The 114,573-nt window shown below is 47.3% G+C and overlaps 1 protein-coding gene, 1 long non-coding RNA gene and 1 pseudogene across 3 annotated transcripts; 2 read left to right on the forward strand and 1 right to left on the reverse strand.

Annotated features, from left to right (window-relative positions):
• The first annotated feature begins 62,266 nt into the window (after positions 1-62,266).
• Positions 62,267-67,626, forward strand: LOC139078967 (SPOC domain-containing protein 1 pseudogene; annotated as a pseudogene).
• Positions 67,627-69,982: 2,356 nt separating this feature from the next.
• Positions 69,983-90,200, forward strand: LOC103543689 (SPOC domain-containing protein 1). Of its 2 annotated transcripts, none has more exons than XM_070595802.1 (14): positions 69,983-70,479; positions 79,871-80,047; positions 80,511-80,549; positions 80,703-80,763; positions 81,077-81,167; positions 81,940-82,099; positions 82,209-82,325; positions 84,116-84,241; positions 86,331-86,484; positions 86,706-86,856; positions 87,178-87,313; positions 87,877-87,966; positions 88,239-88,425; positions 89,360-90,200. In XM_070595802.1, exons 2-14 carry the CDS (start codon positions 79,964-79,966, stop codon positions 90,025-90,027), a joined length of 2,064 nt encoding a protein of 687 aa, XP_070451903.1. In that variant the 5' UTR covers positions 69,983-70,479; positions 79,871-79,963; the 3' UTR covers positions 90,028-90,200. The 2 variants fall into 2 exon arrangements, with proteins under 2 accessions (XP_070451903.1, XP_070451892.1); XM_070595791.1 differs by having other exon boundaries at positions 70,029-70,294.
• LOC139079650 (uncharacterized) lies at positions 88,419-91,943 on the reverse strand. The gene is made up of 3 exons (XR_011533429.1): positions 91,852-91,943; positions 89,377-89,471; positions 88,419-88,688 (listed from the first exon to the last, which is right to left on the reverse strand). It is a non-coding gene; the product is annotated as an uncharacterized lncRNA (long non-coding RNA).
• Between the last annotated feature and the right edge of the window lie 22,630 nt (positions 91,944-114,573).

Here is a 114,573-nt window from a genome sequence, read left to right on the forward strand (position 1 = left end):
TATACCATAGGTTTTGATGAAGCATTGCAACTTTTTATTTGCACTCTAAAAGAAGAGTGAGGAAGGAGGAACTTTATATATCACAGGATTGTAGGTGGGCAATTTCTCTTAAACCATGGGTTAGCATCCATCTATCCACTCAGATAAACTATGTGCTAAGATACTAAGAATGAAAAAATAAGACACTGATCCCACTTGGTCCATTCTTACACTCACTCTTGGCTACACAGTAAACTGCTTTGCCCCATCTCTTGCTTCATTTTACTTGACTGACAACTCCATTTTTGGGTAAGTTCAGTACACCGCCTTCTCTGCACTGAGGTATTTGTGCAACTGAAGTTGCTGATTCGGTCTCTGTGTCATGACTCTGAAGTCATGACGTCAGGTAGACCTCAGTACCATCTGACGGTCCAACTACATTTCTCTATCCCATTTACTCTTTCACTCTCCTTGAAAACTTAAATTTTAACATCTTTCCCATCCTCACTCTCAGCTTGACTTTTTTTTTAAACTTAGAAAATAGAAACAAGGAAATTTCCAGAGGCTCCTACCATCACATCTACTTACCTACCTGCATCTGTGCTTTTATGCTCTCACCTCCAGGTATTATAGACAGGTTGACCTTGCCCTACTTAAGGCAGGCTCTTCTACTCGTGTACTAGATTCCATGCCTTAGCTATTCAGAGGACCCAGATTTGGCCATTCTTTGTGTCCTGTTCATTAATTTTACCCTCTACTAGATCGTTCCTATCAGCCTCCAAATATGTATTATTTCTTCCATTTAAAAAAAAAGTTCTTGTCAGACCCACACTCACCCCTTCAGCTATCATCCCCTTTCTCTGCTGTTTATAGCAAAACTCAAGCGTTATCTACCTATTAACTGTATTTTTCAAACCTAGTCCAGTGAGTATTTGGACTCCACTGGAACTGCCCGTTGTAAAGATCACCAGAACCTCTATGATACTTTCCTATTGGTCAGTGCTAAATCCTTAACTTTTTGACACGTCAGCATGTGTCATGGGGCCGGCCCTTAAGGATCTTAAAATGGGGAGATTATCCTGGGTTATGTGAGTGGGCCTGATCTAATTGCATGGGTCCTTCAAAGCAGAGAATCTTTCCTGGCCGAGGTCAGAAAATGTGACTAGGGAAGAATGGTCAGAGAGAGGCAATGTTGCTGACTTTGGAAAACAGGAAGGAGGCTTCTGGAACCTAGGAAAATCAAGGAAACATTCTCTTAGAACCTCCAAAAAGGAACTCAGCCTGTCAACACCTTGATTTTAGTCCCATGTGGGACTCCTACAGAACTGTAGGATAATAAATTTGGGTTGTTTTAAGCCACTAAGTCTGTGTTGTTAGAGCAGCAATAGAAAACTAATACAGATTTTTGCTTTCTAGGACACCACGCTCAAGTTTTCTCCTAGTTTAGCAGCCACACCTCAGTTTGAGTTTCTGGTTCCTCAGTAGCTCCTCCACTTCTGCTCTCTCGACCTGGACTTTATTCTCTGGACTCCAGACCCACTATGTAATGCCCGATTGACATCTGTCATGGACGTCTCATAGTTCAATTCTTGCTGAAATGTAACTTCAGTGAGACTTTCCACAGCCACTGTATTTAAAATTGCCACCACCATACCACTCGCATGTTCTATTGCCCTGCTATGCTTTAGTTTCCTCCACAGCACTTAACCCGCATCTCACAAACTTCTTACTGTTGTCTCTCCCCACCAGAGTATAAGCTCCATGAGTGCACAGGTTTGTGTGTGTGTGTGCGTGTGTGTGTCTATTTTGTTAATGTTCACCTAGAATGGTGCTTGGCAGGTAGTAGGCTCAGTAAATATTGAATAAATGGACGCTAACAGAGGCATACGTAAGTGATGGTACTGTGGGAGAAGGGAGTAACTGAACTTGCTGTGGAGCATGTTTGAAAGTTCCACAGAGGTTATATTTGAGCTGGGCTTTGAAGTGTGAGGTGGAAAAAGTTGATGCATGAGATAGCACTTCACATCCACTAGGATGGCTGTACTCAAAAAGATGGACAATAACAAGTCTTGGCAAGAATGTGGAGAAATTGGTACCCTCGTACATTGCCGATGGGAATGTAGAGTGGTGCAGCTGCTTTTGAAAAGTTTGGCAGTTTCTCAAAAAGTTAAACATAAAGTTGTCATATGACCCAGTAATTCTAGGTATATCCAATATCCAATTTTAGATATATACCTGAAAGAATTGAAAACAATAGTGGTTGCCTGGGGTGGGGGTGGGAGTGGGGATTGACTGCTAATGTATATGGGGTAATGAAAACGATCTGGAATTACATAGTGGTGCTGGTTGCACAACAGTGTGAATGGACGAGATGCCACTGCGTTGTACACTAACAAAAAAGGGTTGATGTGGGGGAAGTAAATTTCAGGCAGAAGAAATAATACAAGGAAGTGGAAGTATGAAAGAGCAAGGTGTTTGGGAGAAGTGGCATGATTTGGTCCCTCTGTAGGGTATGGATTTGTGCCAGCTGGTTTTGATCATCATCAGACTTGGAAATATGCTAGATACTCCTTCCTTGTGCCTCCCTCACCGCCCCCAAGGTCACAACTAATTGGGTCAAAGATAGACAGTCGTCCCGGAGCCAACCAGTGGCCAGCGGATCCTCTCTTTCAACCGAAGTAGGCTCTTGGATGTGAGCAGCTAGTAGAGCCAGGGTGTATGTTGGATCCTATGTGAGAGGAGAAAACAAAGGACAGAGGGAGGAGGATGGAGTAGCAGCCTAGGGAAGCAAAATGGAGAGGCTGTGGCCTGGGAGTAGGGGAGGAATGCCTTGGCTCCAGTCAAATTGCGAGTTCCACTTTCCCATGAGGTCCAGCTGTATGCCCTCCCCTGGAGTCCTTTCAGCGGTTTCTACCTCTTCCCTCACCCCTTGTTTGAAGTAGTTTGAGTCAGTTTCTTAATAACCAATAGAGCCTTGACCTCAAGGGATCATACAAATAGCATGTTAAGTGCTGTGACTGAAGTATCTATAGGAAGAGTGATGATCGATTTGGTAAGTATTTGAGCACCTGCCACGTACTAAACACTCTTCCAAACACGAGCATATAGTAGCAAACAAAATAAACCTGCTGCCCTTATAGGGCTTAAATTCTAGTGGAAAAATAGAGAAGAAACAGGTACACCAATAAGTAATATACTTTCCGATAATAATTAGTACTATGAAGACCAGAAGAGTAAAGCGGGTAAAGGGCTGGTGACGCGTTATGTATGGAGTTAGGTGGAATGGTCAGGGAAGGTCTCTGAGGAAGGTAAAGGAGCCTGGTATGTGCAGATGCTATGTGAAGATGGTGGAAGCACTTTCCAAGCAGTATGTGTAACTGTATGTGTAAACTTGCAAGAATGAGCTTGGTCTGTTCAGGGAACAGCAGTGTGGGTAGTATGGCTGGAGTATAGTAAGGAGTGAAGGCGAAATTTAGGCAAAGGCCAAATTCTGCTGATTCGGTGAGACTGGGAAGGTTGAGGTCATATTGTAGAGGGTCTTATGGATCCTAGCAAGAAGTTTGAAAGTTTGTCTTCTCTTCCTCAATCAGGAGGAAAGATCAGACACATGGTTTATTCAAAATGTCCGTGTCCAGGCACCACGAAGGTCATTATGAATCAGAGTCTCAGGTTGGGAATCTCGGCTTTGGGCGATGGAGAGCCTTTGAAGGTTGGTAAACACAGTGGTCACATGGTCAGATGTGAACTCAAAAAGGTTATTCAAGAAACTCCTTAGAGACCATACGTGTTATCTAAACTCACTGCCTGATTCGTACTGTGCTTGCAACAAGTGTCAGTTGAATGAATGAGAAGGAATTGGAGAGAGAAGCCAAGAGACCATTATGGATGGTGGTTTGATGATCTCTTGCAGGAGGCCAGAACAGAGGTGTTGGGGCTTCAACTAAGGGAACAGCAGAGGAACAGAGTAGAACACTCTTTCCTTTCAGCCACCAGAACCCAGATTACGTGAAAAGGTGACCAGTATATCTGCATTCACATTTCAAGAGATTAATTTACATCAACTGGGATTTCTGGTCATGGGAAAGATTCGCAAAATCGCCCCCACCTCTGGTTTCTCTGCAAATCACACATGCAAATGGAAGCAATTAGAATACCTCGCTGTTTGCAACCTTGCCAACCACTCTGGAAGAGTTCACTGGCAAGTGGTACGACAATGCGACGCCTCTGTCTTCTTTGCTGTTTTGGGGTGGAGGAGTGAGGAAAATGGAGGAAGAAGGGGGTAACCCTAGCCAATATCTGCCAAGTATGGCTGCGTTCAGAATTTCACATGCATTATCTCCTTTAATCTTCATAGGTTTCCACTCATTCCTGACCCCATTTTATAGATGAGGAAACTGTGAAATAATAACAAGCTGGTGGCCAGGCCAGTATTTAAATCTGGGCCTGGCTGATTGTAAAATCGGTACTTGACAGCTTGGCTGTACTGCTGTAGTAGACTGGGAAGATGTTTATGTTCAGGGCACTGCTGTGGGTTTTTCATTCAGTAAGTCCCTGTTGACTGAGCTGCATCTTTATGTAAAGTTGGGGTTGGGGAGCGCATGTGCGTGTAGCAGTTCTGTCTAGTCAGTGGATTTAACTTGTGCAAACTGTGTGTAATGGGCCCTACCAGTAACAAACCAGAACATTTGAGCAGAGTGGTTTATAGTTTATAATTGGCTCCCTATTACTGTTGGCTGGTTCTCCCACACATAGAGTATTACTCCAGGATTGGTATTTGATTTAAGAAATTTTCAAATTGATTTTATCTTCAGTGCATTAATGCGTGGCCTAAATTCCTGCAGAGGCATTAGATAACCAGCTTGGACTTGCTTTAACAATCATAACTGGATCTCAGCTGCCAAAGCTACAGCTTTTATTCAGCATAGATAAATCACTTTTCTGAAAATACTTTTCTCTCTAAGCCCTGTGACTTATTTTTTAGGGCACCTCAAGTTTAGGCCCCTTGAAATTGGAATATATTTCCTGAATCATGCTAAAACACATAAATGGGAGTTTGTTAACACTAATAGATTTAATCTCTATCTTCCTGTCAAAACAGAACATAAATATTCAAGGAACAGTGTGGAAATCAGCCTAATTTTCAAGGGTGCACAATTGTAATGCCTTTTAAAATCAGGAAATATGAAATGTGACCCCACATGAAAATGCTATAAATGTAACTGAGTACATGGAAAACTCAAGAGTGTTCTGCAATTTCATGAGGATTAGCATAGGTGAATGTTTTTAGCAAAAAATGTTTTTCAGTTCTAGAAGTACAGACACCTAGCTGCATGAAAATACCAATTAATCATCTTTTAATGCTTTTATGCAAATAATTATATTTGACTTTCATTTAGAGTTTCCATTAACACCTGGAACCCTAAGATTGATAACAAGTAAAATTTTAGTGAATACATAAATTAAAGATTTCAATCATGTTTAGATTCATTTATAGCACCTTTATTCATTACTTCAAGTCCTCTTGAAACGTAAAAATCACAGGATGAGACAGAAAATAGAGAAGAGGAGACAGCCTTTGAACTTATCCACTTTTTTAGTGGTGAAAAAGGATGACTTGGAAATGCAAAACTCTGAAGTGTTTTTCCTGCCCTTTGCAATAATTTGCCCGGATGATAGGCCTGTGAGCGCTACGGAAGACCGCATTTGCTCGCGCCCTGACACAACACTGATCTTTTTTTTAATAGAGATTTTTCTTCCTCTGCACTCTCCTCGCTTTAAAAAGTATTTTTTTCAGAATGAAAATAAAAATAGGCTTCTTGTAGAAGTTTTGGGAAATACAGAGGAACTAAAGGGAGAAAACCTCATTGTTCTGCCATCCAGGGACAACTGTTCTTAACGTTATGATATATTCCTTTCACCCCTCCTCCTCACCCCCATGGAGAATTGTAATTATATCATTATGTATGTTGCTTTTTCACGTACATAGCCACAATAATATTTACAATTTATTGCAAGTTTACTATGTGCCAGGCACTATGCTTAATGTTTTAAGTATATTAAATATAATGTATTATTATATAATATATAATAAGTAATAAACATTAAATATATGTTATCTTTTGAGTGGTAGGTACTATTATCTGCATTTTACAGCTTAGGACATGAAAACTCAGAGAGGGTAAGTAGCTTGCCCAGTATCACACATCTAATAACTGCCAGCGCCAGAACTCAAACTTGAAATGTCTAACTCAGAAACCCTCATCATATCACTGCACTACACTCCCCTTGCATTCAGTAAGTGAAAACTATTATTATTAACTGAAACCAAGTTGTCCCCTGAGGACACTGCTTTCTCAGCGACCTCAAAAACGGAGGCTACTCATTCTCCCATGACCCATGTACTACAAAGGCCAGTGAGAGATGAGGATTCTGCTCTCCATAACCACATGCAGACTATTGCTCTTTTGCCCTTGGGTAAAACCAGCTTGAGACAGTTATCATCAGGCTGTTACAACCACTCCCCTCATTGCTGCTGTCCTCTGCCACCCTCCCCATCACGCAATGCATGGAGTTCCTTGGGCCTTGAAAGCCCACCCCTAGTCATTCTCTCATCCTGGGTAAGTTCAGTGCCTCTTCCAGCCCCTCGGCAATGAAGCCTTTACTACCTGAATGTGAATGGCCCATTCCCATGGGACTGAGGTTGCTCTGCCTCTGATGTGGTGGGGAGGTTGAACGATGTGTGTGTGGGGAACAATTGTGTGTGTAGGTGTGTATACACATATACACATATACATACACACATATTACTTTACTATAAATTTTACTGATATAAAGGATGAGTAATTTACAATTTAAAAATAATAAAATATGCATTACTCTTTATTGTAAATTCCATAGAGCCAATTGATTCTCACAGAATGCTTCTGTTGGTTTTTGCCAAACTCTTATATCCTAGCTAACCTATGGCTGCAATTGACAAATTCAACATAAAGGTTGGCTGATATTTTCTTTTATGTTAAAGATGCGAAAGTAAGGGGCTGGCCCCGTGGCCGAGTGGTTAAGTTCGCGCGCTCCGCTGCAGGCGGCCCAGTGTTTCGTTACATCGAATCCTGGGCGCGGACATGGCACTGCTCATCAAACCACGTTGAGGCGGCGTCCCACATGCCACAACTAGAAGGACCCACAACGAAGAATATACAACTATGTACCGGGGGGCTTTGGGGAGAAAAAGGAAAAAATAAAATCTTTGAAAAAAAAATGCGAAAGTAATACAATGAAGACACGTTAGAACTTCACTCAGTCATCAATGATGTGAGTGACTTCTTTTCCGAATTGGATTATAGTTTTTGAATACTGGAAGACTATTTCCTTGATTTTTTTGGTGCCGTTTACAATGTAATGGCTACAGACACAATGCACTTTTAAGTTTAATATGAGTTACTCACATTTTCCCCATTACTTTCTTAAGTGTAGACAATCAATAGAACAATAAATCAAGCTCTGATTTGTAGCACTTGCCAATTTTCCATGGTCTAAACACTCCCACCATGGCCAATTTCAAGCAATCAACTGATGTCACTGAACACAGGGTTGGGAAGGGACATGCAGTGGCACACTATTATATTATTTCTACCACACAGATACAACAAATAATAGCATAAATAATAGTGAAACATAGTAAAATAATTAGGAAATGATGAGTTTTAAGAATTTATGAACTTTGTCTTTAATATGATTGAATTATAAGTTTTTACAACTTAGTTTTTAATAATGCCTGTATTTAACAACCAGCTTCCAAAATTCCTAAAATTCAACCGTCACTTGGTTTGAGCTATCTCAGCACACCACTGTGTATAGTCGTCTCTGTACCTACACTCTGGCCACAGCCCATCAATCCATCTCTCGCTTTCTCATCCGCAGCACATATACTTACCCTTTGATTTGTTTTCTCTTCTCTCCTCAACCCATCACAACCTGACTTTTGTCCTTTTCATGACAGACCCTGTGCTAGAAAGTCTCGTTTTCCTTCACTGGCACCCAGAATTCCAGTTGTCCCCAGGGCTCTGTCTTAAATGGTCTGCTTCTCTCTTCCTACGCATTTTGCTTTGATCATCTCATCCAAATCCCTGACATTAAGTAGGCTGGTGGCTCCCAAATCTGTAAGTCCAGCCCAGGCCCTCTCCTGAGCTCCATTTGTCCAACTGTCTGTTGGCATCTCTCTTGCTTGACTCACAGCAATTCCAACTCAGCATTTCAAGAATGTATTCACTGTTTCCCCAGACTGCAACCTCCATCCTCCAAATATGACTGTGCCCCTCTTTTTCCTGCCTCATTAAACGGAGATGCCTTATTGACTAAGTCTTCCAAATGGGATACCTGGGATCATCCTTGATTCCTCTTTTCATTGCCTCCACCTTTCACCCTGGTACCAAATCCAGATTTACTTGTTCATTCACTCATCCATCGAAACTTTCAGCAAATATTTATTACAATGGCTACATAGTGTATTGGGTAAGAACATCAGAGCTTGCAGTCAGCCTGCCAAACATCAAATCCTGGTTCTGCTATTTACCTAGCTTTGTAACCTTGGGAAATTTACTTGACTACTCTGTGTTTCAGCTTTCTTGAATATAAAGTGGAAATAATAATAATACAATCTTCCTCACAAGGAATTGAGAGGATGAAATGGGTTGCTCTGAGTAAAGCACTTTAAACACAGCCTGACACAGAGTAAGCACTCAAGAAATGTTAGCTATTGGTATTTATTGAGCTTTGTAAGTATGCCAGGACAGCATCCTACGTAAGAGGCAGTATATTAGTTTCTTAGGGCTGCTTAACAAAGTACTACATACTGGGTGGCGTAGACAATAGAAATTTGTCATCTCATCGTTTTGGAGATTAGAAGTCCAAAGTCCAAATCCAGGGCCATGCTCCCTCTGGAAGCTGTAGGAGACTCTTTCCTTGCCTCTCCTAGCTTCGGGTGGTTTGCTGGCAGTCTTTGGCATTCCTCAATTGCAGCTACGTCACTCCAACCTCTGCCTCCATCATCACATGGCCTTCTCCCTGTGTGTCTCCGTCTTCACATGGCTGTCTTCTCACAAGGCTACCAGTCATATTGGATTAGGAGTCCATCCTACAACACTATGACCTCATCTTAACTAATTATGTCGGCAATGACCCCATTTCCAAATAAGGTCACATTCTGAGGTGCTGGGGTTTAGGACTTCAACATATCTGTTTTGGGGGGGACACAATCCAACCCATAGCAGTCAGGAACCATGATCTAGGGATCCCATCTGGTCCCTGACCTTCTTACCTCCTCTCTCCCCACAGCCAGTCTTCGCTCTCTCTGTCGTGCAACACCTCCTGACTAGACCGTAGTCTGGCCCCACCATCACCCATCCTCCACATGGCTGTCAGGATGCTCTTTACAAAACAAAGTTGATCGGGTCATCTCCTTCCGAAGCACCTTGAGCTTTCAGGTAAAGGTTTAGCACCAAAGACCCTTCTTGCTCCAGCTCCTTCCTGCCTCTCTGCACTGAACCTTACACCACAGCCCAAAAACTGTAGTTCCCCAACTGTATCCTCTTTCACAACTCTGGACAAGTGCCCTTCTTTCTGCCTTGCACACACTGAGCCTCACATTTCTTCACCTGTCTGGGGAAGGCTCCCCTCGCACCTTTCCCACCTCTCTTCTGAGCTCCTCTGGCACCCTATGCACACCCTGAACATGGGACTTACCGAATTCATTGTTTTTCTTATGCTTCGTTGACAAGACAGAGTGTCCCTTGAGGACTGGACTGTCTTTGTATCCCCTGTTGTTAGATATTCATGTCATTTTCAATCTTTTCACTATTGTAAATAATACCATGATGAGTATCTTTATGTTTAAATACTGCTTCCAATTTAAAAAAATTTTTAGGCACGACTCAACAACAAAAAGACAAATGACTTAGTTTAAAGAATGGACAAAAGACTTGAATAGACATTTCTCCAAAGAAGATATACAAGTGGCCAATAAGCACCTGAAAAGATGCTTAGTATCATTAGTCATTAGGGAAATGCAAATCAAAACCACAATGACATACCACTTCAGACCACTAGGGCGGCCACAAGAAAAAAAAAAACAAAAATGAAAACAAAAAAACAGGTAGAGGATGTGGAAATTCCACTCTTAGGTATATACCCAAAAGAAGTGGGGGCCGGCCCGGTGGCGCAGCGGTTAAGTTCATATGTTCTGCTTCTCAGCAGCCCGGGGTTCGCCAGTCCGGATCCCCCAGGTGCAGACATGGCACCACTTGGCACGCCATGCTGTGATAGACGTCCCACATATAGAGTAGAGGAAGATGGGCATGGATGTTAGCTCAGGGCCAGTCTTCCTCAGCAAAAAGGGGAGGACTGGCAGTAGTTAGCTCAGGGCTAATCTTCCTCAAAAAAAAAAAAAAAAGAATTGAAAACAAGTCTTTAAACAAAAATTTGTACATAAATGTCCATGGCAACACTATTCACAATAACCAAAAGATGGAAATGATCCAAATGTCCATCAGTGGAGGAATGGATAAACAAAATGTATATCCATACAATGAAATATTACTCACCCGTAAAAAGGTACGAAGCACTGATACATACCACAATGTGGATGAACCTTGAAAACACCATGCTAAGTGAAAGAAGCCAGACACAAAGGTCACATAATATATAACTCCATTGATGTGAAATATTCAGAATACATAAATCCCTAGAGACAGAAAGTAGATCCATGGTTGCCAGGGGCTGGAGCAGGGGGGGCTGGGAGGGGGTCGGGGAGTGACTATTTAATGGCTATGAGGTTTCCTTTTGGGGTAATGAAATGTTCTGGAACTAGACAGTGGTGCTGGTTGCACAACATTATGAATGTATTAAATTGTACACTTTAAAATGATTAAAATGATAAATTTTACGTAATGTGCATTTTACTGCAATAAAAAAATATTTCCTTAGGAAAGATTTTTTTGAAGTGAAGTCAGAGTCAAAGCATGTGGTCTATTGCTGACTTTCTGTTGAGAAGGGGTCACTCATTGCCCTCCCACCGGCAGTGTTTGAGAGAGTCTTTCGTGTCCTCACTAGACTTGGGTATTGTGGTTAAAAAATACAAAACTTCCTTCGACAAAGGAGCTGAGGGCCTACAATGGAGAAAAGAAAGTCTCTTCAACAAATGGTGCTGGGAAAACTGGAAAGCCAAATGTAAAAGGATGAAAATTGACCATTCTTTTTCACCATTCACCAAAATAAACTCAAAATGGATCAAAGATCTAAAGATTAGGCCTGAAACAATAAGTCTTCTAGAAGAGAATATAGGCAGTACACTCTTTGACATCAGTTTCAAAAGAATCTTTTCGGACACCATAACTCCTCAGACGAGGGAAACAATAGAAAGAATAAACAAATGGGACTTCATCAGACTAAAGAGCTTCTTCAAGGCAAGGGAAAACAGCATTGAAACAAAAAAACAGCCCACTAATTGGGAAAAAATATTTACAAGTTATTTATCCGACAAAGGGTTAATCTCCATAATATATAGAGAACTCACACAGCTCAACAACAAAAAATCAAACAACCCGATCAAAAAATGAGCAGGGGACATAAACAGACATTTCTCCAAAGAAGATATAAGGATGGCCAATAGACACATGAAAAGATGCTCATATCACTAATCATCAGGGAAATGCAAATCAAAACTACACTAAGATATCACCTTACACCTGTTAGATTGGCAAAAATATCCAAAACCAAGAGTGACAAATGTTGGAGAGGTTGTGGAGAAAAAGGAACCCTCATCCACTGTTGGTGGGAGTGCAAATTGGTGCAGCCACTATGGAAAACAGTATGGAGATTTCTCAAAAAGTTAAAAATAGAAATACCTTATGACCCAGCCATCCCACTACTGGGTATCTATCCTAAGAACCTGAAATCAGCAATTCCAAGAGTCCCATGCACCCCTGTGTTCATCGCAGCATTATTTACAATAGCCAAGACGTGGAACCAACCTAAGTGCCCAGCAACTGATGACTGGATAAAGAAGATATGGTACATATACACAATGGAATACTACTCAGTCATAAAAAAGGACAAAATTGTCCCATTCACAACAACATGGATGGACCTTGAGGGTATTATGTTAAGTGAAATAAGCCAGACAAAGACGAACTCTGTATGACTCCACTCATAGGTGGAAGTTAACATATAGACAAAGAGAACTGATTGGTGGTTACCAGGGGAAAGGGGGGTGGGGTGGGGGGAGGGCACAAGGGTGAAGTGGTACACCTGCAACATGACCAACAATGATGTACAACTGTAATTTCACAAGGTTGTAAACTATCATAATCTTAATTGAAAAAAAAAACTCCATCAAGACTGAAAACACACACACACACACAAAATTCAAAACTTCACTAACTTGACATAACGTTGTTCCTCGTGCTTCTAAGCATAAGGTTAGATTGAATGAGAAGACTTGTTTAGGAACATAGCCAGAGTAAAGAGATTTTAGAGCTGGGAGGGACCTAGAGAGCATCTAGACCGTTGGATTCCATCCTTATCAGACCAATATTTAGCAACAACCTTACTATTCTGAAATAAAATGCATAGATAACTTACCTAAAGTCTATATGATGTGGTGCTTTAGACAATGTGAATTTTGGAGTAAACTTCCTGGGCTCAAATTCCTGCTCTGCTGCTTATTAGCTGTGTGAACTAGGGTACTATTCTGTGCCTCAGTTTCTTCATCTATAAAATGGGGCCAATGACAGTATCTTCCTCACAGGATTGTTTTGAGGATTAAATTAGTTTATATGTATACTATGTTTAGGATTATAATATCAACTGTAAAAAAAAAGGAGAAATAAAAGGAAAGTAATTTATAATAAAATGCATTTTAAATTTGTGAATACCTAGGCATGATTTCCCTAGAAGAGACCGAAATAGTCAGATGTTTGCCCCTATACACAGACTCACTCTGGGTGCTACGGCTATAAATGTGAACTGATACAGGTGTGCTGCCCCTCACAAACAATGAGCATTGTTATTGGTGACATGCTCTTCCAAAATCAATGCTTGGGCAAATTTCTAAACAGATCAAAGCTCTTGATTTTCACTTGAGTTGAATTCCTGGGAAGTATTATTATTATTATTATTTTTTTGAGGAAGATTAGCTCTGAGCTAACATCTGCTGCCAATCCTCCTCTTTTTGCTGAGGAAGACTGGCCCTGAGCTCACACCCATGCCCATCTTGGGACGCCTGCCACAGCATGGCTTGACAAGCAGTGCGTAGGTCCGCACCCAGGATTCAAACCAGTGAACCCTGGGCCGCTGAAGCAGAACGTTCGAACTTAACCACTGAGCCACCGGGCCAGCCTGTCCTGGGAAGTATTTTTAAAAACCATGCTTGTATGTAAAATGGAGTTAAATGCCAGGTCAGATACTTTTAAAGGTTTTTTTATCTCCCTAAATGTGCAGTGAGGCATTTGAAAGTGGGACATGGGACCATTCTTTATTGTGTGGGACGTCCCACATGTTTCAGGATGTCTAGAATCCCTGGTCCCCTCCTCTAAATGTCAGTATTCTGTAGTGGGTGTTTCCACTCCCACTGAGAACCAGTGAAGCTATTCCAACCATCTCCTTTTCCAGACCAGGTTACTGAGGCTCAGAGAGGGAATTTTAAATGGACGTGGGCACGCACTGCTTTGACTGCCTGTTCTCCCCACCCCCACATTCAGCCACTTGATGTCAATGGGAGATGCCTTGTTAGTAGCAAGGAGCTCTGCCCCTGCCACATTTGCCCACCTTACTCCTTTCTTTGCCTACACACCATCCTTCTTCCCTCCCCCTTCTTCTTCCCCAGCGCCCAACCCATTAGCAAGTCCAGTTGGCTGTACCTTCAACATGTACTCTACTGATTCTCTGCTCCCACACTTGCCCCACTGCAACCCCTTCTCAGAGCGTAGCAGCCAAAGGGGCTTTTGAGAAAAATCACATCAAGCCAGTCCTCTGCTTCAGCTGTGCCAGAGGCTTTCCAAGACATGGGGAATAAAAGGAAAATTCCTCTCCCGGCCCTGCAAGACCCTCCATGGTCTGGCCTCATCCCCTTCCATTCTCCTGACCATGCTCCAGCCACACTGGCCTCACACACCTGCCTCAGCGTCTTCACACCTGCTGTTCCTTCTACCAGGACCTAACTTCTCTTCAGCCAGATCTTTGGAGAGCTGACCCCTTATCCTTCATGTCTATTAACTGTTACCTCCTCAGAGACCAGCCCCGGCCACCTTATCGAAAGTCGCCTGTGCCCCATCACTGTCTCTGCCCTTACTCTCATTTTTGTTGTTTAAAGCACTTGCCACAGTTTGAAGTGGGAGTGTTTATTTGTTTGCTTGTTTACTGTCTGTCTCCTCAGTAGACTGTAGGCTCCACTGGGGCGGAGATTTCATTCGTCTCCATCTCCTTGGGATCGCAGGGCCTAGCACCAAGCCTGCAACGGCTGCTCAATACTTTTTTAATAAGTGAACAAAGGCCCAACACGCAACTCAAAATGGACCAGTCAGAACCTTTCCCCATGACTTCTGCAACTCGACTCAGAGAGAAGTCTCTTTCTTTTCTTTTTGAATGCCTGGGCCTTAGGATATAAAGGTCAGAAAGTATTGGCAGCTGAATGTTCTGCCTTTGGGCCAGAGAACTGGAAAGGAATCAGCCAGTGGGGAGGTTAGAGAAAGAGAGGGAAGAATGAGGTAGGTATATAGAGAACCAGAGACAAGAGAGAGACAAGCCGAGAGAAAGATGGAGAGAGCATCTTTGCAGCAGTGGCAGGTGGGCACCAGATGTTCCCGGGGCCCAGCTGCAAACCTGTTCTCTGTGTGTGTGTGTGTGTGCCCGTGTATAGGTCCTCTTTGTTAAAAATCAATTTCATTGAGGTATAATTTACATATAACAAAACCCACTGATGTTAAGCATGCAATTTGATGAGCTTTAACAACTGTATACAGTTGTGTAACTGCCACCACAATTAACATACAGAACGTTTCCTTCAACCCAAAAAGCATAAACTGTTTCTCGAGTACCGCATGACACCCCACGATTCTTCTTGTAAAAAACAGCTTTGTTGAGATATAATTGATATACAATAAACTGCATGTATTTAAAATGTGTAATTTGATAAGTTTTGACAAACGTGTACACCCATGAAACCATCACTATGATCAAGATAGTAAACATCTCTGTCACCCCCAAAAGTTCTCTCCTGCTCTTTGTCGTCCCTCCCTCCCAGTCCTCTTTGCCTCCCTCTCCGAACAACCACTAATGTGCTGTCTGTCACGATTAGCCTACAATTTCTAGAGATTTATATAGATGGAATCATACAGTATGCACTCTTTTTTGCCTAGCTTGTTCTCATTCAATATAATTACTTTTAGATTCATCCATGTTGTTGCAAGCATCAGTACTTCATTCTTTTTTATTGCTGAATACTACTCCATAGGATGGATATGCCACAATTTGTTTATCTACTCATCTGTTGATGGACATCTGGGTTGTTTCCAGCTCAGGATTATTACAAATAAAGCTGCTGCGAACATTCCTGTACAAGTCTTTGTATGGACATAATATTTCTTTTTCTGTTGGGTAAATACCTAGGAATAGAATAGCTGGATCATATATTACCCTTACATTATTCTTAATAATATCTTTCTCTTTTTTGCTTAAGCCAGTCAATTTAGGCTTGGACAGGTCCCTCAGGAGAACTCAGTTCCCTCTCTCCCGACTCCCTCCGAGCCGCCTCTGGTCCTGTGCAAGTCACGCTGCTGCGGCAGGCAGAGGGGGCACCTTACCTTCCCGAGCACGTCGCATTTGCGCAGCAGTCTTGGCTTACATAAGCATACTGACCTCTCGCTTCTTGCCAGAGTCTAAAGGCGTGGAATCTTCTGCAAGTGTGCGCTTGCTGCCTCTGGACTGGAATGTTAAGTGCCGGTGGAGTTGTCTGGCTCAACAGTCTGATCAAAATATGTCTGTGGATAGACAAGGTCAGTGATTGACTCCACAGAAGAAGAGCCCTAGATGAAAAGACATTCTGAGGAGCACAGAGCCATGGGGATGAGCTGTGAGCAAGGCTCATGCATTCAGAGCAGCTTAAAGACAGCCTCACCCGGGCAGCATGTTTTACATTTGAGTTTAATTTATTTCTGAAAAAGGAACACATTCAGATGGTTCAAAGTTCAAGAGCTAGGCTGGGTATACAGTGCCGGGAAAAGTCTTTCTCTTACCTGTGTCCCCAGCCGCCAAGTTCCCCTCCCCAGAGGCAACCACAACTCCTCCCCCCAGTTCCTTGTATATTCTTCCAGAGATTTACCTATACAAGTACACATGTGTCTATCTTGTGTGTGTGTGTGTAGCACTTTTTACACAAGTGCTAGCAGACTAAACACGTTGGACGCTTTGATTTTTTTACTTTGTATATCTTAGAGCTTGGTCCATAGCACAATGGAAAGACACTGCTCATTCTTTTTTAATATTTACGTAGTATTCCATTATATTTATTCAACCAGTTGAGGCAGTATTTGACCTCTGGTCTTGGTAGGACAACACGATGACAGGGTGAATAATTTTAGTTTGCACAGTAAATAATGACAAAGCCACAGGTGGCTTCTCTTGGCCTGCTGAACTGCAATATAATCTCGGCGACAGTAGACTGAAGGGAAGGTAATATTTCTAAGCACTTGATATGCCAAATGGTTCATGGAGTAGTGGTTCTTCAACTTTGGTGTCTTTAAGAATTACCAGGGGAGCTAATTAAGAGGGAAGCTGAGCAGACGCCCCCCTCTCCTCCACCGCCCCGGAAATTCTGATTCATTGGAGCTGGCGGTGGGGGGAGCACGGAATTCCAATAAAGGTAGTCCTCAGCCCAAACTTGGAGGAAAACAGTGCTCTGCAGAGGGAAAAGAGCTTTCCACTGAAGGAGTAACTGAGTCGTTCATTAATTCAAATTATTAAAAAAATTCCATTCCCATATTTTTAAACCCACAAAGAATTCACAAACATGTAAATGACTTTTTCGAACAGTTGGGAAGGCGATGCAGTCTCCCCACCCCGCCTCCTGGTTTTCTCTCTCTAGAGACAACAGATTCTTGGCAGTCATATTTTTAAAGAGACATAAGGTCCCCACTGCACTGCAGGGAGCACCATTGTCACTGAGGAAGTAGGCCTTGTCCCTACGGAGAGGCAGTGCGTTGGGCTGGGAAGAGCAACAAATTTGCATTTGAGAGTTGCCTTTTTTAAATATCAGCGATTCACTGTGTGCCTGGCACTGAGCTCACGATTTTAAGTGCATTATCCTAGTTAATCTTACAACGACCCATTTTATAGAGAGCAAAATCAAGGCTGAGAGGTTTTGTTATTTGCCTGGGTACGGGGAGCTCACACAGCTAAGGAGAAGAACCAGGATTTCAAAGTCTAAGGCCATGGCTCTTCAACACTCTGTTTGAGGTACTAACCACTTCGTCACTGGGCCATTCAGGGAAAAGCTCTTCACCACTCTCAGCTTCTTGAGCCTCCCCAACGCTTTATGGAAACCACTCCATCCTTGTCCTTTTTCCTCACCTTGCGAGCTCTGCGAGGACCCGTCTGTATCTTGTTCTCCACCGTAGACGGAGCACGTTGCCATCTCGGCAGACGATGGGCACCCAGCAGACGACTCTTGCAATGGGGTTTGGGTGGAATATCGGGGAAAATTCACTTAATTCCCATAAGTGTTGCAACTCCTCAGCCCACTAAATTTTTTAAAGGTCGTTTTAATTTTTAATAAATGTTTCCTAATTATAGACTGCTCAGTGCAGACCAGAAAATCATTTTTAAAAAAAATCTAAATAGCCATAATTACATCACCAGGAAAAAACTTTCTTGACCTTCCTCTGATCTTACCTATCTACGTTTTACATATATGATATGTATATAGTATATGATATAGAATACATACATATGTATATGTTGTATGTGTGTATATATATATAAAATGTAGGCAGGCAAGATCATTTTATATATATATACACACAATTTTTACATAATTCATATATATAAATATATTCAAATTTATATATAAATTTATATATAATATATGTATATAAAATGTGTGTGTGTGTACATACACACATGTATATATAGATATCCCCATCCATCTCTCTCCCATTTCCCTTCCGTCAAACAGGCTGAATAATCTCTACGCTTAGGGCTCCAAAGACGCCCCTGAGGGGATTTTCGCCAGCGCAGTGCCCGGCACACACTGGCTTGCTTTTCCTACATGAAAGGAAAAACATGGGTATTTCAGGGAATTAGGGGGGCCCAGGCCTGTCTCGTGTTCTACCAAACAGGAGCCTCGAGATTCACCTTCCACTCCACAGGGCTGACTGCAGGGTCACCGAGCGGCCTCCTGGTTACAGCAGGATTTCTCAGGAAGACTCTCTCCAGGAGAGACACTGTGTTCCCAAAGGACCCACGTGTCTGATACCCGTGGTCTTTCTAATTCTCGCTGTAAACAAACATCTTGACCTCCTGTTTGTCAATTTGGCTCCTTTGAGTTTGGTTAATGTGGGTCAGTCCTCTGGAGACGGAACACTTCTGGAGCTCTCACAAACTGTGGTTTCTACTTTTGCAAAGTGGACCCAGCTTGAACACTTGCTAGCTTCCCCAACAGATTTACTGTCATCTCTCTCAGCTCCAGGAGCATCCCCAGCTGCAGGGCTGTAGTAGATTACATTTCTGTTCAAATTATTCTCTGTCCATCCTAGGAGAGGGTTATATACCTCTGCCCTGTTGAATTCAGGAGTGGCCATAGGACTTGATTTAGTCATTGGAATGTGGGTATAAATGGCCATGTCACTTCTGAGCAGATGTTTTAAGAGCTAGCTTGTGGTCTGCTATCTTTTTCTTTTGTCTCTACCACGAGTCCAGCAATGTCCCCGAGAGGGGCTGCTCCATCAGCTTGGAGTGAAGATAACACGGAGTAGAGACAAGCTGGCCTATGATGACGTGCAACATAAGAGAAAATAAATATTTGTCAGAGGAAAAAATGTTGTCTCTGAGATTATGCTACTACAGCATAACCTAGCCCACCCTTCCTCTCCATTGCAGTGGCCTTGGACATGTTAGCTGACCTCTCTGAGACTGAGTATCCTCATCTGTAAAGTGGGGATGATTGTGCTTACTTCGTTAACAGGATTGTTTTGAGGATTTTCATAAAACAATGGATTGAAGCCACTTAGTCTAGTTCCTGGAGCTCAGTAGCTGCTTGTTAAATGTTAGTTGAATTTCAAGCTAATCAGCAACTGGAGAGAGGCCAGACACAGGTTGATGCATGGCGACCTTCCATGGAAAAGCCAGATAGAAGATGGACGTCCATAGCAGCACTATTCACAAAAGTCAAAAGACGGAAACAACCCAGATAACCATCCATGGATGAACAGATAAGCAAAATGTGGTACAGATATGAAATGGAATACTATTGTGCCTTAAAGAGGAAGGAAATTCTGACAGCTGCTACAACATGATGAATCTGGAAGACATTATACTAAGTGAAATAAGCCAGACACAAAAGGACAAATAATGTGTGATTCTACTTATATGAGGTGGGTAGATGGCCAAGGACTGGGAGCAGGAGGAATGGGGAGTTATTATTCAACGGGAATAGAATTTCAGTTTGGGAAGATGAAAAAGTTCTGGGGATGGATGTTGGCGATGGTTGCACAACAATGTGAAGGCACTTATGCCACTGAACTGTATACTTTAAAACGGTTCAGATGGTCAACTTTATGCTGTGTCTACTTTATCACAACAAAAAAAGCCGGCTAAAGCTTCTATTTCATTAAAAAAGCAAAAACAAAAACACCTCATTCCTTTTTTATTCTGCTTTGTGTTGGGCAGACCTCATTTGGAGCTCTTGCTTGTTCTGGACCACAGATTTTTATCTTTTCCCTTATTTTTATTATACACATCACACATGGTCATTATTTAACAAGTTAAAATACAGATAAGCAGAAAGAAAAAAAGTCTACCCATGTACTCACCCTGCAGTAATAACCACAGTTAATGGCTTGGTGTATCTCATTGCAAACCTTTTTCTAAGCTCGTATACGTATAATTACACATACATCTATTTACACTACTACAAACTTGCATTTAAATGTAAAATCAGGTCACGGTATATATACTGATATATAACCTGCATTTTTTTCTACTAAATAATAAGTGCATGAAAAGTTTTCCACGTTATCAAGTGTAGATCTGCACTGAAATTTTTAATGACTGCACGGAATTCCACTGCATAGATGAAGGCAGCATCTTTATTTGACCAATTCCCTATTGATAGACTTTTAGGTTGTTTCCAATTTTTTGTCATTATACACAAGCTTGTGGCAAATATAATAATAATTTATTGATTATTTCCTATGTATCAGATACTGTGCTAAGCCTCCAAACATTATTTAATTTAATCCTCACTAGAATCCTATAAGGTGATATAATTATAATCCCTCTTGTATAGGAGAGGAAACGGCAATTCAGAGAGGTTAAGTCACTTTTCTACATCATTCAGCAACTGGATGACAATACTGGGATTTGAATGCAGCTCCGCCCGGTTCTACGGCCTGCTCTCTTTCCTCTAAATTGTGCTGTGTCTCCACTACTGAAATAGGGCTCCTTAAATTCCCTTTTCTACAGCCACAGAATGAGACAGAACTGTGGGCAAAGAGCCTGGAAGGTCCCCCACCTAACTCTTGAAACCTAAATGGAGTAAAAAAAGTTGTGGACCCGTTTCCCCTTAAGAAAGTTTATACACTTGCCAACAAAGATGCCACGGCTTCCCTGGGGACCATCCATAAGGTCTTAGATCTGCGTCACCCCTGTCAGGGAGCAGGCCCAGGAGTGCCTGAAGGCACATGCTCTTGAGTTGCAGGTTTGACTGCTGTCCTCTCAGCCCCAGGAGAAGCATGCTGGGCCCTCCATGCTTACCTGTCAGATGAGGCCTAGAGACTGGCCTGGAGCCTCAGGCTTCCCTGTCAGAGAAGGTGCTCCCATGGGTCAGGTCCATGGTTTCCTTGAGTACACACCCTTGGGAGCAACAGCCACTAAGGGATGGCTCTCATGTCCAGTAACCACTTGGGTAACTGCCTCTCTTAACACAGGACCTGGGGCTGGCCCTGTAGCTGAGTGGTTAAGTTTGCGCGCTCTGCTTCAGTGGCCCAGGGTTTCGCTGGTTCAGATCCTGAGCGTGGACGTGGCACAGCTCATCAAGCCACGCTGAGGCGGCGTCCCACGTACTACAACTAGAAGGACCCATAACTAAAGTATACAACTATGTACTGGGGGAGATTTGGGGAGAAAACGCAGGAAAAAAAAAACGGATTGGCAACAGTTGTTAGCTCAAGTGCCAATCTTAAAAAAAACCAAACAACAAAACACAGGACCTACTTCCTCCAGAAGCTGACCCTGAGACGTGAATGTAAGTGCACACAGTTCTTCAGAAGTGCAGGAAACACCAGCAGGGGAGTGAGGAAATGATACAGGGAAGGGAAGGCTGCCCAAAAAAGATGTGTTATCATGCAGGCTACCACTTTGCTCAACCAGAGCCAAAGTCCGTGGGGAAACTCTGGAGCCTGGCTCAGGGTGAGCTCACCAGATGGGCAAGGGTGCTGGGGTATTAATACCCTCCCCGTCAGGCACTCTCAGGGCGCAGAGCTCTTTCACAGCTTTGGAAAAAGCCTTCAGGTAACGAGATGCAGAAACTGGAGGACGGAAGTTGACTGGAGCAGACTGAAGTGATGTGGTCTGAGGGCGATGGTGGGAGAACCAGCAGGATCCACCAGATCCAGGTACCAACACTCCTAGGGCCAGGATTCCGCTGGTGAACTAAATCTTCCCACACCCAGTCATCGCCCCACCCAGTCCCCAGCTAGAGCTGGAAGCAGTATTTTTACCATCCATGTGGAAGTCCACATGCATTCAAATCTTACGTATCCTTGTTTGTAGTTTTGTCTGCTTCTTCTATCAATTATAAGTGAAGTTCGTTATTTTGTCTAGCTTCTTTTTCTGCCCCTCATCAGTTTGGAAGAAGGACTTTCTGTTTCTATTCTTTTTTTTTTCTTGAAGATTGGCACCTGAGCTAACATCTGTTGCCAATCTTTTTTTTCTTCTTCTTCTCCCCAAAGCCCCCCAGTACATAGTAGTATATTCTAGTTGTGAGCGCCTCTGGTTGTGGCATGCGGGACGCCGCCTCAGCATGGCCTGATGAGCGGTGCCGTGTCTGCGTCCAGGATCTGAACTGGCGAAACCCTGGGCCACCGAAGCGGAGCATGTGAACTTAACCACTCGGCCACGGGGCTGGCCCCCTTTTTTGATTCTTAGGGTAGTTACCCTGGTAATTTCAACTTGCTACCTGACTATCAAAGTCTAAAATCAATCAACGTCTTTTTTCCCCTGAACTATGCAACCACCTTAACACTTTAACTCCATCAACCAGCCTCCAACTTCTGTGCTGCTGTTCCTGTATATTTTAGCTTTATCTTATTTTTCTTTTTAACCCCCAGAAGGCATTATCATTATGGTTTTACGTGATCAGTGAATAACATGGATTATTCAGAAGCATAATTCTTAATTTCAAAATACATAGGGATTCTCTGATTATCTTTTCCTTATTAATTTATAAATGCACTGTGGTCTGAAAACACATTCTGTATGATTTTAGTACTGTGAAATTTGTGCAGACTTGCTTGATGGCCCAGGATATGGTTGATTTCTGTAAATGTTCCATGTGTGCTGAAAAAGAATGCGGATTCTGCGTTTGTAGGGTACTGTGTTCTATAGATGTCTACTAGGCCAGGCTTGCAAATCATTAAATCTTCTGTGTTCTTACTGACTGCTTTTTCTCCACTTGTTCTAGAAATTATTGAAAGAGATATGTTAAAATTCTCTGCTATGATTGTGGATTTTTCTATTTCTTCTTGTCATTCTACCATTTTTTTCTTTATATCTTTTTAAAAGCATGTTATTAGGTACATAGAAATTTAGAATAGTTATATCTTCCCGACAAATTGAATTTTTACCATTATGAAATGGCCTCTCCTCTTCCATTATGAAGTGTCCTGGTTTTAAAGTCTATTTTGTTCTGTAACTCATCTAGTTCTGTCAGCTTTCTTTTGTTTAGTATTTGTGTAACATGCTTTTTCTACCTCTCCACCTTCAACCCTTTTTTGTATACTTATGCTTTAGATATATTTCTTATAGACAATGTATGGTTGGATTTTTATTTTCCAATCTTTGCCTTTTGATTGAAATATTTATTTTTTAAACCTCAAGATATTGTTGTTTTTGTTGTTATGATTGACAGTCGATGTTCATTTAGACTTTCCAGTCTGTTTTTTGTCTGCCTGTAATAAAATATTCAGAATGGCTTTAGTGTATCTGATCTGCTGGCGGCAAACTGTCTCAGTTTTTGTTTGTCTGAAAATGTTGCCTTTATGGTTGTTTTTCTTCCGGATGTCTAATATGCTGGAAGAAAACAAATGTCAGTTCAGAATTCTACACCCAGCAGAAATATCCTTCAAGAATGAAGACGACGTAAAGACGTATCATTCCACTGAGCTCTTAGTTCTTCCCACCCCAAAGCTGCTCTTCTCTAGCAATTCCAAGAATTGGAGCGGGGAGCACAAAAATATTGAGGTTATCCGAGATTCATCTTCTTTTTTCTTTATCTCATATCCAGTTCTTTCTTACATCTTGTAAACTCTGTTTCAATCTAACCACTTCTTCCTTCCTCTATTTCTACTGCCTTAGCTCAAACCACCATCATCTCTCACCTAATCTGGAGCAACAGCCTCCCATTTGGTGTCTCTACTTCCCCTCTCACCACCCACATGATGTTGACATGGCATCCTTTCATAATGCAAAGGAAATATTGTTATTTCCCTGCTCTGAACCCTCCAATGTCTTCCCATCACATTTAGCATAAAATGCAAACTCTGTACATAGTACGCATGATGTGACTTCTGTCTACCTCCCTGACTTCATTTCATACCATGTTCTCCCTTGTTCCCTGAGCTCCAGTCACACAGGAATCCTCTGTACCTTGCTCATGCCCCGTTTGTTTCCACCTCAGGGCCCTTCCGCATGCTCTTGCTTCTGCCTGGAGTGCTCCCCCCTAGATCGAGCCTGGCTCCCTCCCTCACTTCATTCTGTTTCTGCCCAAATTCATCAACAAGAGCGTCCCTGAACTCTCCTTCTAAAATAAAGTCCTCTCACTCTTTCTTCCCTTCTCTGCTTTCATTTTCCTCTTAATTATTATAACTACCTGACATTATTTCATATGCACCAGCGTGTAAGCTCCATGAGGTTAAGGACTTTATTTTATTCACTTTATTCATCTCTAGTGTCTCAAGCAGTCCCTGGCACAGAGGAGGTTCTCAATAAACACCCATTGAATGAATAGATCTGCACTGTTGTTTATTTTACAGAGAGAAAGCATACTAAAAATTTTTAATGCAAATGTAGCCCAAGCATCTAACCTCCTCAGCTTGTCACTGCAAAGCTGGGTTTAATTGCTGAGTTGCCTTTTCGCACTCAACTTATAATGACTTAACACCCCATTCATGTGATGACAAATCCTCAGTCTCTCCTCAAATGGACCCCCGGTTATTTCTGGAAGTCCTCACAGAAGGGCTCCCAGGAGTGGCATGGTAGCATTAGCATGTGCAGGCTCCCGAGAGCTGATTGTTAAATATTCAGGAATTCTGTGAAGTGACTATTATTCTGTGGTAGCTTGAAATTGGCCACATTGGGAATTTTTACACCATGGAAATCATTGAATGCAACAAATCAGGGTGTTTTTTAAATTAAAAATATATTTTTAGAACTGGTTTACCAGTGCAAGTAATTAGTAAGCTACTGTCCCCATTTGTTGCCAATCTTCCTCTTTTTTTTTCTCCCCAAAGCCCCAGTACATAGTTGTATATCCGAGCTGTAGATCATTCTAGTTCTTCTATGTGGGATGCTGCCCCAGCATGGCTTGATGAGCGGTATGTAGGTCTGCGCCCAGGATCGGAACCAGTGAACTCAGGCTGCCGAAGTGGAGCATGGGAACTTAACCACGCGGCCCTGGGCCAGCCCCCAACTGCCCATCTTGAGAAGGCCCATGTCCCTGCCGAGGCTGGTCTATCATATACTCTCAGGCAGCCAATGGTGAAATTAAGGGCTGCCTCCTCAGTAGGTACAGAAACAGAATGGACCTTTGAAGATACAGGGTTTCTCCAAAACCTTCCTCAGCTTTTCCTCTCACCAGCTCACTTCTAAAGCTCTTAGACTTTTGATGTTTTTTTTTTTAAATCAAGGCTTCATAGTGGTGGTCCCAAAGTGTGGCTTGGGGACTTTCTCCCCACAAGGGAAGACTCTGCTAGTTGCGTTTTCCGTTTCCATTCCTGCTTCTTCCTTAGGGTGGCTGTGATGACAGAGCAGCGAATAGCAGAGCAGGAGATAGAAGAAGCCACCATAAGTTCCCTGGGGACAAAATAAAGTCCCTTTACTCACTTACGCCACTGCTGGCTGGCTTACCTGCTGCTTGAATCAATTCCCAGTTGAAACACTTCTCTATAATACCCATCAGCTCCCCCAAGCCACTTAAGTGAAAACACACATTTTCCATGCAAGTACAACATCAAAACAAGACCCCTAGGCATTCTCCCCACAACCAGATCCCTGCCTCCAGGCCCCTACATAGACTCTGGAGCTGCCTTTGTGATTCCACATACGTCCCCTTCTGGCGTATCCTGCGCTACCCCCTCCCCACTAACCCACCCAAGAAGGAGGTACCCAGAAGATCTTTCTCCTGAAACTGCTGCCTGCATAGGTCAAAGCCTTTATGTGGAGAGGACAGTAGACTGTGGGCTTTGAGGCTTGTAGTTTCAGTCCTGGCATTTGTAAGCATCCTGGGGAAGGTTATTTGTTTAATTCCCAGTTTTCTCATCTGTAAAATAGGGTCAATACTCTCAGCCTCATAGGGTTGACTACTGTGAGGATTAAATGAAAAAGTGCCCAGACTAACTGCTCAGTGGGTACTCGTTCTTACAGACTGTGCTGCAATGAACATCATGGTCCACACAATAAACCCGATCATTTCCTTGGGATAAATTCCTATAAGAGGAATTTCTGGGTTACAGTTTCTGCTCATTCAGAATTTTGACAGATACTGAAAACTGCTCCCCAAAAGGGTTTAAACCAGTTTAAGACTATCCCATTTCTTCAGAACTTCATTAGTACTATGTATTGTCAATCTCTTTATCTTTGTGATCTTTTAGGCAAAAATAGTATCTCATTTTTTTCTCATTAATGTTCAAGTTGGATGTATCTTTAATTACCAACAGGGTTGATCACATTCTCATGTTTGTTAGTCATTTGAATACCTTTTGCGAATCGCCTGTTCTCACCCTCTGCCCATTTTTCTCTTGGGTTGTCGGGGTGAGGGAGAGGGAGGAGCTGAGGTTGGTTTGGATGACGTGGTCCCTGGCGGTGGAAAAAACAATGAGTAGATGGATGTGAGAGAAGTTTAAAAGGCAGAATGGATGTTGGTTTCGGTGATGGTTTGGATGCAGGTGGAGAGGAGAGAAAGCAGTTCAGAAGGGCATTTGGGTTTCTGGTTTGAAGTTGGTCTCGTCAGGTTTCAGTTGGTTAGATGATGGTGGCATTTTCTGAGATGGGGAAGATTGCGAGCAAAGATGATGATTTTCCACGTGGTCATTTGAGTTTGGGATGCTTTGGGGAACATCAAGGTTCGTAAATAAACTGTTGGATTTGTCGATCTGGAGCTCTGAAGATCGAGGTGAGGGGCAGAGCCCTTGAACTGCCAGCGGAGACTCTGAGGGAGGAGGTTGTCTGTACTGGAGAAACAGGGGGAACGCCAATGGTGAAGAGATGGGCAGAGGAAGAAAGGACAGCGGGAAGGCGTGATGGGAAAAATAAATGGGAAACTAGGGGTGTGAGGGTCATGGAAACTAAGAGAAGAAGGTGTTTCAAGAAGGAGGTGGTGAACAGTGTCAGAGAAGGTGAACAGGACAAAGACGAAGAAATAGCCATTTGAGTTTAGACATGAGGCAAGAGCAGTTTAAGGACCCAGTGGTGGCGGAAGTCAGACTACAGTGGTTGAGGAGTGAATGGAGGGTGAGGAAGCAGATACCGAGGGTCCAGTCTCTACAGGTTTGGAACTGCTGAGGAAGCAAGAGTGTAGGTACTGGGTAAGTGGCCATGCCTATTTCCCCACACCCTCACCAACTCCAGATCTGGCCCATTTTTAATCTTCACCTGTCTGATAGGTAAAGTGCCTTCTCACTATTTTTATTTTCACTTATTTGATTATCGCTGTGGTTGATTAGTTATTTGTTTTTCTTAGAAAAGTCTACCCTCCCCAGAGTTGCTAGATTTAGCACATAAAAATACGGGATGCCCAGTTAAATTTGGATTCCAGATAAACAAGAAATCCCTTTTTTTGGTTTTGCTTTCTTACTCCCCAGATCCCCCCAGTATATAGTTGTGTATTTTTAGTTGTGGGTCCTTCTAGTTGTGGCATGTGGGATGCCGCCTCACTGTGGCCTGATGAGCGGTGCCATGTCTGCACCCAGGATCCGAACCGGTGAAACCCTGGGCTGCCGAAGCGGAGCACGCAAACTTAACCACTCGGCCACCGGGCCAGCCCCAAGAAATCCTTTTGAAGTTTAAGTATGTCCCAAATCTTGCATGGGGCATACTTATCCTGTATTTTATCTGGCAACTTTCCCTCCACCTCAAGCTTATAAAAAATATTCACCTGTACATCTTTCTACCATATTATAGTTTCATTTAGATTTTTAAGCCATCTCAAATTTATTTTGTGAGATATGGTCCTAACTTAGCTTTTTCTTAAATGGTTGGTTGTCTCTAGCAATTTCTCACTGATTTGGAAAGACATCTTTATCATATATTGAATTCTTTTGCGTACTTTTGGTCTCATCTTTCTGTTTCATTGATCACTTATCTGCTCTGTTGTACTAATCATTTAAAAAATTTTCTGTATTTTATGATGCTTTGATATTTTGGGGCCTTCCTAATCCTGGAGAGACTGGCCCTCCCAGGACTAGTTCATGCCTAGAGATAGTAAACAATTTGCCTCCAAGCATGCCTTCCAAAACCCACACCCCCAATCTGCTTTATCTAACTCTTGCGCTAAGCCAATATTCTGCCTGCCCCAAATTACCCCAGGACCAGGGACCAGACAACTAGGGACCACTCCTAGTTGGTCCAAAATTATTCAAACTATCCAATTCTAAATGTTTGGCTGCTTACCCCGCCTCACCCATTCCTTCCTGTGAAAATCACAGTCAAGGCTGCGGCCCACGGTTTCCCCCTCACTCCTTCTGCCTCCTACCAACCCTTTTGATTCCTCACGTGGCCCTGCACAGTGTGGCGTCCTCCATCCTCTTGGGAATTGTAAGTAATAAGCTCCTCTTTCAAAGGCAGTTATCTTTGTGTCTGTCACCTTACTATACCTGATTGAAACAAAATCCCAGGTACATTGTAAAACATCTGTGCCGGTACCATATTGTTTTCACCTCCAAAACTTTATAATATTTTAATGGATAGGCAAGTCCTTTCTTACTCTTCCTTTTTCCAGACTTTTCCTGAATATTCTTAGAGCGTTATTCTTCAAATTAACTTTACAACTGCTTTGTTAAGTTCTAAGATAAGGCCTTTGGGATTTTGAGTTGAAATATATAAGTTTTTATGGTAATTTGAAGAAAATAGTGGATTTTTAACATTGAGTGTTTCTATTCGAGACATGGTGTGTGTCTCCAAGTCTTCTCCGACGTCCCTCAATAGACTTTTCTCCCCATAAAGGTCTTGCACGCTTTCTATAAGTTTATTTCTAGTTATTTTATATCTTTACGGATATTATAAATGGGACCTTTCCTCATTGTATTTTATGACTGCTTCTTATTGTTTGATGGGAATGCTATTGATTTTTGCATATTTATTTTGTAATTGGCCATATTCCTGGACTCATTTAATATTTTAATGGATTTTGAGGGAATTTCCAGATAAATAATCATATTAACTTTAAATAATGATCATTTTGCCTACTTCTTTCTAATACTTACACCTTTTTTAATGTGTTTCCCTAATTAAATCAACTGGAACCTTCAGAACCATGTTAATTAACAGTTGTGGTAGGGATCCTCAATTGTTCTTTACCTAATGGAACTATTTCTAGAGTTTCCTTGTGAAGCATGATGCTTAAAGTTGGTTTGAGACATTTAAAAAAGTAATCATAAGAAGGCACTTTCTTTCTGTTTTACTAAGATTTTTAAAACTTAGTTATGGAAATTAAATTTATCAAATGCATTTTCATTATCTTTTAGTAATATTATATGGTTTTATTTTTCTACTTATTAATAAGATAAATTTTATTAATAGATTTTCTAATATTCATCTATCTTTTTATTTCTGTAAAGGAATACCACTTGGTCACGGTATATTTTTCTTTTAAACTATTAATGTAGTCTCTTTTGTAGAATAAATTATATTAATAGATTTATTAATATTGAACTAACAACATTCCTATAATAAATACCACTTGATCCTGGCATATTTCTCTCTTAATACACTATTAGATTCTCTTTGCTAATATTTTTTAAAGAGTGTAACTCAGTTATAAACTCAGTTGCACAAGAAATATCACCTTTCTCATTCTGCCACAATCTTGTTCAGAAGTTTTGCGTTAATATGAGCAAATGAGGTTGGTCTATTGTTTCCATTTTCTGCACTGTCCTTGAGTTTGGGGGACAAGGTCTTCCTAAAGAAAACCAGCAATATTTCCTTCTTTCTCTGTGCCCTGGTACAGTTGTCCCTGATGAGTGACATAACTGTCCAATACAGAGGCTGCATTCTTCCCATGTTTTCCTGGAGACCGGGGTTCAGACCGGCCTTCATGAAGCCTGGCATCCAGGCCTCGGGGAGGCCAACCTCGTCAGTGGAAGGCAATGGAGCACGGCGGTTAAGAGTCTGGGATCTAGGGCTAAGCTAACCAGCCAGGTGACCTGGAGTTCTTATGAGACTTTAACAAGATGATTGTGTACAGAACTGAGAACAATACCTGGCACGTAGTAGATACGAAATAGACAGGAATTGAAAACAGAAGGGGAACAAAACCAAACCCAGGAGGCTATTGGATGAACCAGGAATCAGGCTAACGAAGGACAGTCCTGAGGATGGCTCCTTCTGAGCTGAGGAAAAGCCATAGAAACCCTCTCTGCCCATGGCAGCACCCCGACTCTAGAACCCGCATCGCATGTGCCTTCCAGATTCAGCACCCCTTGCCAGGACAGAATTGCAGGGGCCGCCCCGGTGGAGCAGCGGTTAATTCCCACATTCTGCTTTGGCGGCCCAGGGTTCGCCAGCCCAGATCCCTGGTGCGGACATGGCACTGCTTGGCACACCATGCTGTGGTAGGTGTCCCACATATAAAGTAGAGGAAGATGCGCACGGATGTTAGCTCAGAGCCAGTCTTCCTCAGCAAAAAGAGGAGGATTGGCAGCAGTTAGCTCAGGGCTAATCTTCAAAAAGAAAACAAACAAAAAAAACGAATTGCAGGGACCATCTCAACAGTCAGCTTTCTGCCTGGAGACCCCAGATTCTCCTAAACCAGGGCCCTACATGGTCCATCTGGGGCTTGGGATTGTATTTGGTTGCTGTATGTTCAGCAACCAAAGTAAAAACAATTCACACTTTTACTGGCGTGTCTTAAATAACGTAAAAGGGGATTCAATGAAGACTATTCATACCTGAAATTGCCTCCTTGCCTCTCAATTTGTCTCGCTTACACCTCCCAGTTGCCTTGAACACTCAGCCATTCACTCGCAGCTCCCCCTCCAGCCGGGTGATCATCTTCTCTCTCCTTCCCGTCCTCCCAGCCCCGTTCCCTTCCTTCTCCACGCTGTGCCCGCTCACGGCCCCCAGCCCCTCGGCACGACCCTCCCCTGGTAGCTTGTCTGGGCTCTGATTGCTTCTGCCGCAGGAAGCGGCTGTCCCTGGGCTTTGTCGATGCGGTTCTTTGGTGCCCTTGAGGATGACTTTTGTCTACAGAGAAGACGATTTGAAGGTTTGTTTTTGGTTTTAAAAATGAAGTCAGTTTATTAAAATTACAAATTCAACAACCTTAGTTCTTCCTCAGGCTTTTGTGTTCAGCTTACAAAACTTATTATTCTATTTATAAGCCTAATACATTTTAAGAATAATTTTAAAGGAGACTCTGAATCATGTTTGGTCCCATTTACGAACTCAGTTAATTGAACACCTTCACCGTTGTGAAACTGCGCTGATAAATTTAAATATATTCAATTTCTTTTTAAGTGTTTAAATTTCCTCAGTTCACAAACAAAACCTTCGTAAGTACAAAATAATTCTTAGCAGTCTAGAAAATTTAGCTAATAAATGCGGTGAGCCTAAAACTCACTTAGATGGTCTGATACTGTGCATTACTTGAGTAAGATTTCAACTTGTAATCGTAAGTCTTAGTGAATTACTCGATTACACATTTAAATTGGAGTGACATGGTTGTCATTCTAATGGACCAAATACTCTTAAACATTACAAATACATAAAATACCAAACATGAGTAGATTTCTTCTTATCATAACGTTATTCGTGCTATGGTTTTGAGTCTCTCTACACTATTTTAAATAATAATCAGCTAACGCTTATGTCGCATTTTCTGTGTGCCAGCTTCTGCTCCAAGTGCTTCTCATATATTGTATATTAGCTGGTTTAATTCTCGCCATTCTTGACCACAGACGTCTTCAAGTGGGCCCTGAAGGCTGCCTGGCTATCACACTATATACCAACAGACCCTTCACTCTCACCTGCTTTTAAGCGGCTATTTCATCCATTCTGCTCTCTTCTCAACCGCCAAACACCTTCTTCCCGCCTCATTCTCAGCCAGTGACCTGTCTCACGATGATGCACTGGATTATTCCCATCAGCAAACAAATAGAGATGTTGTGATTTCTCCTAGCTGATAAAACAAAATAAACATTTCTTACCAGATTTTCCTTACCAGTTATCAGCCCGCTTTTAAAATTTCACCTTTGCAGCAAAACTCCTCAAAAGCATCGTTGTCGTTGTTCTCCATTCCTCTCCCTCCATTCCCTTCTAAACCCACTCCAAGGAGCCCTTCTCTTCCACTCTCCACCTAAATCGCCTTCCTTCACCTATCTGACCTGTCATTGGCGTTTGACCCTGCTCTTCACTCTCTTCATCCGTCTCCCTGGGTTTTCCTCCTAACTCACTGGTCATCCAACTCTGTCTGCTTTGTCCTTCTTCCCCTTCTCTCTTCTCTCCTGATGTTGGATGTCTCGGTCTTGGTCCTTGCTGCTCTTCTCTTGCCTAAGTTCTCTCATCCAGTCCCATGGTTTTTAATACATGTATTTAATGACTCTCAAATTTTTATCATCGGCCCATCTCTCTTTTCAATTCCATACTCAAGTCTCCAACCACCTATTCAACACTTCTCCTTGGATACCGAATAGACATCTCAAACTAAACCTGTTCAAAACTGGATTCCTGATCTTTCCCCACCCCAAACCCTGCTCCAGCTGAAGCTCCTCCCATCTCAGCTGATGAGCGTCCTTCTAGCTGCTCAGACCAAAATCTGTGGATTCCACTCTTTCTCTCACAACCCATATTCCAATTGGGAAATTACCTTGGTTTTGCCATCAAAATATATCCAGAATTCAACCATTGCTTACCGCCTCCACTGCTCTCACCCTTGTCTGAACCACCATCTCTCTTGGATTACCACAACAGCTTCCTAACTAGTCTCCCTGCTTCTACTCTGTCCACAGACATTCTATTCTTAACATCGTAGCCAGAGGGATCCTTTGAAAATGTAATTCAGATCATGTCACTCCTCTGCTCAAAACTTTCAGTGGCTCCCCATTTCACTCAGAGTAAAAGCCAAAGTCCTTGCAGTGGCCTCCAGGACTCTCCTCTGTCGGATTCCTTCTCCTCCTCGTTTTCGCCTACTCAGCTCCAGCCACATTGGCCTCCTTATTGTTTCTCCAGCATCGCAAGCAAGCTCCTGCTGTGCGGCCCTTATACCAGCTGTTCCCTTGGCCTGGAAAGCTTTCCCCAGATACCTGCTTTTACTCACTCCACCTCCTTCACGTCCTCACTCAAATCTCACCATTTCAATGAGGCCAACTCTGACCACCCTATTAATACAGCAACAGCCCTCCCGGCCCTCTCTCCATCTTACTCTGCTCTGCTTTTCCTTCCCACAGCACTTATCGTCTCCAAAAAGACATGTAACTTACCTGTGTATTGTGCTTACTGTTTGTCTCCCCTGCTAGAGGCCAAAATCTTTGTTCCCTGATGTCTCCTAAATGCCTAGAATAATGCCTGACATTTGTAAGCACTCAGTCAAATACTTTTTACATGAACAATCCCATTAGAGAAGTATAATTTTTATTTCCATGTTATAGATGAGGAAGCTGAGGCACAGAGAAGATAAGTAACTTGTCCCAGGTCACCCAGCCAATAAGTGGTGCAGCTGGGAATAAAACTGAGAATCCACGTGCTTAATCACTTCTCTAAACTACTTTTTTGAAACTTAGAAAGTGGGAACCTCCTTGTAGGCTACTCCCTGGATGCAAGTTACTCAAAGGAGGCTGTACTCCCACTCAGGTTGGGGCTGGATTTTGCATTTCTTTATCTCTTAACATATGTAAACATGGTTTTCCATTTTACAGGAAAGACCTTGGAACTGGATGGGGTCTTTCATTCCACCATGTTCTTATGGTCTCACAATTCTACAGACAAGCTCCATGAGGACACGTAGTCTTGAATACTCTGTCTCTTTTGTTCCTTATTGATTCCCCAGTGCCTAGAACAGTGTCTGGAGCAAGGGACATGCTCCACTAACGTTTGTTAAATGTTGAGTGGATGATATCTAGCTACATTTAACTATATCACGTGGCTTTGTCTAACTCGCGGTCACAATTCATCATACCATTCTTCAATTTGTACACACTACTTGATCCTTTCCTGATTTCATTGTCTGAAGGTGCCGGAGTGCCTACCATAGACTGTGCTCCTCCACCAGTTCACGGGCCCTTGAGTAACTCCTCCCACCTCCACGTGATCTGGGTGGATCTATCGATCATGGTGCCCCAACCCCACAACCATGGAGTGGAGGAGCATGACCCAGCCCGGGCCAATCCTGGGATTGACTGACCGGCAACCCAAGCTAGGCAATCAGCCAGGAGTTTTTATTATTGTTGTAAGTATTATTATTACTATTAACAGGACAGGTGGCATTCTTTCTTATATTTCACAAGGCAGAGAGGAGTAGGCTGTCAGTGAGGTCGCCTCTGAGGTTGCCAGTGGATCTCTTTTTGGTCACATAGAGACTGTGTAACATGAGGGCATGGAGCCAGCATAAAATAAAGGTAGAGAGGGGGAGAGAGAGGGAGAAAATGAGAGAAGGAGGGAGAGAGACCTATGCTGTGTTTTAATGGTAGTTCTTTAACAGTCTTTTAAATCTTTTCTTTGATTATTGATCTGTTCAGCTTTTCTACTTCTTCTTGAGAGAATTTTGATAATTTATGTTTTGATTGTCATTCTCCTGTGGACTTACACATTTGTTGCCATAATCTTATATTTTAAATTCCTGTAGCCACTTGTATATATGGTTATATCTCCTTTCTCAATATGTATATATATCTTTTTTACTTAATTAAACTTGCTAGTGGTTTTGTACCTTTAAAAAAATATTTTCAAAGAACCAGTTCTAATTTGTCCTTTTAACTGCTTTTGCTTTCTTTATTAATTTCTTGCTTTATTTTTGTTAATTTTCTTCTGCTTTTGTTTATTTTGTACTTTTTCTAGGTCTTAAGTGCCTATTTGCTTTCAGCATTTTTTAACGATAAAATAATTTGAATAGTTTGAAAATCATTGAAAATCTTCTGAAGGAAGATCACCATACCCCATAGGTTTTAATATAAAGGACGTCTCTTTTCCTCAATTTGATTATTGTAATTTCTGTTTTTATTTCCTCTTTACCCAGGTATTTTCCTCCACCCGCTTTTTCTGCCTAATTCTCACTTGTTCTTCAGATTCCGCTTAGACTTTATTCCTCAGGAAGTCTTTCTGATCCCACAAATCAGCTTAGGGCTTCTTTTTTTTTTTGAGGAAGATTAGCCCTGAACTAACTACTGCCAGTTCTCCTCTTTTTGCTGAGGAAGACTAGCCCTGAGCTAACATTGTGCCCATCTTCCTCTACTTTATATGTGGGACGCCTACCACAGCATGGCTTGCCAAGCGGTGCCATGTCCGCACCCGGGATCCGAACCGGCGAACCCCGGGCCAAGAAACGGAATGTACGAACTTAACCGCTGCGCCACCGGGCCGGCCCCAGGTTAGCGCTTCTAATTGTAAACTCTTATAGAATTGATACTTCTGCAATTTATATAATGTTATAAACTAATGTGACCTCCATAAAAAATAAATAAATAAAAATAAAGGCAAAAAAATAGAATTGAGACTTCTGCCTCTTAATACACATCATGAACGATTATATGTGTGATTATCCGCTCATTCTTACTTCCGTACCAGACTGTAAGCTCCTGAATGCAGGGACCATGTTTATCTTTTTCACTCTTTCAATATGTATTTGTTGAATGAATGAGTGAAAAATGGTTATTAGGGAGAATGCAAAATAGTACAATTCTTTGGGAGGCGAACTTGGCAATCCCTAAAAAACATACATGACGACTTATGCATTTGCCCTTTGGTGCAGCAATCCTACTTCCAGGATTCTAACCTAAAGATACATTGGAAAAAAATGCTAAAATGATTTATGCACAAGGTTATTCATAGTGGCATTGTTTGAGACAACAAAAGATTGGAAACAATCCAGATGTCCATCACTAGGAGACTGGCAGAGTGAGCCATGGGACATTCACAAAGTGGAATATCGTCCAGCTGTGAAAAGAAACGTGGACAGGGCATTGCAGTGGTGTGATCTCCAGGATATACTGTTAAGTGAAAGACACAAAGTGTAGAACCACTATGTAGCATGCTACGCTGTCTTTTGTGTAACAATAGGGTGGGAAGGGGTATAAATATGTATGCAAATTGTTTAAATTTGCAAAAAGAAACACTGGAAGAATAAGCCAAAAAAAAAAAAAAAAACTAATAAAAATGATTACCTACGGGGGAAAGAACAGGGTGGAGGGACAGTGATGGAAGTGGATTTTTCTAAATACATATTGTTATGTATTTGACTTTGGAACCAGATAAATATTTTACTTACTCAAAAATAATACTAAATCAAAAGGAAAGGAGAAAAAAGCAATCTCTAAAATTTGAAAACAATCTGAAATGAAAGACCTCAAATGTATATCAAGTTGGTAATAGAACCACTCAGTGAGAATAATTATTTCAAGTGACTATAACACAGCATATCAACTACAGCTTTAAAGAAATATTTCCTAACGACAAAAAAAAGCTGCGAAGAAATCTTAAAACTTCATTTGGAAGTCTTATTGTTAGTAAAAATATTGGTATTAGTTTTGAAATTATTTTATGTAAATCTGAGATAATGCAAATAGGTAATTACGTTAACGCTAGAATCCAAGATCTTTAGTGTATGAGAAAAGAGATAGGAGGATAGGACCAAAGAAGTAAAAACCCTGCAATGTTACATTTGAATTGGAAATATTAGCAGAAATTCATAGTCTTTTTGTTTTTCTGTTCAAAATTGTATTTTCTGGCTCTCTCCATTGAAAAATTTAAAAGCAATGGTAACTCACCATCAGTGAGCACACCTAGTGCCCAGACGTGTTCTTCAACTACCAAGAACCAGGGCTCCTTGGAAGACTGGCTAATTCCAGGTCTGAACTAGGAAATAGACAACATGAGCCTGAGACATCTTGGGCCAGAAAGCAAGGACATCATCAAAGAGTAAGGAGCTCACCTCCAGAGGACATACATGAACCAACAAGAAGGGATGCCCACAGGTTAAAGATGGGGCGATTTGAACATCAGAAAGAATAATGACTGATAACGATTGAAACATATGGGATATATAAATACTCATTTGTTGGGGCTGGCCCGGTGGCACAGCGGTTAAGTGCACACGTTCTGCTTCCATGGCCCGGAGTTCACTGGTTCGGATCCTGGGTGCGGACATGGCACCGCTTGACACACCGTGCTGTGGTAGGCGTCCCACATATAAAGTAGAGGAAGATGGGCACAGATGTTAGCTCAGGGCCAGTCTTCCTCAGCAAAAAGAGGAGGATTGGCAGCAGATGTTAGCTCAGGGCTAATCTTCCTCAAAAAAAAAAAAAAAAACTCATTTGTTCATATTGATACTCAAAGAGAAAGAGAAAGCCTCAAATCGAACAAATATCATTGAATACCATTGGAGGTAACTAGCACACAGTTCCCCCTCCTGAGAATTAGCAACGGAAAAAAAAAATGAGGCCTTTATCCTGGCATTCCTCTACTGTTTCATCTCGACCTAAGAGCCCCAGTTTATGAGGGAAAGTTCCTTATAAAAACAATCCCAACTAATGAATGTGGAAAGATTGATAGGATTAGAAAATCATCTTTTTTACAACCTCTAGTAAACTAATGGATTCAGGCAACAATCGCCAATGGATGAAATTATTATATGAAAGGTTGATGGGGTCTTTTATAATGGAGGGATCAGGCTGTCACCGCCTGAGCCCACTGGTCAATCTTAGAACCACTATGTGTGTCTCCTGATGTGATGTTACCTGACGTGCACAGCCCCATCTATGAAGTATCTGCCTTAGTTTGGATTCCCCCAAAAAGCAGACCCTAGGAGAAGGATTTGAGTGCAAGTAGTTTATTTGGAAGATGATCCCAGGAAGTACCTTTAAGGCAGCCAGGAAGTGAGGCAGGGAAGGAAGAAAGCCAGTGAAGAGTAAATTAATGAGTGGGACACTCAGAAGACTGGGACCTAGTTCTTCTGGGAACCCTCTGAAAGACTGTGCAGAACATGTCAGAAACCTCCTCTGAGAGGCAGGGAAGCTGGAGTGCTGAACCACCAGCTCCCGCCCTGTGCTGGTCAAAGGTCGCTTCTGGGGTACTAACTCCCCCTGCTCCTCTCAGGACCAGAGAATGACCTCAGGTTATGAGGCTCAAAGGGCATTGGTACAACACACCTGCAAGTGGCCTCCAAGATTGGCCAAGAGGTTTTGATGGAGCACCAACACCACCTGTTGTGGTGCCTGGCTAGAAGGGCTGGACTTAGGGTTGAATTCTATTCGCAGGAATACAGGCATGGAGGAACAAGGTAAATGATACCACAAAGAAGCAAGTAGACAAATACACAATGCAGGACATCCTACAGGACAAATGATTTCTTTAACATAGGGTGAAGTTCTCTGAGCTGGTTTCCACTGTGGGCTACTGTGCTCAATCCCACTGGGGGCCCTCTGAAGAATCATGAGGAATGGGCCTCAGAATTATTCCCCTTCAGGCCAGAAAGCTGAGGCATTTATCCAGGACTCCAGTCCCCCATTATTGAGGGTTGCCCCAGGGCATCAGCTTCCTGCATTTCCAAATTGCACCCTCTTGCTTGAGGGCGGAGTGGCCTTCCCCAGCTAAAGAGAAAGCCCTGAGGCGGAAGGACCAGAGGAAGCCAGAGGGAACATTTGAAGTGGGGTTCAAAACTGGGCCCCCAGCTGCCACCCATCAGTGGGCCAACGGGATGTGGGGAGGGCACCACCAGTGTCTGTAAGATTCTCACTAGGGCTCAACAACAAGTTCCTGCTGCCAGGTGTTGTTATCGCCCTGCTGGGAACTTCCAGCAGACACCCCTGGCCCTCAGAAGGGTCCAGAATGTCTCTGTGCAGGCTGTAACAGATGTTCGGGGCCCCGCCATGGTGTGTGATGTGTGGGTGTGAGGGGATGTGTGGTGTGAAAGTGCTTTGTAGCCCCTGCCTTGCTCTCAGAAGTACCAGGTGCATCTCAGAGTGTTTGTGTTGGGCCCGGCCCATTTCCTCCTCTTAGACTTGAGCTCTGTGAACACTCGAGTTCAGTCATGTCACTTCCTTGCTTAAGATCATCCAGCCAGCCTCGGAGGGTCCCTGAGCTTCCAGACCCTGAGATGCTGGGATGGGGCTGGAGGATAGGCTGCTTGGGTCAGGCACCCGGGACTGTGGGGTTGACTGGGGTCGTGGGGCCTGTTGGGGGTGTGACGGAGGTGGACCCTTCAGAGGCCTACACAGGTGCCTGGTCTCTGCCGTGGACCTTGTTAGGCCCCTGCTGCTGTCCTGGGCCCCGTCTCTCATCTCTCTGGCTCTCTCCACCTCACTTTCCCCTATCTCTCCATGTGCTTCCGTCTCTCCTTCTCCTTCCCGTCCCTCTCTCCTCCCACCTCAGCACCAGTTCCCCTCCTATGGACCCCGTTTCTGCTTCCCTCTTGGCCTCTGAGCGGCACCTCTCACTTCCCAGTGCTCTTCGTGCCCTTCCTCCTCCTTCAGAGAAGTTCTCTGCCTTCCCGTCAGGAGACGGTTAAAAAATATTCTTATAAAAAGATTTTAATTACAAACATACTGTAAAGAGACATGAAAAGTTGGATAGAGGAAAAAATTAATCCCGTCATTCTAACTCAGCAGCTGTGGTCAATTTTGGTTATTTCCTTTCAGTCTTTTAAAAAGGGGTTTTTAAACATATCATCCTATACTTTGATTTTATATTCCGTTTTTTAGCTTAATAATAAATCCCTCCAGGGGTTTTCAATCTCAGAACAAAAATCAAAGTGCCTTTATGATGGCCTCTGAGGCCCCGCACCATCTGCCTACCCACCCCACCTCCCACCGGAGACCCTGTGGTGGGGTCCTTGTGGACCCCACCTTGCGGACCCCTCTCCTCTCCCTCTGTCACTCTGCTGCAACCACATTGGCCTCTTTGCTTTCCAGAGCATGCTAGGCATGCTCCAGCCTCAGGGCCTTCACACTGGCTGTTTGCGCTGCCTGGAATGTCTTGTTCCAAAAGTTTGTGTGGATTACTTCTCACCTTTTTTAAGAGTTTACTGAAGGATCACCTGTTCAGTCAATGGGTCTACCTCAGTAGTGTCAATGCCTGGCAACTACACTCCCAATCTGCTACCCAAGTTTTCACTATTACAACAAGGTTGCAAAACAACTCTACCACACACGTGTTAGACAGAACTCTTTACTCATGATTTGCTCAACCATCCCCTGGTGGGACATTTTGACTGAAGTGGAATTGTTGGGTTTAAAGGTGCACACACTTCAAATTTCTCTGGAATTGTGAAATTTCTCTTTACTGAGCCTTCACCAATGAATACTTCCACCAATGGCATGTGACAGTGTTTTCTCCCCTGATCTGTCTTTCTAATTTTTGCTAATTTGGTAAGCAACGTGTATCTTACTGTTTTAATTTGCATTTTCCTAATTAGAACTGACACTGAACATCTTTTCGTATACTTATTAGATGTTTGTATTTCTCCTGTGAATTTTATTTTTCATATCTTTGCCCATTTTTCTATTTGGTTATTGGTCTATTTTTTGTTGATTTATAGGAGTTCTTTATATCTTGAGGATGTATTTAGATAGGGTAGATTTAACCACTATCCAGTTTCAACCACCTTCAGATTGCACAGGGTCTTCATTTCCTCTGTAGGTGTTAAAGATCCCACCCCCTGGCTTGGGAGGCTGATGAATGTCCTGAGCCACTTGAAAAGAGGATGCATGAACAAGGATAGGTGTGGATGGAGCTCCTTAGCAAAGTCTCGGGACATGGGTGGGCAACACATCTGCTGAGCACTCCAGCCAGCTGTCAATGAAACCCCTGGCTGGACAGTGAAGAGCTGAATGGCTAATGCCGCTCTTCAGCCAAGGTGGCCTGTGGTGCCCACTTAAGCGGCCATATTGGATTTGGATTGCCCGGTTCCCGGGAAGCTCCCTGGTAGTGGTGGTGGAGGGGGCTCAGCAGTCTCCGGGCACTGACTCCATTTTCCTCCTCTTGGTCCTGCAGGTCCAGTTCCCTCATCCCAGAGCCCCCTCACCTCTTTCAAGGTCATGCCTTATCCCGCTCCCTTTCTCTCTCCCAGCCCAGTGACCCCATTTACTTCCCCAGGCGGCATGGCACGTGGTCTGGGTCTTCTCTGTTCTCTTTTCAATCTACAGTTAAGGCAAAAACTCTATCTCCAGCTTCCTTCAGGGCCTTCCCTTTTGATTTTCAAGAGTGTTTTCTTCTCTCAGCAAAAGCAGCCTCTTGCAGATCAAAGGCTCTGCCTTTCAAAAGCGTGGCTTCTGGTGTGGGCTTCAGCAGACTATCGGGGAAGTTAAAAAACAATCACATCTGAACGTTGGCTGTTTCTCTCTCTTTGTATTCTTGCTATAAAAGCATTAATTCTCCCGGAGGTAACATGGAACCTCTGATTGACATGAGGAAGTGGAAAAATAAAAGCAAAATTGTTATTTCGATATATATTCTTGTTGTTTTCCTGTCTGTCTGTGGGAGGTTTGCTGTCCCAGTCTGTCATTTGTCTTTTAACTCAGCTCATGCAGAAGTTAAATGTTTTTATGTTGTCAAATCTATCCACCTTACCTACTTTTCTTCTAATGCTTTTATAGGGTTTTGTTTTTTACATTTAGTTTTTTTAAATCAAAGTTACCTTGTATATGTGCCTGGTGTGAGATGGAGTTCAAATTTTATATTTTTCAAATTGGAGAGCCATTTTTTTCTCATGCCATTGATTAAATAGTCTATATTTTCCTTGTGGATTTGAAATGCTACACTTATAGTTATGTAGATAAATATATATCTATCTTGTTTTATAAGTATTTTTATTTCCAGCTTGATAGTTCTCCCTTAGCTGTAGTCACTAAATTTTTTTTTGCTTGTGGGAAAAGGGATTGGAGAGTTATTGTTCAATGTGTACAGAATTTTAGTTTAGGATGGTGAAAGTGTTCTGGAGATGGATGGTGGTGATGGTTGCACGACAATATGAATGTACTTAATGCCACTGAACTGTACACTTAAAAATGATTAAAATGGTAAATTTTATGTTATGTATATTTTACCACAATAAAAAAATTTCTAAAAAATGTTTTCCTTGGATATTTTATTCTTGTGTGTTTTCTATGTATTTTTTCTTCTAGTTTAACTTGCGAATCAGCTTGTCAAATTCCATAAAACATACCTTTGATATTTTGATTGAAATTACGTTAAATTTCTAGATTACTTTGGGGAGAACTGACATCTTTCTAACGCTGAGTCTTTCCATCCAGGAACGTGGTGTGTCTCTCCGTTTATTCAGATCTCCTTTTGTGACCTTCAGTAAAGTTTTATAATTTTATTCCTATCAGCTTATTCTTAGATGTAGGGTGGCTTTACTGGCTCCTGTGTGTGGAATCATGAGTCCAGCACGGGCGCTGCTCTTCTGGTCTGTCCCCAGCTGAGCCCCTGGAATGAATGACTGGGACCAAAAGACACATGAGACAGGAAGTAAAAATCGCATGAGTCATTTCACCAAAAGCCTCTGCAGTAGGCAGCAGTGGACCCAAGGGCGCTGAGCTGAAGGGGCTGGCAAGGTCAAGAGGAGGCACCTTCAGGATCAGACAAACCTGAGTTTGTCATCAGAGGGGTCATGAGGAGGGAGAGACTGTGATGCTGGAGGTCAGGACTAATACTTAACATGAATACTAATGTAGCTACAATGCCTGTTTCGTTCTCTAGATTGTGGCTTTGGAGCCAGGAGACCTGTGTTTGAACCCTGACTCTGTCACTAGCTGTGTGGCCTTGGGCCAGTTACTTACTTTCTCAGAAACCCAGTGTCCTCACTCACCAGCAAAATAGGAGTGAATTCTAATTATATATATTTAGTCGTTTAATTCTTTACCTGTCTCCCACTGGACTGTAACTCCACGTGGGGAGGGACCACATGAGTTTAATTCATTAACGTGCGGGGCTGCTGCCAGCCCCTATGGTGCTTTCGAGGGAATTAGAAAAGGGCATCCTTTTAAGCATACACAGCTTTGTGAGCCCACAGGTTTGGTGATTGGTCTGTGGGCTGGGTCTTGACCTCGAGTTGTCCCTCAACTGGGTGTCCTTGTGCAGTGAGTGACCTGCCCTGGTGTGTATAGCCCGCGCTTAGCACAGGCCTGGGACATGGAGGTGCTAAGGACGTTTATTCAATAAATAGGTTAGATGTAGGTGTTTAGAGAAAAGGAGATGAGAGAGCCCCTGAGGGGTCCTCACCTGTGCTCAAAAAGAAGCCTTCTGCTTCCGGGTGCAGAATAACATGGAACTTTCCAAGTGCGTTATTTCCTGTATTTCTGCAGGGGCTGAAGATGGTGTCCACTAGCACCCAGGCTGGGACCCCTACAGGGATGGACCAATCTGTTGACCTGGTGAGATGACCCCAGGGCTTATTTGCATGAGGCCTAGGGAGCATCCAAAAAGCATTCTCCCTGGGGCCAGCCCCATGGCACAGAGGTTAAGTTCGCACGTTCTGCTTCGGTGGCCCAGGGTTCGCGGGTTCTGATCCTGGGTGTGGACTTGGCACGCCATGCTGTGGCAGGTGTCCACATATAAAGCAGAGGAAGATGGGTACTGCTGTTAGCTCAGGGCCAGTCTTCCTCAGCAAAAAGAGTAGGATTGGCAGCAGTTAGCTCTGGGCTAATCTTCCTCAAAAAAAAAAGCATCCTCCTTGTGGAGGAGGGAGCCTGTCCTGGTAAGAAAATCTTGAGCAATCCAGGGAAGTGGAGATAAAGAGTAATGGGGGAGCTGTCTGAGGAGGGGAAAGATGTGGTGACCTGAAGAGTGAGCAGGAGCCAGACACGTGAAGAGCACAGAAGAGCATTTGAGGCAAGGGGAAGGAATGTGCAAAAGTCCTGAGGCCAGAGAGAGGTTGCTTGACTCCTTTGGGGAGCTGAATATTGGGCAAAGTAGCTGGCTCTTCCGTGTATCATTTCATAGAATCTTCACGAATCAGGTGCCCTTTGAGATTTCCTGTAACTGTCCTCCTCTTTGTGAACTTTGTAAAGTTCAAATAACTGAGTCATACCCTCAACTACACCACCATCTCTCAGTACAGTCAGCGTAGGGGTTGATAGAGTCATCCCACCAAGATAGATAAGAATCTCAGCTCCACTGTGTGTCGGCTGTGGACTTTGTCAACCTGTCACAGCCTCCTTCTCCATCTGTAAAATGGGTATAAGAATACTGACCTTGGGCCAGCCCTGGTGACCTGGTAGTTAAGTTGGATGTGCTCCAGTTTGGCAGCCCCAGTTTGGTTCCTGGGTGTGGACCTACACCACTTGTCTTTCACTGGCCATGCTGTGGTGGTGGCTTGCATACAAAAAGAGGAAGATTGGTAGTGGTTGCAAGCTCAGGGCAAATCTTCCTCACCCCCTCCCCCCCAAAAAAACCCGACCTTACCAATTTACTGGGAAAATCCTGCCCTCAATAATAAAGACAAATAGTGCAAAAACAAAGAAAAGATAATGAAAAACTCCAGGAAAAACATAAAGATTCAGAAGGAAGGAAATAGACAAGCACACTCAATTCAACAATGAACTATATTTAGATGGTCCTAGTAATCCTTAAGCTTTTGATTTTTTTTTTCTTTCTGTGCTGGCTGGAATTTCCAGTGCAACGTTGAACAAAAGCAGTAATAGTGGACAACCTCGCCTTGTTCCTGACTTTAAAAGGAATAGTTTGAATGTGCACCATCACCTATGAATGCTAACTTAAGCAACAGCGGGAATGGTGAAATCTGAGTCCTCACAGAACCTCTGATCCTTTTCTTCTTGCAGCTAAACAGTAATTTTCATGCTTCAACCATTGCAGGACTCCACATTGCCTGTGGGATAAAGTTTAAGCCTTTTGAAAGCCTAACACTCAAGGCTTCTCGCCCTTTCCCAATCTTGAGTCTTCAGGGTTCACCCGCTCATCCCGTTCCAAATGTCTGGACGTTCCAGAGCACACCCTTGATGATGTCTTGAATTCTATCTCAGAATATTTGTTCCACGCCTTCATGCCTGCCTGACTTTGCATACGCTCTGCTCTTTGCCTCGATACCCTTCCTCTCATGCACTTCCATTCACCTTTCAAAGGCCAAGTCACCCCTTCAAGGAAGCTTTCGTCCCACTCTCTGTAGCACTTGGTATAAGACTCGTTTATAGACTGGGGCACAGGGCCTAACACATACTAGACTCTCTAAGGGTCTGTTGAATAGACATGTAAAAGGAACCCCTGACTAGGGCTCTAAGTCACCAAAACGAAAAAAGTCCTATTCTCCCAACAAATCGACACTGTGCAGTTGCTTCAGCCTCCAAACTCCCACACATGTTCAAAAATGTTGTCTTCTGCCTTTATACTTGATCAACAGTCTGGCTGAAAATAAAATTCTGGGACTTCCTTTCCTTGCTGGCTTTGTAGGTGGTGTTCTGTTGAATTCTAATGCTGGCTGCTGCCACAGAGAAGTCAGAGGCCAACCTGGTATTTTCCTTTTTGTCCAAAGGACTCTTTCTTAACTTTGAGATCTAATAACTTTTTTAGAATATATCTGGTATTGATCATTCTGAGTCAATTTCCCTGGGTCTCATGAACTTTTCAACCTCTCCTTTTTTCCTAAGACATTCTCTTGAATTATATCTGACAGTATGTGTTTGATGCCATCATTTTGGTTTACTTCTTCTGTTATGTGGATATGTCTCTCTTGTAATTTTCTCTCATCATTTAAACTTAAAAACCAATCTTTTTGTTTCATTTCTCTCACTTTCCTCATTTCTATCCTCTCTGTCCTTATTGTGCTTCAGCAGAGTCTGTTTTCTTTATGCTACTTTCTCTTTGACTTTCATTTCTGCAACATTGTAACTTTTCCGAACCCTGACAGCTCATTTTATTTCCTTTTGTCATCTTGCTATTACTTCCATGAGCTCTTATATCTCTTCTCTGTACTCTTGTTTTATAGAAATAAATGCTTCATTGAGGATTTTTGTTTTGTTGTGTTTTTATTCTGGTCAGCGGTGTTTGAGTTTGTTGACTTGGTTCTTCTTTTTCATTTCTTTGCTTGTTCTTGTCCTCTGTCGGTTTCTTGTATTTGTGTACAGATCGTGAGATGGTCCGTTGTCGATTACTAATGTTTGAAGGATGCAAATTTTCCCTGGACCAGCTATTTGCAAGAGGTTCATGTTGGGGAGGGGCCAGAGCTATTTCCAGGACGGCAGGTATTATTCTTATGACTTGGGGGTGGATATGAGATCTTTGAGCCGCTACTTCTCCATCGCTAATGAAGACAGGGCTTTCACAGTTCAGAGTCCCTCTCCTCCCCCAAATCTCATTTGTCCGTGTGTGATTCTCAATTCAGCCTCAATTCCCGTGTTTCACGAAACCCACACAGGTCCAGGGAAGCTCCCGACACTGGCCTCTACCCACCCCATGCATTCTATTTCCCTTGCTGGGTGCCTCTTACCATCTCCCTCTGAGATACGAATTCTCTCCTTCCTCCTGAACTCCTTTCCAAGCCTCCCAGCTTTTGTCTGCCCTTCCACTTAATTGTGATTCCATTTCAGGTTCCTCCTGGTTTCCTCAAAGATGGGCTTTCTATGTTTTTTCCCCCTTCTTGTTGCTTTCTGAGTGGAGAAGTGGGAAAGTACTCACTTTAGCATTTGCAAACAAGACGTTCCAGCTATGTCTTCAATGCATCCACTTCTCTCCTCTTCAGTGGCTTCCATTGTGCCTAAGTTAAAGACCAACTGCTCATCTGGCCTACAAGTTCTGTCAACCTCTCTGGCCTCATTTTGATTGTGCTCCACTCTGGCCACAGTGACCTCTTCCATTTCTTTTCCTTGAAAGCCCAAGATCTTCCCTGTCTTAGGGCTTTTACTCGCACTTCTCCCTCTTCCTTCTCTTCTTTGCTTGGCTGACTCCTACTCATCCTCTGGATCGCAGCTGAAAAAGTCACCTCCCCAGGGCCACCTCCTTGGCTCCCCAGCTGAGGTTCTGCAGCCCTGTCAAGTGCTTCAGGACTCTGCGCCTCTCCTTCTGGTGCACAGAGTCAGGACACATTGTAATCCTTCCTCGGCGTTGCTCTAATTCCATCCAAGGAGTGACACTGGGTACTGCATCCACCCATGAGGTCTTGTTCAGGGTGAAAGCACAATTTCTGTCTGGCCGTTTGAAATACTGACAGTAGTACCCGGATCCCCATTGCAGAGGTACCCGGCATTCCTGGGGTACCCTGGGGCGAGATGAGGGTCTTAGTGCGGAAATGCCAGCTGCCTCTCCAGGGATTTTTAATCCAATGAAGAGGGACGGAAGATTCAGCAGGCTTGTTTCCTGGTATTGTTTGGGCAAAACCACGAGTGTTGGCCAATGGCAGGGTGGGGCGCTGGTCCTTGGAGCTCTGTGGAGGGACAGGGGCTAAACTGCCTTCCGGAGGCAGCTTGGTTGTTCTTTTAATTGTGTTTTGATTGCACAAATGATATTTAAACAGCATTAAAGGCAATGTTTAAGAAGAAAGAAAAGTCACTGGACCCCATCCATCCGACACAGCTGATGTGTTGGAAAGAGGACTGGACTTGGAGTCCAATACACCAGGGTTGGCATCCCTCTCTGCCAGTTACTGGCTGCGCCACCTGGGCCAGAGATTGCCCTTCTATAAGCCTTAATTGCCTTCCCTTTAAAGGCAGCTCCTACCCTGTGGAGCTTTGGGGAGAACCGGGGGATCTAGCGAGGTCGTGTACATGGAAGGCCTCGGCGTAGCGTCTGGCGTGTGGTGGGCGCTCTGTACCATTTCTCTTTTTTACCAATTGTTTTCATTTTCTTGTATTTTCTGCCAAGCTTTCCTCAAGTCCAGATGAGCATTTTGCACACTTATGATCATGCTTTAAATTTAACTTTGCAGTCTGCTTGTAAACTTACTATACCATAAGCATTTGTTTCAACATTTTCCTAACTATTTAATGAGGGAACACCAGGCCACTGAATCAATGTATCATTATTTATGTAACTGTTCTTCTGTGATTGGATGTTTTTTAGTGTTATAAATAATTCTGTATTGAATTCTGTAGTCTGTATTATTGTTGCCTGCCTTTGGTTCTCATTTTTATTTCTCCGATTGAAGGTTGGATATTCTTCCATGTTTACTTACTACTTCTATTTCCTCACTTGAACTGCCTGCTTATGACCTTTGTCCAGATGTCTCTTAGCAACTGAGATATTTTTTATTGATGTGTAGGAAATCTTTACATAATGTAGACACTAACCATTTGCCATTTTCCCCATCCCAGGTGACATTTTCACTTTAGCTCTTTTTCTAATGTATGAACGTTAAATGTTTTATCCATCAGTCTTTGCATTTATGACTTCTTTGACTGGGTTAGCTGTTTATCCAACAAACCCCGCGTGAGCACACGATTTCTGTGACAGGTACATGTCACAGAGGTATGGGGCAGCGGGAGTAAAGGACACCCCAGGTCTTGATTTCCAGAAGGTCTCAGTTGAGCTGGGGTTACAGAAATCAAAACGGTCACAATGTTGCCCCAATAAGTGCTAGAACAGTGGAATTGCAAACAGTAGCAGCAGTAGCAGTCAACTGAGCTGTCTCTCTGTGCCCGGCCTCATTCTAAGAACTTGCACATACTAACTCATTTAAATCTCATAACAATTCTGTGACTTAGATACTATATTATTCGCATTTTATAGACGAGGAGAATGGTCCTCAGAAGAATTGTATGAGTTACCCAAGCCCCAACAGCTAGTAAGAGCTGAAGCCAGTATTTGAAATCAGCCAGTTACAGCAGAGCTTGCTTTCTTAATACTAAACCAGCTCCCCAGGGCAGGGTGGTGGTGGTGGTGGTGGTGATGAGGGCCGTGGTAGGGATGCACTTGTATATCAAGGAAGGCCTCCAGGAGGAGGTGAGTCAAAACTGAGAACTGAAAGATGAAGACACTTTCACCATGAGGCAAGGCATTGGGGAGGAATGGGCGTTCCATAAAGCAGCAGCTTTTCCAAAGGCATAGAGCTACGGCCCCCTGAGAGACTGTAAGTTGGCCAGTAGTGTCAAACTACAGGTGGTTCTTTTATTACCCACATTTGATTTATCTGTTTATTCATCACAGGCTCTGTCTTAGGTGTTGGGGAAACAGAGTCATGTGAAAGAGACATTCAGGATAGCTACTCCATGGAGCTTTCTTTCGACATGGGGGAAATAGACAAGAAAGAAGATGTACTGAATGTCTGTTATTCATCGCAACCCAACAATTTTAAAAATTCCTTTCTACATTTTGATTATTCCTAGTATCTTGAGTTCCTCCTTCCCAAGGCAGAAGCCAGCCTCCCCTGGAGCTAGCATGCAGGTGTGTGACCTACTTTCTTCCAATCACACTCATGGAACTGAGATACCAACCAGCAAATGAGCTACGTGGGGGAACAGCTGCACAGGGGGCGTCCCTTTTGCCGGCCTGGGTAGTGGCCAAGGCAGTATGGTTCTGGGGTCAGTGACAGCAGCAGCAGCTCCCCCATTAGTCCCATTCTGCAGCGCACTTCTTGGAGAGGCTCCTGGAAGCTGTATCTAGAGGCTGTTTCTCCACAATCCATGAGTTTAGCATTGCAAATAAATTCCCTGTCTACTTCAACTGGCCAGAGTGGACTCTGGTATCTGCAAGCAAGAGTACTGACAGACACGCAAACAAATAGATAAATATACACACTGAGGAAACTAAGGGACTGAGCGGGTAAGAGACTGGCCTGGGATCTCCCAGAGTAGAGCTGAGATCCAAACCCAGGAGAGCGAGAATCCAGAACCCAAACCCTCATCTTAGATGCTGCTGGATCGACACCTCTGCCAGGTGGGATCAGTCCTATAGGGCTTGCTGGCAAACTCAGATTATTGTCCAGACTTCCTCCTTTCACATTCAACCTGGACGGAAGAGCACAGATTTCGCTTCCCCTCGTCAGGTGCACAGATAGCAGGGAGCTGAGAAGAGAACGTGCGCACCTGGTGCCCTGGCTCCAGGCTCCTGACCTCTTGCAGGAACTGCTGGACTATCCTCTTCCCTTGAGGACTGCAGTGTGATGGCCTTGTAGGTTTTTATTAATGTTATTGTCACGTAATTCTGTATCTATCTCCTGGTCAGAAATAAGCGAGCGGCTGGAGCCTGACTGGACCTGTCCCAGGAAGGGAAGATGGGGAGAAAAAATCCGGGGGCGTGTGGCCTTGCCATTGTGGGCCATCCAGGCCCTGCATGTCTACGTGAATGAGGCTGGCTTGGTGCCCTGGAAGCCAGGGTTATGCCCTTTGACATCGGAGTTAAGACTAGCCGCAGAGGGGAAAATGGGGGTTCCTGTCCAAAATTCAGGATCTGCTTTAATGAAATCAATGTCTTGTCCGGGAGACAAAACAGCTCCCCGAGCGCACTGAACTGACGTCAGGCGAAGTCGATCGCATAGAAGTGGCTTATCCACCGGCAGGGCCAGCCTCTAGCAGCTCCAAGATGAGAGGTGTTTTTTTGTTGGATGCTTTTCTTTGCATTTTCCAAGGCTGGTCGATCAATAGCTACAAACAGCTCAAGTCAATTTCTGTCTCGGCTCCCCACGCCCTCAGACGGGGAAATGGGCCATCTGTTAACTCAGGTTCCCACCAGGGGTTACTGCTGTCTGTGGCCTCTCTAGATCCCCACAACAGCCCTGTAAGGACAGAGCTACTGTGCCCATTTCAGAGATATGGAAACTGAGGCTCAGAGAGGGACGTCATTACCCAGAGTCCCCGAGCTGGTCATTGGCCTCAAGGTCTCTGTGCACATAAGCTGTTTGTTATTACAAGCTGGTTATTACCGTTGTCAGTTTCCCAGGATAGAGAGTAATAATGACCCTCAGAGAGGGAAAGTTGCTTGCCCAAGGTCACACAGCCCGTGAATGGCAGGGTTGGAGTTAGCAGCCAGCTTGTTGGATTGCAGAGCCCTTTGCTAGGAAAGCTCTCGAGCCTGGGCTGGTCCAGCCTCTGCATGCCTACCCTGGGAACCAAGGGGAGAATGGCTGGAGGCACCAAGATCTGAGTTTCTCTGAGAGGCCCCTGGAGGGAGAAGCAGGCTCCTTTCTCATCCACAGTACCAAGGGCATCAATTCCCGGCTCTAGAAGGAACTGCTCCCCAAGGCTGCAGCTCTAATTTTAGCCTTGAATCCATCAATAAATGGAGCCTGGCAGAGCAGGCAGCTCCTGGCCGCCTGATATTAATAAGAGAGAAAGGGACCATTTGTTAAGCATTTTCCGCTGGGCATTATATGAAGCGCTTCACATGGATTATCTACTTAAATCTTTACGACATTCCTACGAAATGACTACTATTATTATCATCATTTTATAAACAGAGAAAAGGAGGCTCAAAGAGGTTAGGGAACCGGCTTGAGGCCACACAGGTGATGAGCTGCAGAGCCAGGGTTCAAATGCAGATCCCACCCAGGTGTGTGGGACCTTCGGCAAATAATCACAACACTGGGGAGGTTCTATAAGGCAGGAAGGAGCCACAAGCCTGGGCCCTCCGGTTGGTTGGTTTCTGTCACTGAGAACAGACACTTGGACCTGGGAGTCGCCAGATGGAGAAAGGATGGAAGAGCATTGTATGCAGAGGGAACAGCACAGGCAAAGGCAAGGAGATGTGAAGTGCAAAGGCTGTTGAGGGAAAAGTGAACAGTCTGGTGGAATTTGGGTTGAGAAGGAAGATAAGGCCAGGGCGCAGAGCAGGGCAGGATTCTGTAGGATCTTGAATCCCAGATGGTTTCTGGATTCTGGATTCTGGAAGGATTGTGAGTGGAAGAGCGACATTGTCACGGCTGAGCTTTAGAGGAGAGGACGGGTTTGAGGGAGAGGCTGAGAGAGGGAGACAAACGACTATTGCTGCTACCTACAGTGACAATAGCTTCTGTTTATTGAGCACCTACTCTGTGCGTTAGGCATCATCTGAGGTGCTTTTCAGAAGTTATCACGCGGTACATGGAGCAGGTGCTAAGTCAATGGGAGCTATTTGAAGGCCATTATTGTCCCTGTTTTTCAGATAAGGAAACTGAGGTTTTGAGCAATCAAGTGACCGCCCAGGGCCACTAGAGTTGGAACCCAAGTCTGATTGATTCCAGAGACCTTGAGGCTACACTGGCCAGATGGGAGGGTGTGTATTGAAAACAGTCTCAGGCAAAAGGACATTTATCTCAAGTCCAGGAATGGAGAAGATAAGGTAAGTTTCAAAGATAACAGAGAGGCAGATGTTTTGTTTTGTTTTGTCCTTTCAATAAGTTTATTCACACACTGAAGATAGCAGTCACACCACTAAGGTGACAAAGCTCTCCTGGGCCAGAACCGGCTGACAGGCTCCGCCGGGGGAAAGCGCATTGTTTCTGCAGGGCAGTGGCTGGGGGAGCGGGAGAGGGCAGGGTCTAACGTTCAGTGCCTGGCAGCCCCGAGGTCCCCAAGATCAGAGGTGCAGCCAGGGCTCGGGGTTCGGAGGCCCAGCAGGATGTGGCAGGGGTGCATGAAGGAGGGGGGTCAGTGAGTCTCAACCACATCTGGTATCTGACATCGGGGGGTTAAAAGTCCCCAAGGAGGTAGGAAATACACCCCCCCCACACACAGAATGACAGTGGTATGTCACAATGTCAAAGAGACGCAGAGCCGATTCAAAGAGCTCCCAGAGACCAAGGCTGGAAAAGTTTGAACAATAGAATAAATACAGAATAAATACGGCAGCATTGCACGCCGACCCAGCGCATAAAATAAACATCCACGCGTCCATACTGATAGGAATATATGATAGAATAAACGATATAAACAAATGATCGAGAAGACACAAGTCTCCCGTGCGGAATTCCAAATAATTTACGTAGCTATTCCCCCTCAAGGAGGGGCTCATGACGCCCCACTGCTTAAGTGTGGGCTGCGCATAACGACCTCCTTCCTAAGACAGCCCTGTGGAAGAGGAGGCAGAGAAAGCTTTTCAGTGGAGGAATGTACCAAACACGACCTCAGTCAGGAGATCAAGGTCAACATCGACATGGATACGTCACGTTGAGAAGATGGGGACCCATCAGCAGCCTTGGTCAGGGCGCCAGCAGCCCCTGGCAGCCTTGGAAAAAGTCCATTTTTCGTAAGCACAGGGATATCCACCTGCAGCAGCCACAGCTCCGGTTTGCTCCTGGCAGTGTGTCCACGTCCCTGCGGGATGGGCATCAGCAGTCCTGGCGCATCTGGCTGTCGCCTCAGCTGCTAGGAGCTCAGAGGCACAGGAAATGCAGTCACTTTGGTTGCAGCCCAAGACTTAGAGGTGCGGCCACGTTCAGCGGCCCAGCAGTGCCCGCAAATTTGACCGGGACCTGCAGCGACAGGGTCTGCAGTGGCCGGTGGCAGCAGGCATGGCCTCGAATGCAGAGGAGTAACAGTGTCTAGAGGAGGTCTCAGGGGCTGGAGTCGGAGGGGTAGCGGCAACTGGCAGCCTTTGCAGGGTCCTGCCGGTGGCCCTCAGGTGCAGCCGTGTCCATCCTTAGGCAGAGACCGAGCCTCAGGATGTGGAGCTGCACGCCCTGTGTTCTGGAGCCTCTTGCCTGGGGCCCAGAGGGTTTCCCCCCGCTTCTGGTTTTCCAGTTCATGAGGTCAACAACCTTGAACACGTCTTTCAGCAGATCAGAGAAATGGGGAGGCAGAGTGACGATGAGCCGGAGGCATGTCCCAGCCGGGCTCGGTCGAGCTGTGGACAGCGGTGGTGACCTCTGGCCGAGCAGCCCCCCTACCTTCTGCCAAGGGGCCCTGGGGCTTGGGGTGCCCAGTGCACAGCAACAGCGCCCACTGCTGGCTGGCAGGGGCTGAGCAGACACGGACGGCAGCGTCAGGGGGCGACTCTGGGGAAGTGCAGTTCCCAGCGACTTTCTGTTCTCTCTCCCGGAGGGTCACCTCCCAGCTGCTCACTGTGGCCCACATCAGCCCCTCTTTCCCTCGCTTCCACAGCTTGTAAAACTGAGTTGAAGAATGTGCTCAAAGGCATTCAAGGAGAACAAAATTTTGTCCTCCCTACCTCTCCCCAGCAGCGGGAGAAGCCAATTTACAGAACTCAGTCCACCTCAGGAAGTAGGACTGAGAGCTTCCCCAGAGCTGAATCCAGTGTGGCAGCCAGAGGGAAAGAGCACGGGAAGGCCCACCCTCCTGCGTGGTCTGCTGATGAGAATCCCACCGGATGAGAGCTGCCTGGTGCCCCAGGAAGGGCCCCCAGCCCTGGAGGGGAAAAGCAGAGAGAGGTGGAGTCCACAGACTCGACGACTGATGAGAGGGCCCAGACAAGGCTAACTGCCAGGCTTCTGGCTGGGGGGACTCGGTGGGTGGACCCCAGGACACTGGGATGGGGATGAAGGAGGCAGAAACCAACCGGGCAGGGGCCACGCAGGCTGGCTAGAGGCTGGGGCTGGCAGGCTAGAGGCTGAGCGTGGAGCTGCTCCTCTTGGGCCAGGCAGGACAGAGCCCTTTTCCATCAGGACTCCATATCTACTCGCTTGGCTGTGCCCAGCCAGTGAGGCCGAGCTCCAAGCCCCTAATCAATGGCAATTTCCCTGCCATGCCTGCAGCTCCTCGGCCTCTGCCACTGGCACCCTCAGCCCTCCCTGATTCTCAGGAGCCCCTTTGAGTCTCCCCATCTGGGCCCCTTCCTCCCTCCCTCAGACTCATGGAATTCCCGGCCCCGCACCCCACTCAGCAAAGTGTCACTGGCATGAAACCTCCCGGCTTCTGAACCTAGACTGGGCCTCGGCCCACAGACTGGGGGAGGAAGGGAGGGAAAGAAGCACCGAGGGTTGAGTACCCACTGGTCTAGGTGCTCCTCGGCCCTCACAGCCACTCTGCGGGGCATGTTGTCACCCTCTCTTACACCTCATTAGTGGCAGCCCTGGGATCTGAACCCACATCTGTCTGGCTCCAAAGTCAGTGCCTTTGCATAAGAAGAGAGAACAGTGATGCCCACGTTGCTCTCAACGCTGAGCCAGCCCCTCGCTGCCACGTCTCCATCACCTTCTCCCTGGCTCCTTCTCATTTGGCTATAAACTCAATGCTCCCTGTCTGGGAATCCTCCCCACTTGACCTTGCAATCCTCTCCTTCCTTTTGGTATCAAACCTCTCGCTTGGTTCCAGTCAATCTGTCGTCTCCACCCCTCATCCCTCTGAGCTTTGATCAGCTCACCCCCAACCCAGCGACTCCCCCTGGAGTCACCAACAGCCTGGGGCCTCACCGTGGGCCTTTTCTTAGTCTTTAACCCAAGCCCCCTGTCGCAGCTGACACTCTCCACAGATAAACTACTCCTTGACAAAATAAAAGATTTATTTCTGCTTCTGAATTTAAAAGAAATATAGGCAAAAAACAAGACAAAGAAAACCCCTACACAGACACACGTTTATTATAGAAAGAAAGAAAGAAAGAAGAGAGAGAGAGAAGCTACCAAGAGTCAGAAAGTGGTCACTAAGAAGCTTGCAAATACCATGTGTAAGGTAGGACAAGAAATCCATCGGGTTCCTCGTCCACTGCTGATGGGCATGTAAGGCGGCACGACCACTTGCAAACACAGATGGGCATTAGTTTGTAAAGTCGAACATTCCTCTATGCTATCTGGTAGTTGCCTCTGGCGCCAGTGTCACAGCCCCTTAGCTCACCTTGAATTTAAGCCACGGCTGCAGTGCCCTCCCTGTTCCCCAGCTCAGGACTCACCCCGCGCTGACAGGTCCCACCTCAGCACAAGTCACACACCTTTCTGTTTCCTGCCCGGGATTTTCTCCACTGGGTGTCTGGGGGTGGGAGGATTCAGCCCTTACACAAACACAGCCCCGAAGCGGGAGGAAATGAGCATCCCAGAGGCAGCCCTTGACCCACGGAGCTCAGGAGCCCGCAGATAAATGCCCCGCTGTCCATCCTTTAGGCCCACAATCCCAGGAATCGCACCCCCAGCAGTGACCTCAATGTTGCCCCCTTGTGCTATATTTTCGTCCTTCCCCATCTCACTCGCGCTGCTCCCTCACTCCCACTTCCTGGCATCACTCCCCGAAGAAACTGTCTGCATCTTAGTCTTTGTCTCAGGCTCTGCTTTAGGGAGACCGGAATCAAGACGACTATGACCCAGCAATTCCAGTCCATATTCAAGAGAAACTCCTACTATGTCCATCAGGAGACACGTACAAGGATGTTCCTGTGAGCACAAAACCACTGGCAGGAGAACAGACATGTGAATTCTAGAATAACACACACTGGAATGTTATGCAGTAGTCAAAATCAATGCAATAGGATTAAGTGCAACAATATGGATGGAATTTAGCAATATAATTTTCAGTGATAAAAGTGTAGTCCCAAATATCACACTCAACACAGTATTCTTTTTTATATAAATTGAACAGTAGAAAAAATATATAATTTTGGGAAATAGATATAGATGTGATAAAACTACATAAAAAGGAAAGCAAGAGAACATTGAACACAGGATTCAAATTCACTTTGGGAGGATGAAAGGGAGGAGGACCATATTGGTAGATGCAAGTTCTCACCAGCGTTTTATTTTTCATATTGGGCAGTGGTTCCATGGACCTTCTTATATTATTAAAATAAACACACCAGTACATACATAAACAGCTTAAGGAAGGCTTTTCATGTACCAATGATGAGAATGTGTACTATATACCCAATGCTTATGATAAACTTAATTCAATGCGCTTGAGGTCCAACAAAAAAGTTGAACAAGATTATTGTAAATAAAATGGAAAAATACATACAATCACAATGAAGAAATAAAAATTACCACCCAGTGATAACCCCAATATCAACATTTAATGAAAGTCTTATAATTTTTCCTATGAATAAATATATCTGTACGTATTGTTTGTAAAATGGAGGTGATCCTACAGTTTTTAAAAACTTTAAAAATGTTCAAATCATATACATTTGTTGTACAGCAGTGAAAAACGAAGAAAGGCAAAAGAGAAGAAAAGAAGCAACTTAGAAAGAGCCCGTCACCATTTTGACCCATTTCTTCCCACTCTCCGCCTATGCTTAACATCACAAGATGACTTTCTCCATGTTACTAAATATCCTTTGAAAACATTACCTCTCTCCATCTTAGAACTCTTAAAACAGTAACTTTGCAGTGAAGAAGTCTGCAAAACACTATCTTACCACGTGATGAAGGTTAATACCACCTGTGACGTCATGTGGCTATCACGTGCTCCTAAGATGATGTGAGAAGGCACTTCCGCTCTGTGGCATTCTTTTGTGTGTGTGTGAGGAACATTGGCCCTGAGCTGACGTCTGTTGCCAATCTTCCATGTTTTGCTTGAGGCAGACGTCACTGAGCTAACATCTGTGCCAGTCTTTCTCTATTTTATGTGGCTTGACGAGCAGTGCTAGGTCTGCGCCTGGGCTCCAAACCAGTGAACCCCAGGCCACCAAAGCTGAGCGTCTGAACTTAACCACTCGCCACCAGGCTGGCCCCCTTCTGTGGCATTCTTGCCAGAAACCCTTATGACCAGTTTAATTGAGAGAAAAACAACAGAGAAACCCAAACTGAGGAACACTCCACAAAATACCTGGCTTGTATTCCTCAAGACTGTCAAGGTCATGAAAAACAAGGAAAGAGAAACTGTCACAGACCAGAGGAAAATGGGGAGACATGAGAGCTAAATGCAACGTGGCAGCAGGTCTCACATGACAGGCGAGTGCGCACTGCCCCGGGTTGCTGCTCTGGACCCTGAAACAGGAAACAAACCCACATTAATGCGAAAACTGGTGAAATCCAAAGAAAGTTTGTAGTTGAGTGAATAGTAACGTGCCAGTGTTGGTTTCTTAGTTGTGACAAACGTGGCACAACGATGTAAGATGCTGACAATGGAGGGCAATGGGCCAGGGGTGTACAGACTCCCTGTATTATATTAGCAAGTTTTCTGGGAGCCTAAAATTATTCCAAGAGAAATCATTTATTAGAAGGAAAAAACCCCACAAAAACCAAAACACTCTTTCCTTGGCTTCTATGATATTGTGAAACTCTTCTCTTCCTACCCCTGTGTGCGTGTGTTTTCTTAGTACGTGACAGCCGCCACATCCGGTACTGTGATAACCTGGCCAGCAAGGCAGACCCCTCTGTTTCCTGCCCTCGTGGGAGTGTAGCTTAGACCAGGGACTGTGGATAGAGGTGAACTTGAGGTTGAACCACAAGCTCTGCTTCCCCCCAGATCTTGCACGATCCCGGGCAAGTCATTGCACCTATTTGAACCTCAGATTTCCTCTTCTGTGAAAAGCAAATAATGGTGCTGACCCTACAGTGTTGATGCGAAGATTAAATGAGATAATATACAGAAAGCCCTGGCCCACAGCAAATATTCAGTGAACATTTACCAAAGAAACCATGGGGCGCCTGGATCGTGTCTGCAGCCTCCACGTAGTTACTCCGTCTCTAGTTTCACTACTTCTATGGAAGGAGTTTAATGCAAGAAGCAACCGACAGCAAAAAAATAGGTAAATCCGGTGATAAACTGAAATAAGTATTGACCGTAAAAGAAAATCAAAGAATAGTTTTTATACCTCTTAAAAGTAAAGAAAAAAAGGCTGAAATTAAATGACAGAAATGGACATGTCCACCACTGGGGAGTAGTGACAGCGTGCTAAGGAAATCGTCTTGCTCGGGAAAAGGACAAAAATGTCAATTTAGACTTTCTTGGAGAAATACAAATTAAAGTACATATGTTATAAATTTAAGGATAACTGTTAAAGATTAGAAATAGGAAAACATAATTTCCAGCCTGTGTGAGGAAAATAAAGGGGGTAAGCATAATTCGACAAATTCTGAAAAGGCAAAAAGGAATAAAAAGGAAGCAGAGAATTTGTGATAAGAAAGCATAAAAAGCAAAGGTAGAAATAGGACCAACTATGTCAGTAGTCCCAATCACACGGACAGGTTAGACACACTGATGGAAGACAAAGATGCTCTGGTTGGGTTTCTCAAGTCTAGCTAGGGGGCTGGCCTGGTGGCGCAGCAGTTAAGTGCACACGTTCTGCTTTGGCGGCCCTGGGTTTGCCGGTTCGGATCCTGGGTGCAGACATGGTACTGCTTGGCAAGCCATGCTGCGGCAGCGTCCCAAGTATAAAGTAGAGGAAGATGGGCACGGATGTTAGCTCAGGGCCAGTCTTCCTCAGCAAAAAGAGGAGGATTGGTGGCAGCAGTTAGCTCAGGGCTAATCTTCCTCAAAAAAAAAAAAAAAAACTCCCCCTAAAATAAAGTCCAGCTATAGCCATTTACAAGAGGAATGGTGAAAAACAAAACTACACATAAAGGTTAAAAGTAAAAGGATAGAACTAGTATATCAAGTAAATACTGACTGAAAAGAAGTATACTAATATTAATATAAAAAAATAGAATTAAAGCAAAAGAACATTAATAGGAAGAAAGAAGAACACCTGCACTGATAAAAGTTATAATCTACCAAAGCATGGAAAAATTTATGAATTTGTATGCTCTTTAAAAAGTGTTTGAGAGAAATAAAACAGGGACTTACTGAAATAAAGGAAAAAACCGGGAAGTCCGCAATAATAGTGTGAGTTTTACAATACACCTCTCAGGAATTGGTCAAGTACATGCAAAATAATTTTTAAAATATTGTAGACGATAAGGCAGACTGACTCACTCAGATCTGTCCTCATATCCTGGTGGGCCTTCTGACACCGCAGAGAACGGAGAGCTGAAAACCATTTCCCAGATTCTTTTACAACTCATGTTCCAGATGTGGATTAGTTTCCACCACTCGGTGCCATTGTGTCAGAACTGCAATGTGGATGAGAGGTGGGGACCATCGTCCTTTTCCGTGGGCTGTTGCAGCTTACAAGCACAATCAGAGTTGTCGAGTTTTTCGGTGCCGGTGTCTGGCCTCCGGTTTGAGAAGGTTGGGAAGGAGTGGCAGCAATCGTGTCTGGATCTTTGGCCTTGTTACAGCAGTATATGTGTAAACATAATTCTAGTGGCGGCCTCCCAGAGACCCAGCCTGGAGTGTGCTCCTGTGGCCCTTCCAATGACTCTGCAGACACCCACTGCCCCATCCTGCTTTAAACACCTGGAGTGGTTTCTGTTTTCTGCACTGAACACTGGTATCTATAGAATGAAGTTACCATAGATAAATATGGATTTGAAAAATATGATTAAACAGCTTGAGTTAGTAAATAAAGAGGCAAGGAAAACTTATACCATTAAACCGAGAATTTACATTATATCAAGCTCACAATAAATATTAACAACGACTCACAAAGCATCAGATCTCAAAGGAAACCTTAAACATTTCTCAAAAAATCAATACTATATAGACAATTTTATCTCATCATAATGCAGTAAAATTACATTTATTTATTTACTTATTTTAAGATTGCATTTTTCCTTTTTCTCCCCAAAGCCTCCCAGTACATAGTTGTATATTTTTAGCTGTGGGTCCTTCTAGTTGTGGCATGTGGGATGCCGCCTCAGTATGGCCCAATGAGCAGTGTCATGTCCTCGCCCAGGATCCAAACTGGCGAAACCCTGGGCCGCCAAAGCGGAGCCCGCAAACTTAACCACTCGGCCATGGGGCTGGCCCCACTTTATTTTATTTTTTAAAAATTTTTATTGAGTTAATGATAGGTTACAATCTTGTGAAATTTCAGTTGTACATTAATGTTTGTCATTCGTGTTGTAGGTGCACCACTTCACCCTTTGTGCCCACCTCCAACCCCACCTTTCCCCTGGTAGCCACTAATCTGTTCTCTTTGTCTACATTTTTAAATTCCTCACATGAGTGGAGTCATACAGAGATTGTCGTTCTCTATCTGGCTTATTTCACTTAACATAATTCCCTCAAGGCCCATCCATGTTGTTGCAAATGGGACGATTTTGTTCTTTTTTATGGCTGAGTAGTATTCCATTGTATATATATACCACAGCTTCTTTATCCAATCATCTGTTGATGGGCACTTAGGTTGCTTCCACGTCTTGGCTACTGTGAATAATGCTGCAATAAACATTGGTGTGAGGGGCCGGCTCTGTGGTCGAGTGGTTAAGTTCGGGCGCTCCGCTGCGGTGGCCCAGGGTTTGGATCCTGGGCACGGACATGGCACCACTCGTCAGGCCACATTGAGGCAGCGTCCCACATCCCACAACTAGAAGGACCTGCAACTATGATATACAACTATGTACAGGGGGGTTTGGGGAGATAAAGCAGAAAAAAAAAAAAAAAAGATTGGCAACAGTTGTTACTCCAGATGCCAATCTTTAAAAAAAAAAAAAAATTGGTGTGCATAGGACTTTTGGAATTGCTGACTTCAAGTTCTTTGGATAGATACCCAGCAGTGGGATAGCTGGGTCGTATGGTAGTTCTCTTTTAATTTTTTGAGGAATCTCCATACTGTTTCTCATAGTGGCTGCACCAGTTTGCATTCCCACCAGCAGTGTATGAGGGTTCCTTTTTCTCCACAACCTCTCCAACATTTGTTACTATTAGTTTTAGATATTTTTGTCATTCTAACGGGTGTAAGGTGATCTTAGCGTAGCTTTGATTTGCATTTCCCTGATGATCAGTGATGATGAGCATCTTTTCATGTGCCTATTGGCCATCCGTATATCTTCTTGGGAGAAAGGTCTGTTCATGTCTTCTGGCTGGCCCCACTTTATTTTTAATAATAACATGTAGCTTTAAAATTTTTCATTTATTTGAAGGCTAAATATACACATAAACCTATAAATTATTCATAAGTTAGAGAGTAAATTATAATGGAAATTTTCAATATTTATAGCTGAATGACAATAAAAGCTTCATCATCACCTACTAGGGCTCGTAGGATGCAGCCAAAGAAGTGCTTAGAGAGGACGGTATAGCAGTGAATGAATTAACTACAAATGAAAAAGATTCTAAAAATGAGCTGCAGGTTCAGGTTAAGAAGGAATTCAAACAACAAGAGTAAACCAAAGAAGGCAGAAGAAGTTAAAGAATAAAAGAGTGGAGGATAATGAAATAGAAAATACAATGACAAAAAAAGAACAGAGATAATAAGCAAAACAAAAATCTAATTCTTTAGAGAAAAGCCCTAGAAAGACTGATTGAGAGAAAGAAAGAGAGCAAGCAGAAATATTAGGAATGAATAGGAAAATATAACTCTGATACAATAGAGATTTTTTTGGGTTTTTTTGTTTGTTTTTTTTTTAAAGATTTTATTTTTTTCCTTTTTCTCCCCAAAGCCTCCCAGTACATAGTTGTATATTCTTCATTGTGAGTCCTTCTAGTTGTGGCATGTGGGATGCTGCCTCAGCGTGGCTTGATGAGCGGTGCCATGTCCACGCCCAGGATTCGAACCGACGAAACACTGGGCCGCCTGCAGTGGAGCGTGCGAACTTAACCACTCGGCCACGGGGCCAGCCCCGGTAGAGATTTTTTGAATCATGGGAATATCATGAACAATTTTATGCCATTACACTTGAAAACCTAGATAAAACGGACAAATTCTAGGAAAATACAAATTACTGAAATTGGTTCAAAAAGAAATAGAACTGAACAGACCAATAGTGATCTACTAAATTAAGGTAGTAGTAAAAAGTCTCACTCATCAAAAGGCACAAGATAATTTCCCAGCGAATTTCACCAAATGTTCAAGGAATAGGAAATCCATACTCACTGTTCCAGAGGCCAGAAAAAGAAGAGATCTACCGAATTCAGTCTATAAGGATAGCACAAACTTGACATTAAAACTAGAAAAGGCACAATAGGAAAATAAAATCATCAGTCTATCTTTCTTATAAACATAGATGCAAAAACCTGATTAAAATGTATGAAGTCAAATGTAGTCATGTTTTAAAAAATAATACACCATATCTACGTAGGGGTTGTATTACAAATGCAGAGATGGTTCAACATTAGAAAATTCATCAATGTATTTTATCACATCAACTCTTTTAAGCAGAAAAGATATCAAAAGATATGAAGGAAAACATACAAGAAAATTCAAAACCCAAAAATGGAAAAAGTATTTAGTAACTTAACAGAAGGGAACTTCCTTAACCTAATGTATATTATCTATCAAAGTCTATAGCAAAAATTGTGAAACTTTAGAAATTTTTCATTTAAGTAAAAAACAAAACAAAGATTCCTGTGCATCTACTCAATATTGCACTAGAAGTCCTAAACAATGCAATAAGATAAGAAAAAGAAATACGGCATATAAGGAATGGTACAATCTACCAAAAAGATGTAAATGAAAAGGGAAATATAACTCTGGTGCAATGCAAGATGGAATTGTCATTATTTTCAGCCATATGATCACATGGTGACGTACACTTACAAAAGAATCAATAGAAAAATTATTAGAATTAGTAAGAGAGTTCAGCAAAATTTCTGGATACATGGTCAACAAAATACAATTGACTTCCTTTACATTGCTAATAACCAAGTGGAAAGGTAATAAGAAAAAAAGCAACAAAAATTATAAAGTACAGAATAATTTAATAAAAATGTACAATATTTTGATGGAGAAAAATTACAAAAATGAATTGAAGACCTGAAAGAATAGAAAGAAATATATCTCATTTATGGGTGAGAAGACTTAGTATTATAAATATTCAATTCTACCTCTAATGTGTAAATTCAATGAAATTTTAATATAAATCCCAACAGAACTCTTCAGGGTTGGGGCCAGCCCAGTGGTGCAGTGGTTAGGTTAGCTTGTTCTGCCGCAGCCTGGGGTTCACAGGTTCGGATCCCAGGCATGGACCTACGCACTGCTTGTGGGGCCACGCTGTGGCAGGCACCCCACGTATAAAGTAGAGTAAGATGGGCACAGATGTTAGCTCAGGGCCAGTCTTCCTCAACACAAAGAGGAGGATTGGTGGCAGATGTTAGCTCAGGGCTAATCTTCCGCAAAAAAAAAAAAAAAAAGGCATTGGGTCAAAACCTGGCCCAATTTGATTATTTTTTATAGCAATGAGACATTTTAGAATCTCAGGAGATAGAGAGATGTCTGCGTTCCCAAATCAACTCTCTACCACTTACTAACCTTGGGCAAGTTACTTGATCTCTCTGTGCTTATTTCCTCATCTGTAAAGTAGGGTTCATAACAGTACTTACCTCATACACTTGGTGTAAGGATTAACAGAGGTAACGAAATACCTAAATATAGGGTTAATATAGGCAAAGCATTTAGGCCAATCCCTGGCTCACAGCAGCACTATATCTCTTAGCTGTCAGGGTCCTTTTGTCCCCAGTACCACATGTGATCTAACACCTCCACTTTGCCTCCCTTTCTTCGCCCAGTGGTCAGAGACTTCCATTATCCAAATGCACCAGACTAACAGGTCACTTGGTCTTAGGAGACTTGGTCCAAGTCTCTGCCATCATGACCAGTATATTCCATAGTGGGAGGTCTTCTCACTTGAAAAAATTATTTATTTAGAGCAATAATTGGAGTCATCGGTGACATCCAATCTCAACTCTTCTTGTGACCCTGACAACCAGATCATGACAGCTTTCCATATAGATCACATACAGCTGCCTGGTTTGTTTTTTCTTTTTGCAGCAAACTTTATTTTTTAGAAGCATTTTAGATTTACAGAAAAAATTTGAAGATTAGTACAGTGAGTTCCCATATACTTTGGCACTCAGTTTCCCTTATTACGAACATTATCTTGCTTTTTTTAATTCAACATTATGTATTGGAGACACATCTATATTGATATATAGATCTAATTTAGTCATCCTAATAGCAGTGTAGTATTCCATTGACCCAGAAGCTTCTCAGGGTCTCACACAGCACAGGGTTAGTGCCAGGGAATTCCATCTGCCTCTCAGTAGGTCTATCAAATCTCTAGTTCGGCAGTGAAAGTATGTACATAGTCATAACGTTACAAATTTCATTTGGTTTTCAGTGTTAAGGATCAATCTAAGGCAAAGTATGGCAAACTGAATTATCATTACAGGATAGAATGTACCTGCTGCAAATCTTTTTTTTTTTTTAAAGATTGGCATCTGAGCTAACATCTGTTGCCAATCTTTTTTTGTTTTCCTTCTTCTCCCCAAAGCCCTCCAGTACATAGTTGTATATTTTAGTTGTGGGTCCTTCTGGTTGTGGCATGTGGGACGCTGCCTCAACATGGCCTATTGAGCGGTGGCATGTCCACACCCAGGATCAGAACCCGAGAAACCCTGGGCCACTGAAGTGGAGCGTGTGAACTTAACCACTCGGCCACCTGGCTGGCCCCAGTTTTTAACTTTTTATTTCAATCGTTTTATTGGGCTTGCATATGTATTTTCGTCCATTGAATTATATATGAGATAATTAAAATAAATAATTATGCAAAACTCTAGATCTAATTCCGACATTCCCCTAGAGGTGCAGAAGCAGACACTTTCAGTAACTCCCCATCGCCCTAGGATCAAGATTAAAGCCTCAGGCAGACTTTGTCACCTGAGACCCCTCCTCCCAGGAACCCACCTACTCCTGCTCAGGAGCCCGGATTGGCACCTCCTCCGGGAAGCCCTCAGGAGGGAGAGAGCGCCCTCTGCCGGGGCAGGGACGCCAGCACGCTTGGGGTACCGCCCTTTGCTCATCATCAGGGACTCCGCCCCCATCCCTCACCCGGGGCTCCCCGCATCACGTGATCCCAGCTCCTCAGTTCCCGGGGACCCCAGGTGAGAGCGTCTGGATTGGTGGGGGCCCGGTTCCCTGAGCGGCGTGGGACTGCCCTGGTCAGGCCTGGGACCTTGACTGGAGTGGCTATCAGAAGGGGACCGAGGTGAGGGAGGCAGGAGGGGTGAGGGCGTTAACCCCTGTCCCTGTCTGCCCCGTGCGGAGTGGTTCAGAGCTGGGCTTTCCGTTCGGGAGAGCAGCCCGGCTCTTCCACATCCCATCTGCGTGGCCTTGGGCGAGTCACTCAGTGTTCTCACCTGTGGCTGCCTGAGTGAAATGACGTAATAACACGTACGTGAGTAATTAATAAGTGGTAACTAGTTACTGTAGCCCCTTTCAGCAAAAGTGTCAACTCTCAGAGATGGGAAGACCCTGTGTGGAGGCGGGCCTCCTCTCCTTCACCTGGGGCGCTTACACACTGGGTGCTGTCTCCTTGGGGGTACAACCTGGAAAGGAGGCTGCCTCCCAGGTGCCCACTGGCCTGGCGCCTGAATGTGCTGGCGGGTGAAACACTCCGTGTTGAGGTCTCTTCTCTCTGTCTCCTCGCAGGGCCTGTCTTCTGCTTTTGGCCCCTGTAGGTGGACAGACATGCCTCAGGAGGGGGCTGCAGAGGGCTCCAGCACAGAGGACCCTGTTCTCAGTCCGCGGCACAGCTGTGGGCTTTCCCAGAAGGACGTGCAAGAAACCAGTTCCATGTCAGGTCTGGCAGCAGACATGCCAGGGGCAAGCTCCGGGGCCCAAGCCTGGGCTGGCCGCAGGAAGAGGGTCCTCAGGGAAGAGGCCTGTCGAGGTGCCAGGTCCCGGGATTTGGTGCACAGCCCTGGGTGCCACATCCAGCTGCCCACAGTGCCTGCTCAGAAGAGGGCTCAGGTCTCCAGGAGGCTCCGGATTTCCCTGCACGACATCTTAGCTGAAAGCTGGCCCGGGAACCTGTGCGGTCTGTCTGTGGGTCTCCCAGAGAGAGCATTGGTCGGCAGGGAGAGGCCGGCAGGGGTGGAGAAGGGGAACTGCCCCAGGCCCAGGGAGGCTGGAAAAGGTGGGACTTCACCAGAGTATGATGGAAGAAGCCCCACCCTCAGCAAAGAGGAGCCCCCCGAAGGGGACCTGCCATCCTCACCAGACCCAGCCCCAGTGGGGACAAGGAAGACAAACAGGAAGTGTAAGGCCTACCCAGAGGGTGGGGAGGGGGCTGGTGGCTTCTTGTGGCTTGGTCAGAGCCCTGGTGGGGACAAAGCCCCGTCTGTGGGAGGCTCCCCACAAGGTGCTGACCTGGAGTCCCTGGGGGGTCCTTGCAGTCCCCTCTCTCCTGGGTCTGCGCCTGGAGATCCAGGTGGAAGTTGGGTGGCATGTGCCTCAGGGACTGAGAAATTCGAATATTTGCCTGCTGCCAGGGATGGGGCCCAGGCAGGTGTTGGGTTCCCACTGCCCGTTGGAGGAGGGTCCCTCAGGCCAGCTGCCCAGGATCCTCCTCAGAGTCCTGTGTGGTGCCTGGGAGTGTCTGGAAAGGCTTCCCCAGAGCGGCAGGAAGCTGAGCACATCGTAAGGGCTGATGGTGGTGAGGGCCCTGCCGCATCACCCAACCAGGAGGAGCCGGAGGTCAAGGCTCGGCCGGAGTCCAGGGGAAGGCCAGGGCGTGGACTCACGGCTCCCTCCGACACCTCCGTCAGCTCCCGGGAGCCTGCAGCCGGCAAGGCTAGCTCAGGCTTCTCCATGGGGCAGAGAAGATCCAAGTGTGCCAAGAAGTCCAGGAGGGGCCCGGGGACCCAGGCCCAGAAGCAGGGCACAGGCAGAAGCTCAGACAACTCCAGCCAGTGCCAGCTGGAGGACTCCCGCCCAGGAGGCTGCTGCCAGCTGGTAAGTTGAGTCTGAGAGGTTGGGATAGGAAGGGCTGGGCGGGTCTCTCAATATCACGCTTGGTGGTGACATTTAATAGAACTCAACTAGATGGACTCTTCATGAGCATTATCCCTCACACCCACTTTATACATGAGTAAACTGAGGCCCAAAAGTCAGGAAAGAGAAAACAAACTACATTTACTGACATCTTGTGAGGGGTCAGTATCTTTTGGAGTTGGTGAGTCCTGGGTTCACATCTTCCCTCTGCCCACTTCCTAGCCAAGTGATCTTGGAATATCTTTTAACCTAAATTTCCTCATCTGTAAAAAGGACCTACAATTCCAATTTAATGGGGTTGTTTGAGGATTCAGTGAGATGATGGTGTAAAATAATGTGCCTAGCACAGCATAAGGCACAAGGTAAATTACTGAATTTATGTTGAATTTGCTTTCCCTGGAGTGTTACAATAGCCCCGTAAGATATGCCTTAGGCCCGTATTTCCAGATGGGGAAACTGAGGCTCAGGAAGTTAACAAACTTCTCCAAACTCACACAGCAAGGAAGTCAGTGCCTGGCCATGTTCCCTGTATCCACTGCTTCCCTTTCCATTGTTCATTATAATCATAATTGTCATTTTATTAATAATCATAGCTAAAGTTTATATACCAAAGGCAGAAGACGGCACCACCTGTCTTTAGTGTATATGTCTCACCTAGTTGAATTTTTATCATATTTATTGACTATGTATTATGTGCTAGGTGCTTTTGGTTTAATCTTCACATGAAGCCCAGAGAGGTACGGTTATAGGCCCAAGGTCACACAGCCGGTAAATGACAGAGCCAGGATACAAACCCAGGCAGTCTGCCTGGAGAGCTTGCTGCACCGCCTGGTTGAACATATTCCCCATGAGCATCACGGTAGTAATAGCACCTGGCCTGCTTACCGTGGGCTGGGCCCTGTGCTGAGCACTTTATCTTCAATCTTCCTAAGAACCCTATGAGGTAGGGGCTATTGATATGTACCCATTTTACTGAGGTGGACACTGAGGCTCAGGGAGCGAAAACGACTAGTTCAAGGCCAAACAGCAAATTAGTAGAACTGGGATAGGAACCAGTGAGCTGCCTGTGCCGTTCACCACTGTTTGGTAGTATAAAGACATTGGAATGCTAGTACATTGTCTTCGTAAACATCACTCAAAAACATTAATTTTTTAATAAAAAACCTACTATGTGCTTATCACAGAAAATAAAGAAGAAATAAAAATCCCCATAAATGCCAGCATTCAGAGCTATCTCCTGTTGACATTTTGGTATATGTCTTCCATCTTTTTCCTGTGCATATGTATCTTTTCTTCACCGAGAAATGGGATCACGTGTGTCTAATATTTTAACTTTTTTTGGTATTTAAAAAAAATTTCACAATTGACTTGTTAACACAGAATGAGGAATTGCCTTTGAATGCCCCCTGGCCCTTCGTCTGGAGATAACCACTGTTAATGGATAGCATCCTTCCAGTCTCCCTCTTTTGAACTTGTGCACATATACGGCCATCTGCTATGGCGCCTTTTTGTATGTAAATAGGCACATCCTGCGCTTCATTGTTCTGGGACTTGCGCTTTGTTTGTTTTTCAAGTGCTATAGTATTTGAAGATCTTTCCAACTTGGTACATGTTGTTTTGGCGAATCCGTCCTTTCCCTGAACCTTGCATCGTAGCAGCCCCCAGACCTATTTGTCAGAGCCGCAGCCCCTGCTGGGACTAGAGGATGGGCTAGGCCTCCCCCTCTCATTTCCGACCGCTGTCCTGTAGTGAAGAGCACGAAGCCTGGTGGCCGACAGTCCAGCGTGCCGTCCAGGCTTTGCCACTACCTGAATGACCTAGGCAAGTGGCTTCACCTTTCCGAGCGTAATTTCCTCATTTGCAAAACAGGGGTGTTAGAAGGCCTTACCTCACAGGGTGGTGATGAGGAGCAAATGAGATGACGCGCGTTTGGCATTTAGCACGGTGACTGGTACAAGAAAAATACTCAAAAATGTTACCTGTTATCAGCAGACAGTTTTGTCCTGCTCTCAGTAATGCTGGGGTGAACGTCCCTGCGCGTCTGGCTTCTCCCCATTTCAGACTGTTTATTTGGGCCAGATGCCCAGAATTGGGATCCCTGGGTCTGCAGTGTTTTGAGGGGTTGCTTGAGCTTGCTGGTGGAGCCAGGTTCCCGCCTGCCTTGAGTGGAAGCAGCCCACAGCTGCTCTCTCCTCTGGGCCCCATCCTTGACTCTGCGGCATAGCCGGTCATCCCACAGCTTCCCAAACAACTGTCGCCATGGCAACTGGTGCCAGCTGCAGGAGAAGAATGCAGGCTTGGCTGTGACAGGGACAGGCGGGTGGTTGAGGGCGGGGCTGAGTGGGGCAGGGGCAGGCGTGGGTATAGTCCCCAGCTAGTCTGGAGCCCCTTTTGGGGCCCTAGCACCTTCTCCTGGAGGCAGCCTGACTCGTGCTGGGGGCAGACACATAGGTTCAGGGTCAGCCTCTGTTTCTTACTACAGGGCAACTTTAGACACAATGCCTCTTCTCTGAGTCGTAGTTGCTTCTTCTAGGGAATGGGGGCTTCACCTGGGCCCCAGAACGGCTGGGAATCTGGTAGGAGAGGCAGGTTGTGGCATTCTGGCCTGAAATAGAGCCCCTTGGACGGGTGTGAGGAGGTGGGTTGAAGCGCCATTTTCTTCTCTGTCCTGAGCGCCGCAGTGGCCCGTGCAGTCTGGAGCTGCTCTGTGGATGGGACAGCCAGGAACGTGGGGCGAGCAGCTCTGCCAGTGTCCCCTGCTCTACCCATCACAACCAGGGAGGCACACAGCTCCTCGGGCCCCACCTGGGCTCCCAGGCTCAGGTACCCCGTCTGCAGCTGCAGGATGTTAGGAGGTTGGGAGGGAGGAGTGTGTCTTTCCAGGCAGCCTGAGAGTAGCTCTCTTTACTGAGTGCTTGATGTATACCAGGGACTTCACGTGTCATCAGTTCATAGTTAATCCTCACGATAGTGTTAAAAGTCAGTATTAATACCCCTGTTTTGCTGATTGGGAAAACTGACATTCAGAGAAGTTAAGTGACTCATGCAGGGTCACACAGCAAATAAGTGGTAGAGCCACAGTTTGCATCCAGGCCTGTATGACTCCAGGGTTCATGCTCTGAGCCAGGCTGCCAAAGGCCTGGCTAAGGGGTTTGGATTTTTATGGAACTTTATTATAATTTGTTCAACAAGCATGGGAACTCCTCCAGGGATCTCATAGTCCGATGAAGGGAGTCAAACAAATAACCAGAGAATCGAGATAATAGGCCGAATCCTGGCGGACCCTGGATACCCAGATGGCAATTCAGTTTCCATGTATGTGGGATTGGTTTCTGGTCTCCCTATACTCATCTCGTTCAAATTTCTTTCCCTTTGCTAAAGTTATACCATGTTAATTATAATAGCTTATTAATAGTTCTTGATTATCTGGTGAGACAAGTCTCCCAACTTTTTTGTTTTCTGGAGGATCTCTGCTTTTATATTCTTTTGCTCTTTAATATAAATATTACACTCAGCTTGTCAGTTTACACACACACACACACACACACACAAAACCTGTTGGGATTTTGATTGGAAATATACCAAACCTATAAATCAGTTTAAGGAGAATTAACATCTTTACAATATTGAGTCTTTCAATCCATGAACATAGTATATTCTTCCATTTATTTTGATCATTTTTAATGTCCTTCAGTGAAGTTTTATATTTTCTCATAAAAATTTTGTATATCTTTTTCACATTTAATCCTAAATACTATAGCTATATCTATATCTATACATAACTTGTTCTGGAAAATTTCAAATATATGTAAAAGTAGACTGAATTGTAAGCAGGGATTGGCAAGTTATGGCCCGTGGGTTGGCCACCTCACCTGGTTTTGTGAATAAAGTTTTATTGGAACACAGACGTGATTGTTTGCCTACGTATTGTCTCTGGCTGACTTTATGCTACAATGGCAGAGTTGAGTGGTTGCAATAGAGACCTTATATTTGGTTTAAAATATTTTCTCTCTGACTCTTTTCAGAAAAGAATACCTGGCCCCTGGCATGAAATCCCTTGTACTCATCACCCAATGCTACCAACCGTGTGTTAACTTGCCTAAAAGTTGACAATAACTCCTTAATTTCATCAAACATTCACTCAGTATCCAAATTTCAGTAGTCTCACAAAGATAATGTAGTTTATCTTTTTAAAGTCAGGATCTCAATGAAGTCCACACATTGCAAGTGGTTGATATGCCTTTTAAGCCTCTTTTAACGTATAGGGTCTCTCTCCATATCTTGTTTTTCCAGCAGTCTGTTTTTTTTTTTTTAAAGATTTTATTTTTTCCTTTTTCTCCCCAAAGCCCCCTGGTACATAGTTGTGTATTCTTCGCTGTGGGTTCTTCTAGTTGTGGCATGTGGGACGCCGCCTCAGCGTGGTCTGATGAGCAGTGCCATGTCCGCGCCCAGGACTCGAACCAACGAAACACTGGGCCGCCTGCAGTGGAGCGCGCGAACTCAACCACTCGGCCACGGGGCCAGCCCCACCAGCAGTCTGTTTTTGAAGAAGCTAGATTGTCCTGTAGCTTCTTGTGTCCCCATGGTACAGTTAGACCTGTGCCTGTCTTCCGTATTTCCTGTGAACAGGTGATTGAATCTGGAGCTTTGATTAGATTCGGGTTCAAAGTTTAAGGCTTGACCGCTTTACAGGTAGTATTGTGGTCTTTCCATCTGAAGGCACGTAGTGTCTTATTGTATTATGTTATATTTTTTGATGCTACTATAAAATGATAACTTTTAAAAATTGCCGTTTCTAACGGTTGCTAGCAGCCCTGGGGGTCTAGTGGTTAAGATTTGGCGCTTTCATCACTGCGGCCCAGGTTCGTTTCCGGTCAGGGAACCACACCACCCGTCTGACTGTTGTCATACTGTGGCGCCTGCATGTTCCTGTGATACTGGAAGTTTTTGCCACCAGTATTTCAAATACCAGCAGGGTCACCCATGGTGGACAGATTTCAGCACAGCTTCCCAACTAGGATGAGGAAGAAGGACCTGGCCACACACTTCTGAAAAATTGGCCATGAAAACCCTGTGCACAGCAGCAGAGCATTGTCTGATAGAGCGCTGGGAGGTGAGAGCATGGTGCAAAAACACTGGGCAGGGCTCCGCTCTGCTGTCCACAGGGTCACTAGGAGTGGAATCCACTTGACGGCACTAACGACAAAAACCTGTTGCTAGTGTATAAAAATGCAACTGATTTTGCAGAAATCTTTCTGAACTTTTTAATTAATTCATATAATTTCTCTATTAGGATTTTGTTTTCTATGTAGACAATCATATCATCTGCAAATAATGACAGTTTTATTTCCTGTCCAATTCTTACATCTCCCCCGGCCCCTTTCCTTGTTGTGTGGCTAAGACCTTTAGTATAAGATTGAATAGAAGTGGTGATAGTGGGGACCCTGGCCGTCTTCTGAAGTTTAAAGGGAGTGTGGTCATCGTCTCACCATGAGAGTGATGTTTGCGATGTTTATACATAGATGCTCTTTATCAAGTGAAGGAAGCTTGCTCTATTCCTGGTTTGCTCATTATTCTGAATGGACAGTATAGTTTAACAAATACGTTTTCTGCATTTTTTAGATAATACGCTTTTTATTCTCTAATTTATTAATGTGGTAAATTTAATGAGTTGAGTTTTTAAAATGTCAGTCTTTCATTTCTGAAATAAACTCAACTTGATCATGTTATATCTTTTTTACACTTTCTGAATTCGTTATGATAATATTTGGTTTGGAATTTTTGCATTTCTACTGATGAGTTAACTGTCCTGAAATGATTTGTTCTCTCATTATCCTTATGAGATTTTGGTATCAAGGCTTTGCCAGCTTCATAGAATGAATTGAAGAGTGTTTTCTCTTTTTCTGTTTGCCGCAATAATTTGTATGAAATTGGACTTATTTGTTCTTTGAAACTTTGGTAGAATCACTGGTTAAAAAAAAAGTCTAGACTGATGTTTTCTTTTCTTCCCTTTTTTTTTTTTTTTTTTTGCTGAGGAAGATTCACCCTGAGCTAACATCTATGCCAGTCCTCCTCTATTTTTTTTTCCTGTTGTCAGTTGTATCTTCCCTCTTTTCCTTAATCTTGCCAGAGAATTGTCTATTTTTTTTTTAAAGATTTTATTTTTTTCCTTTTTGTCCCCAAAGCCCCCCAGTACATAGTTCTATATTCTTCATTGTGGGTCCTTCTAGTTGTGGCATGTGGGATGCTGCCTCAGCGTGGTTTGATGAGCAGTGCCATGTCTGCGCCCAGGATTTGAACCAACGAAACACTGGGCCGTCTGCAGTGGAGCACGGGAACTTAACCACTCGGCCACGGGGCCAGCCCCAATAATTGTCTGTTTTTTAATAGTCTTTTCAAAGAACTGATTTTTGGTTTTGTTGATCCTCTCCATTGTATGTTTGTTTTGAGTGTCATCTTTCTTTCCACTTCTTCTCGTATTTTATAATATCTTAAAAATTATGCTTAGGGGCCGGCCCCATGGCCAAGTGGTTAAGTTTGCGTGCTCTGCCTTCGGCAGCCCAGGGTTTCACAGGTTTGGATCCCGGGCATGGACATGGCATCGCTCATCAGGCCATGTTGAGGTGGTGTCCCACATGCCACAACTAGAAGGACCCACAACTAAAATATGCAGCTATGTCCTGGGGGGATTGGCAGAGAAGAAGCAGGGGAAAAAATTATGCTTAGTTTATTAATTTTCCATCTCTTTTCCTTTCTAATAAAGTCATTTAAAGCTAAAAAGGAACCCCTTATCATCATGTTAGCTGCATCCACACACTCTAATATATAGTCTTTCTTATCATCAATTCTCAATATTTCATAATTTTTATTACAATTTTTCTTTGACCTATGTGTTATTTAGAAGTGTATTTCTTAATTTCCATTCACATGGATTTCTTTCTTTCTCTCTCATTTTCTGTTGTTGCTTTTTTTAAATAATTTTTTAATTGGGGTCACCTTGGTTTATAACATTATATAAATTTCAGCTGTACGTGATTATATTTCAACTTCTGTATAGACTGCTGTTATTGCTTTTTAACTTAATCATATTGTGGTCTGAAAATGTGATCTTTATCTGAGTTTCTGATATGGTAACCACTAGCCACTTGTGTCTATTGAGCACTTGAAATTTGGCTAGTCCGATGGAGACGTACTATAAATATAAAATGCACGCTGGATTTCAATGACTTAGTACAGGGAAAAAGTTAAAATCTCATTAATAATTTTTTATATTGACTACATGTTGAAATAATATTTTGCATATGTTGCATTAAGTAAAATATTAATTTCACTTGTTTCTTTTTACCTTTTTTTAATGTTGCTACTAGAAAACTTTATGGCTCATGTTTATATTTCTATTGGGCAGTGCTGGTCTAAAAAATACTAATCTTTTGAAATTTGTTGAGATTTGCTTTATAGCCCAGGCTATTCTTAATTTTTATATATGTTCCATGTGTCATTGAAAAGAATATGCATTTTCTAGTTGTTAGAAACCGTGGTCTATATATGTACACAGATTAAGCTTAATTGTTTTCATTAAATCTTCTTTATCCTTACTGATTATTTTGTTAGCTTAGATTTATCAAATGTTAGAGAGACACATTAAAATTTCTTGCTATAATGGTAGATTTTGTCTTTTTTCTTGTAGCTTTGTCAATTCTGGCTTTATATTTTTTGAGATTATGTTATTAGATGCTTATAAATTTATAGAGTTTTTATAGCTTCCTGGTGAAACTGCTTATCATTATGTAGTGAGGTCTTTGCCTCTTAGTATTTTTTGCCTTAAAGTCTGTTTTATCTGATAGTAATGTAGCTACAAATCTTTATTTTGGTTAGTGTTTGCCCATTCACATATTACTCTATTTTTTTCTCTTAACCTCTTTGCATTGTATTTTATAAATAGGTCTTATAAATATCTTATAAATAATTGGATTTCCTTTTTTTAAAACTCTAATTTTTGTATTTATCTGAAATATTAGTCCATTTACATTTGTTGTAGTTACCTATTTATTTGAATCTATTCCTACTGTCTTATTTGGTGCTTTGCGTATTTCCTGCATTTTCTATACTTATTCTCCTTTTATTGCCTCCTTTCAGATTGATTATTTTTTCTTATTCCTTTTTATCCCTCTAGTAGTTGGGAAGTTTTCTGTGCCCTCTTTACATTCTTCTGGTGCTATTTTAGAAATTTTAACACAAATACCTGACTTATCAAACTATAAGGTAGTTACTACTGATACCGGACTGGGTGGAACCCTAGTCCCAAGTTAGACCCAGCCCCTGCTGCGGGTGCTTGACCTCGCGCAGGAAAGAATTCAAGAGCATGTCAGGAGAGTTCACAAAGATTTGCTGAGAAAGGAAGATCAGGCTGATCGGGTGAAATACCAATGGGTCGGTCGCTGGGAAAGCAAGCCAGGCTGATGTGGTGGAAACTAGCCGACCAGCCCCCTCAGGCGTTTGGGGTACTGCTGTATAGCTGCTGGGATGGGTTGCTTTATGGGCTTGGAGCTGGTTGATTGGCAGTTGGTATTTGCCTGAGCCTCCCTAGGCACTTGTCTGGTGTTCCCGGAAAAGAGGAAGTGGCTTCACTTGCTGTTGCCAGGGACCCTCTTGGAGGAACTGTTTACTGCATCCTGTCTCACTACCTGTATCTTCCTCTGAAATGATATGAGGAGCTTGGAATGCTTTAATTCCAGGCACGCCCTTCCTAATTTATGTGCTGCTGTTATCCAGGCAATTGATCCTATCTTATGTTTTAATCCTACAAATTACACACTGTTACTGTTTCCTATGATCAATGTTTGTTTAGATTTAACAACATATTTATCATTTTCTTTGCTCAGAATTCCTTTTTACATCTCAGCTTTTCTATCTGGCATCATTTTTCCTGCCTTCTGCCTCAGGTTCATCCTTGAATATTGTGTTTATTGAGAAAAATAAAATTATCAAGAAAAACAGTAACTCGGTTTTCTCTGTGATATCTTTATTTTATCCTCATTCTCAAAAAATATTTTGTCAGGGTCCGCATTTGATAGTTATTTTCTTTAAGCACATTGAAGATATTATTCTACTATGGTTTGCCTTCCGTTGCTACTGTTGAGATTAGCTGTTAGTCTAATTGCCATTCCTTTGTAGGTGTCTTGGTGAGAGGCATGATAGTGTGGTGGTTAAAGGTGTGGCCTCTGGAATCAGACTGCCTGGATTTAAGTCTCAGCTCTTTGGTTTACTAGCTGTGTGACACTGGCCAAGCTGACTAACTTCTCTGTGCCTCAGTTTCCTCTTCTGTAAAATGGAGGCACAAATAATGTCAGTACCTAGCTCACAGGGTTGTGGGAAGGATTCAGGGAACTAACATGGAAAGCATTCAGCACAGTGGTGGCACATTTTCAGTGCTATTAAAGCGTTAGCTGTTATTTTTTCTCTTGATGCTTTTAGGATCTCTGTATCATTGGTGTTGAGCCCTTTCACTGTGGTGTGTCTAGGTGTGGATGTACTTTTATTTATCCTGCTTGAAATTCACTGAGCTTTTTGAATCTGTGAATTGTTGCCTTTTATCAATTCTGGAAAATTCTTCGCCATATATCTTCAAATACTGCCTCTGCCCAATGCTCTCTCCTGTCTCCTTCTGGAACTTTAGTTAGATTAATTCGTCCCTTTCACTCTATCCTTTGTGTCTCATTGACTGTGTTTCACCGTCTCTGTGCTGTAAATATTCTGGATAATTTCTTTAAATCTATCTTCTAGTTCACTAACTTATTTCAGCTGTGTCTAATATACTGTTAAACCTGCACATTGTTTTTAATTATCATCATCATCGTCATCATATTTTTCCTTTCCAGAAATTGTGTTTGGTTCCCAACCAAATCTGCTTGGTCTCTTCTTATATTTTTTTGCCCTTCACTCATATGTTCGACTTCTCCTTTTATTTCTTTAAACATATTATACATACATATTTGTATTCTGGTCTTGTAAGTCCAGTACCTAAAGACTTTGCTGGTCTGATTCTGCTCGCCGTTGTTTTGAAGCCTCTTAATGATGGACGGACCCCTGAGACAGGGGCCAGCCAAAAAGTTTTAAACTGGACGGGCTGTTCTTAATCTCTTTCCTGCTTCTGTTCTAGATGTCCCCTGTTTTCTTTTGTCCTGCCTCTTTCTCTATCTACTTTTTTGAAAGGCTGATTCATAGTTAAAAAAAAAAAAGTGAAATCTCCTTCGCAGCTCCCCGTCCCTTTCCCACTGGGGGCCTCGATTATTAGGTTCTTGTGGATACTTCCAGAGATATTTTATGCAAATTCAAGCAAACACAAATTTAAAAATTCTTTCTTTCTCTTTTTACCACACATAGTAGCACGGTACACACATTGTTCTGAACTTGTTTTGTAATTTAAAAAATGTAATTCAAAAAATGCTCATTTTGAATAGCATAAATACCCAAGGTCTACAAGTAGAAAAGGAAAGTCCCCCTGGAATTTCATTTCCCAGAGACAACCTCTATTATGCGTCTATAAATATATATTTACATAAATGGGCTTATGCAACAGATACTGTTCCATAACCTATTTTTTTCTTTTTTTTCCAAATAATATGCCTTGACATCTTTCCATGAATCTCTCCACATCTGTCCGTGCTCTCCACATAGCCCAGCAGTTAAGTGGCTGGGCTTTGGATTCAGACAGAACTAGGTTCTAATCCTAGCTCTGCCGCTGAGTAGCTATGGGACTTTTCAGATCCTCTCTGAGCCTCAGTTTCCTCATCTGTAAAATGGGGATAGAAATAGTGCATACCTCATGGTCGTGTTCTGAGACCTTAATAAGATCCCGGATGACGTGCTTCCTCCAGGGCCAGCTACTTGATAAGCCCCTGATTAATGGTAGTTTTGATTATGACTCACCCTTTGTGATGGCCGTTTAGAACCCATAGTGTGATGTGAGATTGTTTATTAATCATTCTCCCTTCCATGGGCATTGGATCGTACTAAAATTTAGTTGTAAATACCAACCCAGTGAACAGTGAACATGCGTCTTTCACCTTTGTGTGAGTATCCCGTGAATTCCCTGCAGTAGGGTCCCTGGGTCCTTTGAATTCTAATCTCTGCCTCCTCTATCTCTCCAAGGAGGAAACGAGCATGCCCCATGGGGTGAAGCATGTGTGTTACGTACGTTTTCACTTTTTATTCCTGCTCTTCTTGCTCCCTCTCCTCACGTCCAGGGGGGTGGCAGGGGTCTTCTACAGTAGAGACCACCCAAGGCCCCCTGGCCTGCGCTCCTCCAGAGCATCCTAGTGCTCCCCACTTCCTGTGATGCTAAATCTCAGACTTCTAGTTTCCCCCAAACCTTGGTACCTGGCCATTCATGATAATTCATTTAAGGATTAGTTTTCAGACCTATATGCTTTCAAAACAGTTCCCTGTGGTTTGCAATAAATGAGAAGGATCAAAACATACTTAAAATGGGATAAAAAGCTAAAGAAGCAAGAAAAGGGGGAAGAGAAGGGGAAATCTTGCTACAGCAACCTCTCCCCCTCTACCAATCCTGGAAAGGCAGAATTGCTAGGTTCAAAGTTAACACTGAGCTTCCTGGTAGCCAAAGCAAAAAAGGGAGCAGGATAGATTCTATAGCTCATTAGAAGACCAAAAACCATTCTGCACCTTGAAATGGTCCTGAAGGGCTTTCTCTCAGGGGCAATAGAGGGGTGATTGATTGGCAGTCTTTCAGAGGAGATGATGGACCTGTTTGCCATGTGGCTTCTTCAGGGGAGGGGCAAAGAGCAAGTCAGTGACCCCTGAAAAGGGGAATGACAAGAGCTTTAAGGAGGTGAAGGTGCACTCAGAACAGGATCTGCCCACCCTGGTGAGATGCATCTCTAGTCAGGAGATTGAGAAGGGTGTCGGTACAGGGTCCAGTTACTCTGAACCTGGCTGGGAGTGAGAGGATGGGAACAAAGCCAGGCTCCTCTCCTGGGACCGAGGCCAGGCAGTCCACAGACATTTCTTGAACCCTACTTTGTGCCAGGCCTTTTCTAGGCATTGGGTATAGAGTGGGGCCCAAGACACATGTTCCCTGTCCGCATGGAGCTTACAGTCCAGCGGGAGAGAGTGACGTTCAACAATCCCAGGTGAGGGGAGCTCTCTGAAGGGCTGCGCCGCTGGGTTCTGAAGTGCTCTTCTCCCCCTGCAGCTTGGTTCCGGGGCTGTGATCCACCTCCTGGGGGCCATCAGCCGTGGCCAGGCAGGGGGGCCACAACCTCCGAAGCTGGAGGTTCTGGAGAACATGATGGAGGTCAGCTCAGCCTCACCCGCCCAGAGGCCCAGAAGGAAGGAAAGGCCCATGGCCCGGGGGCCCACTGGGTGCCAGGTACAGAGCAGGGTCTTTACACAGGTGATGTTGCTTAATCCTACTGAGAGAGGCGCCTTCATAGTGACTCTCAGAGGTGTCACTGCAACCTAGAAATTTGGTGTGACTTGCTCATGGTCAAGCAGAACATAATCGCCAGACACGGGTTACACCCTACCTGGCTGGTAGCCCGGGGATCTGCAAGCTCTGTCCCCTGCACTACTGAATTCAGGGGCTGGATGGCGGCAAGGGAGGGGCTGGGCCTCCAGCGCATTTGGAGAGGGAGCCCTCACTGACCTTTGTTCTGGGTGGACCAGCGTGTCTTGCCATCCCAAGGCCCTCTAGCGTCTTCCCTCAGGAGGGACAGCCTGGGGCTCGGTGGCCTCTCTGACCCCGTCCGCCATCTGGGAAGTCATTCTCTTCCCTTCAGGGGACCCCCCACCCCCTGCCCCTGCTTCTTCTCCACATCCTCTTCCTCTTGCAGGAGTGTGTTCCTGTTCAGGCCGGTGCTGTGCGTCCAGGGGTGAGTGCTTCTGCCCTGCCGAGTGGCCTCTCTCACTGAAGTACAAGTCAGGGAGAATGGTGGAGTGAGGAGGGGACTGGGGGAAGCAGTGTCCCCCTGGAGCCAGGAGGCTGTCCCAGAGACAGGGCCTCAGTCCTCACCCCTCCCCCACAGTGCGGCCCAGTGGAGGCTGAAGACAGGGAGCCTGGTGAACGAGATGGAGGAGAGGACCCAGGTGAGGGCCAGAGAGGGGGACCCCCAGCCGCCGACTGTCTTCCAGGGACTCCTGGGACTGGAGGGGCACATGCCCTGCTCCTGGCCCCAGCCCCTGCTGAGGACTCTTCTCTGCCCCGCAGTCAGTCTGAAGTCCTTCCACAAGGGGTGGGGGCTGCTGGCTGCCTGGGCTCAGCTCCCAGACAGATATCCCAGACATCCTAGGTCCCTGAGGGCGGTACCCCTCCCTCGTCTGCCAAAGCCCCTCAGCACTGAGTCACCCCTCCCCTTCCCCTGAGCCTCCCCTAGGAGCCTGTGATTCTCTTTCCCCACAGCTCAGCTTCAGCCCCAACAGGAGAAGAAACCCCTGGATATTGGGGTACGGGGCACTGTGGTTCGTGCCATGCAGGAGGTGCTGTGGAGTCGGTAAGGCTTGCTCCCTGCTTCCCTGACATCCAGGACATCCTGATGGGCTGCCCTCACATACCACCTCCTCCCAGGGCCCTGCCATGTTCTAAGGGCTTCTGTGTGTATGACTAACCCCATTTTGTAGCTGTGAGGTCACTCGCCCACATGGTGAGCCAGAGAAGAGCTGAAATTTGACCTGAGTCTCTCTGACGTCAAGGTCATGGTTTTCCCATTAAGCTGCTGCAGCCCTCAGCGTCTGCTCAGGTCCTTGTGGATGTCACCCGCAGCAAATGCTTTCGGACACAATGAGACTCTGTGCTGGGAGCATCTCAGAGATCTGAGCCCAGAGCTCTTGTTTACTAGGTCCAAAGAGGGCAGGACTTTACAAAGGCCACACAGCAAGTCAGTGGCAGATTCAGGGTTACATCCGGGGCCAGGACTCGTCCCCTGCTCTGACTGATGTCTTACCCTCCCCTCCACGCATTCCGCAGTTCCACTGGCCAGGGCTGGAGCATAGGGGAGCAGTCAGATCTTGCTTTGCCACTAATCGTGTGGCCTTGGGCAAGCCCCTTATCTATTCTCTGAGCCCGAGTCGCCCCGTCTGTAAATGGAGAATGATAGTTCTTGCTCACAGAGTTGGGGTGAGAATAAATGGATTCATGTGGGAAAATGCTCAGAATAGAAACCGGAGTTGGCCTAGACCGTGCTGCCCACCTGTATCTCCCTCTCGGGCTCAGTGCCTGGGTGACCCCACGGGCTCAGTGCCATGGCCCTGCCCTTGACCCCACAGCCTTCAGGAGCTCCCAGACCTGGTGCTGAGTGAGGAGGCGGTGGAGGGCATCGCTGCTGGCATCGAGGCAGCCCTCTTTGACCTGACACAAGCCACCAACTGCCGCTACAAGACCAAGTACCGCAGCCTGCTGTTCAACCTGCGTGACCCCAGGAACCCTGTGAGCCGGGCTTTGGGCTTGGCCACGCCCCTCCTCAGCGGTCCTGGCAGGATGTTGGGGTGGGGGCTCTCGGAGCTGTGTGGTGCAGCCCCTGCCCTTGCCCCTGCAGGACCTGTTTCTCAAAGTGGTCCATGGAGACGTCACCCCCCAGGGCCTGGTGCAAATGAGCTCGATCCAGCTGGCCCCCCAGAGGCTGGCCCACTGGCGGGACCAGGAGGAGAAAAGGGTGAGCTGTTGGATCAACTCGGGATAGGCGACGGGACATGGGAGGGAGGCAGCTGGCCTGAGGATGGAGCAGGGAGAGACAGAGACAGAGCAGAGTGAGGAGGAAGGCGGTAAGACAGGGGAGAATAGACAGACAGAAACATAGAAGCAAGGGAATAGAAGGAAGGAGCAGGCAGACAGGGAGAGAGAGTAAGAGAGACTCTCCCCATAAAAAAAAAAAAAAAAAAAGAAGGAAAAGAGGCTGAGATGAAAGGGATTGGAGATGGAGAACTCGGTAGAGAGGTGACACCCTGAGAGGGGTTGTCTTGCACTTGCTTTTCTATGGAGCTGGGCTGGAGGGGGTGGGCTGGGATGATGGTCTGGAGTCTGGAGTCCAGGATTGTCATCCACCATTGAGGGGGTAGACCCTGTGGGGTGGCCCTGTCCCCATCCCAGCCTCAGAAGCCCCAGAAAAGGCTAGAAGTCTTCCTGATCCCCCAGGCTGGGTGAGGGACCCCACGGCCCCTGGACTTCACAGTTACACCCCCATATACCCCATGGGTCTCTCTCTGCCTGGGAATTGCTCAGGGGCAGGGAAGGTGGGCACTGAGCGAGCTTTGGGGATGCTTGTTTAATGGTTGTTGGTGGCCCAGTGAGAAACCAGTGACCTAGGGAGTAGGCCATGGGATGGGTGGGGTGCTAAGGCCCCTGTTCTGGGAGACACTGGGCTGATTGGAATAAATAACTAGAACCCATTAGGTGAAGCCGTCCACTGTAGGCTGAGCTTCTGTCCAGACATTGGACCAGGGAGCAGGACCAGCTACATAATTTGTGGGGCCAGTGCAGAATGAAAATGTGGGGCCCTTTGTTCAACAACCATTAAGAATTTCAAGGAGCCGGCTCCATGGCTGAGTGGTTAAGTTCGTGTGCTCCACTTCGGTGAGGGCTTTGCTGGGTGCGGATCCCGGGTGGAGACGTGGCCCCATTCATGAGGCCACGCTGCGGCGGCGTCCCACACAGCACAACCAGAGGCCCTCACAACTAGAATCTACGACTATGTGCTGGGGGGCTTTAGGGAGAAGAAGAAAAAAACACCAAAAGATTGGCAACAGATGTTAACTCAGGTGCCAATCTTAAAAAGAAAAAAGAATTTCAGGGTGATGACGGCATTAAGCACCGGGCCCCCGTCCATGAAGCCAGCTGTGCTGGGAGGAGAGGACCTCTGTCCTCCCGGGTTGTTAGAAAGGGAGAGACAGGCTTTCAGGAAACATTTCAGATGGGATGACATTGACTAATGGTAAGAATCACAAGTAGCATTTATTATGAGCCAGGCTCCGGGCGAAGCACTCTACATACACTGTTTAATATCAGGCTCTTAATTGAATTCCTAGAGAACAGATAAACTGAGGCTTAGAGCAGTGAAGTCCTTGCCCAAGCCCACACTACTTTGTGGGTCTTTATTAATGGCCCAGGTGGCGCTCCGGGGCCTGTACTCTGTCGACTGCACCATGCTCTTCCCAGGATAGAAGGTGAAGGGCAGGCGGAAGCAGAATTGACTTGCTGGTGAAGGCGAAGTTCAAGAAGGCTTCCTGGAGGAGGCAGGGCTTGAGGTGGAGGGTGAAGGAGTAGAATATGGAGAGGTAGGTCTGAGGGTGGAGGTGAGAATGAGCGAAGCTAAAGTGTGGAGGAGAGGAAGGCCTCATGGAAGGGGAACCAAAGGAGGGGACTTGTGGGAGGAAAGTGAGCACTTGGGCTCTTGGTGGCCAGAGACCCCCAAACCCCAGCTGAATTTGGGCTGCTCCGCCCCCTCAGGGCCTGGAGATCATTGAGCAGCAACAGAAGGAGCCGTGCCAGCTCCCGGCCTCCAAACTGACCCACAAGGGTGAAGTTGAGATCCTGCGGGACACGGACCAGATGTTGACCCTGGAGGACCTGGTGGTAAGTGGGAGCCTGACCTGGTGCAGGGCAGAGCCAGCGCCCAGAGATCCCACTCCTCACCTCACCAGCTCTGTGGCCCTGGGCAAGTCACCTGCCTACTCTGAGGTCCACCGTCTTCATTGTAAAGCAGGGTAATGACCAGGTGAGCATGGTGCAAGCCAGCTTCCAGCACAGGGCCTGTCACTGCCTCTCAGTGCTGGGCCCCCCCTTTTGGCCTAACCCCAAGGCACCCTGTGTGAGTGGTAGTAAATGCCATCACTGCTGTTTCCCCCAACCTCAGACATGGCGACTGGATCTCTGTTGGAAAGTGGGAGGGCCACACTGTTTGAGGCAGTGACTTTTCTGGATGTAAAGAAGACAGACCTGCCCTATTCGGTGGAAGGTGGGAGGACTTAGGGGTGCTGCGGGTGGAGAGCCACCAGAGCCCAGGGCAGATGGTCCAGTCTTCTCTTGTCGCTGGGCATCTGCTCCATCCTCATGTCCATCTTTTTTTTTTTTATCTTCCCAAAGCCCCAGTACATAGTTGTACATCCTAGTTGTAGGTTCTTCTAGTTTTTCTATCAGGGACACCTGCCACAGCATGGCTTGATGGGCAGTGTGTAGGTCCACACCCAGGATCCAAACCGGCAAACCCCGGGCCACCGAAGCAGAGCGTGCGAACTTAACCACTTGGCCACGAGGCCGGCCCCCTCATGTCCATCTTGCACATGGCCTGGCATGGGGGCTCGGCGGCCCTCGTGCCAGTGAACCCATCAGCTCAACCTCCTGCAGCCAATGAGAACTCCCTCTCGGCTCACTTCAGTCACACTCGGAGGAAGGCCGCTCTGGTTTTGGTTGGGTGTTCCGCAGGTCACACGTTCACCCCAGTCTAACCAGTGGTGCGTCGAGGATCGGGGAGTGTGGGGCTGGCCCCCTGAGCCATGCTCACTGGGAAAATGGCAGTGAACGTGACACAAAAATCCCTGCTCCCCCCACCCAACATCCAAGCCAGGAGAACCACTGCCTGTGCAGAGAGGAGCCCTAAGGCGGGGTGGCTGCTCCCCACCCCAAACCAGGCTGTATTCCCTGAGGAAATTGAATGTAAATGTAACGGGAGGAGCTAAGAAGATGGGGAGAGAAGCCCCTGCCCAAGAGAGAAAGAGAGAGTGTGGCAGAGTTGGAGAGGGGAATGTCGCACACAGGAGTAATCTTTATTTCTTATTGAACACCTACCGTGTGCCCCTTTTACAAACAGTGCCCCTTCCACCCTCACGATGACCTATGAGGCAGGTGATGCCCATTTCCTAGGTGAGGAACCTGAAGCCATTCACCCAAGGTCACTTGGTTGGCAGTGGTGGATTTGAACCCAGGCTGTCTGACCTCAAAGCCAGGGCCTTGGCACTGCTCTGCAGGTGGTTTATCAGACCAGAGTAGAGTTTCAGCATCTTCTTAAATCTTCCTAAAGCAATGTTTGTTTTGGGTTTAAAGCTGTTTGTATTATGAAGAAAAAAGCTGATTTGGCAATGGGCATGAGTCTTAAAAATATTCTTTCTTTTTGATTTGGTCATCTGCTTCTAGAACTTGTCCTAAGGTGATAATTGGAAGTTTAGGAAAATGCTTTCTGTGCAAGGATGGCATCAGTACTGTCAGTAATAGTGAGAGCTCGGGAACAACCCAGTTGTCTAGCCGCAGAGGTGCCGCGTACGCCACAGTCCACCCCATCGGTGTGTGTCTACAGGGACTATATACCATGGCAAATGTCTCTGCTGTAACTCATGGACAGAATGAGAATACGAGGTTGAATATTTAATCCCAGTGATTTTAGTCAAAGGAGCCCCAAAACTCTGTGTATAGAAAAAATATTACAAAGGAATACCAGAATATCGACAGTTGTCTCTGAGTGGTCAGACAAGGGGGGATTTTTTTTTTTTAATTTTCAAATTTTTGGTACTTTCCAAATTTTTTTAACAAGTTCGTAGTACTTTTGTAAGAAAAGAATAAATTATTTGGAAAAATAAAAACACATCCCTGAGGCTGCCTACTCATAGAGGGCTGCTGACTTCCCCACTCGCCTTCCCCATCCACCCCTCTCTCCTCCTGCGCCTCCCAGGAACCCGTGGTGTCCAAAGATTGCAGCCCACTGGCCCTGTCTGCCACGTCAAAGGACAACACGGAGCAGCATGAGGACCCCACGGAGCAGCATCCGGACACCACGGAGCAGCATGAGCACCACTTCCTAGACCCCAGCTGCTGCATCTGCATGGGTTGGGGGAGACACAAGAGTGGAGCAGGGTGGTGGGCAGGCCGGACCGTGGGGTTCAGCAGCAACAGGGATTTGTGGCCTGGGGAGAAGGTGGCAGGGTGGGGATGCCTGTGCCCCAGGTCCCCTCAAAAAGACCCTGGTCCAAACCCTGGTTCTGAAGCCCTGGGCTGGCTTCAGCCAAGCTGCCTCCCCCTGTTCAGCTCCTGTCGCTGCTGTTTGCAGACTGGGAGCCCTCGTGTGAGCTGCCAGGCTCCTTCAAAGCCACCAGCAGGTTGGGGGACAGTGTCTTCCAGAGAGCCCCAAGCCCAGCCCCTGTGTCCTCTCCAGAGGTGCCCCAAATTGAGGAGAAGCCTCCCACGGAGTCCCAGGACAGGTGGGCTGGAGGCAAGGAGGGGGTCAACCTGGCATGGTCAGTGGGGGAGGCCACCTGCTCGGGCAGCAGACAAAGCTCCAGCTTTTCTTTCCATATGCTGGGGCAAATCCTCCCTCTTTTGTGAGTCTCAGTTTCCCCATCTGTGCAATGGAACTAACCATCCCAGCCTAGTGGTTCCTCCCACTGCATGAGGCTATCCTTGGACCAGTGTTCCAGCACCCACCAAGGGGACACAGGACCTGCTCTGAAACGTAAGGAGGTGCCGGGAGAAGTGCTGATGACCTGCTCTGCCTGGCCCTGTCCCTCTGTCACTCCCTCTAGGCTCCAGGTGTCTACTGGTCCCACAAAGGCCCTGCCCAGCCAGCTGCCTTGGGAAGGGACTCTGGACATGTTCTCCATCAAGCGGTTCAGGGCCAAGGCCCAGCTGGTCTCAGGACACAGCTGTCAGCTCATCATGGTACTCCTGCCTTGCTCACCAGGGACTCCCTCACACACTGATCAGCCCAGTCAGCTACTTATACCCCTATTCACTCATTCATTCATTCATTCTTTTACTCGGTCATTCTAAAACAAGTCATTGGTCCCCTCTTCATGCCTGGCTCTGTGCTAGGCATGGGGCGAATGAGATGCCAGCCCCACTCCTGCAGAGACACACGTGGGTAAAGGACTCCCTGTAACCCAAGGCACAAAGCAAGAAGGGGCCAGGAGAGGAGTCTGGTACCTCCCTGGCCCAGAGGAGGGTTTTAGGAGTGATTGTTGAATGACTGAATGATCAGCTAAAGTGTTGGATGAGGGTGGGAGGTTAGAGGAGGGAGTCACGGGCTTCTGAGAAGTTGTAGATTGGTCAGGACAGGCTGTAGGCTTCCAGGGGCAAGGGCTTCCTGGGCAACCACTGGGGTCCTGATATAGTGCCTGCCCATCCTCTTTGCCACAGTCTGTGGCTTCTGGGTGGCTGGTATTGAGTCTGCCCTAAGTGGGTGGGAAGCAGGGAGGCTGACTGGCCATCCTACCTGCCCCCAGGCCCTGCCCGAGGTGATCCGCTCAGCAGGCTGCATCCCCCCCAACACTGTCTGGGACCTTCTGGCCAGCATCTGCCCAGCCAAGGCCAAGGTAACCGCCCACCCCTGGGCACCACCTCCTCTCCTAGTGCCATATCCCCAGCCCTGTGCCCCCTCTCTACCTCTGGAGCAGAGGCCTGGGGTAGGATATCCAAGGCTAGTTCCCATTGTGACTGCAGACTCACTGTGCGACCCTGGGCAAGTCCCTCTGGAAAGTGGGGACACACTTCCTCACAGGGTTCTCAGAGGTTTAGACGAGACCAGGGGTGTTCACAGGAGCAAAGGGTGACCACTCCTAAAGGTGCTCTCTTCCTGCAACCGCAGGACGTCTGTGTGGTCAGACTGTGCCCACACGGAGCTCGGGACACCCAGAATTGCCGCCTGCTCTACTCCTACCTCAACAATAAGCAAAGCCACGGGCTGGCTGCTGTGGAACACGTCGGGGTGGTCCTGCTGCCCCTGCCTGCCTTCCAGCCCTTGCCCACCAGACTTCGCCGTCTGGGAGGCCCAGGTGAGTGCCCTGATGCCCATACATGTCCCTCACTTGACAGGGTATGGTTGACACCGTTTCCGTGTCTCCATGGAGGCAGGCAGGCCTCAGAAGGGACTCCTGACACAGGTTAATGTGATAATAACGAGAACAGCTCATACTTGTATATGGCTTACTACCTACTAGACAGTGTTCTGAAAGCTGTACTTCTGTTAATTCATTTAGTCCTCAAAATAACCGCTCAGAATGGTACTATAAGTTTCTTCATTTCACCGATGAGGAACCTGAGGTGGGCAGAAAGCATGAGCCCAGAGTCACACAGCCAGTCCGTAGCAGAGCCGGGCTTCCCAGCCAGGCAGCATGGCTGTGGCAACTGGGCGCCCAGCCACACACTGTACTGCCTCTCCAGTTAGGCACCCTGAATAGAAATGCATGGGACGGCCGCATTTGACCCGGACACAGCAGCACAGAGGCAGGCCCCACAAACAGTTAACTGAAAGCCTCCCCTAAGACAGGAAGGAGGGATGTTTTCACCGCAGCTGTCCTGGGCCAAGCTTGGCCTTTGTGTGTGGGTGCCCTCCAGGGTGTGGCTCTGGGAAAATGCCTGGTGGGGGTGGCCATCCAGGGATGGCCTGTACCCATTCCTGAGCAGAGTGCTTGGCCTTTCTGGGCTGCCTCTCCTGGGGACAATGTGGTAGACTCTGAATCCATATAGTCTTGAGATCCAACTATCCATGCCCCACCCTCAGCCTTTCCTATGCTGAGAGCAAAATCTTCCGAGACAGGCTCCCCCTCCCACTTACTTGTCCCAGCATCTCAGGGGCCCCATCTCACTGCTGGAAAGCCCTTCTTGGGGTTTGACCTCCAGACCTCCGGCCGCAGCCAGAATGCAGCTTCTGGGGACTATGCGTTCTCTCCTGCCAGGCCTCTGGTCTCTCCCCTCCTCTTTCCCCAGGCCTGGAAGTCACTCACTCAAGCCTGTTGCTGGTTGTGCTGCTTCCCAAGGCAGGGCTTCCAGACACGGCAGAGTCCAGCCTCTTGTGGGGGAAGGTTCGCAAGGTGGTCTCCTTCAACAGAAAAGTGGAGACGAGATACTACCAGCCGGAGGATAGGAGGCCGCATGTGGCCCAGAAGCGCTCCCGTCCCCATGGGGGTGTCCTGCGCCAGAGCCAGGGCAAAGGCAGCCTGGCACCAAAGGGAATTTGTGCTTGGGAGAGGCCCCCCAGAGGCAGGGGGAGACTGTGGGGAGAGCCTGAGACCTGGGAGGGTCGTGGGCAAGGGCAGTGGCCCCCAAAACCAGGCTGGTGCCACTCTGGGCATCCCTATTCAACAGCACCAGCTGGCCATGGCCAGCATCTCCACAGGGCCTCTTGTCCCCACCAAGCCCTGCTTCAGCATCTCGAATCCTTGGTGACCATAAGCCACCAGCTCCAAGCCTCACTGAGGTCTTCAGGCCAGGAACTCCTTCTCCCACCCCCTGCCCAGCCTCCTGCAGCCCCTGGAATTCTTGGCCTCCTCTGCCAGCCCCCTGCAGCTCCAGAGCCCCCTGGCCCAGCTCCTGATTCCTCTTTGGACCCTACAGAAGGAGCTGGCTCTGTGTGTCTCCTCCCTGGAGAGGCCTGAGCCCCATTACCCACCAGGAGAGGGGCTCTGATTCCCTCACCAGTGCTGAACCCTGAGCTGTTCCAGGGAGAGAGACAGGGGCCAAGGAAGGGGAGGGTCAGCTGTGTGAGTTTCCTGTTCTGCAGTCTGCTTGGTGTTGATTTTTGGTTCAATAAAGAATTTGGCAAAGTTGAGACTGCATCTGCTGACTGGTCAGGAGAGACACTGGGCCGGCTAGGTGTGGGTTAGGATGGGTGTGTTTGTGAGTTTGTGTGCACAGATGTAGCAGAGCTAAAGTGCTGGGAATGGAGCAGGCAGCCTTTTACAATTGCTGGTCTGAGGTCCCGAACCATCACTGTGTCCTGCTGTGCCCCAGGGCACAGTGGTTGCGTTGGTGGGTTCTGGAAACATTTTGCAAGTATTCTGAACTAAAAGGAAGAAGAGGTAACGGGAGATAGGGCAGGACTAGGGTGGGGGAGAGAGAGAAATGAGGCTTTTGAAGGGGCATGGACACCTAGAGATTTTTAGGGAGAAAAAAGTGAGCAAGTTGCAATGGTTTTAAAATTTTTCGGTTACCAAGATTTTTGCCTTTGGATAGTTCGGGGGGCACCACCGTATTCCCTATGTGTCTCTGTGTCTGTGCATCTGTGAGGGTCTCTGTGTGTGCATGTGCCTGTGAGCATGTGTGTGTGTACATGTGTGTGTGTCTGATTGCATGTCCGTGTGTTGGGTCTCAGGAAATTGGGAGATCCATATAGTATGACTCCTCTCTACGCCTTGCCAACTGCCGGAGACTGATACTGGAGAAAGCCCAGGCTGTGGGCCTGGGGTGTGGACATTCAGGGTGGGAATGGAGGCTGGTGTTAGGGCTGACTGTGCTGCTCTGCCTGGGGCCTGGAATGAGCTCTTAACAGCAGCCACAATTGTAAAGCATCTCAGTGTGGGGTGTACCTTGGGAGAGTTGAGTCTGGGGAGTGACCCCGGGAACTAGCTGCCCGCTGGCTGCCTAACCCAGCACGGAGAAGCAGGGCCTGGCTTGGAGAAGAGAACTTTTGACAGGACCCCTCCCTTCACCCCTTCCTCTCCCCTCCCCGGGTCTGAAGGGATGTACCCCTGCCCACTCCTTCTCAAAGTCTGCCGGTGTCCTAGCCTCTCCTTGCGCCGTGCTGGACTGGGAAGGACGGGCCGTTGGTTTTCGGGGCCATCCCTCTTCTCTGCCCCTTGAGCTTTGCTGCTGCCCTACCCAAAGCCGACAGCAGAGGGGGCCCTCGGCCTTGGGATGGAGGTCGGGGCTGGCCCGACTGGAGGCCTAGCTGGGGGGCGCGGGGGGGTGTGGGATTTTAGCTGAAGCGATCAGAAGCGGGGGTGGGGGTGGGGTGCGGGGTGGGACAGGGAGAGGGGACTGGACAGGGAAGGGGGCGGAGCTCCTTCGGGAACTTTTCCTGCTCGGAAAGGGCTTGTGAGCGCCACAGCCTCGGTGCTATATGTAAATAATACAAATTACTGTGCAACCTACAGCTGGATTCTGAGTCGGGGACTTGGGTCATTTTCCTAGGGTAGTTGGGGCAGGTTGGGGGAGACAGCTGTGTACCCCCTCCCTCCAGGCCCAGGGCTTCCACCCAGGGAGACGGGAGAGGGTTTGCTGCCTCCCCGGGGCACTGAGGGAAGAACAAGCTCTGTACTCTGTGCTGGGACTTCCCTTCGGAGCTTCAGTTTTCCTGTCTGTAAATGGGGATCATAGTGGGGCCCTCGAGCACCTCGCCCCGAGGAGAGGGCTATAGGTGGACCCCGAAATCCTGCTGCTTGTTTCGAGGCTGAGCGCAGGACAACATGACCTCCACCCACCTTTTGGCGTTAGTCCACTAGCCCCCAACCTTTCTTTTGGCAGAGGAGGCTAGGAACGCGGATTAGGCGAACTGTTGCTAGGGGGCGTGGCCAGCGGTTGCTAGGTTCGAAGGGCGTTGCTAGGCAACGCTGGGCGGGGCTCACGTTGCTAGGCCTGAGTAGGAGTCTCCAGGGACCCGAAGGGCCACGTAGCTCGCCTCGGTTGTAGTAGAAGGCGCCCCACGACGCTGCTCTCCCTGCGGCTTTCTCCGGGCCTCAGCTTTCCCCGGGCTGGACACCGCCTCCGAGGGTCCTTCCGCTCCACACCCTCCGCGACTCCGTGATCCTCTGGGCTCGGAAGCGAGGAACCCTGGGTCTTTGTGCACGTGTCCATGCGCTTGCTTGTGCGGTGGGGGGAAGGAGAGGGTCGCTTTGGGGTTTCCATAGCAACCGCTCCTGTGTCACCCCTTTGCTCCCAAGGTTTGAGCCGATTCTTGTACAAATTTACATATATCTGCATGTCATTAACATAGAGGCGGGGCCGAACTTGTTTTGGCAAAGATCCCTGGACAGTTCCTTTTGCTTCTGTCTCATCCCGCCTGATGGGCACGTGGGCTGTGCATGCGTGAGCGTTTTGCTTATTAATATTCCCAGATTTGGGGTGGGTGGGTAAACTGTAATAGTGACCACGGGTTCCAGGCACCCCGATCACCTTATTGAACCATTGGCATGAATCTGTCCAGGTACCCCTGACCAAAGACACACAGCCTCCCCAGGCAATGACAGACCTGATTGGAATCCCAATTCTGTCCTTTCTCTTCTGTCTTGCCTTAGGCAAGTTTAGTTCCCCTCTCTATGGCTCAGTTTCTTTCTCTGTAAATGGGGATACTAATCTCTAACTCGTCAGATTATGTGAGGGTTCAATGAGATGCCACTTTTGCATACACTTATTGCTGTTTCTGGCACACAGTAGGCGCTCAGTGGTAGCTCCCTCCCTCCCTCCATGGAGACCAGCTCCTCTCAGGACCCAGCCAAAGCAGATCTGCTTCCTTATCAGCTCAAGACATGACAAGTAAAGACCGAGAAGATCTTCTAGATGTCAGGGCAGACTGGATTTGAGGCACAGGACGAGGACTATGGGTTTGCCTGTTTATCATTCCTGGAGGCCGGAGACCAGGTTGGTGAAGCATGGCCACCCCGCCCCCCACTGCACCCCATCACCACCACCACACACATGTTCACACCCTTACACTCTTGTCTCTTTCAGGGGCCAACTGTGTCCAGAAACCTTGTTTTCTTGTCTCAGAGGCACTGGAGCCTGAGGTGGCTGCAGCAGTGGCAGCTGAGGTTGGGAAGTTTAAAGACCAGAGCTAAGAAGGTAGTGACCAAGAAAGTCCCCTCCAGGACTGAGATGTCTGGGGTGGAGCAGAGTCCAGTGGGAGTCTGAAGGCACAGACTGTGCTTGGAGAGCCACATATCTGAGCCTTTGCCAGAGAGGACTGGGGGACCCCAGGGCCACTCCATTGCCCTTTCTGGGCCTCAGTGTCCTCACTGTGGACAATTGGGACTCCTATGCTGTGACTTGGGGTAGGGGGAGGCAGAGGTCAGCTCAGCAGAGAGAACCCCATCACTGCTGCAGCTGTGTAGCAGTGCCTTGCAGGTGGTGAGTTCCCTGTCATTGGGGCTATGAAAGCAGAGGCTGAGGAGGACTCCTCGAGCATGGCTGGGATGGAGCAGCAGACCTCCTCCTGGAAGTTCTTGTTCTTATTTGAACTCTAATTGTTCCAGACAGCCTCTTCAAAAGCTGGGCAGTCCTTCCTGGGTCTAACTTCACCTTCCTGCTCTGGGAGAAGCTCCTTCTCCTTGCTCTTCTTTCTCCCAGTGCCTCTATAACCTTAACAGCCTTGGCTGCTAGGCACAGAGGAGAGGCAGAGGAGGCGTTAAAGGAGGACCAGTTCCACTCTGTGTTGGTCCTGTAGTCCTCAATTAGGTTCCGATAATGAAAATAAATGAGGTTGGCTCCTATCCTGGGTAGACAAAAGTTGTTGGTGATGGAGAGGGAGTGTAGGAGCTGGATTTTGATTGCTTGATTGGCTTCCTGGAGGAGGTAGGATTCCGTGGGGGCAGTACCCTGCAGTTGTCACTCTGACCGCTGCATGCAGGAATGCTGTCTGCTGGCGGATGGCCATGGGCCAACTCCTTTCCCGGTAGCCACCTGTGCTCCACAGGTAAGGCTTCCAGGGACCGGCTGAGAGCCTGGCAGCGCTGGGCTGGCTCACTTGTGTCCCACTCTGGGGGCCAATTAAGTCTCCATCCCTAGCCGCGCCGATTAACAGTTAATAAGGCAGCAAACACCTGCAGCTATGGAGGCGAATTAAGAGCAACAGTCGGCGTAATACACAACCTGATAAGTGAGCAATTAACAACCGGAGAAAGATTAATAGAAGCAATTACGTCCTACTCGGAGCTCTGTAAATATGACTGTCAATGGCTGGAGGATTCAGTCCAGTCTCGCCCAGCCCCACCCCAGGCCATAGCCTTTGCCGGGAGGGGAGCCAGCCTAGCCAGTCTGTGGATTCCAGACCACAGAGCCAAAGACACATGAGAAATGCATGCAGATGCCAAAGTGCACTAGACGTACATATACAGACATGTTAAGAGAGTCCACAAAATACAGTCACGCAAATACACAAATCCCCCACTGTCACCCACACTCACATTCACACAAATGGGTACACACAGCAACACATAGGTCCTGCCAGAAATACACACAGACATACATGGAAAAATACCGAGCATCACAGAGACATTTCCCTGCTTTACACAGAGCCAGAGCCACACGGACTGCCAGACACACAGTGACACTCACGTACACAAATTTGGACATGTAGACACACACAGCTACCTACTCCTAGCTCCCCATATGCATATGGCACCTGCTCTCCTTTGATGCCCGGCTTGCAAAGGGTCATCCATAGCAGGTAGGAGCTGCGGCAGGGCATTGGACTGAGGGAAACGGAGTGAGGGTGGGAAGGGACAGAATGTGTGTGAGCGCATATGCAAGTCTGTCTGCGTGCATGGAACTCTAAACATGTGTGTCCTTGCAAGAGTGTGTTTTACCAAAGAATGGATGTGTTCCTGAGTGTACACATGCATGTGCCTGTACATCTGTATGCCTACGTGTGTGAGGGTTTGTATGTCCTGCTGTATGCACGAGTATATGTACATAGGCATGAGTCCAGCAGATCTCTGACTACACATGCGGGTTTCTGGTTCATGTGTGATGCTGGGCCAGTGCCCGCATCTGGGTAATTGTGTGACTGTACTTCATAGTGGCTTTATGTTGTCCTGTCTCAGTGCTGGGGCAGGTTAGGGGAGTCTCTATGGGATGCTTCCCGGGGGAAGCTGGGAGTTCTGATCATGCCTGAAACCAGGGTCCACCTCCAGGGAACGGGGCTCAAGGAGTCAGGGAGCCTCTAGGACTCCTTGGGCTGACTGGGTCTCCCTCGCAGGGATTTCCAGCCCCTTGAGCGGGACTCAGCCCCATTGGGCCTCCCCCAGGTAGGAGGAGAGAAATGAGAACAGTTTCTAAAGAAATGGACCTGGAGGTTAATTTCTCCTGATTGAAAGCTGATCCAGGAATTCGCTGAGAATGGGCACCTTCCTCTGAAGGCCACAGCTCCCAGCCCCATTGGGCCTGAGCCCTCCTCACTCCTGCCTCCATCTTGGAGCTTCCCGTGGAAAACCCCCAGACCAAGACCCATGCACTTAGCTCACAGTCTGGGATGTACGCCGTCATACACAGAAACCTCACACCACAAGGATACGGTCACGCAGGCACACACACGTAGACAGTCGTGAATACAAACACATAAAATCCTACTCATAGTTGCACCCAGACTTAACCACCTACACACAGTCTTAGCACACACTCGAAATCACACACACAGGGGCACATGTGCAGCAATGCTCACGCACACCTGCACTCCCACATGCCCACACTTCCATCCCTCTCTGAGATGAGCCTAGTGCCAAGCCTGAGGGCCCAGAGGGGAGTCCTGTGACAGGTCCCCCCACCTCCTACAACACTAGCCTGGCCAGATGGCGGAGGCTGCCAGGCCCCAGGAGACCTCTCCATCACCGCTAACCTGCCAGCTGACAGGCGGGCGCACTGAGGCCTGGCTCTGCCGGAGGGGGCAGGAGTGTAAATAAGGAGGTAATGAGGCTCACCAACCTCCCCCACCCGCTACCCCAGACCTGGATGCTGCCTGCCCCAGGGCCCCTCCTTGTTGAGCAGGGAGGAGCTTCAGAGCAGGGACACACAGAGACACACTCAGACTTCCACAGGACACAAAAGGACGCAGACACAAGCAGGCACTCCCTCTTCAAACCACAGGCAGAGGTGCCCCCTCCCCAGGCCTGAGCTGCTCACCACAGCCAGGGCCGACCTTGCAGAGAGCCTGGCCAGGCCCCTCACCCCCATCTCTGCCTCCCGCCGTGTAGTGAAAGCAGACAGGAAATGATGATATAGTTCAGGGAAACAGATCTGAGGGCCCTCAAAGCCCAAACATCTGCCTGTCCGTCTGTCCTTCTGTCAGTCAATCCAACCTGTTATTTGACTTTCATTCATTCATTCATTCAATCTTTGTTTTTCATTTGTTCGTTTGTCCACTCATTCATTCAACCAATAAGGACATTAAACAAATCATCACACTCAGTCCGATGACCTGGCTGCCCTCCTGGCATCCTGGCCCAGGGGTATGCAGCTGGGGAGGGAGAAAAGGGGGGTCTGGGCTCTGAGGGAGGCGGGGAGGGAGTGGAAGGGATGTCCCCATCCCCTACTTCTTCCTCAGTCTCTCAAAGTGGAAGAAAAGGTGCTTCTTTTGCAGCTGGTGGGAAAGAAGCCAAATTCCAGGATAATAGATAATAATAGCTAACACTTACACGCTCTCACTCTGTGCCAGGCACCGTTGTAAGTGCTTTACAGGAATTGACTCAGTTCATCCTCGTAACAACTCTATGAAGCAGGCACTGTTACTAAGCCCACTTGGGGGCACAGAGAGGTTAAGTCACTTGCCCAAGGTCAAATAGCTTGTCAGAGCCACCCCAAATGTTTAAAAAGCCTAGGGCAAGAATAAAAAAGGAGGCCCCTAGCCCTCCACTCATCCCGTGAGGGGCCCCGCATGCAGGCCTGTGGATGCCCCAACACTTGAGTCCCTGCTTGGTCCACGCTCCTGGCAAAGAGCTGCCCTTGTGCCACCCTTCCGGCTTGAGGAGAAAGGACATGGGGAAGAGTCCACCAAGCTGGGCAGGCGGCTTAGGGATGTTTGAACAGGGAGTTCTGGGGTCCTGGGTTGGGGTATGGTCTAGGAGGGGCTGGAGCCCCAGGTGGGCACAACCCTGTGGGCCTGTGGACCTTTGGATTCTCCATCCCATGAAGAAGAGTGGGGGCCCAAGTTGGGGGGTGGTGCTGGCGCAGGGGCCTCTGTTGCCCGGGTCAGAGGATATCAGAGCTAGTAAGTAGGAGATCAGATCCAGGATATGATCCTAGGCTCTCTGGCTAGAGTCAGCTCTTAACCAGACTGCTGGGGGCTGCGGGGGTCAGGGGCTGACGGGAGGGGTAGAGTTCTGCTTCCCCACCCCCACCCACCAGATTCAGCCCATTCCCAGCCAGGGGAATGCTCTGTGCCTAGCCCCGTCTGGGTGCTGGCAAGCTCTCAAGGATGACTTGATTCTCAGTTTTGTTGCCCCTCCCACCCCATTCCCACTGACATCCCCGCCCCTCCTGCACCAGGCATTAGCGAAGCAGTGGAGTCTCCTGGGACTGAACGGAGACTGGTAAGGTCAACACATCCAGCTCCCTGCCTCGGTTTCCCTGGCCCCAGGATTCCTGTTCTGTCTCCAGAGGATTTTGCACAGACTTACCCGGGCTAGGAATTTCGATCTCTGGTGCCAGCCAGGCCCTTGTTATGCAAATATAGGCAAATGAGATGCAAACGAGCAGTCCCAGATTAACAGAGAAATCCCCAGCAGCTGGAGGAGTCACCGTAAAGTCAGCTCTCTCAAGCTTCCCCTCACCCCGCTCCTCCAGTCTCTGTCCACCTGGGTCTGTCTGGTTCCTCCGTGTCCTTGCCACCACTGCTCAGCCCCCCTGAGGAGCTATCTGCTCAGACAGAGGGAGGGTCTGGATAAGGGAGGACACCAAGGCTCAGGCCTTCCACCAGCCTTCCAGCTAGAGATCTCTGCCCTCCTCCCCCTTTTAAAGAGATCCAGGCAGGGGTGGGGGCTGGGATAGGGGTGGTGGGTGAGGCTGGTAGAGAGGGGGCGCTCTGTTTTAGCCCCAGAGAAGAGAGAATTCACACCCGCACGCAAAGTTGAGGGTGAGGGTTGCCCCTAAGATGCACACACATGCACTCATTCAGACACAAGCCCCCGACACACCACCACAGAAATCTGGCCTCGCCACCCCCTCTCCCCCAACACACCACAATTTCAGCCACAGACATCAACAGGCTGCAGTGGGAGGGCAGGCTGTGTGTCCATTCCTGGGGCCTGGAGGGTGGAGGATAGTGCTGGTAGGACCCTGGGTCTGCGTGAAGACAGAAGGGAGTAGAAAATCCTGCCTAGGGCATGACTCTGAGGAAGGCGGCTGGGGGTGTGTGGAAGAAGACTCAGGCTGGGCAGTGCCCACCAGAACCCCCTAGGGGGGGTTGAGGCTGGCATCCATGCCCTCAGGCACTGCCTGGGGGAGCCCGGGGCTGCTGGCTGCCCCAACCAGCCCAGGCCCAACTTCTAAAAATAAGAGTCGAGAATCTAAGCCCCTGGTTGGTTCTGCAGGAGCCTGTTGCCTTGGCAACCCCTTCTCAGAGCCCTCCCTCCCGGCTGGGCTGCCCCGTTTGGCTGCTGGTCCCTCTGCCAGCCCTCTGTCCCATCCTCCTGGGGAGGGAGGAGGGGGTGTGGGGCTGGGGGTGGAGCAGCCTAGAGGACCCTGGGGGCTCCAGCTGAGCACAATGGCCTGAGTGTGAGACCCGTCAGGGGCTGACTGTTTCGGAGGCTGCCTGACTGTGGGTGTGTGACTGTGTGTGGGGAGGGCCTGTGTCTGACAGCCTACGTCAGGCTGTGTCTCTGTGTTCATCTCTGCTTGTGACTTGACTCTCAGAATCCCCGTGGATGGCTATGCTCTCTCTCTGGATCCAGGTCCATATGTGTGACAGTGTGTATCGGTGTCCTGAGAGAAGACCCAGCTGTGGCCTTTCTGTGCCTGCTCCTGCCCACGTCCCCCAACCCATCCCTGTGGGCTTTCCCTTAACCCTGCCCACCCCCACTTTCCGGGGCTGTGGGCTGGGAGTACAGAGGCACGGAGTGCCCAGGGTGAGCCAGAGGGTGTGGTGACCGGGCCAAGGTCAGCTTCTTCCAGGGTCTGCAGCCAAATATCAAGTAAGCCCCAAATCTGCCCCTCTGGGGGAAATGGGGGAGAAAGCCATGCCTGCAACTGTGCAGTGGAAATCTCCAAGCGCGTGCCTGTGTGTGCGCGCACGACAGGACAGGCACTCTCAGAGGCAGAGCCCCCCCTCCCCCGCGCAGCCTCCCCGCTCCAATTAATCACCGAGTCCCGTCAAGTTTCATAATCACTGCTCCGGTGGTCCCTCCACTCTTCTTCTCTGCCACCAGTACCCAGCCCGGGCCAGCCCCCTCGCCACCCCGACAGGGCAACAGTCTCCTAACAGCTCTGCCCCGTCTTCCAAGTTCCACATCTCGCCTCCCCCTATCTCCCACGCCCCATCCCCTCTCCATTCTGTGCCCAGGAAGATCTTTCTAAACACAGCTTGGATCCTGTTACATCCCCTGCTTAGGACCACCAAGACTCGGCTTTATTCTCAGGGCAAAGCACCAGCTCCTCAGCCTCATCTTCCAGTCTGCTCTGCTCACCGCCTGGGTTTACCTGTTGCCCCTTCATCCAGCCACACAAGCTACTAAGAGTTTCCAGAAGAGATCAAGTTCTGTCTCTTACCTCTGTGCCTTTTCACGTACTGTTTCCTAGTCTTGAACTAATCTTCCCTCCTCTGGATAAAGTTTACTCATTCTGAGACTCAGCATAGGCATCACCTCCACCAGGAAGCCTTCCCTGACTGCCCCCAGGCTGGGTTAGGAGCCTCTGTGTTCTCATGACATACACACACACATTCCATGTATTTCTAATGACTTTTTTCGCCCAAAATTTGTACAAGATTTAGAAGAAACACAAAAGTGTTAATTGAAACAAAAAATCACCCATAATCCTCTCAGATTAACTCTCCATTTATTTCCTTTTGGACTTTCTTTAAATGAATGGATTAAATATTTTCCTTCTAAAATTAAGGACATCCTATATGTACAGTTTGTTTTTTGCTTTGTTTCATGTATCATTATATAGTGAGCATTTTCCCAGGTAATTAAAAACTCTTCAAGAACGTGACCTTTAGTGGTGGCATAATATTCTTATATATGGATATATGATAATTTATTTAGCCAACCCTCTATTGCTAGACATTTATGTTGGTTGTGATTTTTCACAGTTATAAATAATGGCAATAAGCATCCTTACACGTGGTTTTTTCCCAACATCTTTGGTCATTTCTTGGATTGATTTCCTAAAAGTAGGTTCACGGGACCAAGGGGTCTGTGTACTTTTAAAGCTCTTGACACCACGGCCGAGTGGGCTTCCAGAAGAGTTGTTCTCATTTACCCCTCCATCAACAGAGTCTGAGAGCGCCCCAGATTTCGCTTCTCACCAACACTCAGCGCTGTCTTCAAAAAACAAACTGTATTAATTTCAGTAGGTAAAACGGCATCGTATTGTTGTTTTAATTTGCATGTCTTTGATTGCCGGTGAGGATAAACCTTTTGTATCTCCTCTTTTGTGTCAGGCACAGATCACGCCGAGCTATAATTATGTTTTTACATCCTGCCTCTCCGTCACCAACCTCAGCTCTTGAGGGCAGAACCTGTTTGGGTCCAATTCTCTCTGTCAGGAGCAGGGACAGAGGACATGTTCTCAGAGTACTGGATGGGTTGATCTGAAGGTGTCTTCTGCCTGAGCTTGGACATTGGGCAGACCTGGGGTCAGGCTTAGCTCTGAGACTTGAACTTGGGCAAATCATTTGACCTGTGTGGGCCTCAGTTTCCTCATATGTTAAGTGGGTCTGAATGGATGTGCAGGCACACACCTTCACATGATGAACAGGGAGGAGGCACGGAAAGGGCTGTGAGCACTGGCTGCTGTTTGAGGTCTGCTCACCTTCCAGATACTGGCTTTCCTGAGGGAGGAGAGAAGGTACAGCAATAGGCAAGTCCCTCCTCCCAGAGATGGTGCCAGACCCCTCCTGGTCCAGAGGTGGGCAGGGAGCATAGAGCAGAGGGTCTGGGCAGGACTGGCATGGGCCATGGCAGCAGACAGGCCCAACTTCAAGATCAGCTAAGACAAGGGGATTGCGCCCTTGTGTAAATCCAAGAGGGGAACTGCTGACTCTGTTCACACCTGGCAAGGTGGTGTGTTGTGGGCTCTTACCATGCCTGATATGGTTTAATCACCATTATTGGTGCCCACTGAACAGAGAGGGAGAGCACCGCTGTCCTGGTGGCACAGCATCTCTTCCCAAGATTGGCCCTCTACCACAGGGAGCATCTTGGAGATGCTCAGGACATGTTCCAAGACAGACACGCACAATTTCTCTGCACATTACCAGCCTAATGATACTGTCATTTGGAGTCTGGAAATGAGGAGAAATCGGCTTTTTCTCAGTAATTAACATGAGTGATGGGCCTTGAGATGGAGTGGCAGCCCCCCAAGTGAGAACCAAGCTCCCAGGAAAGTTAGCTAGGTCACCCCCCGCCTCGGGAAGTTCTGCTCTGTCTCCCTGATATGGGCCAAGGCCCCCCCCGCTTCCCCCTTGGCCTTCCCTTTAGGGATCATTTTAGGAGCTAAGCCCTGGTGGTCAGAAGGTTCCTCCTTGAGTCTGCCCACAGTCCTTCAGGCTGCAGTTCAGTTTGCTGTGCCGTTGTTCTCGTGAAAACTGTCTTGTTTTGTTGTTTGGTATCCTTAGCTTAGTAAGCACTTTCTTTGTCTAATTTGTTGAAAGCAGAGATGAAAACACCTGGGTGAGAGTGGGTTGAAGTGAGGTGCTCTGAGATTTATGAGGGTGTTCAGGAATAAAACCTGGAGGGATGGGGGCGGGGCTTGGCTCCAAGGAGCAGAGGGCTGACAGCTGACCCAGCTTTCTTTTCTAAGTGCAGCATCCACCAGATTCATGAACACGTCTCTGGTTCCCTGCCTCAGTTTCTCCACTATCCTCAGGGGAAAATGTTTTTATCCTATCCCTTTGTCTTCTCTGTTCACTTTTGGGACCGGATGAAGGTGACACAGTAAGTCTGCTGCAGACCACGCCCACGAGCAGCTCCGAGTCCAGTGGGACAGGCAGACGCTGAGACCAACAGCTCGGATGCCAAGTGCACAGTCCCACAGAAGAGGAGGTTACCAGGGGAGCCCAGAGGGGAGAAGAGTTGGTGCTCCCTGGAGGGACCTGGGAGGCAGAGGAGGGGGCCTGGAAGGATGCACTCACTTATAAGAAGAGCATTCCATGCAGAGGGAACAGCATGGTCAAAGGCTGGAAGGTGAGAAAGAGCCTGGCACCATCAAGAAATGGGGTCTGGTTCCTAGGACACAGGGTGGATGTGGAGGCGGGAAAGACAGGGAAAGCTGGGAGGTCTTCCGGGGCCAAATGGTGAAGGGCAATGTCTGCTGAGGTGGGGAGTCTGAACTTTATCCTGAGAGCACTGGGGAGCCATGAGGGTTTAAAGGAGGAATATGGTTGGGTTTGTTCCTTTGGGTGACCACTTGGGGAAAATATGGATGGGGGTGGGGGACAGGACTGGCACCTGCTGCTATGGTCTCTGTGGTCCTGAATAAGGGCAGAGGGTTACAGAGATGTGAAGAGGGGAGACTAGATGGGATCCCATAGCAGCTGTAGGTGGGATGGGTGGTTGCTGGTGATCCAAGGTCAGGAGCCCAAGGTGAGTCTCAGCACTGTCTCCTCCTCCCACCCTGAGCCCCCACTGCCTCCCAAGGCCTCCAGGAGGATATTTAAATTCCCAGTCTGGCCCTACCTTCCTCTGAGACGTCAGCTCCCCCCACCATCCTGTGCTCTGAGCCAGTGGTTTCTCAGTTAGTCCTGAGCTCACATGACCCATTCCAGCATTCAAGCCTTAATTTACATTAATTACCGATACCCCCCCCACCCTGCCACCCCCCTGGCAGTGTCTTCCCTCCTCCCTGCCTCCCCTCCTCCTCAGGGAACCAACCCCGTCTGCCTCAGCTCCCCTCTGTCCTCACAGCCCACCTTCCTTGGCTTTCTTCAATACCCTTCTCTTAGCAAAGGCCTGGGCAGACCGTATCGTCTGCATAAACAGTAGCTTAAAGATCCTTAAAGGAGAACTGCAGACTTTGGCCCAAGTCAGGGCAGAAGCCAGCTCCCACCCTCCAGGGGCTCGGACAGGGCCAGGCCAGGTGAATGGTCTTGTCTGCAGCTATCTTGTCTTGGCCAGTGGAGCTGTCATTACTGCTCCAAATTAGGCACCAATTTGCCCGTGTAATTGTTTGCTAATTGGTATGAAATCCTAATGTAATTAGTTGGGCCCCTTATCGGGGAGCCTGGGGAGGCAGGGGCGGTGGGGGGCCGCTGGAGCAGGGGGGTCTAGGAGGCTAGGGAAATGTGTCTGAGAGAGGAGGCCCTGAGCTGCCATCAGGGCTGAGAAAGAACCATAGGAATGGCAGAATCTCACAGTTGAGAGGGCCTTTGGAGATGCCAGCAGTTGCTGCCTATCTTACAGATGGGGAAACTGAGGACAGGCACGGGGAGGAACCTCCTGGGAGCTGGTGGCAGAGCTGGGCCAGACATCCAGGTCCCCCGTTCGCAGTGACTACAGCTGTGGTCTGGTTGTGGGTAGGGTGGCAAGGCCCTGTTTCTAAATAAAGGAGACCCTCAGGGGGGAAGGCTGGGAAGGTGGGGGAGGCTGTGGGTACCAGCCGGCTTTTTGAGCAGGAAATGCAGTGAGCGGAAAGCCTAGGAAGGATGTCAAATGGTTAAAGTCAGAGGAGCAAAGAGGACAAACCAGAGGCTCTGAGCCTCTCTCTGGGGATCACTTGGGCATTGAGAGGGAGGATGGGAGGCCAGGAAGCCCGGCTTTCCTCCTTCTGCACCTCTGGGCAGATCCCCCAACTTCCACCCCAGGCTTTTTGCCTCTTCCGTCTCTCTGGGAAGGCTCTGGCAAGGGTGTTGGAGCCAGCTCATAGCAGCCTGTGAGAGCCGATTGTTAAATGTTTAGGAATTTTGCCGGCCAGTTGACTTCACTTTGGTAGCTTAAGCTGGTCATCATGGGAGGATTTACACCATGGAAATTGGCAAAGGTTACAAATCAAGGCTTCACATCCCCCCTCGCTACCCAGAGCCCGTTGTGGAACGGTTACCAGCACACCACTGAAACCATCTGAAATGTGACAAAAGAGCCTCAGAGATTGTGATCACATCAGGACTGGAAGGTCCTGCTATGATGTTGTCTCTCCAAATCCCAACACAAGGGGAAACTGAGGCTCAGAGGCCATCTAGAAGGTCTTCGGCCCTCCAGACTCTCGGTCCAGGCTCTCCCACTCCCCAGGACAGATAACAGCTGAGGGGGGTACAGAGTTACTTGAGGATTCAGCCTCACGTGAGAGGAAGGAAGCACTAACGGTGCATAGGTTGGCTCTGATGGCCAGGATGGGGGCCGAGGGAGTCCAGGGACCACAGGAGGTCATTTTGAAAGGGGCTCCTTTCAACATCCCAGCCTGTTTCCCTTGCTTTCTCCCAGGCAGGAGGGTAGTTTGGCAAATGAGGAGATGCTACGGGCCCAGGCAGGAGTGAGAGGAGGGGCAGCCAGTACCAGGACCATCCTGGAGATGCCATTTTAGTCAAATGGTCCCCACCCCTAACTCCCCATCCCTAGCAGCCAGTCTCCCCAAAACTGACTCTCACTCCTCAGGCTGCTCCCCATCCTTTCCCTGCAGTCTATCCTTAATCTCTCCTACTATATCCCTTCCCAAGGTTCCATTCTCTCATCCCTATCTTTCCCCAAATCTCTCCTGTTTCCTGGTCACTGTCCCTGGATGTCCTGAAGGCACCTCAGTGCAGCATGTCCAAAATAGAAATCATCGACTTCCCACAAGTCTTTCCCCATCTGAGTAAATGGCACACTCCCCCTCAGGGCCTTTGCACTGGCAATTTCCCTTATTTGGACAGCTCTTCCTCCAAATATCCCTCTCCTCCTTCAGGTCTCTGCCCAGATGTCACCTTCTCAGAGACACCTTCCCCGACCCCCTTACCTAAAGGACCCCACCCCGTGCTCCGCTATCACTCCTGCCTCCCTACTCGACACTATTTTCCTTCTTTGTACATATCAACACTAGCATTCCATGAATTTTTATGCTTTTACGTCTGCCTCCCCTCCCCTACTAGAAGGTAAACTCTTCAGAAGTACAGGAGTTATGTAGTCAGGTTCTAGAAGTTCCTTGAGGTCCTTGATGGTATCCATTTCACTTACTCAGTGCCCGACACTTTTAGTAAGCTCTCGATAAATATCTATCGAATGAATGAATGAACGAACAAATGAGCCTCTAACCAGTCCCCTTCTCCAATCCCTCAGATCCACCTTCCAGTTGCCCCAGTTGTCTTTCCTTAAACAAACTTCACTATGACTCTTTCTTGTGCGCAACCCTTCATAGAGCTGCTGCTTTCAGAGTAAAACCTACCTCTGGTTTCGCCTACAAGTCTCTTAGTGATGTATATCCAGCCTGACCCCCAGCCTCACATGTGCTCCCCCAGATGTAACCACACACGTGCACACACACACTCACATGCACACACACACAGACACACACACACACACACACACACACACAGGCAGAGAGCCATGCCCAGAGACTGGATACACTACACTCTCTGCCTCTGTGCTACCCCCTCAGCCATTGGGTGATCCTCCGCGTTCCTGGACTCATTTCCTTCTCTCCTTCATTCAGTCCGCAGTGTTTCTGGAGCAGCCTCTTGATACCAGGCCCCTTGCTGAGCCTTGCTGGGAGTCAGCCCCCACTCCTTCTCAAAATGCTCCCAATCTGGCCGGGGAGGAGGATCTGAAACCATCATCCCATCCCTACTTCCTTTTTTCTTGTCCTTTGAACATCCTGACATCACCTCTCTGTGCCCAGCCAGGCCCTGGGGAGCACCGGGGAGGCGGTAGCCCCTGGCTCTTGCCTGCCTCTGGCTGTGGGATGACACACTATGAGAATGACTGGGAATAACTGGATTTGGGGTCTCTGCGCCCCCCACCCCCAGCTTCTGGGAGATAGGATGCAGGGTGAACCATCCCTTTCGGGGCCCAACCCAGGGCCTGCCAGAGCACAGGGAACACAGAGTGACTCAGGCTGCCCCTTTTCTCTAGGACTTCTGAGCCTCAGCCCTCTTCGCCCCACAGGGTCCCAAACCCAGGGAGGAGTGAGGTCGTTCGAGTGAATGTAAGCTGTGCACATGAACTTGCCTGTGTCTCTGGATTGGTGTGTGTACAAGTGTGTGCATTCCTAGGTGTGCACCAGTGGGCCTGCCCCCTGAGCCCAGTGTCAAGGGTGTGTCCCACACTCCTGTGTGTGTTAGGTGTGCTTGGGCATTGCCCAGGTGTGTCTGAGTTGGGCCTCATGTGTGCATGTGCCTGTTAGGAGACGGCGCTCCCTGGGGACCCGGCAGGCCTTGCTGCTCTGGCTTGAGTCTCCAGAGCAGCCGCAGGACGGAGATCTCCCAGCCGCGCAGGCCCATTGCCCAAGACGGATGAGCTGCTCCCACGCCCTGAGAAGAGCGAGAGCGTGAAATGGGCGCCGCTCCCGCCCTCTGGCTAATGGCCCATCCTCTCCGGCCATTGCCTCCAAGAGCCCATTGAGCGCCGCAGGGGGAGGGGCGGAGGCGGGGGAGGGGGTGCCCTGGGTTGGCTGCGGGCCAGCTCGCCCCCCGCTTGGCCCCGTGTCTCTGTGAGGAGAGGGCCGGTTGCTCAGCCCCCTGCGGGCGCCCAGAGAAGACCAGCGGCGGCGCAGAGACGCACAGCGCTGGGTGGCAGTAGGGGCGCAGGCCTGCTTCCCGGCCCCCACCCCGCGTTCCGGTGCGCCGTGCCCCGACCGCACGCTCACGTTCACCCATCCGGGCAGCCGCACACTCGCACAGACACACCTACACCCGCAGGCGCAGACACTTGCAGAAACACGCCATGAGACAGACATCCAAGCACACAAACGCACACGGACACACTCGAGGACTCACGCAGGGGCTGGGAGGCAGACACGCAAAGACGGACACGCGCATCCATACTCGTTCCTACAAATATACCGCACAGACTCCCAGATGCAAACGCTCGTCCACACGTGCGCACAGACACACTGACACACCCTCACAGCCCTGCAGACGTCCATTCAGGGACAGCGACAGCGAGCACCCAAATGCACTGACACACTCGCAGACACACGCGGGACCTGAACACGGACACTCACAGACACAGACACGCTTGTCCAGACTCGTCCTAAAAATACACACTCGCAGAGGCAAACGCCTGCCCACGAGCGCGCACAGAGGAACTGACACGCTCCCCGGGGACTTTCAAACAGTGACAGAGACCCCCGAACGCTCCGGCTCACTGACACTCACTCGCAGCCCACGCAAGGGCTCGCACACGGCCTCACAGAGGCACGGGCGCAAAACACGTTCACCCAGACACGCGACACACGCAGGCGCGCATTAGCAGACACACCAGCGCCGCGCGCACACACCATCGCACAACGCAGACGCACTTGGGCCCCAGCTGCCTTTGAAATTCAAATCGGCGCTCCCTTCCGCCCGCCGCCCGCGGGCCCCGCACCCCAGCACTCCCGCACCCCTGCACCCCGGCGCCGCCGCGTCGCCGGCTGGGCCTCATTACCCGCCCGCCCCGAGCGGAAATTAAAATTCATTTCAGGGGAGACCTAGGCGGGGCGCGGGGCGCTCGGCGGCCTCGGTGGTAGGGCCCTTTGTAAGAGGGGAGGGGTGCCGGGCACCGCAGGAGAAGGAGCCCCTGTGCCTCCCGCTATGTGACCTTGACCCGGTGGACCACAGTTTCCGGGTTCCCTGGGTTCCCTCAGGAGCGCTCCCCTCTCCGAGGCAAGTGCACAGCTGGCCAAGCTGGTTGGGAGTGGACAGAATGGCTAAGGTCTCAGCCTGGGGAAGCTTCCTGGGAAGCCTTAGTTCAAAAAGTCTGGAAAGACAAGAATCACAATGTCACACGTACAGATCTGCAGACATACACAACACACTAATCCACACCTCTCATCTAGGCACATGTCTATAACACCGGGGCCCACAACCACCCAAAGACACACACCAAATAGGATCACACATGGCCTTCCCCTCCCAACTTGAAGGCCTACCGACACCCCCAAGCACACACAGGGACACACACCACAGGCTGGCACAGACATATACTGTCTGCTGACACACAGAGACATAGTCACACGCAGGCCTGCAAATGGCATACACCCTGACTCACACCCCACTCAAAGGCACAGACACTCACGCATACACACAGGGTCAAACACACACTGAACACAAACATGACACACTGGTTGCAGGCAAATTCCAACAACATACAAACACTGCCCTGTCAACACCCCACCTTCACCCAGACACTGGGGGGGTGCACAAACCCCGTCATCACACACGCGTGTACACTATACATACACACAAACAGAAAAAGAAATGCATGAAATACCACACACCCTGCTTACAAAGACACACACACACACACACACAGCAGAGATCCCCGGAGCTAGGCCCAGGCTTCTGACGTACAAGGCCTAGGCAGACACACAGAAAACCTGCGCACAGGCATACCATAGACACACACAGAGTCTCCCCCCACGCATTGACGCACACAACCACCCACACGTGTACCCGAGCTCAGCCCCACTCACTCCCACTCTGACATGCAGAACACTGGCTCGGGAACGCACCCCAGGCCTCTCCCCTCCAACCACAACACTCAGGAGCCTTCCCCCGCGGCCCCCCATCCACAGGCCTCGCCCCCAAGTCCGGACCCCCAGAGATCAGAGTTGTGCCGGGGTTGGCAGTGAGACAGAAGGCCCGGCAGTGATTGCTTTACTGCCAGCATGAGGTGGTGTATGTTCAAGCAAGACGGATGTCCTCCTGGGGTGTGTCAGCCGGCGGTGGTGTCAGTGCAGTGTGGTTGTGCCTGCCAGGGAGGTGTGTAGGTGTCAGTGGTCCTGTGCAATGTCCTTCCCAATACCCTCAGCAACTCTCGCTGCCTCCCCCAAATCTGGGTGTCCAGCCCTCAGCCTCTCCTCACAGGGACCGAGCCTGGGAGTCAGAGGTCCTCAAATCTCTCACCCCGAAGGAGCTGGTCTGGAAGATCAGCCCTAATCCTGAAATAAATTATTGTCCACAGGTGACGCTTGGTCTGTCCTTCAGAGGGTGGCAAGGAGGATGAGGATGAGGCAGGGGTAAGGCAAGGCCTTCGTGAATGGGGGGAGGTATGGGCCCTCTCTCTAAGCCACAGTTTCCTCAGCTGTGAAATCGGGGTGACCATACCAATTTAAGGGGTTGTTCTGAGGGTTAATTGTGACAAGCTAAAAGCAGCTAGAACAATGTCTGGCCCACAGAGGGGCTCAAAACATGAGCAGGTCACTCTAGACCTTTAGGTCACCCCTACCCCTGCTGGCTATGCTCATGGTGGCTGGCTTGGCACAAGCCCAGTGCAGCAGGATCCAGGTGGCACAAAGCCCAGGGGTGAGAACGTGGGATGTCCCAAAGGTGGGATGTCCCAAAGGTGGGATCACACTGGCCCCCCACTGCCAGTGTGCCCCATGCCTGCCCAGTGTCCCAGGCCCTCCCTCAGGATTCCCCTTCTCCCTCCACCGGGGGAAGGAAGCTGGGAACAGCTCTTCTCAGGCACCCCTGCCCCTTCTGCACCCCTGAATGTCCACCAGCCTGGGGGGATGCATACAGGGTGTGGGGCTGTCATTTCTAGGTGTCTGGAGTGGCTGCCAGGGCTCCTTGCCTTTAAGGCCCGCAGCAGGATCGTGTGGTTAGACCTCGGAGAGAATTTGCCATGGGGAGTGCTGGGCCGTCTCCTGTCATCCCGGAGGGATTGTGTCTGACCTCAGCCTAGAGCAGGGGGTAACAGGACTGATGGATAAGCCAGAGAGGTCCCCAGTGGATCAGAAAACTGAAGGGGTTGGGTGTATGTGGTTATTTATATACCTGTGTATCCCAGTCAAATGTCTGTGTCTGTGGGCCAGCGACCGTGTAAACGTGTGGATATGGGTTTGTCTGGACATGCATGTTTGGGGTGTGTGTGTGTTTACACAGGCGGGGGGGCAGAAAAGGAAGAGGGCTTCCAAATAAGGAGAGGAGGAGCTGCAGAGAAATGGGTCCCGATTCAGTAGCTCTGCAGGGATCACACTGTCCTGGGCATCCCGTGGCTCTGGCTGCCTCCTTCGCTGCCATGATCGCAGCAGATAAGAACTCCCATGGTATGCCTCTCTTCCTGGGGGTGGGGGTCGGGGGGCGGCGGGCGGGCTGGGGACTGGGAAGACCTCAAGGTCAGGGCCCCATTCTTAGTCATTTCCATGTCCCCAGACCCTGGAACAGCCTGCAGCCCTGAGTAAGTCTGAAAGGGGCCCACATTCATGCAGATGACACCTCCCAGGGCTTGGCACTGTGTGAGGCACTTCACTTTTATCATTTCATGTGACTCACGTCAACTCTGCTAGGTTGGGATCGTTATTTCCATTTTACAGAAGAGAAAACTGAGGCTTGGAGAACATAAGCGACCTGTCCAAGGTCACACAACCAGTGAAGGACAGAGGCAGAAGTCCAAATCTGTGTGATCTCAGGGCCTGAACGTTTTCGGGGTCATCCCATGGGAAACTGTAAAACATTGTTTTATTGGACAAACACTGATCAAGGATCACGACTGGAAGCTCCGTGAGGGCAGGCTCTTCACTTGCCCTTTCACCATTCATTCACTCAACAACTATTTATTGAGTATCTACCATGTACCTGGAATAGTGCTTCTTGCCAGGGGATCCAACTGTGAATGAATGGACAAGGTCTCTGCCTTTACAGAATTCATAGTCCAGTGGGGGAAACAGATGACATGTGTGTAAATAGACAACTTATTTTCTGCATAATGAGTGCTATGAAAGAAATACACTAAGGCCATGGGATGGAGCTACTGCAGTGGGTAGGGCTGCTTTAGAAGTGTAATCAAGGGAGGCCTCCTAGAGGAGGTGAGGTTGGAACTGACACCTTCCTAATGATAAGGAGTCAGCCATGGGAAATGTGGGAGGAAGAAAGGTTTGGAGTTTTCCAAGAACAGCCAGGAGATCTGTGTTACTCGAGCATAGTGTGTGTGGGGGGGAGTGGAGATGGCTCTGGAGAGGCTGGTGAGGGCCAGATCATGCAGGGCCTGGAAGGTCACAGTGCTAAGTGCAGTGGGAAGCCATTGGAGGGCTTAAGAAGAGGTGCTCTGATTTATGTGTTAAAAAGATGGCTCGGTGGGCTCCAGGGAATGGATTGGGTGGGAGGTAGAAGTCAGAGCCTGGAGACTAAATAAGGGAGAGTCCAGGCCCCAGATGATGGTGGCTTGGACTCTCGTGTTGGCAGTGGGGATGTGAAGAGTGAATATATTTGGAATATTTTGGGAGGTAGAAGCAACATCAGGCCTGGATCCCAGGGCCTAGAACACAGTAAACACTCAATAAATATTTTTTGAATGAGTAAGCGCAGACACCTTCTTGGTGCCAGGTTCTTGTGTGTACCCTTCAGTATAAGACATGTATGTGAAGATCACCCGAGACCCTCAAGGTCTTCTCCGCCCTCTGTCCCAGGGGCCTGGGGCCAGAGAATGCAGGTACTGCCCAGAGGGCTGCACACAAAGCAGGCACTGACCTGGGAAGATCCTGCTAGGGGGCAACAAATCCTCCCTTCTCTCCCTAATCTACAGCACCAAGAAAATGACAAATATCCTGACCCATCTGGCATCTGCAGCAGGAAGGATGGAAGCTAGACATGCAGGACTTCCCGCAGGCAGAGAGGGCCAGTCCACCTTTTCCAGGATACCCCTCCACGATCTATGACATCCAGAGCAGTGAGGTATTTGTCATATGAGCTCTGGGACCGACCCTGGTAGAAGACTGTCACATGGATTTGGATGTCTTTGCAGACATGTTATGAACTCCTGATAGGTGTCTGGGGTACGGGTGGGGGACTAGGAGGAGACCTTGGTACCCAGAGCTGTGGGTTGCTGTGGGTGCCTGGCTGAGTGGCAATGGAGGGCAGGGGCAGAGGGAGGGGTGCTCCTAGATCCCACCGGCTAGGAGGAAACCTGCTCAGGCTCTGGGCCAAATAAATCATTGGGAAGGGAAGAAGAACATTTTCTCATCTGTTTAAAAGGCAATGAAGCATAGCGGTGGCCGGCCCAGCGGGAGGCAGGGCTGAGGCCAGGCGGTTGAGACCCAGGTTGCTACCCTCCTTGACCCACCATCCTCTCCTGAGCTGTCCCACTGAGGGCTCTGCTGCCTCCTGGCTGGGCCACTGGTGGTTGTTACTGTTAACAAAAATACGAGTTAATTGGTAATAAAATAATTATTTAAAAATGCCCCTTTCAGAGGCATAGCTCTTATTAATCCATGAATTTTATCTTACTGGAGCCCAGGTGAGGTCATTTATACCATTTCACAGATAAGGGAACAGAGGTCCAGAGAGCTGAAGGGACTTTCTCAAGGTCACCCAGCATGGCAGTGTGACAGCTGGGTAGAGAGGCTATCTGTTAGTTGCCCATGTGGGATTGGTCCCCTCCATCCCATCAGAGGTTCCAGAGGGAGCCCCAATGGGGCTAAAGGGCTGGGGTCATTGTCCTTTGCCCAGTCTGTGTGTGCTGGGGGGAGCTGGGGGGTGTTCCCTCACTCTGTCCTCTGTGCTCTGGCTGGTGCCCCTTTCCTGGTCCAGTCTCAGCCCCAGGCTCCCTGGAGGCCCCTCCTGGGGCTAAGACTTGTTCTTCCCACCCCCGCCTGGGCTGTCAGAGAAGTAATTTCTCTTCAACCAGCTGGATTTGAATATGGAAACGATTTGTAATTACTCCAAGTCCTCCCGGGCGGCATTATCACCAGAGTGAGTCTGGGAGGGCAGGGGCTCCTGGGAAAGGAGGTAGGGAAACCCTGATGCAGGCAGGCACCTCCGGGAGAGCCTTCCAGAGGTTTGCCCTAGTCTAGCCTGCTTTTGCATAACCGCTGGGAGGTCCTGCTCTCTCCACCCAGCTCCCACAGCCCTTCCTGCCTTGCTGACCTCCCCACCCTGCCCTAGTGAGCCCCTAGGGATGGGGTACCATCTCTGTCAGTCCCTCACTTTGTCTGTCTTTCCTAGGGCATACATTTTTGTGGCTGAATGAATGGGATCAAGAAGTCACAGGGCTACCAAGGAACAGAGAAACAGACAAAACGCTGCTGTCTATCTGGAGCCAGCCCCTTCGATTACCCTGCACCCAGCTGGATCCTGGGGGGAGGGGGAGGGCCTCAGGGATCCAGCTGCATCACATCTGCAAGAGACCTGAGGTTTCTCTGGGCTCTGGGTCTCTAGTATGCTAATATCATGAATATTCATAAAGAGGGAGGCAGGCTCCCTGTCGGAGTGGAAGGGGCTGGAGCTCTGGAAGACAGGGTCCTAGAGGCTTCTGAGGGCCTGTCCTTACATCCTTACAACCTCACGTCCCTACCACTTTCCCCACCTTGGCCCACCTTCTTAAGGCCTCAACTTCAGCAACCCCATTGCCCCCTCACAGTGCCCAAGTAAGGAGGCCCAGGATCTCCCACTGCAGTGGGGTGGCTCTCAACACACCATGGAGATAGCAAGGCCTGCGTGGCTTGGCTTTCATAGCAGTGGCTGAGCCTCCAAACTCAGAGACCCAGAGTGTGTTTGAGGGTGCCCAGCAAGAACCCAGGAGCCCTGCCTGCCTGTGCTAGGCCCAAGGCACAGGCCTCCTTGGGCTCCTGCTGGGAAAGGAAAGGTGCCAGCCCTCCTCCCTGCTCATATAGCCTCATAAATTCCCTTAAGGTGACGGGTGAGAATCCTTCATCACCCCTTATTACCTCCTTCCATTAAAGTCGATAATCTCTCACAATCACTCACAGCAAATGTCACAGCGACTGCTGGAGTGGGGAGGGTCGGGGGAGGGAGCAGGGGCTCTTCTCTCTTCCTTTTCCTGGTATCGCTCCTCCGGAGAGGTGAAGTCTCCCCATCCTGCCCTGGTCTCCGGGGTGACACAACTCAAGGTGCTTTCATGGAGAGGTGGGGCTGGGAATGCTGGACTGGGGACTTCCTTGCCCCCAGGTTCGGCCCCCTCCTGGCCAGAGAACCTTCAAAAAGTAGGGCTCCTGAAACCATCCCACCCTCACTCAAAGCTGCCCCCTGCTGGCTCCTCCTGTGACCACAGCCATCTGATTAACCTACTTGTCTTTGGCCGACGTGGTGTGTCCCTGGTCTGCCCACCTTCCTGGTGGCAACATGCCCAGGCCACAAAACCGGACCAGGGCCCGGAGCCATGGCATCTCCCTGGGTACTGCTTGAACCATGTGGGCTCTGGCCCCACCCC

Source organism: Equus przewalskii, chromosome 2 (assembly GCF_037783145.1).
Source record: "Equus przewalskii isolate Varuska chromosome 2, EquPr2, whole genome shotgun sequence".
Lineage (NCBI taxonomy): Eukaryota > Metazoa > Chordata > Mammalia > Perissodactyla > Equidae > Equus > Equus przewalskii.

Coding starts and splice junctions, on each gene's coding strand:
- LOC103543689 (XM_070595802.1), top strand. CDS start 79,964: ATGATGGAGGTCAGCTCAGCCTCACCCGCCCAGAGGCCCAGAAGGAAG. Junction 84,242..86,330: donor TGACCCTGGAGGACCTGGTG/GTAAGTGGGAGC, acceptor TGCGCCTCCCAG/GAACCCGTGGTGTCCAAAGA. Junction 87,314..87,876: donor ACAGCTGTCAGCTCATCATG/GTACTCCTGCCT, acceptor ACCTGCCCCCAG/GCCCTGCCCGAGGTGATCCG.